This window comes from Pituophis catenifer, unplaced genomic scaffold (genome assembly GCF_029215685.1).
Source record: "Pituophis catenifer annectens isolate HBS135680 unplaced genomic scaffold, rPitCat1.0.hap2 SCAF_4, whole genome shotgun sequence".
NCBI classification, from domain to species: domain Eukaryota; kingdom Metazoa; phylum Chordata; class Lepidosauria; order Squamata; family Colubridae; genus Pituophis; species Pituophis catenifer.
The window spans coordinates 44,723,303-44,867,481 of NW_027256884.1; the positions used below are offsets into that span (position 1 = coordinate 44,723,303).

The window sequence follows — 144,179 nt, forward strand, 5'->3', positions numbered from 1 at the left end:
ACTTTTTGGTAATTTTTAGTTTTGGTCCAAATGCAGCAAAAAGCGTCTTCATTGCTGACTTTATTTGAGTATCTGTTGAATCACTTTCACTTTCTGATTCTGATTCTTCTGAGGTGTTTGATTTTTCTTTTTCGTTTTCATTATCTAGTAGTGCCTTTCGCGCCAGAAGTTTTGAATCAAGTTTTCTGATTGGCTCTGCTTCGCTCACTCTGGAGGTCTGTTGAAACCAAGATGGCTGCCATTCAAAATTTTGCGCGGGATCACCGTTTTTCTTCTTTATAGCGTTCTTTTCTGTAGTCGTATCACTTACTATTTTTGAGTCTTTTGACTTTTCGGTAGCGATGTGCTTCTCTCTCGCTGCTCCGCTGTTTTTCAACATGTCTTGGAGGTTCGCGATGAGGCTTTCATCGTTTTTCTGGCTCTTTAACAGTTTTAATATTTCTGACCTGAGTTCGTTGTTTTCTATTTTAATTTCCTCTCGGTCATCATCTTCATCTATTATTTCTTCTTCTTCAGTTGTGTATTCTTCAGATTCTCTCGAAATTGCATTTGTGGACTCATCTATTATTTCTTGATCCGTTTCCATTTCTTTGCTGTATGCCCTGGTGTTGGGCCTATCTCTCTTAGACATATTTAAGTTTTTTATTGAGTCAATTCAACCATCCTCTGCTACCAGCTTGTTGCAATATTTTCAGGATCAGACTCAATAAATTATATAAGAGTTAAGAGTTCAAATATATTTTCTTTTATTTACATAAGGCATTCTATATTCACTGAATATTCACAGATAGAAGCAAAGAAGAGAGTGTGTGCAGCTCCTTATATATACAATGGGTGGAGCTAGGTATGGGAGTGGTGAAATATGAATACATTAAGAAGTGAAGAATAAATTAACCCCTGATATCCCGTTCATATACTATTTACATATTAGAGAATAAGGCATTTACATGTGACATAAGTAAATCTACTTTATACCAACATGCAGTAATACTATCCTTTCTATCCTTGAAAAGCATCTTTATTTCCATGATGCCCATATTATGCTTCATTTTTGTCTTTTTTTAATAAGGTATTCACCTATTTTTTTATAATCTGATCAAACAGAAGTTTATACAACTGCATCTTGCTCAGTCTTCCTCTTCCACTTGACCAATTTATTATTTTTTTAATTTATTGGAATTAGATTCCCATTTTTTCTTTTTATATTATCAAATATTTCAGTGCATTTTTTTGATACTGGTCACATCCGCATTTATCTATCACTTATTCACCTGTTATCTTATTTCACTTTTCTTAAGGGTCTCACTCCATTGTGTGTGTGTGTGTGTGTGTGTATGTGTGTGTGTGTGTGTGTTTGCAAGTCAATGTTGATTCCTAGTGGCAACTTGAACTAGTCCCTAACATTTTCTTGAAAAGATTTTGAAATCTTGAATATTTTCAGATTTGTCACCTTGTTATTGCTGAGAAAAATGACTGGTCCAAAGTTAACCAGCTATCTTTGTGCTCACAGTCTTCCAGTTTCTAGCCTGATGCCTTAACCACTACACCAAACTGTATCTCATTCCATCTGTGTTTAGTTATTTTAAATTATCTTTTAATATAACCAACTCTCACCTTTATATAGCAAAGTTAGCCAAAACACAGAACTGTACATAACAGTGTACACATATTTTGACAGATATAGATTTCTTACAACAGACTACATACTACCCAGTACTACCAGAATTTGTTCATTGTCCATTTCCCCACCATTAGCCAAAATCTTACTAAAGTACATAAAATCATTTGTTTGCTTTCTTACATTTGCATAACTTACATTTTTTAATTCTATTATATCTGTGAGAAACAACTATCTTGGCCTTTGGTGCATTAATTTTCAGATCTATATTACTCAGCATCTTGTATATAGAAAAGTATATATATTGTATACGCATATACTGAAATGGAAACGGGCAGGTCACATAACAGGAAGAACTGATGGCAAATGGACCAAGGTAGTCATAGAATGGATCCCACTCAGCGATGATATGCACTTACCTTCACTACCGGTTCGGGAGTATGAGCATGTGTGCCTCTTCTGCGCATGCGCAGAGGGTAAAAAATGGGACATAACGACGTCTGGCGGGTGGGCAGAGCCTCCCGCCGCCGCCGCTACCAGTTTGCATGAGCCAGATAGATCCAGCTGAATTTCACTGCTGATCCCACTTGATAAAAAGTATTCACGAAAGAGACCTAAAACAAGATTGATCAACGACATCAGCAAGTATTGCAGGCCCAATTGGCAAAAGAAAGCTCAAGACTATATTGGTTGGAAAAATGCAGAAGAGGCCTTCATCCTACAGTGGATAGACAATGGCTAAAATGATGATGATGCTGACATATACTGTACGTGCATATCCTCAGCTAAACCTCTAATATCACCAGCCAACATGGTGTTTATACATAAATACATTAAAACAAAATCAAAGGAACTTCATGTTTCCTCATCTTACTTCCTGTTCGGTACTGAACCACATCCTAAGGACTTATGATTACACATTATTTTATTCCATTATTATATACCATTCATACTCAGCAACAATTCTCAACCATTTTGCTAATTCAACTGTCAAGAAATTGGATTTTAAATATATTATGGCACAATTTTCAATGTGCCAACTAAGAGAAGTGCTTAGTTTACTTTTCTGTATTCCTAAGAGATTTAAAGGTTGGTTGAATGATCTTCATATACAAATATTCAACAAAGTAAACATGAGAATAAAAGTATTTGTAGGTTTTCATGACTTTTTTCTTTGTATATCTCATAATGTATTATGGAACAAGTAAGAAAAAAATCAAAGGTGGTTGTTATAGAACTACCTATTTTTGATATCAATCATTTTATTTCTAGAGAAAGCTTCTCATAGTACATGACCTACTTGTTCTGTGACAGTGTCCAAATGGACACTAGCCAAAATCTGTCATTGTTTTTTTAAATGAAATATTAAATACAGCTTAAAATCTCAGCACATTATGACTGATTAATCCTCTGAAAATTAATTTAATTGCTATTATCTCACAGTCCCATCTGGGCATTAGAGAAGAGGATACAACTTGCAAACTAAATCCTAAATGAAATAAAAAATAACAGGAACTGAAACAAGCTAAATTATTTAAGTTCAGGAAAAAAATGAGGCATATTCTCTATATCCTGCACAAAAATTAGTGCTCATATTTTCACCTCTGCTAACTTGTTTGATTAGCATAAGGGCCTCTTACCATTTTTATTGAATTTTTTTACTAAAGTTTCTCTCATATAACAACTCTTCAGCTTTTTCCGTATTTTCTAAAACATATAAATGTTCCACATTATAAGTGCAGCCTAGATTATTTAGATTCTTCACATTCCATTCATACAAATCACCTTCTAATCATCACACTTCTAAAACAGAAACCCTAACACAAAGACAAATGCTAAATTATTCAGAGTGTTACACAATAGGAGCTGTCTCTTTGTTTTTATATGTACACAGTATATCATTTTTCTTCAAAATTTTCTCCTCAAATTTCAATATTAATCATATTGAAATTCTGTAATTCTAATATTATTCTAACATTCTGTACCCTGATTTGAAGAAAATATAGGAAAACTTGGCTGAATATAGCCCTGCATAATATTAAAAACTCAAGGAAACATTTCATAATATTTTCCTCATAAGACTTTCAGGTTTCCATTTTTCTTCACTGAAAGTTTTTATTCATTCCAAATCTTGTACATGGTGAAATTGTAATTTACTGAGTACTAATTTAAATGCAAGATCTATAGCCCAGTTTTCTAACATAAGTAATTTATAAACTAGTCTAAGATCATGATGTTTACATCATGTTTTTGGTACTCTGACTAAAATTTTAGTGAGCAGCTTTGATCAACATACCCTTGATGTTACTTTGTGTAATGAGAAAAATGAGAAAAAACACACATATTTTGGGCAGGGAACATTTTTCAAAGAACCAAGTCTAGACAGTGTGTTATAATTTTGTTGCCAAAAGTTGCAAATCATTACACTATGCGTCAGCACTCTCTATGGATTTATTTTGCTATATGTCTTATGATAAGCAAAACAGCCTTGATTTTACAATAGTAAGATAAATTAAATTGCAACTGGATTCTTAATCATTCTATAGCTTGGAAATATTAGAGTTAATTTTTCAATGTGATGAAAAGTTTTCTTTCCAACTGATTACAAGATAGAACGACTAAACTCAATTGACTGACAACTACATTTGCTTGAATACTGTGGAGTTTAAGTTAATTTAAGTCTCCTATTAATTGACAGAAAAACTCAAAATGTTTTCACTAGTACTAATAATTCACCTACATGTAAGTGAGTTAAACTAAAGGTTTTCCTATTCTTGAAACACAATGTAAATTGAGAAGGTTTGAGTGTCATAGAAGGAACAGGAGTAGTAAGTGGGGAAAACGTCAAAAGAAAAAAATCTGTCATGGGATACACAAAAAAATGACAAGTTAGGTAAGAAGAATTTGGGATTATGGCTTTTAGACTACAAAATGATACGGTATAAGCATTTTTTCTGCCCTTAAACAATCTTGATGTTATTTATTTTTTTAACCTGTTTATATGTTCTATGCAACAAAAATGTCAGTGTATATGATGGTTCATGACTGGCAGAGACATGGTAACAAGGTCAGCCAATGAAGAGACATGGCAGCTGGGTCAGCCAATGGGGACTGTTTGGAAACTGAAACAGTATTTGCTGGAGACAGCAAGGAGTCTGGGTGTGGCTTAGCTTAACCTCCAAAATAGTCTGCTGACTGAAACTGAAAACTTTTCTCCTCTGCCTGTGTTTGCTTGTAACTACTACCACATTGGAAGAACCTGCCATTGGTATTGTATATTTACTTATGTGTTATATTATATATAAAAAGAAGTTAATGAATCCTGCTGAATCAGTTACCCATGTGTGCTTTCTGGATGTGATTGCTGCTGCAAACTCTGACAAAAAAATATTCTTCAAAGTATAACATTCTGGAAAAGGCACAAAAATAAATCACTTTCAAATTCCCATGATTTCAGTTATTGTGAAGATTGGGGACAATGAGTGGGAGCAACTGCATGATAGAGACCATTGCTCCGAATTAGTGTTGTTTGTTACAGCTGCTGCCTAGAACTCTGAAAACTACTCAGAGACTAGTGTCTCTGAACACAATTTACCATTCAATACAGCAGACTCAAATGTCCCAAATGTTAGCATAAATTAACTAAACAGTTTATTAAACACAAGTTGGCCCTTGTGTATCTGTTTAATCAATTACATCTGCATGGTCAAATTACATCTGGAAGGTCAAAACTATGAAACAATTTATTTCTACATTCACTTAATAAGATTAGTGGCCTAAGTAAGCCCTTCTGTCAGACCAGGATCCTGAAGAGACTTTATTTAGCAGCAATCTGCTATTAGATGGGAACAGATATCAGAAAATTAATTCAGGATGGAGTTCAGATTCACTAGTCCCTCCTTTCACTTGCATAACAGATACCCTAAAAGGTGTTGAAAGGAAACATTTGGAGTGACCTGATTTGATGGAAGAGAAATGGAATGAACCGAAGGGCCTCTTGCTTAGTTCTTTTCCATCTGATAACCACTCTAGGGCATCTCTACTTCTCCCTTCTGTCAAGGAGTTTCATTGAAATCTCTATGCAGAGCTAATGTGGAGTTATGTTGATTGTTGGATATATTTATTCTTCTGTTCACTTCTGTAAACATTCCTTCCTTATCTCAATGGAATATATTTTGTGGTTCAACATGGAAACAGACTTAAACTGCCTAGAGATTATATTGCTTTATTAGCAAGCTATGAAAGTTTTAAAATTAGAAAATATTAATCTATATTGTGGTTTTATGTCTTAATAGAATTTACATATAATGTATTGGTTTAGTGACCTGTAAGAGGCTAGGAAAAAGAAATGGAGTCTTCTACTCTACACTGCCAGGAATACTGATTAATCAATACATTTACTGTCTGAAAACCTCTTTGGCCTGTGTGCAACCTTTCAAGGAAAGTCAGGGGTATCCCCTGATATGGTGTCAATAGTATTAAAATGTTGGTTGCTACTGTGCGATTAAAACCCTACCATTTTTAACATGACCTGTAAGTGCACACACATATAAAAATGGACAGATCTTTGATAGCCTAAGCATATCCATTATATTGATGCTGTTTACCCTTTTCCCAGTCCTATGGAATATTCTTCCTCTGGAAGTGAGGCAGGCCCCACTCTCCTGGCCTTCTGAAAAAGAGTTAAGACCTGGCTGTGTGGCCTCATGTGGGGAACACAGCAAGGTGCTGGTTAGTCCCCCCCAAAGCCCTCCCTTTACTTTAAACTAATTTTAGTCTCTTGCCTCATATTAAATATTTAACTTTTATACATATTGTTTTATATTTTAACATTTTATTCTATATTGCCCAGAGTCCCTCTTTGAGGGAAATGAGCAATACAGAAATGTGGAAACAAACAAACAAACAAATGCTTCAAATTCAGTATGAACCATATTCAGTCCTTAAGTTCTTCAGGTGGGCCTTACGGTGAAAATGCTGAAGAATCACTGACATTCGGCATATATTATACTGAGCTTATTCTGAGATGCCAGAATTTCAAATTACTTTTAGAAAGCCCAAGGAACATGAGTCATCATTGTTGGTGTATACTGGATAACTGAAAATGCCAAAAAAACCACCCCAAGAATAAATTAGTATGTGCTTCAGTAATTATAGAAATACCTTTGATTGTGTTGATTATGTCAAGAGATAAAATGTACTTAGAAAAATAGGAATCCTAGAAAAATCTCATTGTCTTCATGTGAAACCTATATAAAGGTCAGGGAGCCACAGTACAGACAGAAAACAGAATATTTTGGCTCAAGGGTAACATACAGCGAGACAAAAATATATTTCTTCTTCTTATGCCATATCTGCCAACAGATGTTGGCGATCATGTTGGCAATCCTATTTTTATCAACAGCCGCACGAAAATTGCTGAGTTTTGTCCAAACCAGTCCCTTAGATTTTGAAGCCATGATGTTCTTCTTCTGCCTGGACCTCGTTTGCCTTCAATATTTCCTTGGAGGATTAAGTGAAGTATGCTGTATTTTTCTGGGTGTTGCATCACATGTCCAAAATATTCTAACGTTTGCTTTTTTATGGTTTTGATGATTTCTCTTGGCTTTCCCAGGTGGCTTATCACCTCCTCATTTCTGATTTTGTCAACCCAACTTATACATAACAGCCACCTGTAAATCCACATTTCAAATGCTTATAGTCTCTTCAAGTGGCTTTCTGTCAGAGACCAATTCTCCACTCTGTAGAGCAGAATAGAAAAGATGTAGCATCTGACAAGCCTGATTTTCAGTCGTAACTGCAGAAGACCTTTTTCATTTTGAAGAATGCTATTCAAGCTTTCGCTATCCTTGTTTTTACTTCAGTGGTCATGTTCCAGCTTTCATGTAAATTAAAACTGAGGTATGTGATCCTTTCAACTTTTTCTAGTGGTATTCCTTCCAAAGTTATTGGTGGTAAATTAATGGGTTGATTGCTGATGACCATGATCTTGGTTTTTTGAGGTGTTAAGCTTCAAGCCTTATTTTTCAGATATTTCTGTGACTCTGTTGATGAGGAACTGAAAGTCTTCATGCTTACTGGGAAGAACTGTATCATCAGCATATCTTAAACTGTTGATTCAAACACCGTTTACTTTTAGCCAGCATCGATGTTTTCTAGCGCTTCGTTGAAAATTGATTCAGAGTAGATATTAAACAACAGCGAAAACAGAATACAGCCCTGTCTTAACCCTCTTTGTATTTCTGTATCATCTGAGTATTTTCGGTCTACTCTCACATTTGCTACCTGATGCCAATATAGATTCTTTATGATTTGGATGTCTTTGTCATCTAGTCCCACTTGTTTCAGGATTTGGAACAGTTTGTTGTATCTTATTTTATCAAATGTTTTTTCAAAATCAATGAAGCACATGTAAACACGGTGATTGACATTTCTAGAATGCTGTGCAAGAACTTGAATGCTAAATAGGGCATCTCGTGTATCAATATTGTTTCTGAAACCAAATTGTGTGTTACTTAGGCACTCTTCAATTTTTTGAATATTCTTGTGTGAATTATTCTCAGGAATATTTTTAGGGAATGACTCATAAAGCTTATTGTTCTGTATTCAATACACTTCTTTGCATTTTATTTTTTGTGGGGTTGTCACAAAAGTTGATTTTAGCCAATAATTTGGCATCTTTCCTGTTTCATATATTCAATTGAAAAGCTGCAGTAAAAATTTCTTCCCATTATCTTCCAGCAATTTTAAAATTTCTACTGGAATATCATCAGGACCTATGGCTTTTCTTGTTTTCACTATTTTTATTGCATGTTCAACATCCTCTATAATGATGTTTGGTCCAGTTGTTATGCTTCCCATATCAATATCATCTCTAGTATCCTACTATGCTGGTGACACTAATCTGATAGCCAAACATCTGCAACTTTATTAGTAAAAGTCAACGTAAAAAAATGGGACTAAAGTTAAACACAAAGAAAACCAAATTAATGACAACAGGTACAATAACTAACAGGTACAATAACCAATCTTAGAATTGACAATGAAAATACTGACAGGCTAGATAGTTTCTACCTTTTATAATGAACCATCAACAGTAAAGGAACAAGCAGTAAATAAATACCAGCAAATGAGTACTTGGTAGAGTAGCTATGACGTTCCTTAGAAAAGGATTTAGATGCTATGATTAATCTGTTCTTAAAAAGATCAGAATAACACGAACTATGGTATTCTCTGTGACACTTTATGAAACCTGAAGTTGTACTTTGAGGGACCCAGATAAAAAGAGTACTGCCCCCTCTTTTTTTATTATTTGTTTTTAACCTTAGTGTTAGCAGACACTCCTGAGAATAACAAGGACAAAAATACAAACAAACAATGGTACATTGAATGGATCATTGAACAAGCCAAGCCAGAATTCTCACTTGAGGCACAAATGGCCAGCTCAAATGATCCTACTTTGAATATGTATGCAAAGACCTAGGTCTTAGAATAAAAGTCCACCTTGCGGATGCTACATAAAGAGGGCCAAAGGTCTGATTCCTTCCCTCATATGCATATAAATATATAGCGGTATCATTAGTATGCTGATGATTACATTTCATATTCTTTGAAGATCACTACATATTTGCCTCTGATAATGGAAAGATATCTTTAAAAGTAAATCACTACATATGTTCCTCTATTATATTGCTCTTTTGTAACTTTAACCTGAATGTACTTTTCAACTAGAATATTTGAACTTGCTGTGAATCTTTTGATTTTCCCTCTTAGAAGTATCTTTTCTTTCCTCTACTGAAATCTGATCTACTAATACCTTATTTGGCAGGCATTCAATTCCAAACAGATGAAGAGAAATGCTTGGCCGCCATTATTTCCCTTGTTACATTAAATACAAATACAAGAGCTTTTAATGCCATTTGCTTCCAAAATATTTTATCTGGTATTCAGAAATGTTTTAGCTTTCATGTTCTTAACAGAGAAAGAGGTCAGATTGAGATGGACATGGTATGTAGAGGAAGCAGAGGAAAACAGACTGACATAGTAATACACATTCACTTTTTCAGATGAAAGCTTTCCCTCCTTCCAAAAATCAAATGGCCCAGGTAAACAAGCACAATATGTCTCTTGGTTAACCATTTATCTGATTACTTTTAACTGTGTGAAAGTTTTTATTTGTTTCAATCATAATTTTGACAAATCTTAAAAAGACGTTTAAACTAGGCCTGAAAATTTGTTAAAAATATAGATATTATAGCAGAGGTGGTATTCAGCATGTTCTGACCAGTTCTGGAGAACCAGTAGTGGAAATCTTGAGTAGTTCAGAGAACTGATAAATACCACCTCTGAGTGGCTCCGCCCCCATCTATTCTTGCTTCCCGAGTCCCAGCTGATTGGGAGGAAATGGGGATTTTGCAGTAACCTTGCCCTGGAATGGGGACAGAATGGAGATTTTACAGTATCCTTCCCTTGCCATGCCCACCAAATCACATCCACCAAGCCATTCCACGCCCACCAAGCCATGCTCACAGAACCGGTAGTAAAAAATTTTGAATCCCACCACTGTATTATAGGCAAAGAACAGCTGAGATTTCCATTCAGTTAGTTGGAAAACTAAAATGTGAGAAATTATTCAAATTAATACAATCAAGGCCAAAAGTGAAAATTCATCAAATGACTTGAAGTGCACATTGTGCAAAGAGGCAAAAGAAATATTAAATTATATATGAAGTTCATGCAAGAAGATCGCACAACTTGATTATAGATGACATAATATAGTTACCAAAATGATTCACTGGAATATCTGTAAATATTATCATGTACCATAATTAAAAGTTGGTGGGGACATAGAGTTGAAAAAGTAGTTGAGAATGAGCAGGCTAAAATATGGTATTTATGAAAGTCTTGGCTCATAACACATCAGATTTACAGTAACTGTGATTGAAAATAAGAATGTGTGGATAATTAATGTGGCAATACCAGAAAATAGTAAAATAGAAAATAAAGAATTGTAAAAGATCACAAAGTATCAAGATCTGAAAATCAAAATTGAAAGATTATGGCATAAACCAGCCATGATGGTCCCAGTGGTTTTTGGCACACTGGGTGCTATACCAAAAAAATCTTGGATGACACTTAGAAAATATATACATTGATAAAATTTCTGTCTGTCAATTACAAAAAGTCACACTGCTTGGATCTGCACATATTATAGACCAGTACATTACAACGCCCTAGATTCTTGGGAAGAACTCAATGTGCATGAAGGCCGATACCAGCTAAAGAAGTTAGAGCACTCATGGGTGATTGCCAATTCTCTCCTTCTCTGGAGAGATTCAAAAGACCAATCTATTCACCAGACTTTTGTTCTTTACTGTGGTCATCATCCTTTCATATTCACAGAGATGTCTTCAGTCAGCCTTGATTCATGCTGGAAATCTTAGATTTTTCAGTGTCTAGCTTTGCATAAGGGGTTGAATTTGCCTATTTCCCTAAGGATTACAAGACTCTCAGTTTCTGTGCATTCTAGCTGAAAAATAAATACACTTTGCTAAAAGCTTTAATTCTTAATAATGTGCTGCAGATTTGTGACTTGGCATCAGGTCTACTTATACTACATGCTCTATGTGCTTTTTTAGTTCTTGCTTATTACAGAGGTTGAATTACAAGATACATTGAACATACAGCTTAATAAAAAACCTGTAGTATGATTTTTCAAGAGATCAGCATCAGCATGACCAAGTATACTGAACTAATGAGCAAATTAGTCAAGGTTGACTCAGCCTTCCATCCTTTCTAAGGTAGGTAAATTGAGGACCCAGTTTGTGGGGGCAATAACCTGACTTTGTATAAAAATATACAAAAGTATGAAGGCTATTGCTTAACGCACTGTAAGCCGCCCTGAGTCTCCGGAGAAGGGCGGCATATAAATCAAATTAAGAAAAAAAATGAATTGTGTGAAGCAAGTAGCTGGAGAAAAGAATCTGGAATGAGGTGAAACTGTCAATATCTGGATTATGCTAATACCATAACTTGGTATAAATGAAATCTTTAAAGTTTTCCCCATAGTTGTAGTCCTTGATTATTGGATCTTTCCACGCCAAAGTACCAAAATTGTAACACAGGAGGAAGCTATTCTAAAAATACACACAGATGAAATTTAAAAAGATATATTTCTAGAGTTTCAAAAAGTGAACAAAAAGAACAGCATTTTTAGTTATTAAATATTCATTGAACCTACATTTCAAGAGTTTTATTTCCTCACTTACATGATTTTTAGTTAGTGTTAGAGCTCATTCACCATCTCAAGCGGTAGGGTTCTGGCATTCACCTGATGATGGTCATGAAGGCCAGTTAAAGAAATCCATTTTGTTTTGTTGACACAGCTGGATATATTCTAAAATATTCATAGTCAGTAAGTTTATGTGGACTTTAAAAAGAGCAAGTGGAGCAAATTTGTGTGGCTCATTATTATGGTACCAGTTCTACTTGAAGACTTAGTTGGAAAATAAACCATAGGAAGTTCTGAGTGGTTTTATTTAGCTTACCATGACACTGTTGCTTACAGAGGACAAAGTCTCCATGCTGTTAGAACTTTATGAAGTAATCTTATGAAGAGATCGGTTGTGTCCAGTTCTGAACGAATTTTCATGCAGCTAATTCACCCTATTACGGAAATTCTGATACTTTCTTCTATCTTGGGTTGACTTTGAGGACTGAGGCTATAGAATAGAGAAGTACAAGATGTAGCTTTTCAACTGGCAGACGAAGGAAATAAGGTGACATGACATGACCAAGTTTCATAAGTTGAGTTGGACCTGATTTTACAATTTTTATAGTGGTCATTAAGTGAATCACTGATGATTAAGCGAATCAAATGGTTGTTTTGATGTATATTGTCCCTTATGCTCAACAATATGCCATTGGCATAGCCATAATATATGTTATGACAATGTATTAGAAAAGGTTTTCTCCCTCTCTGAAGAGCTTATGTCACCCTTCTTTTTCTCTGTGTTTCATCCTTAGAATAGAATAGAATAGAATAGAATAGAATAGAATAGAATAGAATAGAATAGAATAGAATAGAATAGAATAGGAATAAGATTTTTTTATTGGCCAAGTGTGATTGGGCACAGAAGGAATTTGTCTTGGTGCATATGCTCTCAGTGTACATAAAAGAAAAGATACGTTCATAAAGTATTTCTCATTTATTGATTGCATGCTATACAGGAGTTTGCTTATGGTGGGAGTTTTACTTGATATAAAGGTACATTGTTGATTGCTTATAGTTTATAAATGTTTTTAATGTTTTCTTTTGCAGAATAAGAATGATTTAAATGGTCCAAATAAAGACAGTCAAAAGCCCATTAATTGAAGCAAGTAAAAATGTCCTTAAAGCAATAATAACTAATGGTTTTCATGGTATCTCCATCACCAAAGCCAATCAGAAGATAGCTGACCCAATCCTACATTCCTATTAACTCTGGCTATATCACTGACATAATGAATAATTTTCCTTACAGTCCACTGGATCCTGTAGAGCACAAAGTTCAATTTCAAAAAGCATGGTTTATATGAGTATGCCCTTCTATTCTTTAAAATTATTAAATGCCACCTGTATCTATGATCTTAAATAAGATGAAATACTAATTTAGCCTATATTCCCCAGAATTCTGGTAGCAAAGAAACAGTGATCTTTATGCAAAGACCATTGTTTTGACTTTTGTATTATTTGATTTGTCTAACTAAATTAACCATGACATCTTAGCATATTTTTCACGAGGTTGTGATTGACTGTTTAGTGCCAAATGGATGTTTAGTTATCTTATAGTTATATCCTATAACTAAACATTTATTTCTTTGTGAAGTTTAATTTTGCAATTAGAACTCTCATACATAGTATGTGTGTTTATGTACGTATGTATATATAAACTCATATGCATATACAAAACAAATATGGTGACTTGGTTGTGAAATTCTGTCTCTCTCTTAATTGCCTGTCTATCTGTCAGATTAAGCTATTATAGAAAATAATTGTTCATGAAGAATGCTTACAATATTTACCTACCAAAAACATATTGATCAAAAAATAAAGAAAAAATAAAGAAAAGTTGCAAATAACTAGGAGGTATTTTTTTAAAAAAAGTCATGTAGTCATTTCAAGGATAGAAATTTGTTTTTAAAATGAAGCATTGAGAAAGTTCTCAAAGAAAGCAAATTCAATTCATCTCTTCTGCCTTTTTCGAAGCTCAGCAATGTACATTTTCTGTTGCTCAGTTTCCTGGATGATTTCAGCATAATTATTATTCCAAATTCTGATTTTTTTTTCTTTGTAGGAAAACAAAATGCAGGTTATTCATGTGAAACATATTCCCATCTCCCCGCATCTCGCCAATAAAAAGTACAAAAAAATTGAATGCACATTTGTGGTTCCTCTGGGACAAACATTCAGTAAAGATTAACAGTTATGTCAGCTCTGTGTTACAGAATGTTAACCAGACACAGCTTTTAAATAGCTTTTCTAAATCTCTGCCTTTTCATTTACATTTGCTTATCTCAAAAAATGAATCCTACAATATAGATCATGTAACCCAAGCACTGCATGATACTGTATAATATTTGCCAATTTATCAATGACAATATCTAAAATAGTTCTCAAAGTTCTATGCAAAACTGGACATTTGAGTAAGTCATTCTAACATCAGCTTAAGATATGTTAAGTCTTGGCCTAAAATAGATTTAAAAACTACTTCACCATCATTGGACACTGTTGGGTAATTGCTGTAAGTTAATGTATTTATTTATATCAATTTATAACACACATTTTCCCCAAAAGCTATACAGAAATGCAGACAGTAAAAACCACAAATGCTTTCTAAAGTGTTTGCCAAGTGATTTTTAAAGTTATATCACCATGAGTAATCATAAGAAATTTACTGTTGCAGAGATATCTAAATAACCTTAATCTGATTACTAACAAGGAAGTTATCTCTTTTAAGTTTCTTTTATTTATATGACTTTGAAAAGCAATTCAGAATGCAGGTGTTCATAAAATTGCAAAAGTAACAAGCTCTGTGAAATCTCCAGTTGTGCTTTCAAGAGGTCAGAAAGTTTTAGAGTTGACATAAGGTGATAAACAAGTTAGAACTAAGCCTTGGCATTGGCACATAACCAGAATTTTTACTTTGTTTTATGCATATAATTTAGATCTGATATAAACACTAAAGTTAATTTACACATACGTGAGTATAGATGCAGCTGTTTTATGATAGCCTGCGGAATCTATACAAATAAATCTGATCTCCATATAAAGCATCAGACAAAAGGAACTCGTCATTTTCAGAATACATTGATGTATTTGCTGTGTCACTAGTACACATTCCAAGGAGTGTTGAAGAATGTACCCTTAGTTTACAATACAATCTGAGAAATCTTCATTAGGTATTACTCTTGCCATTTATGAAACAAGGTTCACTGGAACTCACAAACTTTCTTTATCATTATTATTATGAAAGCTCATTGAGGCAGGCAAGGTGCCTTTTAGGCAAATCTGTAGACCATTTATGTTCTTTTACTCAAAAAATCATTAATAAGATATTCTGGAAGCCTCAGAACAGAGAACTGCAAGTCTGCTCAGCGGGCAAGTGTATAAAAATTCCTGTCAGCTCCAGCGTGCTGTCAGCATGGAGCTGCCATTCTTGGGGGAAGGAACACACAAACCTCATTTCAGCCCAGCATCTGCTTCATCGAGCCTCCCAGGAACTGATAGGATTGACGGGAGGGAATAGCTGGGGGATGACACCATCATGGCCAGCCGGAAATAACAAGTGGATTAACTGTTGAGATGCTGGTTTTAGATACTCAAGTGAATTAACTATTTAGATGCTGGTTGTAAATACTCAAGAATTAAACATAAGCCAATTTCCGGGTCACATGGAAGGGAGCAGCGTGCATGATTGGGTGGATGGTGATAACTATTGGATAAATGGTGGTGGGAAGCACAGGGCAGTACCCCTAACAAGATTTTCATCTGTGATTGTCAGTGAGTGCCAAGAAGTGATTAAATTAAGGTAGCAGCCATCCAGGTTTGTCTCCTTTTATTTCTTTCTGTTTGGAACCTGACAATTCCTACACATTTATATATATGAATATATTTATTCAAACAATTTTTCTAAAGAGTCACATTTATTATATTTACGCATCACAATATTCCATTAAAGAAACAAAACAGTCCAAGTTGCCTTGAATACAATGGAAAAAACTTTAATGAGTGTTTTGGTTTTTTCCCACATCAGCACCAAATACAATTCTTAGACACAATAGATGTTCAAAGTACAAAGAGAATATAAAGGGTTTGAAGCTTTTTCTTGTAAGACTTGTACAAGTATAGTATGTACAGTTTGTACAAGTATAGTATGTTTACAAACAGAAGTAATTTGCTGTGAGCTATAGGCTACATCCAAGGAACAGCAATGTTAAATTCCAGAGAATAGGGAGATATATGTAGGCTAAAACTATCACCAAGTCCTAAATTCTTTCAGCACAAACAGCTATAGGAGACAGCTATTTGCCTCTTTTTATACCATGTATTTATGTACATCTTCTTCAGCCAATGAAAGGAAATTAATTACCCCAGCTCTACATTGATCTGCTTTTGGATTCGGATGGAAAGCATTTATGTACAATATTTCACAAATATGTAATGGAAGCTTATGTTTTCCCAAATAATACTGAACTATAGAAATAATGCCAATTTTTGGGGTTCAGGTTAAAAATTTCCTAACTGATCCATCAGTTTAAGCTCCCATATGTAGTCCTACTGTAGATAGACAATACTACTGTCATTTTTCAGTAAACTATTTAGAAACCAAGGAAGGAAGCCAACATTTCTCCACTTTCCTTCTGATTCATACACCTGACTGAGGTTTGGCATGCATAGCTATTTTTCCTGATAAATTTTGGAGTGGACTGGAACTGCTAGCAAGTTGCCAAGTAGGAAAAACATTGATATATTAGTCTATGTTTATATTTGATTTTTAAACATTTGAACATTTCAAATGTATTTATTATGGTTTGAAAATCCTGACTAAATGTCAGCAAATCTATCAAGGACTAAGTTACTTTGTGTAAAAGAAAATTATTATAGAAAGCAATCCCAACAGTGATGATAATTATGAGTCTAATACTTATATGATACTTTATTAAACTTATATACAAAATCTAAATATGAAGATCAACCAACAGAGTATTTACAATTTTACAAAATGTTTTACAAGAAACATTGCCTCGAAATGACACAAAATTATCTTTTTTGTATTACATAGATAAATAAATACTGACTTTTAAATGACTGTTATAAAAATGTAATTTCTACAGTCAGCTGAATTAGCAAATATGTGGCTCTGTTTTCTTTATGCTACAATATAATTACATAAAAGTTATTTTTATATATAGATAATCTATTAATTATTTTTTAAATCATACCTTACCGTTATATTCAATAGAGGTAAACAGCCATACAATTCATGCCTCTAACTGAATTATGATTTTTGGCATGCAAACCTATAGATCCAACAACATCTGGAGGCATTACTTTCCTTTTTTTAAAAAATAAAATTTGAAGTCTTAAAAAAGCATGCAACCATTAAAAGCATATTTTTGGAGTACAATGTACAATTTATATGACATTTATAGTTATATGTCTACAGGATATTAATCAAAGATTTAAGAATACTTAGACAAATAACACAAAAGTAATGCCATCTAAAATAAATAGGTTATCATCACAACTGCTTTTATATGCCCTTTTTTAAAATAAGAGGAAATAAAATGAAGTTACGAACTTCCATTCTTATATTTTTTGAAGATTAATTTGTAATTAAATCCCACTCTTGCGTAAAAGAGCACTAATATAGTTCGATAAATCTTAGTGTTTTCAATACAATTGTTTTTAAAATCTGATTAACAGAAACTGATTAATAGCTTTTTCTGATATATTTCCCACACACATATATAACAATTGTTTTCAACTGAATGAAGAAAGAAACAGATTGCACTGAACAGTATTGTGTTGGCAGCATTTGGCAATTTCTGCTTTTTAAACAATCAAGTCATTGAAAACACTAAACTAATTTATAAACATACGGTAGACACCTAAAGTCAAACTGGTCTTATTTGGATCAAATCTTCTGTTTTAATAAAATCGTTGTTAGATTGTTAGCTTGTATTGTTTTTTGAAGTTAGAAAAATAAAAAACATTGAAAGTGAATACACAAGGACTACCTTGATAACTTGAACCTTTTTCAAAATGTCTTTTCACTGTTTGTTTCCATTATCTGAATGAAAACCAGTCCATACTGTGTAGACTCTTAAGCATATTTTATGCATGCAAGTCTTTACAGATATAGCAAATAACAATTATTAATAATAATAATAATAATATGTGCAAATGTTCTCTTAATCATATCTCCATATACAAGCTGTTGAACATATACTCACAAGTACCATAAATTTTCTGAAATAATTCAAAGACATTATTTGTTTTCCTATATGCTCTTCAAAAACATTTATTTGGTCTCTTTTTTTCTTTAAGAGGGATATTTTTAATCTTATTTAAGAAAGAGGGATATTTTTAATCTTATTTATGAAAACTAAAAAATCATGTCTTGTTATTGATTAAACATGTACGCAAAAAAGTGTCGCTATCCTTTAATTTTCTACTGCAATGGTTATGGACAGCATTATTTTTCCTTTCACTTGATATAAATCAAAGCATGTAATGGAGAGATAATGTCCCTCTAAGAATACAGGATGCTAATTTTTTTCTAATAAACATGATAAAAGAAAATTAAATCTGAAGTGTGATCTAAAACTGTATTATTTAAAACATGTGGTAACTATTTAGTTAATAAAGTGTGTCCATGAAGTTCCCTATATTTCATTGTATAATTCAATAAAGTTTTGTTTAAAGTAGAGACGCAGGAAATTTTCAGATTTAGCTTAATTCAATTGATGCCTTTAATATTTTATTATTTAATAAAATAAGTATGACATCATGAACTTGGTCAACACATGCCCTGCAATCTTCTCCTTGTATGAGGATTCAGTTTTCCTGAGTAATCAGATAAAGATCCTTCTATTTGCCAAAGACATTCCTATAGTGAAATGAAAAGCAAGTTCCTTCTGGGTAGAATATACAGTGTATATATATTATTGGATGCAGAGAAATATCTTTATTAGTGGTCAAGTACTGAAACAGGTAACTATAAAATGTTTAGTTTCTCCTCCTTTCTGATATAATTTTTGTCAGCTGTATCAATGGCTTCTCCTATAGAACTTAAATATTACCAGGCTAGAGTTCTTTTCTGCTCCATGTGGGAGTGTACAAAAACCTACATTCATTTCCATCACCACTCCAGCCCTATAATAGGCCATTATTTGCAAGAAAGCTACTTCTTAATGTGACTGTGAGATACCAAGATGGTGGCAACAGATGATGGGAGAGGGGAACTAGCATTATTAGCCAATTCCTGCTAATAAGAATGGGAAGTGGTAATGGGAAAGAAGTCATCCAGAAGAAATGCTGGAAAACTGTTTTAGCTTCCTATGTTTCAAAATGTCATGGAACACCTTGCAGCTCCCAGGTGTAAAAAGGCCCTAGATCTCACATGACAAACTTCTTCTAAATAAAAGCCTAGTTCAAAGAACTTAACGTCAACCCCCGCTTAAATTCATTCATTTTGTAATATATTTGGTGATACTAGTAGCATCTAGCTATAAGACAGACGTTATTTACATTTCAATTAGTGTTGTAGTGTTGCTTTAAGTACTCCATCTGGTTTCAGTTCCCAGTCTGAAAAACTTCTGGAAAAAACAATTTGATCATTTTTCTTCATAACTCAGGAAAAACAATCTCCACTTAATGAAACCCTCAAAAGTTAATGTTTCTATTTCATGGAAACAAGATAATGTTTCTTCATCAAATGGACAGGAATCTTTCTCCATTTAATGGGATTTCTGAAAGCAAATAAGGTAGCATATTGAGATTCTACTAAGTTACTAAACAGATATTATTAGGCCATGTATATCATGTATCATGAAATGGACCGGGTCTTTTCCCGTGTAAGATTGAGAGTATCTTGGCGACATTTCGACGAGGTCCCTCTCGTCATCTTCAAGCTGGTGTTTTCGGCTTCATGCTTCTAGGAGCAATGTGTGATCGCAGCTGTTTCTTCCTTTTAACTGTCAGTGGGAGTGTGAACTGATTGGGTGGGAGCTTGGCTGTGTTCTGATTGGGTGGAGGTGTGTTCTGATTGGTTGGGAGTTTGGCTGTGCTCTGATTGGATGGGGGTTGGCTGTGCTCTGATTGGATGGGGGTGTGTTCTGTTTAGGTGGGGGCTTGGTTGTGGTCGGGTTAGTCTGAGTTGCAGGGGGATTTGAGCTGGTGAGCTGCGTTGCTGTTGTTTGGCTTCGTGTTCGTGGTCGTGCCACATCTTCATGGTGGGTGTCAGTTTGCTTCATGTATGGATTGGAGGGGTTTAAAGTGGCTAATGATGCAGCTGTGGTCTGGCTTCTGGTTTGTGGTTGTGCCTCATCGGTGTGGATTTGCTTTTTGCGTGGATATGTGGTGGTGACATCCTGTGTGGTTTTCGTGAGTGTGGGTCTGGTGTCATTCTTTGTGTTAGGGACTCGTTTGTCAATTATATTGACTTTAAAAAGACCAGAACTATCGCCAAAACTGAACACTTTAACAACAGAATAATCAGAGAAGCCGAGATAGAAAAACGCCCACACAGCATGAATAAACGAGATGATACCTCCCACCTACCTGTTGTGATTCCGACCCCCGAGCCCGTCTTACTGGAGGGAGAAGACTTCGAAAATGATGGAGTTGGCAAGGCCTCCCTCTCCAGGACCCTCCTCTCTGGCAATGCCTCAGGTGTCTCCCAAAGGAGAAGAGAGAGGCCAGGAGCCAGGCATCTCGAGCAGCCGCAGTTAGACAGCGACGGAGATAAGTCTTGGCTGGATCCCCACCAGCGTCGAAAGACAAGCGCACACAGCAAAGAAGGAGGCATGCCAGAGATTAAGCTGAGTCACTGGACCACATCCCACATGGGATAAAAGGGGGTGTGGTGGCCATTCAGGCTTTGTGACGGACAAAAGTGAACAGCTAGCAAGTCATACTGTGTCTCTGGAACTTCGTTATCTGCCTTCCTTGGATTTATTATGGACTGGACTTGACAATTCTTTGGCTTTGTGAATTTATTTTGGTTTATCTGACGGAGGAGGAACACCTCCCTCTGTGAGTAAAGTTTTTGGCAAGCAGCTACTGGGTTGCTGCCAAATCTGTTATCGAAGGAAATTGTTGTCTGCAAGTTTATTTTAACTCCTGGCTGACTGTTTGTGTGCGTGTGTGAGACGGGGACAGAACACTACCAGCCATTTGGAAACCCACCCTCATTGACAACCCTAACCCTAACCCTAACCCTGCAACTCAGACTAACCTGAGCACAACCAAGCCCCCACCTAAATAGAACACACCATCCAATCAGAGCACAGCCAAGCCCCCATCCAATCAGAGCAAAGCCAAACTCCCAACCAATCAGAACACACCTCCACCCAATCAGTACACAGCCAACAGCTGTGATCACACATTGCTCCTAGAAGCACGAAGCCGAAAACACCAGCCTGTAATGCACATATAGACCTACGAAAAAAGAACAGTGTGTGTGTGTGTGTGTGTGTGTGTGTGTGTGTGTGTGTGAAAATATTTACATTTTCATAGATGCTGAATGCTCTGATAATATGAATACAGCTGATCTTTGCATTATATACTGTACTGTATCCTAAAATTAATACAAACATGCTTTCTTCAATCCATTTCATACAGATTTATACACAACTCATACTTGGTAAACATTTATTAAAACAAAAGCTCATTCCATAACTCAATAAAGATGCATTTTTCTGGTCTTCTTTCAAGAACTTCTTCGCATTGTTTTCCATCAGGTTAATAATTTATTGCAATTTAGTATTTTTCAGGGGCTGATTTGTAGTGACGTGGATGGTGCTGCTTCAGATGAGGTCCTAAAAAGAAAAAATATATTATAACCCTAGTTCATAATTATTAGTTGTTGGCAAGCCTTAAATCCCTACAGGTTTGTCCTCCAACAGTATAACATTGTTATATTTCTGGCCAAAACAATATTATTCTGTGACTTTTATTAGCTTCAGAAGTAAATCAATTAAATCTTTTATTTGACTCCAGTCCCGTCAAAAACTCAAAACTGTGAGCTACTTGATATTCCTTGCCTATTCCCTATGAATCTGAAAATTTTCAGAGTAGCCTAAGAAAATTGGATACTGATACAATTAGGGGTTGATCAGGGATCCATTTCACATACTGACAATTATTAAAGAGTCACTCTTGGTATTTATTTGCATTATTTTAAATTCATACATACATACAATTTATGGGCTGCCTGACTCCAAATAACTCTGGATTGCTTAAAATTAAAAATACAAAAAGGGATAAAGATCAAAATAGGTCAGGAGTATCCCTAAGACAACATATGACAAGAAAAAAGCTCATTCACCAGGGCCTCAACCTTCACAAGTGAAGGTCTGTAGACCTTCACTTGTCTTCATCCCATAAAAAACTATAGAAACTAGTCATAAAGAAAGGATGAGAACCGCTGCAAAATGGTACCTCCGCATCCAAATCTTGTAGCTGGCCCAGATGATTACCAAGATCAATGGCACTGAAAGTGCTTAGAGATCAAGGAGCACAAGGAAGGATGTACCCCATTCCAGTTCTGCCATGAGACCAGAAAACAAGTTATCTTCTGGCTAGCCTTGACCAATCATGTTCGACAAGGAACAAACAGATGTCTTAAAGAACCAAGAAAATGCTCTTGTTTGATTTAGAGAGTTCTTGAGAAAGAACATAATTCTGAGTTTATTAAGTTTAGCCTAATCTATTAAGCTTATAGGCTGCTTGAATAATCTTGAATAAGTGCTTTTTTTTCCTAAATATGCAGAAGATTTGACAACAATTGCTACATCCCAAATAAATGTGATCATCAGTGAAGTGAAATCCTGTTTTTAGTATTATCATCCTTTCTTTCTTTCTTTCTTCCCTTCACACGGCCATCCCATATGCAATAGAAATTCACATTTTCTGATTGTGAATATATCTTCCAACACTGCTTACCATTGCCTTAAAACTTCAGGTACAAGCAAGCAGAACCACTTGTCAATAGCCTCAGGCTGTAACTTTATTGTTTATCATCTATGTCCCAAGAATCTCACCAGACTGCTTCCCTTTCCCTGGGAAAAACTAGATAAGGCTTCATGGATTTTGGAGAGGGTCATGCTTATGCCACTTACAGCTGCACAATGATTCCAAACTAGCCCCTCACTAGCCCCTCCTTCCGGCATAGCTAGCAATTCCCCAACATCAACTCTTCATGTTCTTATCTGGCAAAACAGAATTACCCACCTTAGATCTCTTTATTTTTATCATGCCTATTACAAATAACAAGGAAATAATCTATTAATAATATAAATTAAATATAATTAGTTGGCCCATATCTCAAATGAAACAAACATGTACCCTCACGAGTATTGTAGTCTAAGATATTAACTGTTTTGATGTAATATTTGGCAAGTTGAAGTATCGTATTTTTCGGAATATAAGACGCACCGGAATATAAAACGCACCTTAGCTTTTGGGGAGGAAAATAAGAAAAAAGCTGATTGGAGGGTGGATCGGCCTTCCGGAATACCCACAATCAGCTGTTCCCAGTGGTAAATTTTAGCAACAGGTTCCTTGGTTGTGAGCTCTGTGCCTTGCTTTTTTTCTACCTCTGAAACTTCTGAAACTTGGTTTCAGAAAAAAACTTTCTTTTCTGTCTCTGAAAGCCTCCGAAACAGAGCTTCAGAAAAAAAAGGCTTTTTTTCTGAAGCTCTGTTTGGAGGCTTTTTTTCTGAAGCTTCTTTCAGAGGCTTTTATTCTGAAGGACTATCTGTACTGTGTTCAATCTTCTTTCTTTGGTATTGGTATGTAGATTAACCTCTTCCGACCTGTTGGTTATTGTGTCATTCTCCAGATTTGTTAGCATAGTTTGGTTAGAACCTTTACTGATTCTTCTTTTGTTGCTTGCCATATTATTTTAGATAAAAGCTTTTCTGAGGCTTTTTTTCTGAAGCTTCTTTCAGCCTCTGAAATCTCCGTTTGGGAGGCTGGGCAGGGCTACATTCGGAGAATAAGATGCACCCAGATTTTCACCCTCTTTTTTGGGGGGAAAAAGGTGCGTCTTATACTCCGAAAAATATGGTAATAATTTAACTTGGAAAATTAGGCATTTCTTACTTGCATCATGAATAGAATTTGAATGCTTAATAAATCACACGAATAGTTATAATAATTATGAATTAATTTCATACTAACCCATAAAACTTTTGGATTCCCAGATTTGCCAGTGTATCAAAGAAAAAGGCTATGGCTGAATAATAGAAAAAAGTGTATGTGAAGAAAGTCCCAGAAATTCCAAACAGGATTACCAAAGACTCCTGTCTGAAGTGCTAGAGATACTGCCAGTTCTGTAATGTTGTCTGATCATGCACTGCAAAATTGAAGTACTTACTGCCCTCTCAAAGTTGCTGCTTCCTTTATCCAAAACTTACTTGAAGATGGCAGAGTGCTTGAAAATAGGCCCATACTATAGCTTAGACAAAATCCTAAGATTAATGTTTAGCAGCATACAAAATTTGAAAAACATTCCAAGATGGATGTTTTTGAGATTCTTGAGTGCAAAGGATAAATATTCAACGTAACACCTAGAGAACTATAGGAAAGCCAGATATGACAGAAAGTAAAGATCTGGAATACATGTGTTGATTAAATTCTGGATTCTGTTCTAAATAGATTTTTACCAACTTTCCTTTGTTGAAAATATTATATTTTAATATTTAATCAATTAATGAGGAAGACTGTAGACAAAGTAAATCAAAGTTAAGCTATATATAAATTAAGCAGCTGTTTCAGACCAATCTGACTGCTAATTTGAGATGGAATATTAAGCATCTTTTATCCTAAATAAATCAAAGACCATGTTCAGGCTGTTACGTCAGATGGAGAAGAGTATGTCTAAAAATACTCATAATATATTATGTTCCATATAAGAAAGAGATGCCAATGCATGCATCAGAATAAGTTTTTGTAGCATGTCAACACTCACTGTGTGGTGGTATCAGCAAATTGGGTGTTCGAAATGATTTTATTGTAGCTGGTCCCTCACCACTTGTGGTTAACACTTGAACCTCTAAACGGTAAAGAGTTGATGGTCTTAGGTTGGGTACTGTCAACATATGGTGATCCTAAAAGGAAATGGAAACAGCTTTTTGAAGTAAAAGGAATATATTTGAGGCATTCAGTGTCATCAATCAACTCTGCTTCTTCCTCGTGTCTTCCCTCCTATCTATCCCCCTCCCGTACTGAAGAGGTACATACTTACTACTGGCAATATTTGTGATTGGGAGATAATGCTGTTTGGTAAGCTGTTTTGCCTGCTTTCTGTAGTGACTTCTGCCCAAGTGACTTGAAATCCTGTCATTGGTTGGTGAAGATTTGTTTTTGATATTTTCCAGGAAAAGTGGCCTGTAATATTAATGTCCTGAACAATGAAAGAAGCAGAAAGATTCTCTGGTTTTGCCAATATTTTTGAGATAACAGGATCTGCAAAATAAACACCACAAAGAGAGACGTTAGTATCTCTGTCAATCGTAAGAACAATTTTAAAAAGATATACATTAAGGGAACCTACAACAATGTGTCATATAAACTTTGCTCTTATATGAGAATGGAATGCTTAATCTCAAATGAATTGCTCACCACTATATCACTTATTTTATCTACCATGAATATAGTTTTGTTTCATACATTGCACTTCAATGAGTAAACATTACCACAAATTCCAATTTTATGATTTGATATTATAAGTGATATAGACCCATTTATATTATTATAATAATACTATTATGTAAATCACCATTATCTATATGTTTTCTAGATGTCTAAAATATCTTTTTAAAAAAACATTGCTGTATTACTATTTATTGAATTGGGTACAATGGAAACACTATGTAATTTATTTATATAAAATTTAAACAGAAAGCATATTCTTCCTTCATATTTTTAAAATATCATATTTATATAAATATCTGTATATAAATGTCAGTCAATTAATATTTGAAGATATTAAATTCATTTTATGGATATCAGGATATCAAATATCAAAATTATAACATATCATTTGCATTATATTCTGATCCACTTAAAACCAATTAAATATGCTTGATACATTTGAGGCCAATGCAGCTATCAATCTTGTTCTGGAATAAGCATGCATATATTTTACAGTGTATAAATATAAAATATTTTAGCTATAAAATATATGCATGCTTATTCCAGAACAAGGTTGATAGCTGCACAAAAATAAAATTCTCTATTCCTGAACAATCCCACATTCTGTTCTCTAAAGGTCCAATGCTTTTGGAAATTTTTTCTTGCTGTTTAATCAAGAGAAACTATTGTCTCAGGATTTCCTAAATATTCTTTTTGATTTAGTTTCAAAAGTGAGTCATGTGACTCACTCAAAAATCTAAGATGTTGGTGAGTATTTGACAGCATTTAACATTTATTGTAAATGTTTTAACAAATGTTAAGACAATTTGTGATATCAGAACTGAAACTATTACTTACAATACTATATTCTTCTATCTAAAGAAATTGCTTAAAGAGATGTGACCTATCAAAGAAAATATAAAATGTTTGGAGATAGCTAGACCAGCTGTGAAAGACATCACATCTTATCAGGTTAAAATAAAGCATACAAATGTGTAATGTTTTGATGTATCTAATGCCTAAACTGTATTCTTCTGTTACATATAAAACTTGTAAAATAATTTTCTTTAATGTAGTGTTAAAAGAAGGCGCTAGTAATGAAGGTCATATTGAGAATTTCTAACTTACTGTCTGTAAAATCACATTACAAAGAAAATTAAACTTGTGGTTGTTTCTTTTGTATTTTGTATTCTTATTAATTAATCTGCTTTTGCAATATTAATTAATACTTGTAAGTGGTTACATTAACAATTTTAAAGCTCTTCATATAATGATGGAAGTAATCCATTTTAAAAACTGGTGTATGAACTAGCTACTTAAGTATTTTATGTCATTGTAATTGTTTTGAATCTTACCTCCTTTAGCCACGCAGCTTACATACTTGTGTTTTTTCCCTTTTAGATCAGAACAAGGTGGAGTCGTAAACAAAATGCTTTCAGATTTCAACTGCCCATTGGATCTTACTGGCTGAACTGTAACCTTATACTTGCATGAAAAGGACAGGTTCTGAAGTATGATATAGTTTTCCTATGAGAGACATAAACCATTTTATTATCCTCCTTTTTGGTTTAAATTTAATATTTTCCAAGCAATCAATGCAAAAATACATTTTTAGAAAACAAGACATGTAAATATTCTCATATATATATATATATATATATATATATATATATATATATATATATATATATATATATATATATATTCTCATATATATATATTCTCATATATATATTCTCCCTTATTATAGGGAGATGAAATAGGTGATGAAATAGGTAGGGCTGAAGGCAACGCATTCAGCCCAAATCTCTAGATAATTTCCTCATATAGAGGAAATTTCATAATATGGCACAAGTTGAAAAGGAAAAAAAATGTGCCACATATTTCAATATTTGTAAAAGTTGATAGAAGAAAATATACAAAAATCTGCTCAGTTATATGGAAAAAATATAGCTTGTTCTACCTGATCCTACAAAAATCAGTTTGTACCACAAACAAAAGATGGAACAATTCACTTCCAGTCTCAGCTACTTGAAATAACCATAATTGGTAAGAACCACAATGAATCAATACTTCTCTTTATGATGCCTTATATAATTACATATTTAAAATTACAAGTATATGACTTCAAGTGCTAGCAATCTGGAGTCATAACTAGGATAAAGTTGGATAAGTAGACAAGTTCTTGAACTTCTTGTTAATTTCCCCAAGGCATACTACTATATTTGTTCAACAAACTTCAATAAAATGGAAACATAATTCATGCCAGTTTTAGTCGGTGCTTTTTAAAAAAAAAAAAAGGGGGGGGGGAATATTCAATTTTCCCTAACAAAATAACCCCAGAAACCTAGTGCTATGGTGGGCCCTGGTGGGCGTGATACAGGACCACATCTCCACAGACATGGTTTTATAAACTTAAAAAAATAGGGAAGTGTCCACTTGATCACCTTATGAGAGAGACCAGATCAAGAAACTGACTCCATAGGAAGACTACAACTATAAATTATTGACATAGTAGCAGAATCCAGCAGGCCTGAAAGGTAAAATATTTTACTTTTCCTCCCTTTTATAACCTTCTGAGTCAGGGATGGCCTTCCGGACAACTCTGGAGGCCCTGTTTGGGCCTGGAAGGCCTCCTGGATCACTCCGGAGGCCAAAAGCAGTTCCAGGGGGGTGCGCCCTGCCCACGCCCCACTTTTGTTAGCAGAGGCACCACGGGCCAGTCCTTCGCTATTTCCAGACTGGCCCCACGGGCCAGATCTAAGCACCCCACAGGCTGGATTCGGCCCACAGGCCTTGAGTTTGACGTCCCTGAACTAGATCAACCAGCCTTCCTCAACCCAGACCACTTTAAAGAATTCAAGTCACATAATGCACATTCATTAGAGCTAATGGCCAATTGGCCATATTCAATCTATAGTGGGGTGTCAAACATGCATCATCACGACAGCCTCATGTGATGTATCACATCTTTTTTCTCCTTCGCTAAACTGGACGTGGCCGTGACCAGCATGCGATGCACCTGGCTCACGGGCCGCGAGTTTGACAGCCCTGATCCATAGGAACTGCAGCCAAATACATGTGAAGGACCCCAAGGAACTGAAGTTACAATAGCTTTTCATTACAAAGGACAAAATTTATGCTTTGAAGCATAAAATAAATTTGTATTTGAAATGTAAAGGGAACATAATGGGATCTTTAAAGGTCATTTATACTCTTCCTCACAAAATATAGGATCATGTTTTTACAGTTTTTGATATTTTTTAAAATTAACTTACATATGTTACATCATTGAATTTTTCAGGCTCTTCGGTACTGTTGTAAGAACATAATTCTGGGAACCACTGAACATGATATCCTTCCCTGCTGGTGGCATCTATCAATGAAATAACATAACAAGGGAAAATGAATAGAAGCTTACACTTAAAAAGTCCCTGATTTTTTTTTTTTTTTTGGGAATAGTTCATGCAGAGATACACATAAATATTGGACATATTTATCATTTATAGGAAAAATATATAAAATGGAAATGTATATGTCTTTTAAAATATTGGAAGTTAGTCTGAGAAAATTCCAAAGATCTCAGGTTCACCTGATGAAGCAGTTTTTACACAGTTGTGTTGCACCATTAAAATATCACCCAGGAGAATGGGTTTGCAGTTTTAAAAGCCCATAGAAAAGTGAAAGTGGAAAGTGCAGAAAAATGGACACAATCATATACTAAAGAATTATTACAAATCTGACAGAATGCTACCCATTTGAATAATCTAGATATATAAGTGTAGGAGAGAACAAAAAAGGTAAATTAATCATTTTACTAATATTCATCTAATTCTGCAAGTGATTTTACTAAGTTGCTTTAAAAAAATCATGAAAGTTCTCTCAATTTTCCTCATTTCTAGTTTTTTCCCATAGAAAAAACTATGGGAGACAAAATCATGCAGATTAATCTGCATTTAGTTGCCAGGCAGACGTCTTTGCTATCTATACATGGGGCTCCCCTTGAGGAGCACCCGGAGGCTCCAACTGGTCCAGAATGCAGCAGTGCGGGTAGTGACGGGAGCAGCCTGGCGCTCCCATGTAACACCGCTCCTGCGCGAGCTGCACTGGCTCCCAGTGGTCTTCCGGGTGCGCTTCAAGGTGTTGGTTATCACCTTTAAAGCGCTCCATGGCATAGGGCCTAGCTATCTTCGAGACCGCCTGCTGCCACCGACGATCTCCCATCGACCTGTGCGCTCCCACAGAGAGGGCCTCCTCGGGGTGCCATCAGCCAAACAGTGCAGGCTGGTGACCCCCAGGGGGAGGGCCTTCTCTGTGGGGGCACCTACCCTCTGGAATCAATTGCCTCCAGAGATAAGGAGAATCCAAGACCTTGGTGCCTTCCGCCGTGCCCTTAAAACCTTCCTTTTCCAGCAAGCCGGGCTGGCCTAATTTTTTAAGTGTTTTTAAGTGTTTTGTTTATTGTTTTTAATTAATGGGGCCAAATTTATATATGTATATTTTAACTGTATTTTAATATTTGTACTTGATGTTTTTACTTGGCTGTTCACCGCCCTGAGTCCTCAGGGAGAAGGGCGGTATACAAATTCAAAATAAAATAAAATAAATAAAATAAATATACTCAATGCATGTTCAGGTTTCAAAGCACCTGAGGCAGCAGCAAGCAAGGTTTGGAGCAAGGTAAGTCTGGCCTGCTTATGTGAATTAAGAAGGCGTGACAGTCATGCTAGAGAATCGTTAATAAAATTTTGTTCATGAAAATACATTGCATTTAGAATGCAGACTGTCATATCAATCATATGAAAACTAAATAGAATGTTTAAACTATAGTATGTGCTACACTTATTTGCAACTAACTATTTTGGCTCTGCTCAAAGGCATACAGTGAGTAGCCCAAAAGTAATGCAAGCTAGTAGTATCACATATTTCTTTCTTATGCAGAAAAAAACCTTCAGTAGAACTTTTGTTTGCTTTTCCATAATATTTGTTTTATTCTGTCTTACTTTTCCAAGCAATCCAGTTTAACAAGTTTATCTCACATATTTCAAGATCCCTTTTTTTTAAATCTTACCTAAATGTATTATTTGCTTTATTCTAGGCAAATATTAAAATAAGTTATTCAGATGCCAAGTTCATTGATAGTTGTTTAAGATATAGGAAGAGTAGACAATCTGAGACCAAACCAAGCAGAATTTCCACTGATTAAAAGGCTAACGCAACACAAAAGCAGAAAACCCCTTAACAAAAAATTGACATTATTATATCAAGATGCTACATTATTCTTGAAAAAAAAAAGTGTTAAGCCATGCTGAACTGAAATGTAAGTTTAGAACTCCATCTAAGTACATACCACTAATGCAAATCTTTGCCTATACAAATAGCATCTTATACAACTGTGCTGGGGTTGTTCCAGTGTGTTATTGCTAATGGTTTCTGCATCTGAGATGATTTATGACTCAGTCTTGCTATTCAATAATCTGTATGCATACAAAGAAAGATACTATGGTTAGGCTATGATCAAGCTACAAATTTGGGGGTTCAGAGATTGTAACTATGCTCTGGAGTTTTTTCAGATGATTTGTCCAGTACCTAAATGCTACAATAGGAAACTGATGTTCACATCCACTCTGAGTTCCTACATGGCAGTGCTTTTTTTATCTTGACCATCAAAGGCCATGGCTAGGCCATTTCTTGAGTCATTTGTACAGCAATATTAGTCTCCAATAGGGAATCTTCTACAGATCGCTTAACTACCATTTCCTTTTTAATATGGTTAATGGTTTCCTAGACCTATTAAGATTCTAACTGATCTGTCAAGAGAAGCCTTGTACCTGAAACAAAGAACAAAAAGCTTCTATAATTGATTAACAAAGATAACTTGATTTTTGTTTTATCCATAGTCCTATATGTTTATCTATGTTGATAACAAGTATTGGAATGCTGCAATTCACAGAAATGAGTGCCCTAATCAAACATTTAGAATCAGTATTGACACAAGACCTGATTTAGTCAGTACATGAGAATTCAAATGGCATTTTCTCTTCACTTACATCTATTAACTCAGGGCACAGGAAGAATACAGGTGGATACAGAAGAGGGCATGACCAGAAAGTCTAATACAGACAGTGGTATCAGTCTAATAAGGAAAGTGGTTAGTTCCATTCAGTGGTGGGATTCAATATTTTTAACAACCAGTTCTGTGGGAATGACTTAGTTGGGGGATGTGGCTTGGTGGTCATGTGACTGGGTGGGCGTGGCTAGCTGATCATGTGACCGGGTGGCCGTGGCTATATGCATAGGGACTACTCAGAGGGCTGAAAAAAGTCATTTCTGACTGGTCCTCGCACTTATGACCATCCTCACATTTATGCCCATTGTGGCATTCTTAACAACCGTGTCAGTCATTTCACCACTACTTCTCTTCACCATGGTGACAAGATAGGTTGTAAAACGTAAAATGTGAGGACAGTCGTAAGTGCGAGGACTGGTCAAAAGTGTGAGGACCGGTCAAAAATAACTTTTTCAGCCCTCTGAGTAATCCATATGCACAAAAGGATACAGCAATAGAGAGGAATGAAGGAAGGAGAAGAGAGATGGAAGAAAGAAGGAGAGACAGGGAAGGAAGAGAAGGGAGGAAGGGAAGGGAAATTAGAGTAAGAGTGAGGGTAAGAGAGGGAGGAAGAGAGGAGGAGAAGAGGTGGGGAAGAGAAAGTAAGAAGGAAAGAAAAGAGAGAGGTGGTAGGTTTGAGGAGAAAGATTGCTGTACAGTAAAAAAGATGAAATGGAAGAAAGGCAACACCAAACAAATATAAAGATATTAAGATAAAAGAATGAATTGTTAAACTTTAAAGAATAAAAGAGAATAAATATGAATAAATAGCAGTAATTAGAAACACACATACAAACATACAATGTATTTTCTTTGAACAGAGTATTTGGCCAGTTCACAAATTTAAACAGTGTTTAGTCATTTCAATTAAATTTACAATTTCTATATTTCCTTTTTGCCATATTTATTCCTTATCTATTTTTTTAAAAAAAAACAATATTACCCTTCATCCTCATCTCTAATCTTAATCAAATTCAATTTTTCCCTTCTATTCTATATTATACTCCTTCTCATTGTCATCTATTTTTATATCCATCCTCACATTGGTTAATTATGTAATATTACAGTTGTTTAATATAAATTCAACATTTTAATATAAATCAATTAGTTATATAACTACCTTTTTTGTATATTAATCAATATGAACATGAATATTCCAATTAGTTCCATGCAATCCAATTTCTTACAAATCAATTAATTATATTTACCAATAATAATAAACCAAATAATTTCCCCCATATATTCCTCCAAACCACAATTTAACCATTTCTGCTTTCAACACAATATACAATTAATAGTATCTCAATTATTACAATTCCCTATTTAAATAGAGCTTTTTTTCTTTTGTGTTTTAAAATCTTGAATTCTCTTCTTTTTCCCTAAAGAGGAACTACCTCTTTAGGGAAAACTACCTTTCCAGTAAAGGTAGTTTGCACCTACCTTTTTTGGTGAGGAAAAAGAAAAGAAATCTGCCTGCCTAATTTTCCAACGTTGCAGCAACAGTAAAGCAGGCTTTTACTTTCAGTTTCGTTTTTCAGCATAGATAGGGGGAAAAAAATCTGCACTCTTTGCAAGCAAGCAGCAGAGCCCTGAGCAAAACAGCTGAGAGCAAATCAGCTGAGAGTCAGGAGGCCGACAGAATCAAGGGGCTAATTAGCCTATGCTGAAGCTCCGCGGGCCAATAAAATTACAAAAAAACACCGAACTGTTTGTTAAATTGCTGGCTCGCCCGCCCCTCGCCCACCACTATTTATTGGCAATAAATAGTGGTGCGGAGGGGCGGGGCAAGGGGCGGGGTGAGCCAGCAATTTAACAAAGGGTTCGGCCGAACCCCCTAGAACCGGCAGAATCCCACCACTGGTTCCATTCCTATAGCAGGCTTCATTACATGCCTTCCTGCCTTCTCAATGAGCCAGCAACTTCCTTGCATTAGTGGAAATGGTGGTGGTAAGCAAACACAATTTGTTCCTTTCTTTTGCTACATAGCTTTTCATTCTAGTTAATATGCCCACCAACATGATCTCCATGCTACAAGAGAGTTGCTGCCTCCATAGATGTAATAAAAAGGAGGGTGGTTATGCCAACAGTTTATGAAAAAAAATACCACTGAACAGTCATAATAATCAAGTTTAGGTTTCTTTGCTTAGTTTGGAGATCCTTAATCTACTTCTACAAATTTTCCCCCTTTGTATTATAGTAATCCCTGAGGAAGCTAAAAAATGGAAACATAAAATTGCTATTATTAGGGTTAAAAAGATGGGGGGGAGAAATCCTTTTAACTATGGTATCTAGGTCAAATCGACACTATAGAAAAAGGGGCTGTAACTGTTGGGTCATATTGATGATGAACACTTTATATGCATGTGTACATATGCAAATTAATAGTAAACAGAATGTATATCGGTAAGCAACATTCTTCTCCTCCAGTCTCCTCCAAATATCTGCTTAGGAGAAAGTTGGAAACCTTTGCTTCTACATTAACTTAAATAATAAATAATAGCTCATAATAATTATAATGTGTTTAAAAATGCCAACAGCATATCACAAAGCAGTCAGACTTTCTGTATTTGTATAGCTAAAATTACCAGAAAGCTATCTGAATCAGTATTTATTAATAACCAACAAATTATTTAGGCAAGGTAACTAACATATGGTTTTGCAACTACCTTCTGTTTTCTTCCAGTAGACTTTCACTTGAAGTTGGTCATCTTGGAAAAAAGGCACTCCAATTTCAAGAAGACGATTAAGTCTACTTCTTTTGAAGAATGAAACATCAGTTGCTTTACCAATGGTAGATGTCCATTCTTCTGTAAAAGAAAATATTTCTGAAAATTTGCCAGTTGCATAGATGGCTGTATAATCAAAGTTTTTCAAATGATACTTGAAATGCATCTAATAAGAGATCACTGGATTATAAATAAAAAGAATAAAAATTAAATAAAAGGAACAATAATTAACATTTATTTATAAAACAGGAGTAAACATACTTTGTCAATTGTTGGCAGCTAATTCTTAAAGAAAGTTATTAGTTTCAGAATATTTAGAAATGTTCAAATTTTCTTGTTTGCTAAAATACAATATGATAAATCCTAGCTGGTAATCTAGATATTCTATTTTCAAAGATAGTCCCACACATATGGCAGTATTCCGGTAAAGAGATTATTACACTGTAGATAACTTTTATTTTATTAATTTATTAATTTTATATTTAATAATTTAATAACAATAATGAATTCCAGTACTTCTGAATTCATCATAGTAACTCAACATTTTTTTTAAAAAAAAACAAGTTTTAATAGTGTAGATGTTACTGACAATGCATCCAGAGCCAACCAAATCAAAAGAGTAATAAAGTGGTAAGTTTTATCAATAATAGCCAGCACAAAAATGCAAATTGACTAATGAGAAGTAGAATACACTAAAAATGAAGATACAATTATATTGCAGCTGATTTTGGAGAAATGCAAAAGAATATTATAGTCCTAAAACAATATTTTAAAACTAGGTTTAGTGATGAAAAAAGAATAAACTATTATTAAACAATTTGCATTGAAATGTTCATGTTATAATATTGAATTAATGCATTAATATTCAAGGAGCCATAACTATTTACAAAACATAGTTCAGATAATGTGTACATCAATTTTTCATAAGCTAATTATTAAAGCAAAACACACAAGAGAAACACTGCTTTAAATCTGTCAAGCACTATCAAATATGTCCATGAGTTGAAATAGTTGTTCTAGAACCAGGACAAATATTGGATTTCAGCAAATCATGTATAATCACCAATGGTCATATTTTCTCTGATGCTGCTTTTACTCAGCTGTAAAACTAAAATATGAAAATCCACTAACAGGAAGGAAAAAAGATGACAAATTCAACAGAATTCACAAAAATATAAACTCTTGTGGGTAAAAATGAAGAAAAAATAAAGAAGTGAAAATAATTCTGTATTTTCTAAAGCATCTTAAAGAATTAATCAAAGATTAATTGTGAAATAAGAAAGAAAGGGTGCCCTCCAACTGAATGTAATTTGATGAAACTTTGTGGAAAAGTTTCACATGTACATGTGGAAATCAGGGTAACTGGACCTTGATTAGCAAAGGTTTTATCTGCAATGTAAATTGAATACGATCTGCAGCAGGGGATAGAAACTGGTAACTATAAAAAAGGAATTTGTTTCAGTTACCCTGCTGTAATATGCATATAGAGATTAGATGAGAAGTTTCAGTGCACATAGCAAGCACTAAAAGGAACAAATATGGTGTATCTTTAAATCTGTTTTGCAATCCTCTAGGAAGTCCTTGGAAATAAAATATTTAACTTATTAACTAGCACTAATCCCAACATTGAAGAATTAGACATATACAGAAGACATGCATTAATTTGCTTAATGTCACAAAAGCCAAAACATCTAGCACTTTTTAATATCTCCCATATAGATGACAAACAGACTCATGCTTTCCCTATTTGTATGCTGTATATATTTCTTAAGGATTAGCTCAGTGATGGGATTCAGCCAGTTCGCACCACTTCGGGAGAACCGGTTGTTAACATTCTGAGCAGTTTGACAAACTGGTTGTTGGAAGAAATCATTAGGGTAGAGAACTGGTTGTTAAATTACTTGAATCCCACCACTGGATTAGGTCTATATTTTACTTTTCATTCATGACCCAAAGATGCAGTTTATATTGTGGTCCCTCCTTCCACTCCCTCCCCCCACAAACAGTCTGTGGGTTACTTTGGAGTGTGATTGGCTAAAAGTCATTCAATGAGCTTCCATAGTTGTGGTTAAATAAAACCTAGGTCTTTCCACTCATTGTCCTTAACTACTAAATCACATTGTGATAATTATGATTTATTTTTATATTTGGAAAAGCTCCAAATATGTATATATTGTAAGAACTAAATATCAGTATTAATTTTCTATATGTGCCCAGTCAAAAGATTATTAAATTTACAGTATTCCCATCTATGAAGTGTTTCTAACCAAACTGGAATATTCTGGACCAAGGAGAACATACCCAGTAAACTACTTAGGAATAGAATAAAGACAGAGAGTTAGAGAGATAGATCGTTAAAGACAAAAACTTTACTATTGTTTTATGGAAACACCACTTACTATTGCTGACAGTTGTCTGAGTAGAACTAAAGTAGAGAGATACTTTTGCACTTTTCAGACGTATTTGACCCCAGTATGTAACTGCCTGCAGTTCCACCATGTAATTACTATTGGGTTGAAGGTGTTCAAGCATCACATAATTTTGAGACTATAATGGAACAAAGTTAAGTTGCATGAATCAATTATGGTTTTCCTAACTCTTTATTCATGTCAGAAGCAAACAATATACATATAACATTCAACGGTGAGCCAAAAAAATAGGCATAAAATAGGTCATAAAAATATAGCATGTTTAAAAATATGTAAAATAAATAGATGAAAACTAAATGACATTTGCCCAGTATCAGGCCAAGTCGACAGCATTTTCTCTCACCAACTTTCTCCATACGTGTTGAAGGACATTGTATGCATGTGAGATGGATTGTCATTTTCCACATTAATACAGAGATAATACTAACACTGAAACAATTTAGCTGTTACATATTCTATCAAATGAATAGGGTCCTGTTGATCTCTCCTATACCAATTACTGAGGTTCAAGAGAAAGAGTCATTTTATTCACTATTATTATTATTTTTATTAATAGTATTTTCATTAGTATTCTGAATTTTACTGGACTCTACACAATGAAAACATGAAAACATATAAGCATTATGTACAATAGGATATTATAAAGCCCAGTACCTAAACAAAGAGTAAAATAATCCTTCTCAAAATATAAAAGCAGCAAGAAAAATCAGCAGCAGTCCATTAAACTTTGAATGCCTGCCTGAATAAAACCGCTTTAGCAATTTAGCAAGGAAGTAATTTAAATAACATAATGTAATTCATTTAATGTTTGTCCTTCTGCCATGAACTTCTAAAATATTTTAAGTGCCCATTTCCCTTGTCCTCTTTTACAAAGTGCTCTTCAAGATGCTGTTCAGAGACTGGAAGGCCTCTAGCCTAAAGAAAATTGAACACACTAGACAGAAGCAATTGAGACATTTATTTTTAGAATCTCATTCTATTTCCTTTTTTACTTACTCCATCTGTAGTCTTCCTTCTCTTCTTTTTTGCTGGGACAAGAGCCTTGCTGCTGACAGTCCAGCTCCAAAAGATTTTGTAATGATGGACTGGAATATCAGGTTCTTCTGGGACATCCCAAATAATCCTTATGTTTATACTTCCATCACTGTTTACTGTAGAGTTGGCAATCCTGAGATTAGATGGAGCAGATGGAGCTGATGGATCTAAGGGGGGGGGAAGCTTTGTAGGAATGAATAATTTCTTTATAATCAATATCAACATGTTCCAAAGGTTTTTGACAGGAACTCCTTGCCCTTTTTGACAAATGTTTCAAATAAATGCTTGTTTAGTGGTTTAGTCCAAGCAAGTGCATGAGATGGATAAATTGCATAGGGATAAAACTATTCTACAGAAAGTGCTATGTTCTTCACTAAGCATGCCACTTAGTTAACAAGATTAGGCAAAATCATGGCATGTAAGGCTGCTAAGAGTTTTCAGTCAAGACAACAATACATCTTTAAATACCAGGTCCTGTAGCACTTACATGGGAGAGAAAGACTACACTTATGCTTTGCTTCCCATTGGTTAAAAAGCATGCACTAAACAATAGAAAATTATAGTCTGATATAGCACAGCTCTTAGATTCCTTATTCAATAATCAAAAGGGATATCAGAAGACAAGGATTTAAATATCATAACGGAAAACATCAAACAGAAATTTTCTAAATTCCTAGACTTGCCTTTTCAGAAAATACATTTTTATATAAATTATTAAACGATCTTTTAAAAATATGATTCATATCTTAAAGAAATTATAGAAAGGTTATACTGTGTATACTTTTCTACCCAAATGTTTAGATTTTAGAAGATATGCATGAAATATAAAATAAGAAAAAAGTAGCTTCATTTACATTGGCAATGCAATAAAACGATTATTAGTTTAAATGTATTGCTATACAGTGGTCCAAATAAACTGTTAGATTGCTCTTTAGATTGTGCATATAGTTAAAATGTTTAGTTTAGATTCCTTGCAATATAGCACCTAAACATGCTTTACTTGGGGAATAATGAATAACTGGGTACATAATTTTTCCTATGCCATTAATTAGACTAGTTTTGACACTTTCCTTAAAAGACTTTACACATCTCTACAAACTTTATTAGCAAGTATTCCTGATACTATGTTGCAAACTTTGATTCAGATTGACTGGCTAGTTATTATCTAGCAAGTCTAGCTGTACAGCCACAAGAATAAGCTGTAAAGAACAGATCTATTAAACTATGCAGGATCCAATCTGAATCAGTCATCAAGATCAGAAATTCAGACTTCTGAGCTTTTGAACTCTAATGTCTAATGTAAAACTTAAGTAAGTTTTACATTAGACATCTCCAGCACATTTTTCTCAGTCAAACCTTTCATCAAGTATAACATAAACTATGTTTGATAAATAACTATACAACTCATGCTGTTGGATTCCCTTAATATGAGAAATCACTGGATGAAATTGGTACATCAGAGGAAAGATAGTTTATTTCACAGCAAACAAGTAATGAAAAGATCATAAACGCATAGTATGTTTCATATGTTGCTATATGAACATTATATACACTGTAAAAGTATTAAATATTTAATAAAGTCATCAGTGCTTAAAATATCAAGAAAATTATAATTATCAAATGTTAATTTAACATTTAGCCTAAATTCTAAATCATGGATTTAGAATTTTTAGAAAGATTTGTAGAAAATATGCTAGACATAAAAAGTTTAAGATTTACAGTCAGGTCCAGAAATATTGGGACATCGACACAATTCTAACATCTTTGGCTCTATACACCACCACAATGGAGTTGGAATGAAACAAACACAATGTGTTTTAACTGCAGACTGTCAGCTTTAATTTGAGGGTATGTACATCCAACTCAGGTGAACAGTGTAGGACTTACAGCAGTTTGCATATGTGCCTCCCACTTGTTAAGGGACCAAAAGTAATGGGACAATTGGCTTCTCAGCTATTCCATGGCCAGGTGTGTGATATTCCCTCATTACCCCAATTACAATGTGCAGATAAAAGGCCCAGAGTTCATTTCAAGTGTGCTATTTGCATTTGGAATCTGTTGCTGTCAACTCTCAAGATGAGATCACTGTCACTATCAGTGAAGCAAGCCATCATTAGGCTGAAGAAACAAAACAAACCCATCAGAGAGATAGCAAGAACATTAGGCCTGGCCAAAACAACTGTTTGGAACATTCTCAAAAAGAAGGAATGCACCGGTGAGCTCAGCAATACCAAAAGACCCGGGAGACCACGGAAAACAACTGTGGTGGATAACCGAAGAATTCTTTCCCTGGTTAAGAAAACACCCTTCACAACAGTTGGCCAGATCAAGAACACTCTCCAGGAGGTAGGTGTATGTGTGTCAAAGTCAACAATCAAGAGACGACTTCACCAGAGTGAATACAGACGGTTCACCACAAGATGTAAACCATTGGTGAGCCTCAAAAACAGGAAGGCCAGATTAGAGTTTGCCAAACAACATCTAACAAAGCCTTCACAGTTCTGGAACAAGATACTATGGACAGATGAGACCAAGATCAACTCGTACCAGAGTGATGGGAAGAGAAGAGTATGGAGAAGGAAAGGAACTGCTCATGATCCTAAGCATACCACCTCATCAGTGAAGCATGGTGGTGGTGGTGTCATGGCGTGGGCATGTATGGCTGCCAATGGAACTGGTTCTCTTGTATTTATTGATGATGTGACTGCTGACAAAAGCAGCAGGATGAATTCTGAAGTGTTTTGGGCAATATTATCTGCTCACATTCAGCCAAATGCTGCAGAACTCATTGGATGGCGCTTCACAGTGCAGATGGACAATGACCCAAAGCATACTGCAAAAGCAACCAAAGAGTTTTTGAAGGGACAGAAGTGGAATGTTATGCAATGGCCAAGTCAATCACCTGACCTGAATCCCATTGAGCATGCATTTCACTTGCTGAAGACAAAACTGAAGGAAAATGCCCCAAGAACAAGCAGGAACTGAAGACGGTTGCAGTAGAGGCCTGGCAGAGCATCACCAGGGATGAAACCCAGCGTCTGGTGATATCTATGCGTTCCAGACTTCAGGCTGTGATTGACTGCAAAGGATTTGCAACCAAGTATTAAGAAGGGAAAGTTTGATTTATGATTATTATTCTGTCCCATTACCTTTGGTCCCTTAACAAGTGGGAGGCACATATGCAAACTGCTGTAAATCCTACACTGTTCACCTGAGTTGGATGTACATACCCTCAAATTAAAGCTGGCAGTCTGCAGTTAAAGCACATTGTGTTTGTTTCATTCCAACTCCATTGTGGTGGTGTATAGAGCCAAAGATGTTAGAATTGTGTCGATGTCCCAATATTTCTGGACCTGACTGTAAATAGTCAAACATCTATATAATAGTTTTTTAAAACTTTATTTAGGAAAAGCAGCTGAATGATGATGACTCTCAGAAATTAAATACTTATGAGGATGTAGATTTTCTATAAAAATAATATTTTGTCTTGTTTCATATCTATAAAACAATGCATAAAACTGCCTAGGGTACACAGATACTCAAAAGAAAGGACAATCTCTCATTATCCTTTAAGTACTCAACCCAACAGGCTTTTATAAAAGAAACAATTGTTTATTTTTGTTTCAGGCTTTAAGTTCCCAAAGAGAGAAAAAGAAATAACAGTTTATTTTCATATTACACACATAGGTGCTTAGTTAACAACATATTGTCTGGATAATTTTGCTTATATAACAATACTTTTCCTGCTCCTAATTTTACCTCTATTATCCAACCATTTGTAAAACAAATCCCATGTTGAAAAATACTCTTTATCTTCTTTTTCTTTCATCTTTAATGTCAATCTGTCCATTTCTGCACAATCTAATTTTTTTAAAATTACATCTTCCGTAGGTGTTTCCTCATTTTCCAGTGCTGTGCAAATTTTTGCTGTTTGACAGTACATGTATGGACAGCAGCAAAAAGAAGTAATCTTGTCAGAAATATGCAAAAACCATTAGATAAGCAAAGAGGGCTGCAACACTTTTTAAGCTCTGAAAAGCAAAATAATATTTGGAAGGGTCTCAAGCAAATGACTCCTAGTCCTAAGATGGAGAAGTAAAGTACATTCAGACTTGTAGGATTCTGTTATTATAGCCAATTTATTTAAAAAAATAGTTTCAATTGATTTTCTGGTTCGGTTTACCTAATGAGGCTGACCGTTCTACCCTCCAAGAAGTTCTCCAACCCTTTGACCAATATTTGAAATTACATATATCATAGGGAAAGTACTGTTATACAAATTCTAATCTGGTAGATCAAATAATGTTCACTATGTAGAATGACAGTATTAAGTACAAATTACATTATTTAAAAACAGAATTAAAAAGTAACTTTTTTCATTCTCTAAAACAAAAAGAATATTTATGTAAACAAAAAAGTAAGCATACATACAGCTTCCTGCTCTCTTTCTGATTTAAAAATTTGTCTCAGAGTTCCAGAAATGCTATGGTTAGAATGCCATCGTCCTTTTCCCATTCTCTCAAATCAAAACTTATGGGATGTGATTTGCAAAATAAATACAACCCAGCTGTAAGGATCTTTACATGAATCGACCTGTGGAGAAGCAGGATTGATGGAAAGCAGAGGTGTTTGTCCATCCTATTGCCTCAGAGAACCTTGATCTGTCTGAGCACTATCACCATCACAACCCTTAAAAAGTAAAATATATCACATCTGGAGGAATATTAATGGTGAAAGAGAACAAAAGAATAAATTCACTCTGCAATCTAGGTGATTCAGGGGAAAGATGGAAAAGTATTTTACAATTATATATATAACATCTGTTTAGCTATAAGTGAAATATTTTAACACTTTAAATTAAAATGTTTCTCTTCTAACTACAGTGAGATCATTAACCGTACTTTTTAAAAAGCTGCAAATCTAAACTGCAGAATTTATACCATAGATAAACATTCTAAGATTTTATAGCATAAGCAAAGTGATAGTGTTTGTCTGTCAGAATTGGTGACAAAAAAAAGTACAACAATATAAAAATAACTAACAGAGAAAAAGATGTGAGTGTTAGAAATGGGTATCTGTTCATTCCTATTTATGCATAAGCATGAAATTACATTTAGCATTGGCATTTATATAGTATGAAATCATTGCTGTTAGCTACATTTACTGTGATTTTATGGAAAGTTTTTTTTAATTAATACTACAAACCAGCAATTAAAAAATTCAGGAAACATAGCTCCAAAATGTATGCAGCAATTGTCATGTGTATTGTCATACACATAATTTGTAGTATTGCAAATATAATCCCATTTTGTTGTAAACAATAATTATTACAGAATTATGTTTGTATTGTCACATAATGGTATACTATTAAACAATTCATTCATATTCAATCTGTATATGAATAGAGAACTGAGTTCCCTTTTATCAATATTCACTGATTCACATCAGGTTATCTAGTGAAATAAAGATAAAATTTGCCATACAGTACTGTACATTAGTCCTATGGAGCACATCCCTAAGATTTAACTAAATTTAATCTTCCCTTCTCATGGAACTGTAACTGTAAAACTTACTACCCACAGACAAGGAAAGAACATCAGCTGATTTAAATATAATTCTAAATATGGCAGTAATACAACCAACCACAGATAGGCAGAATCCATTCTTAAGGTGACAACCACAAATGAATTCAATAGCATACAATGTTAGGATATTGGGAAAGATGGAATCAGCACTGGAATGGTAAGAGTGGAAGGGGTACTTAGACAAAAAGAAAAAGAAAAGAGGGAATAAGCTTTTTTAGGATTCAAATTGAGACTTTAAAATGCCACAGACACTGAAGTGAGAGTTGGCCACAAAAAATGATTAAGAAATCAAAAATATAATTAGTGTTGAACATCACTGTGCCCTTCCAAGAAAGAACAAGGGAAAATTACTATGCACAGAATATTATTAACAAACAAAACAGATAAAACCAGACAAAGGAAAAAAATAAATTCTGCATCAGAAATTGTTCAACTGCTGTAATTGCTACAATTAATCTACAAGAAAATAACTTGTTACAAAAATGTGTCTCATTTCTGTAAAGAAAATTCTTTTCAAATATCTCCACTTTTTAAATATGAAACTTATGTAGAGAAATTAGCATGTCAGAGATTTTTACTTTAGATTGCTCATGACCTTTAAGCAAAATTATTTAGAAAATGTTCTCTCACTTTCTCCCTCTCTTTCCGATTTATCTTATATGCTGCTCTGATATGACAAAAATTGGGCTAAAGATTAAAAAATTATTTAAGAATCTACTACCATTATACTGTCTTATTTTACCCCTTACTTCAAGTGAGACAAATACCTACTACTGTCTTAATCTAATGAAAGGAACTCATAAACAGAATCACAAATAGCCCCAAACATTCTGTGTAACACAAATGTTATATCCCTAAATGTGCTCAAAACTTTTATAGGACACAATATAAATAGAATGAATTCTACCTTCAAATATCTTAAGCTATGTATTCCAAATACACCTACACTGTACAGCAGAGTTCTCCAAATAATGAACTAAATATTATGTAGGGACTGAAAAGATACTTGAATCCCATTAAACTTTAGCCAATTGGACTTAAATATACAAATATGAACATAAGCAACTGTAAGTACAATTCACTGAATTTCAATGCAGACTTTACATATACTGTAGTTTTAGTTCCAGTAATATCTTCAACTCAGTGGAGGGTTGCTACCGGTTCACCCCGAATCAGGCGAACCAGTAGCAGCAGCGGTGGGAGGCTCTGCCCACCCATCCAGACGTCTCTGCACATGCGCAGAAGCGTCATGTGTGAGTGGGAGTGTGCAAGTGCTCACGAGTGAACAGGTAGCAACCAAAATTGAAACCCACTACTGCTTCAACTGTACAACTCAGTTCATGAGGACTAACTACTAATCCCTTCTCTAAATTATATTGCTGAAATCACTGCAGACCCCATTCTCCCTAAGCATAATTGTCAGTATACAGGGATCCTTCACATACAAAGATTTCTACATGACCTGGGACCCTGCTATTGTGTGTACAAGCATTTGTATATACTGTATGTGAAGGCTTAGAAAGTAGAGGGGCTTAAAGAAATAACTTAGAGGAAGGACTTTTTGCTTCATGAATTCAACATTGGATTGTTTGCTTGTACAATCTTAAATTGCATATAAAACATATTGCACACTAATATGTCACAAAGATCTTCATCTGGGTTTTAAAAATCTTCTCATCATAGTGGTAGAAGTGTTTCCAGAGTACAATTCTTCTAGTAGATGATCTTGCCAGCAAAGGTGGAGGAATGCTCCCACTAAGCATAAATACATGCTGGTTTTCATCTGGTTGGCAAAAGACTCATGTTTATCTCCTGCTATACTATTATGGCTGCCTATTATATACAAAGAATCACTTGGATTGTAAAAATATTCTATGTTCAGATTGATGTCACCAGCAATCATACATTTCAGCCATACAAATTTAAGTGAATCATCTGAAATAATTCTTGCTCCCTTTTGAAAACATAGTCATGACTGTAATTCACTCAATTCTCCAAAATTTATCTGAAGGAACTATTTTTAACTTTCAAGAGAAGTTTCCAATCTGTTTGAATTAGAAAGAAAAAGAAATCTTAGCCTCGGTAATAATTGCAAATTATATCTAGCAGGAGTCATTGTAGCATTACATACAATGCTCAGCGTGTAGCTGTGCCTGCCAAACTTCACAAAGGTCAAATTCTATATATTTATTCAAATAAGTAAACAAAAAGCAATTAACCAACTTCTTTCATATATTTATTTTTGTTGAGATTCAGTATGATTAAGTCCAGCTCTCAATGTAGGCCTACATTGAGGCAATTTTATCTTTAACATTCTTTTGATCTTATAAAAATAAAGCTCCTAAAGTTTTTTGTTGTTATAATATTTGTAATTTTGCTAAGCAACATCAAGATTGAAAAATCCACCTTCATTTCAACAAGCACCTGCAATATATATTAAATTTCTATAAATATATTTATTTAGGAAATAGTCTGAGTATCATATTGAGTGCGTTAATATTGCAATTCCTTAAAGATGGAGATATAAGCTGATATCGTACACAGGTTCCTAACAATAAGTCCCATTCAATGGAATGAGATGTACTTACAAATAAAAATATAAAGGATTAAATAATAGAATACTTAATTGCAGTCAGACAATACATCTTCTCTGAATTAACTGGTTAATTTTATACAGGAGTGAAATGCATGTACATTTTATTAACTTGGAACAAAGGAATAGATCATAATCTACCACACTGATCCAATGTGGTTGGCAGATGTTATCAGTGTTAGTCTGAGGTGTTTATCATGGCCTGTTCACCTTGGGAAACTGTTCTGGACATATACATGTCTGACGACATAGCCTACAATTTCATTTAGCCACACAAGCCCCTTCACCTCATTAAGGCCCAGAATGGTTTTATATGGTTTCCAAATTCAATGTAACTCTGGCAAGTATACAACAAATGAACCGAAAAAAATAATAACACTGCATTAAAAAACAACCCAATATTTAAAACATAAAATGATAATTGAAAATTGTAATTAAACAACCAAACTCAACTGAACCCTGATGCCTGGGGAAAAAGCCAGGTCATGATGACTTTTCTAAAGGCAAGCAGAGTTGGGCCCTGTTATGTATAGGGAGATAATTTCATAGCCTAGGGTTAGCCAACAATAAGGCACACTTTCTAGATCCCTTGAGATGGCAAAGGTTAACAGGAGTGTTGTGAGGAAAACGCTCACTAAAAGCAAAATCAGAGCATTTGGAGATAGAAACAGTAAAGTATACTTCACTGGAAATACTTCCAGTGAGTTTCCTGTCAGCAAGCTGCAGGGGACAGACACAAGCAAGCTTCTCACAACATATATGTTGGCAAAAAATACTGGAACAAGCAGATAAAAGATAAACAGGGTAATGTAATCACCCAATGCCTTCTCCTCTGCCTGCAATTAGAGTACTTTTCACACTTGTGGCATCCTCCCTGATATTATCAATATGTACCATAAACATTGGTATTTATTTATACCCTCTATTAATATAAGTGTAAGCATTTGGGTTCTGCTAATTGTTTCCACTTTAGGATTGCAGCATTGGGATTTAGGTTACGTATTTACCAGGGATGAAATGCTCCCGGTTCGGATCGGATCACCCGATCCGGTAGTGATGGAGGCGGGTGGCTCGGAGAACTGGTAGCAAAAATCCCTGTCCCTCCCCCATGCCCAGCTGAGCCGCGTGATCATCAGAGGCTTTTTTTTATTATTTTTAAAAGCATTTTTTCTACAACCTCTTCAGCAGAAAAAAATGGTTTTAAAAGTTTAAAAAAAAAGTTGGCCATGCCCACCCAGTCACCCACACACACACCAAGCCACGCCCACAGAACCGGTAGTAACAAATTTTAGATTTCACCACTGGTATTTATCTACTGCTACCAAAAGCCATACCACATGATACATTTATATATGCTCACTATGGATTGGATGCTCTTTGCCACTAGGCTTCATATGGCAACATATGGGAAGAGACATGTTCTTGGGAGAAACCAATATAGGACTTTAAAGTTGATAATCAGCACCTTGAATCACATCTCAAAGCCTTTTGAGAGCTAGTGTACTTTGCAGTGTAACAGTGATACAAGGAGGTAGTTCCCTTAACTATCCATACCATTCAATTCTGGACAACTTCAGGATAGTTTTCATGCCCTTCCCATAAAGAAGGGCATGAGTGATAAAAAGCAAGGTTTCCAAGTACTGGAATGGCCACAACTGGTGGACAAGACAAAGTGTGCAAAGAACGTGCCACCACTGCTGCCACCTATTCTTTGAGCAGGAGCTGCAAGTCCAGGGGGAGACCCAGATTCTGTTCTAAATCTGAAGTGGAAATTTGATATTGTCATTGCTTGTACAATCAAAGATTCAGAAACCATAGAAGACCTTCAGAGACTTTGGGCATTGGGATGAAATCTTGATCACTTCACTTAATGGCTGGGGTAGAGATATACAAATGACACTGACAATGATGGCCCTCTGAACCAGGACAACCATTTTTTCAGCAGGACTGAAAGACATTTATTCAGATTCTTCAGAAGAGAAATCTTTCAGAGGCAGCAGAACCATACCATCCTAAGCATTTACTACTCCCTGAATCTAGGTCATATTGAGGTGAACTGAAGAATAATCTTATGATTTTATCAGGGGTGGGTCTTATGATTTTATCGGGGATAGTCCTGAGAAAGTGAACAAGATCTTTGGAACTACAAATGTGGCTACTCTTAGGAAAGAGCCATTCTCTTTCCTAAGCTGCAAGAATTCTCTCCATTTCTTTGGGACTACCTGGTTATCCAGATAAGAGCTCAGGATAACTCTCAAGAACTCTACCCTCAGCACACAGACTGCCTCATGAGAACAGGTAAAGATGTTCCTATGCAGCAGGGAGGCTGTTACAAAAGAACTTCCAAATGATCCTTAAAACCCAACCTCACCAGTACAGTCTAACATCTGCCTATCTGTGGAGCCGCATCCTTGATAACATTCAGTGTTTCTCTATGGACAACACACATACCCCATGCACCCATGGGAGTTGTGATTGACCACTAATTGTTAGTATATTTATTTTATGTTATGAATGAATACATGTACTGCTATTACACATTTTCTAAGAATCCTGAGATTGACTAAATTTAAAGAAAATGAAGTATGGCAATGAAAACTAAGGAACAAGACCTACAAAAGTAAAGCTAAATATAAAGTCCTCCCCTTCCATATAATTCATTCTGATAAAGATATAAACAAGAGAAAGGAAATCTGATAAACGAGGAAGGAAGGAAGCTGCTGAAAGCAAGCTAAAATAAGGAAGTGTGGAGTATCTTTTTTTAAAAAAAATTGATTGAGAAACATAAGGGCATAAAGTTGTGGTTCTAGTTTATTATTTTTAGTAATTTGTAACTTGGTCTGCTTTGCTGTGGGTGGCTAAAACTTTCTGATTTTTATGATTCCTGATTGGCCAGCAATTCTTAAGTGACTTACAAAAAAGCTATTTTTTTACTAGAGAGTGAATTAAGAGGATTATTAAGAAGAGTAAGAAAATTATTAGAGATATATTTGAAAAATCTTTAAATAAAATCCATCAGTTCATAGATCAGCTATGCTCCAAGGATATTAAAAGAAACTTCTTAAACTACTTCAGAGATGCAAGTATGTGTAGGAAGTTACCAAACCACTGAGGCAATTTCACAAATAGTTGACAATGAAGAGGAGTCAATTGCAACTTTGGAATATAAACCAAGCTCAAAGAAAATCTGCAATTTTTAAAAGGACAAGTTTGGGATTTCTTCTTCATGGACATTAACAAGGTTGAGAAATCCTTGAGAAAAAGAGAAGCTTATAACTACTTAGAATTTTTTATTGGCCAAGTGTGATTGGACAGACAAGGAATTTGTCTTGGTGCATATGCTCTCAGTGTACATAAAAGAAAAGATACAGTCATCAAGAATCATTAAGGTACAACACTTAATGATAGTCATAAGTTACAAATAAGCAATCCAGAAACAATATCAATATAAATCGTAAGGATATCAGCATAAAGGTTACAATCATACAGTCATAAGTGGGAGGAGATGGGTGATAGTACTTGACAAACAATCTAGAGAAGAAAAAGATTTTATTCCATGAAGACAAACTGGAATGAGTGAGTTAAATTTAATGAGTCAATTGGAATTAGGATGGATTTCTATCGGTATGATATTTGTAATTGAAAGTAAGTCTTAAGATAAGGTTTGAAAATGTATTTTTCCTTTATATATAACGCTTACGTAATTCCTAAAGTTTGTAAAATATTATTGAAAGTGTATCTGAAAGTATCTACGTTAAGAGAAAGTTAAAGAAAAAGATGTATTAGTTTAAAGAAAAGTTCAAAGTTTTTAAAAGGATCTATACAAGAAGAAAAAAAATATTCTGTGAGGGTTAACTTGGAGGGAGTGATCTAAATTTAATGAGTTAATTGGAATTAATTGGAATTTTATTGCTCTGAAAGTAAACTTTATGTATGTTAAGAGGAAGTTTAAAAAGATGTATTAGAATTTTGGATTTTAGAAAAGTTTTTAAAGAAAAGATTAGTGTTTTAAAATGGAGAGGGAAAAGTATTTTTCCCTTTAAGGTTAAAGAATCTGAAAGAATACAGTGAATTTTATTTACATAAATGGTGATAATTTATAAACCTTCTGCTGATCACATTCATCCAAAGGTGGCTGTGCAATGAAGAACATTAACACAAACCTTTTGAGGAGCGAAAGTGTTTGCTGGGAGCTGTAAAACCTCTTGTTCCATGCACATTTATGGCTGCCACTCTAAACTGGTACCACCTACTAGGTCTGATGTCACTCAGTTGTAATCTCTCATCTGTGATCTGCAAAATAAAATCCAGTTAATATACACATTTACTATTTTTGTGACCTCCATCAGTGGACCTTCTATGCTTTGCTTATTGAAAGAGGAATTCCTTTTCCTATTTTTCATGAAATAAAAATTGGACTAGGTAAGGTTTTTCAAACCATCTACTTCAGCCATCCATAAGTCTTCAGGATCCAACCCAGAGAACCTTTGTCTGACTGATTTTTTTTAAAAAAACTGAAGTTACTAGAGGTTGAACCTGGTATCTTTCATAGATGCAATCCATACTAGATGTATATGTGTCATCTTTTATGTATTTTTTCATACCATACCATTTTATACACACATCTTACCAGTTACATTTTATTTCTTTGTATAGTGATGAGCAGAATACCCTCATATGCAAACATCAACATGTATTAACTCTTTTGAAGTTTTTTTTTCTGCTGTAAATGCTGCTGGAATCCATCCCACAGCATTATGTAGAAACAGACAGTTTGCGTATTACCATATATAGTGTGTATCTGTATGTTTTATACCCTCTGTGTGTATAATATGCATACTGTCTGCTTTACACACACACACACACACACACACACACACACACACACACACACACACACTTGCATATCTTACTGTTACAAGTCAGCATGCAAATAAGCCCAAGTCTTCCCTTTAAGACATCCCCTAAACTGAAGGCCACAGAAAATGAGATTTGTATTATCTGTTCTTGCTGTAAAAAGTTTATTATTAACTATTATTAAACCCTGTTCCAAATCAGTGTTAAAAAAAAAAACAGGTGGATGCAGGAAATGCCTCCATTCTGTTCCCAGAATAAAACAAATACATCTATAACATATGCAACAATGGCCCAAATGGGGAAGACTGGTAGTATCTTTTTCAAGTCCAAAACACAGAATTATCTGACATCTTTCTACCAGAACAAGAGATGACCCACCCTAACCCTAACCCACTTATATGTGTTGCTCCACATACTTGGCAAGTTGTAGACTGAAAGCTGCAATGACTTATTTTCAAATTAAGCATGACAGCAATAGCAATAACACTTAAAATTATATACTTCCTCGTAGCACTTTACAGCACTCTCTAGGTGGTTTACAATGTCAGCATTATTTGCATATTGATCCCAACAATCAGGGTCCTCATTTTACAAACCTCAGAAGGATGGAAGCCTGAGTCAACCTTGAGCCCTGCCAGGATCAAACTCCAGATTGTGGGCAGAATTAACCTGCAATAGTGCATTCTAACCACTGTACCACTATGACTCTCATGATCTCCCTTTCTACTCCTTCTAAAGCAGACTGTCAAGCATTAGGGAAATCAGGAGATTCAGGCAGTTCAAATGTGTATAAAGATTTATTGCAAGCTTAAGCTCTGTACAAGAATATGAGCATGGAAAATTAATGGGAATCAAGAAGGCATTCAAGGTGGGCTAGACTTAGATCTCTTGTGGGTGTGCAGGGATTCATGACTTATGACACATTTGGCCCCTTCCTTGATCTCAGCCTGGTCATCTCCTATGCAGCCTGGAAGAAAGAAGAACTTTTCTTTGATTTTATACAGTATTTCAGATCCGCAGCACAAACTTCAAAGAGAGAACTCCATACTTTAGTAAGGAAGGTCCTGGGTGTGTTTAATGGCAACTAATATCAGCCAAAAATGTTTAATCTCTGATTAACAAAAATGATATTAAGGAAAATCTTAAAGTTAATAGAATGCTATTAAAAGTACTGACCTGTGCTACAGTTTGCCAACTTGTTGCATCATCCTCACTGGGATGAATCCCATAATTCCATCTCCTTTGTACCACATAGAGCACAGGTTCAATGGAGATATTGAATTTTGAAGACCATTTAATTTCCAGCTGTCCAGACTGAAGTTCACTAAATTTTAATTCCTTTCTGGGTTTTAAAGGAACACCTAAAATACATAATATCCATAAAAAGAAATTGTGTTCACAACTATTTGGAGAAGCAAGTGTATACCATATAAATAGAATACCTATCCCCACGTTTTATCCCAATAGCAAATACACTTTTGCTTATGTTATTCTATTGTTTTAAAATATGTCATGTGCTACCTTTAATACTGAAAATGCTTATCAGCCGTAGTGTGAATGTATTATGGAGATAAGCCACCATTTCTATGTTTTGGTAGTTTCAATAGACAGTGTAATGTTTACAGAAGTGGTTCCTATTTTCTGTTTTCAGGTGCTGACACTTTTTTCAACTGATTCAATACCCAGAAGAGTTTACATGGGAAAACAGGGCCAGGGTTAAATTTCTCTAGGGTGAAATTAGAAGATCTGTCATATAAAGAATTAAAAATTATCCTATAATTTTATAAGAAATATAATGTGTGTGATACTTTCTTATATGCAGAAATTAATTGTTCATATATGACTTAACTGATTCATTATGATAAATATGGGATCTTGGTGAAAACAGTAAAACTATTTCAAGTTTATTTCTACTGCTTCCACATGTTTACTAGATTTTTTGAAAAAACTGGTAAGACTTTAAATGTGGCATATGTGAATATTTAACCAGAAGTAATACTTCTTTCTAGGACATGACATTTTCTCTAAATGTTCTCTAAATTTCTCTAAACCTAAGAAAACTGTTTCTTTAAGAAACTACTGATGTGCTACAATTGATAGTTATTTTTTGCTTTGTGTTTTGGACTTGTTACAATTGTTTGTGCCACTTAAATCATCCCCAGAATAAATCAGAGGTTTATTTTTTGCCAGCCTCCACACTTTTCTTATTAAATCAATTGTGTTTTCTATAAATCTAGGATTTTCTCTAGCAAAGAACGTAGAACTCTAAAACTGTCCAGAATAAAAAAATATTGGAAGCAAATAAATTTATTTTTATATTAGTCTTCTTAAGAGGAACTATGCAGCTTCTCAATAAAAATATGTTATTATTATAGCCTCCGTTCAAAGACACTGCCCAACTGCTTTGCATTATGGTCACTAGGATTCACTTGATTGGAACTAACTCCAACAACACCAACTAACTGCTGGTGGCTGTAATTGTGTGCAGATGGCAGTGGTGGGATTCTGCCGGTTCTAGGGGTTTCGGCCGAACCCTTTGTTAAATTGCTGGCTCGCCCCGCCCCTCCGCACCACTATTTATTGCCAATAAATAGTGGTGGGTGGGGGCGGGCGAGCCAGCAATTTAACAAAGGGTGCAGTGTTTTTTTGTAATTTTATTGGCCCGCGGAGCTTCAGCATAGGCTAATTAGCCCTTGCTTAGATCGGCTCCCGAGTCTCAGCTGATTTGTTCTCAGCTGTTTTGCTCACAGCTCTGCTGCTTGCTTGCAAAGAGTGCTGATTGTTTTTTCCCCTAGCTATACTGAAAAACGAAACAGAAAGTAAAGCAGGCTGTTGGCTTTGCACGTTGGAAAATTAGGCAGGCAGATTTCTTTTCTGTTTCCTCACCAAAAAAGGTAGGTGCAAACAATGGGAAATTTAGGGGAAAAGAGGAGAGTTCAAGATTTTAAAACACAAAAGAAAAAAAGCTCTATTTAACTAGGGAATTGTAATAATTGAGATACTATTAATTATATATTGTGTTGAAAGCAGAAATGGTTAAGTTGTGGTTTGGAGGAATATATGAGGAAAATTATTTGGTTTATTATTATTGGTAAATATAATTAATTGATTTGTAAGAAATTGGATTGTATGGAGATAATTGGAATATTCATGTTCATATTGATTAATATACAAAAAAGGTAGTTATATAACTAATTGATTTATATTAAAATGTTAAATTTATATTAAACAACTGTAATATTACATAATTAACCAATGTGAGGATGGATATAAAAATAGATGACAATGGGAAAGGGTATAATATAGAATAGAAGGGAAAAATTGAATTTGATTAAGATTAGAGATGAAGATGAAGGGTAATATTGGTTTTTTACAAAAATAGATGAGGAATAAATATGGCAAAAAGGAAATATAGAAATTGTAAATTTAATTGAAATGACTAAACACTGTTTAAATTTGTGAACCGGCCAAATACTCTGTTCAAAGAAAATACATTATATGTTTGTATGTGTGTTTCTAATTATTGTTATTTATTCATATTTGTTCTCTTTTATTCTTTAAAGTTTAACAATTCATTCTTTATCTTAATATCTTTATATTTGTTTGGGGTTGGCTTTCTTCCCTTTCATCTTTTTTATTGTACAGCAATCTTTCTCCTCAAACCTACCACCTCTCTCTTTTCTTTCCTTCTTACTTTCTCTTCCTCCCCTCTTCTTCTCCTCCCTACTTCCTCATCCTTTCTCCTTCTCCTCCTCTCTTCCTCCCTCTCTTACCCTCACTCCTACTCTAATTTCCCTTCCCTTCCTTCATCCCTCTCTAGTGCTGTATCCTTTTATGCATATGGACTACTCAGAGGGCTGAAAAAATTATTTCTGACTGGTCCTCGCACTTTTGACCAGTCTTTGAACTTATGACTGTCCTCACATTTTACATTTTTGCCCTATCTTGTCACCATGGTGAAGAGAAGCAGTTGTGAAATGAGTGATACGGTTGTTAAGAATGCTACAATGGGCATAAATGATGACCAGTCATAAGTGCGAAGACCGGTCAAAAGTGCGAGGACCTGTCAGAAATCACTTTTTTCAGCCCTCTGGGTAGTCCTTTTGTGCATATGGACTACTCAGAGGGCTGAAAAAGTTATTTTTGACTGGTCCTCGCACTTTTGACCAGTCCTCAAACTTACGACTGTCCTCACATTTTACGTTTTTGCCCTATCTTGTCACCATGGTGAAGAGAAGCAGTTGTGAAATGAGTGACACGGTTGTTAAGACTGCTACAATGAGCATAAATGATGACCAGTTATAAGTGCGAAGACCAGTCAAAAGTGCGAGGACCTGTCAGAAATCACTTTTTTCAGCCCTCTGGGTAGTCCTTTTGTGCATATGGACTACTCAGAGGGCTGAAAAAGTTATTTTTGACTGGACCTCACACTTTTGACCAGTCCTCGAACTTACGACTGTCCTCACATTTTATGTTTTTGCCCTATCTTGTCACCATAATGAAGAGAAGTAGTGGTGAAATGACTGACACGGTTGTTAAGAATGCCACAATGGGCATAAATGTGAGGATGGTCATAAGTGCGAGGACCGGTCAAAAGTGCGAGGACCAGTAAGAAATGACTTTTTTCAGCCCTCTGTAGTCCCTATGCAGCTAGCCACGCCCACCGGTCACATGACCAGCTAGCCACGCCCACCAGTCACATGACCAGCTAGCCACGCCCACCCAGTCACATGACCAGCTAGCCATGCCCACCCAGTCACATGACCACCAAGCCACACCCCCAACTAAGCCACGCCCACAGAACTGGTTGTTAAAAAAATTGAATCCCACCACTGGCAGATGGGTGTCACGCAGTAGAGCAGGGTTTCTCAACTTTGCTAACTTTAGAAGGGGTAGACTTCAACTCCCAGAATTTCCCAGAAGAATCTGACCTTCGATGACAAATGTATATTTTTTCATCTTATTCTGGAGAAATATCTGAAAAAAATATTTGGCATGCCAATCTTAACCTCCACATTGGATTTAATCTCTCAGAAATATGGGTATAAATTCATTAGTTTCAAGAGGTAATAAATAGTGTTTATGATAATTTTACAAAATCCTGTTTCATGGTCTAGGACTCAAACTGTCTCCACAGAAGCTGCTCCAGATGAACCAATAGAATGTCAGCATTAGGAGATACCAAGCCAGGAATCATTATGGTTTCATTCGATGTCATACCACTCTTTATATCCATAGAACCAGAAATAGCAAAAGAATCCATGGCAGCAGTATTATATGACCCACCTATATGACCCACTCTATTATATGAGATGGGCAAGTGCACCAAAATATCCAGAATCATGGACTTCATCAACCTCTACCTCACTATCTACTTTCAGTTTAATAAACAGGTACACACAAAAAACCCTTACTTATGGGATCACCATTCTCAGAACTCAAAGCAGAAACTGTAATGCAGGGTATAGAAACTATAGAACATTCATACAATCAAAAGCATGGATTATGTGGACAACACCTTTGTCATAATAAAGGGACAAGAAGAGAAGATACTGTATATAAAATGGTAATGTCTTCAAAAGAATAACATTCACAAGAGAATGAGAAAATAACACGCTACCCTTCCTGGATATTTATACCAGCAGAAAAAATTACAGCAAACTACCAAATCTACCAAATCTACCAAAAATGACCATGCTAAGTGCTCATTACCACAATAATAACCCAGCCTCCACAAAAGGAGCTGCATAAAAAAATTACTCACAGGAGTATAAATATATTACAGCAATCCAGAACACCAGAAAAAAGGAAACACACTGCCTATATGACATCTTCCAACAAAATTATACTTCCACAATTTTATCAAATGGTGTCTGGCCAGTCAACCCACTACAATACAACCAATGCAAGCAATGAAAAATATGAAATTAGTGTACATCAAAAACATCTCAGAAATATTGGACTATTACAATCATACAGCATTACCATAACACACAAATGAACAAAAGCTATCCAAAACATCCGAAGACCAGTAGCCCAAGAAGGAAAAAGAGTAGTCATCTGTCACATACAATGTAAGGACTGTAACAGTTACTAGTAGGGCATACAGGCAGAATAGCACATCCATGAACACCAATTAGCAGTCAAAAGACATGATGAAAACTCCGTAATCTCATAACACATGGACATATTCAACCATAATTTCAACTGGGCAACATTGAGCATACTAGACCAAGCTAAATAAAAATTGCTAGGGAATTCCTAGAAGATTGGCATTCAGATAAATCAGCCATCAACAGACAGGCAAAAATCTATTGATAAGTCAGTAGGGTCATTCTGGATTCTACAGATTTTCTTATGAAGAGCTTCTTTCTGAAGGACAAGTGAGTGATCATACAGTTTCTTGTTGTCTAGATAAGTTCTACCGTATCTGGGTTTGCCACCCAGCCACCAATCTTCACCAGGAACTCTCCCTTGTTCAGGTTTTGGGTTTTTTTTTAGTTATTGTTGGGGGGGGGGAGATGTTCAGTCAAATCATTCAATCTACCACAGTAAAATGATCATATAAGTGGTCATTAATTTTGGAGTGACCTATTTCCAATAAACCTAAGCAGAGGAATGAGATCTTGATTTCAAATAGCTTTCTGGATCTTCAATTCAAATTAATTTATTTAACTGATTAAACTAACTAAACATGAGATTTTATTATTCAATGAGCTTCTTCTTTGAAATATACAGTAAATTCATTATTCTATTAAAATGTCTATGATGCCAATTAAATTTTATTTTTAAAATTTATAACCATTTAATTTTTTTAAATGAAGGAATTTATGAACCGTAGGTGTTATATAGTTCTTATATCAGTTTGGTTTTATGGCTTTATGACTTAAAAAATTCTAGGAATTATATTCCATATAGTATATAAAATATAACATTTTTGTCACAATTCTGAACCATGTTACCCTTTAGGCAATATTTGCTTGAGGGAAACATTTTGCCTCCTTGAAGCCATACTCCATTTGTCAAAAAAGACACGTAACATCTTCACAGCCTCATCCCATTGGAAATGAAACTATAAAACTATTGCTTTGACACGAAGATGTTTGAATAACTCTAGAAAGTGCTATAAGGCATTCCCTGGGAAGTGCCCTAAGTCTCCTCATCTGTTTGTAAAAGCCATAATAGGCTTCTAAACAGGTATCAGGTCTATTCTGAGGCCTCTTTGACTTTGGCAAAGATTGCTGGAGAAGGCTGAGAAAATAATGTTGCCTTGCTGTTTCTTCCATATTTTCTAGTAGCACTCATCAGAGTCAGACAACGATGTTTCTACTGTTCCTAGAAGTTGCACAGAAAAAACTGATTGTATAAACCAGTTATTTTCAAAACCTCAATTCAGATTAAATAATGTCTCCAAAATGATCAGTTCATTTTATTAATTTGCATGAGTCAAACCATATAGAATCTCAGTACAAGTATTCTGCTTAGTCATTTAACATAAAACTTTCCAACCAAAAATCAATTACTAAATGAGGGGAAGGATATTGTGCTGCATATTTTATGTTCAGTAAAGAGTTAGGTAAGATCCAATTAATATTCATTTCTGTTGCTGAAACAGAATTTTTAAAATTGTAATCCTATGTGTTAGAAAAAGAAAATATAGGAGTAACATTTGGGTTTACACGTAAACAAGTCATACTTGTTTAATAATCAAACAGCAATCTACAGAAACCTATTGAGAAAATATGAACAACTGTGAATGTCATCTTCACTTTTATACCTTAAGCATATTTTTAAAAACGATTAAATGTTTCAGCATCCCAGGATGAAGTCTCCCTACCCCCTTTAATACAACTTTATCACAATGCTAATTGTTAACACAAACTATTATACACACCTCACTTTAATTTTAACCGGTTATCAGACCTGAATTTTGTTTTCAATTAAAATCTAACCTTGGCTTGACTTGGCATTCATATTATGACTATCCCTAGTCATCGCAACCCAAGAACAGTGTGGGAATATTGGCATACTTAATTGAAGTGGAGTGTGGGTGAATACACAGACACACACTTTTTCTCTAGTCACTTCTAATAATAAACTCTACCTTTATAAAGATTTTTGGGCACTTGACATGTATGTCCACATCCATTGGAACAGCACTTTTTCACCCCAGAGCATTCATTGTCAGCCTCACAACTTTCAACACAGGCAGCTGCAAAGCCACTGGCCTTCTCAGGTGCTGGGCAATCTCCTTGCTTCACGGACAGGATGTATTTCAGGAACTCACAGCTAGTTAGACATTCATAGTTCTTCCTGGGGAAAAGAGGCTAAAGGAAAAATAAGAGAATGGTAAAAAGTCTTTACTGAAAGGGGGGGAAATATGTTGATTTGCTTTCCAGGAAATTTGTGACTTTCCTTATTGATAATAATAATAATAATAATAATAATTTTATTTCTATACCGCCCTTCTCCCGAAGGACTCAGGGCGGTGTACAGCCTATTTAAAAACACAAATTTAGCTAAAAAACCCCTCAGCCCCCTCTTTGCTCCTTTAGAGGATGAGAAAAAGTATGATTTTAAAGCATCAATGCATTAAGTCCTTGATGTGATGTAAACAATTACAAATGATATGACTGAAGGAGTAGAAACAGCTGAAACACTAGGTGAAACTGACTGTGCAATACTGAATTCCTTCATTTGGAGACAAATGCACTCAAATGTATCATTTGGACTTAAAAATATGGATATTTTTCCAAAAAGAAAAGAGTCAATGGAATCGTTGTTTAATAAAAAAACAGTAAAATGCTAATAGATAACATAGAAATGGCAAAAGTACTTAATTTCTATTCTGCCTCATGTCATCAAGTAGAGGGTATGTGTTACATCAAACAATTATGTAGAAAAGATGAAGTGCAGAATCAATGCTTGAAATTGATACAAACTTGGTCAGAGAACCTATTTAATTTGAATGTTTAAAAGTGAAGCCTGTATATTTGAATTTTTGGGTACTAAAGGAACCATTGTGGTGTTTTCATCTATACTTCCAACAAAAGGCCAACATCCAATGAGGGAGCAAGGATTTTAGAAATGAACCACTGTCTTAAAAACTGGTGTCATCGAGAGAACTTTGGCTTCCTAGACCATGATCTGCATTACCTACATGAAGGGCTATTGGCAAGGGATGGAGTGAACCTCACAAGAATTGGAAAGAATATTTGGAAAATGACTGGCTCATCTTATCAGAAGGACTTTAAACTAAAATTATGGGGAGGGGGCAATATTCAAGACATTTAGAATCTAATTCAAAGCAAAAACTACTAGAAAACCAATCATATAAGGAGGTAGGGAGTAAAGAGAAAGGAGAAGAAAAAAAGAAAAAGACAACGAAGTAGAGACTGATGGAACAAACAGAGTGGATTTGTACTAGTGCATGAAGGTAAATATGATATAGTTGCCATTACTGAAACATGGTGGGATGAAACTCATGACTGGAATGTACTGATAAAAGGATACAAACTATTCAAAAGAAACAGGCCTAACAAAAGAGGAGGTAAAGTTGCATTATATATAAAAGATCACTACATCATCCACAAAACCAAGGATGATAATCTCCTAGAATTCATATGGGTCAATATAAAAGGAAAACAGAATGACATTGCCATAGATGTATACTACAGGCCACCCAACCATGTAGAAGAACTAGATGAACTTTTTCCTAAACAACTAACAATGTATTCAGGAAATATTCCACAGTAGTAATAGCAGACTTTAGCTACCCTGATACCCAGAGACAAACTCTGCAGCAAGTGGGAGATCAAATAGGTTCCTAATCAACCTAGCTGACAACTCTATCCAAAAGATAAAGAAGGGAATTAGAGGGAAAGCTATACTGAACCTAATTCTAATAAGTTCAGTAAAACCTTACTAATAGAGAAGAAGTGATAGCAGGAGTTGAAATTGCCAGAACTTTGGGCAAAAGTGACCACGTCATATTGGAATTCAATATAATTCAAACACAAGCAATAGAACATAATCCAGTCAGTGTCTTAAACTTTAAAAGAGTTGATTTTAAGAAACTCAGAGAAACTAATAAAAATTCCATGGATGAAAATCCTAAAGGGGAAAACAACTCATGAAGCATGGGAAACTCTGAAAAATAGGAGCATAAAAGCCCAGTCCAGGACGATACCACTGAAAAACAAGAAATCCAAGAAAAAACCAGCACGTTTGCACAAAGATCTCTCTGATAAACTGAAAGACAAAAAAAAACAAGTACAAAAAATGGAAGGCAGGTAGCCTGAATCTGCAAAGATGAAGTCAGAAAAGCAAAGGCTCAAAATGAACAAAGACTTGCAACAAAAGTCAAAGATACTAAAAACAGTTTTGTTCAACATATAAATAATAAGAAAAAAGTCAAGGAAACAGTAGGTCCACTTAACAGAAAAGATGGCAAGAAAGTACAGGTAGCAAAGAGAAAGCCGAACTGCTTAACTCATTCTTTGCATCAGTCTTCTCACAAAAATAAACTATAGCCCAACCTATCAAAAACAGACTAGAAATACCTGGTCGTCAGTTGGTGAAACAGTTCTGAATGGAGACGCCATTCGGAGTGGTTGACGGTTGTTTGACTCAACCAGTCCGCCTGTTCGTTGTGTGCGCCTGAAATATGTTCCGCTTGGAGGGAGAGCAGGTGTGATTCTGCCCAGAGGCCGAGGCTCTCTGCTTCGGACATCAGGTCCTTGGAACGGGTGCCTCCCTGCCTGTTCACGTGTGCCTTGGTGATCACATTGTCAGTTAACAGCAACATGTGATGGTTGATTAGCGAGAGGTGGAAAAGACAGAGAGCTAGCTGGGCAGCTCTGAGTTCCAACCAATTTATGTCGTGTAACAGATCCTGTGGAGGCCATCTGCCCTGTGCCATCTGGGAACCCAGGTGAGCCCCCCCAGCCGAATAGACTGGCATCTGAAGTTAGTGTTAGACGTGGCGGTTCCTTGAAGAGACAGCCTTTCTCTAGGGAAGGTGATGTCCACCAGTTCAGGGAGTGGAGAACTTTTGGAGGCATTCTGACTCTTGTTGTGGAATGACTGATGCCTGCTCATTGGCTCGGTAGGAGGAACCATTGTAAGGTTCGGGAATGTAACCTCGCCCAAGGAACGATGGCCAGACATTAAATCATTTTCCCTAGTAACTGGGACAATACTGCGAGGGAGACAGACCTGGCTTCCCTGACCCGATGTATCAAGGCCCGTATGCTGACTAGACGTTCTGGTGATAGAAAAACCTGGCAACTGACTGTGTCTATCCGGGCACCTAAATGATGGATAGAATGGGATGGAATTAACTGGCTCTTTTCTAGATTTATTGAAAACCCGTGAAGTTGAATAATCTCTGACAAATCCTGTCTCGCCTGCCTGATGGATGAAGATTAAATCAAAATGTCGTCTAGGTAACATTGAAGCCTGATTGGGCGAGCCCGCAGATGGGCTGCCACCACGTCCAGGAGCTTTGTGAATGTCCTGGGGGCAGAGGACAGGCTGAATGGAAGGGCCCTGTTTTGGAAGTGTTGCCCTGCGTAACAGAATCTGAGATATTTTCTGTGTGAAATCCGAATTGGTATGTGCAGGTAGGCTTCCTTTAGATCTATGGATGTAAGCAGATCCCCCTGTCTGATGCAATTTAGAATAGAGGTTAAGGATTGCATCTTGAATCTCTTGTATTTGATGTGTTTGTTGAGTCTTTTTAGATCTAGTATTCCCCTGCAATCCCCCGATTTCTTGGGGACCAGAAAGAGGATCGAGTAGAAACCGAGACCCTTCTGCAAGACAGGCACCGGTTCTATTGCCTGGATGGAGAGTAGATGAAGGATCTCAGCTTCCATCAGAGACCTCCTGGTGGCATCCCTGGGAAGAGTGCAAGAGATGAATCTCCTTGGAGGAAGGGATGAAAACTCCAATGTGAGACCGAGCCAGACGGTTTGCAGAGCCCAGGCATCGGTTGTGATGAGCTCCCATTGGGCTGAGAACCTCAAGAGGCGGCCTCCAATGGGAACGTGTGACTGGGAGTCATTTGGACCTACGGTAAGGTCTACCGCCGGCCCCTCGAAAGGGTCTCCTAGACTGGGTTGTCTAGACCTGTCCCTGAACTGAGTCCCTATCTTGGGATCGGTCTGAAGTTGGAGGGTAAGTCCTCTGATAGGTTGGGGCGGAGTAACTGCCTTCCGCCCCACGAAAGGACTGCCTGCGATGATATGGAGAATATCTCCTGTCTGTCCTCCTGTGAGACAGGGGAAGTACCTTCCTTTTATCCTTGGTCTCTACCAAAATGGGATCTAAAACATCACCAAAAAGATTATTGCCCTGAAAAGGAGCAGACGCCAATTTCCATTTGGATTTCATATTGGCTTGCCAATGGCGAAGCCGTAATAATCGTCTGGAAGTTACATTAGAGGCCAGGGTCCTGGAAGCGAACTTAGCCGCATTAAGGGTTGCATCAGCAGAGTATTCTGCTGCAGCAATTAACTTGTTGATGTCCTGGTGTAACCTGACATCTCCCTGGGGAGCTCTTGCCTGCATTTGGCGCAGCCACAGGAGGGAGGTTCTATTAAAGAAGGAAGCTGCCGTGGCTGATCTGATCGCCCAGGCAGCTGCTTGATGTGTCTTACAAACTGACATCTCAGTTTTCCTATCCTCGGTCTTCAGCCCTTCTGCAGAGTCTGAGGGGAGAATATTGGAAGATGCTAGATTGGCTAAGGGAGTATCTATTGTAGGCAACTTAAGCAAGTCCTCTACCTCCTGTTCTACAGTGTACATCTTTTTGTCTAATCCGCTGGGATTAGACAAGGACCCAGGTTGAAGCCATTGCTTCTTAATAATGTCTATGAATAATCTGGGAGAAGGAACAGCGTCCTGGGTAGTGGCCGGTTCTGTAAATAATCGAGCATGGGGATCCTGCTCAGCCGAGCGGTCAGATGCCCCAGCCACAACCCCTAGATTGGCCGTGGTTTTGGCCTTGTATAACAAGGTCTTGAACATGCTAGGGTTGAAAAGGCCAGGGAAGGCTGGTTTGTCTGGAGATCTGCCTTCATCCTCAGAAAGATCATGATATGCGAATTCTTCCTCCTCCCCAGCATAAGACCATTCACTGCTCTGAGAATCATGAGGCGAGTGAAGGGCCTGGGAATAAACCCTATTCTGGTGGGCCTGGTGTACATTGGGAGTGGTACCAGTTGAGTTGGGAGCAGGAAAGCCCCTTCTAAGCAGGGCAGAGTCAATGCCCTGGGCAATGGTCTGAGCTAACATCTGGCAGAGTTCCTGGGAAAGAACTCTGCTTACCTGGCTTACCTTAGGGCGGAGCCCCGCCGCTGTAGGGGTGAAAGTAGCTGAGGGAGCTGACCTCCTAGGTACTGGAATGACTCCCTGATCAGATGAGTCCTGTTCTGATATGGGAATAACCTCCATAGCACTCTCAATTAATTCAGTTGGAGGATCTGTGGTAATATCTGGAGACCAATTCAATCTATCTTCGTTTGAAGCAGAAGGAGGTGTATCCTGAATTGGAGGGATATTAGGCTCTGGGTGAACAATGACAAGGCCTAGGCCTGAGGAGGCTTCTGCCTGCTTTTTTGCCTTTGCAAATTGTTTCTCTAAGGCTTTTTGCCTTCTTTCTGCATCCTTATCAACAGCTGTGGAAGAAGGGGCCTTGGATCTGGTGGAAGACCCAGGCTGTGATCTGAAAACTTAGCTCTCTTAGAAGCAGAGGAATGGGATGCAGTACTTTTGGAGTGAGAGGAGCTGCGATCCGCCATCTTAGAATGACAAGCAAAAAAAGGCAATTCAATCAGAGGATCTTACTAGGACAATGATTATAATAATGATATTATTCCTCACTCCAGTAGTTGTAAATATGGTGCCAATTTTCCACTGCTGTTAGGTATTAAGCGTGAGACTGATCAATGACCAGCTCTAATAACGCTATGAGAGAAAGGCAACAGTAATCAATGGTGCGGGAGAGACACAACAATCCCCAAACCATAAAGGCAATAGCAGTAAATCAGCCAGCAATGCTAGGCCCGATCGCCAAAACCACGTGGCTCCTTGCTGTGTTTCCAATAAACAAGGACTGCTAATTAAGATCCCTTGAAGGTTTCTGAAAAGTTTGAGGCTTTTGCTCCGTTTTTGAGCTGCTAGAAGCCAAATTTGCCTTTAAAGGCTGCTAGGAGTCAAATTTGCCTTTAAAAGGATTGCCTCCGCTGTGCTGTTAATGGCGGCAATTAGGAGAGGTCCCTGAGGCAAGAGATTAGCTCCGGAGCTAATTAGCTCCATGGAGCTCCCAGCTGCAGCTGGAAAACACCTCAGGCTGTTGGTGGTAATTTTAAAGAGAAAAGGGAGAAAGAGGCTTCTTTCTGTGGCTGGCAGAGTATTTTAAATAATTTTTCTAAGACAGAGAAATTTAAAGCAAGTCTCTTTAGGCCGACTGAGTTGAAACACTGAAGACTCATGGGAGAAAGAGGCGTGACTAGGCAAATTCAACTCAGTCTCTGGCCAACCAGGCTAAACTTGAACCCATTGCTTGGACTCTCCAAGCAGCGCACAGGAGATAACAAAGTTTTAAACCAAGGCATGAAAAAACAAAGGCAAAGTACAGATTAGGCAAAACCTGGCTCAAAAAGAAGTAACTGTGAAAAAGACCTTGGAATCCTAGTGGATGATCACTTAAACATGAGTCAGCAGTGTGCAGCAGCAGCCAAAAAAGCTAATACAATTCTTGGTCGTATAAACAGAGGCATAGAATCAAAACCACGTGAAGCATTTAGTACTGCTTTATAAGCCCTTTGTAAGGCCATATCTGGAATACTGCATCCAATTTTGGTTTCCACATTACAAAAAAGAAATTGAGACTTTGGAAAAAGTGAAAAAGTAAAGAAGAGCAACTAGGATTAAAGGCTTGGAGACTAAAACTTTAACGGTTGCAGGATTTGGATTTGGCTAGTCTAGAGAAAAGAAGGACTAGGGTGGACCTGATAGCAGTATTCCAGTATTTGAGAGGTTGCCACAAACAGAAGGAGGGGAGGTCAATTTATTTTCCAAAGCACCAGAGGGAAAGAAACAATGGATGGAAACTAATCAAGGAGAGAAGCAACCTGGAAATAAAGAGACACTTCCTAACAGTGACAACAATTTACCAGTGGAACTGCTTGCCATCAGAAGTTGTGGGTGCTTCATCACTGGATAGTCACTTGTCTAAAATGGTATAAGGTCTCCTGCTTGAACAGGGGGTTGGACTAAATGACCTCCAAGGTCCGTTCTAGCTCTATTTTTATTGATATAGTGATCTGGCTGAAATCTTTATGTTATAATTAAGAAACTACTGAGATCTGGCCAAATAATTGAATGAGAACAAATATTTTCATTACCTTTTTTAAAAAGTGTGGGGAAAAAGAATCCAGGGAATAATCAGTCTAATACAGTGACCAAGAAATTTCCAGAACAGATAAAAAGAATCAGTGTGTAGCAACTGAGAACAGTATGTCAGATAGTAAAACTCAACATGGATTAAACAATGCTGATCTTGATTTCTTCAAAAAGACTGTGGCAATGCTATTGATGTACTATATCTTCATTTTAGGAAAGTGTTGATAAAATAACCAGTGACATTCTACATATTAAATTAAAATTACTACATTTATATGCTGCTTGGCTCCCAATGATACCCGTGGTTTTGGTTTTTTAAAAACCAAAAGCAACACAAAAAAGCATACCCAACAGCACAAGACAGAAGAAGATGGTAAAGAAAACAAACCCAGAGGAAAGCACGAAGCAAGAAAGGGGCGACAGTCATCCTTGTCAAAGGTCTGGGCAAAAAGTGAGGTCTAAAGACTCTTCCAAATACCAATGGGAAGGGAACCACTTGAATTTCAGGAGGAACTTCAGTCTAGAGGGATCATTAGTTATTCTAGATGTTATTATAATTACAAAATAATGAAGTGTGATATAGAAAGTATGACAATTAGATGAATTCATAACTGGATCCAGGGGTGAAATCCAGCAGGTTCTAACAGGTTCTGGAGAACCAGTAGTGGAAATTTTGAGTAGTTTGGACAACCAGCAAATACCACCTCTGTGGTCCCAGAGTGGGGTGGGAATGGAGATTTTGCAATATCCTTCCACTAGGAGTGGGGAGGAAATGGGGATTTTGCAGTATCCTTCCCATGGAGTGGGGTGGGATTGGAGATTTTGCAGTATCTTTCCCCTGGAGTGGGTTGGGAATGGAGATTTTGCAGTATCCTTCCCTGCCATGCCCACCAAGCCACACCCACAGAACCGGCAGTAAAAAAATTTGGATTTCACCACTGACTGGTTCTCAACTCTCATCAATGACTGTTCATCAAACTAGACATAGGCACGGAGGTGCATCTTATACTCAAGGCATATATTAATAACTTGCATGAAAGAAGGAATGTTTATAAATCTATAGATCTTACAAATATAAATGGAATAACTAAGCACATAAATATGGAAGCAAACTTCAAAATTGTCTTGAAAATTAGAAGCAGTTTACAAAACATGGGCCCCACAGGAAACTAGGTAGAGGATGCAAATATATCTAATATAGACCATATTCAATTCTAATATTAAACATACACAGGCAAAGCAAACACTTGTTTCTGCTTTTTGAGGATAAGTCCAGCATTGGCTCTTACAGGCTAAATGGATAACAAAGCTCAGAGCAAGTGTGAGAAATGGCTAAACTGATGGGTCTAGCTGTTAAAAAGCTGTTAAATATTATTTTTTAATTAGTTTTAGTCACAGGAAGTTAACATGAATTCATTTACTATTTTAGATTAGGATTCCCAAATTGTGAATCATGACTAGCTAGAAGTCAACAGCAAATCTGAGGAACTGCATATATAAATGTGGACTGCTGCCTAAAGTTGCAACTGGCTTTTTTGAGCAAAGGTTCCAACAAGGCTACTTACATTTTGTGCAGACTAAATGGCCTTCAGTTAATTTATCCTTATAGCATGAATAAAATATACACAAGTGACTTCTAAGAAGTTTTTTCATAACAAACATACCTCGCAAAAATTTTGACAATGATTTTTCTTCAGATCCCAGGACTCTTTGCAAGGTTCCAAACACTGAAAAGAATAATTTGAAAACATATCAGAGAGTAAATAAGATACCTATTTCTTTAATCAAGATAGGAATTTAAAACATTGTTTTGAAAAAACAAGAACTGTATTAGTGCAGAAAAATGAACATATAATGTATTCTGAAATACATACATACAGCATAGTTACTTGGCTTCAGCATGGAAAACTGCAATTAAATTACCATTTTGATATTTCTTATTTATAATAGTGTTTATTTCTTTTCCTCGTGTTCCAAAATATGATCATCAATATCTCATCAGTGATTTATGATATCAAGAAATTTAGAAAAGCCTCTTTTTCTGCAGTGCCAGTAGATGAGTTTATTTAAAATATTTGTTTATCAATCCTGTTTAAAGTGGCTGTGGATCAAGCATTTATCATTCATAAATCATAATAGAATACAATTATGATTCTACCATGTGTGCCTTGTCCAAAAACCTGGCTTAAACAATATTAATGGCAAACTAAGTTTACTTTATTTATTAGCCCTTGGCCATAACAAAGTTTAATGGCAAACTGATGAGGTTCCTGTCCATCATCTCCTCTAACTTTTGATTGTGATGACTGCAACCTAACTGATATCTCTTTTTGAGGAAAGGGGAGATAGAGGGAACCGGGCAAGTGAACACATTTCCAAACAGTAGAATTACCTATGGGATGTTTTAGAATTCTTAAAAACGAATTCCTTGGCTCTACTGTACTTCCCATTTATATTATTATTAGATTCTGTTATATTTTATTATTTGTAATAGTTTTCCATTTATTTTAAATTTTAAAAAGCTAAAAAAGCAGCACATGAAATGGGTCATGTTTCCTGGCTCATGACAACAGACCTTCTGTTGGTGACATTGGTGTCTACAGATGCTATGTTGAGAACCTAGAAGTCACAGACACAAATCTCCATAGATTTTGATTGTAATAAAATCTTAATCATGCATGATTCCATGTTATGTAATGTCCACAGGAAAGTCTTTTCCTACAAAGTATTGAGACTATCATTTAAGCAATCTTTCACGACTGTATTTAGATGTTAAGACTGGCTAAATATGTTGACCATGGGGATAGAAACAATTTGTCATGCAAACATAAGGATTAAGTAACAATGCAACCTCATAATCCTCTGTTTTGCATGAAACTGATGTCTATAATCCCTGGGTCTAGATTTTTAAAAAATCTGAGTACTATTAAAACTATTGTGTCTGGAACCTTTAACTAGGTGAAATGGTGCATCATAGGGCAGAACCTTTCCAACCAAGATACCTCAAATCGGCTAACTTACAGAATGTTAGGACCCATGACAATCCTCACAAGCCTGCACTGCCAAGTCTTTTTGTTTCAAATGTTAGATCTCTCCTTAATAAGATTGAGGAGCTGGAATTTACTCTCTCTCTGCAGGAAAACATTCGGGACTGCTGTGTCATGGTCTTTACAGAGACATGGCTTGACCCTACCACTCCAGGGGAGGCTATCAAATTACAAGGACACTCAGTATATCCAGCAGATAGAACCATTGTCTCCGGGAAGAGCAGAGGAGGGGGGATTTGTGATTACATAAATAATAACTGCAGCACAAATGTTAAAATAATGGACACTCGCTGTTCTCCTGGTCTGGAGTATTTGGCAGTGAAATGCCGCCCCTTTTATCTGCCTCATGAGTTTAACGTAATAATAACTGCAGTATATATACCTCCTCATGCTAATACGACTACAGCCATGAGTCACCTCTTAACTGTTATTAGCTAACAGCAATAGGACTACCCTGATAGAGTGCTGGTGGCTGCAGGCGATTTCAATCAAGCCAATTTAAAGACTAAGTTCTATCAGTACATAGACTGTCCCACTAGAGGGAAAAATACCTTGGATCAGGTATATAGTAACACCATGCATGGATACAGGACTATGCCTTTACCCCACCTGGGAAAGTCAGATCATATATCTCTGTTCTTGATCCCAGCATACAGACCTCTTGTCAACAGAATTAGACCATTGATTAGAGAAATACAAGTGTGGCCAGAGAGTGCATCGGAGCAACAAGATTGCTTTAGGAGCACTGATTGGGCACTGTTTGAGGAGGATGATATTGATATTTACACTTCAACAGTACTATTTTATATCAAAAGCTGCATTGATGTTGTCACTACTACCAGACAAATACAGGTGTTTTCTAACAACAAGCCCTGGATAAATAGAGAAATGTGTCTTTTATTAAGAGCTAGAAATGCTGCTTTCCATTCTGGTGATGCGCTACAGTATAGCGAGGCAAGAGCTAAATTGAAAAAGGGTATCAGGAATGCTAAAGCTACGTACAGACGGAGGGTTGAACATCTTTTTGAGAACTCAGACTCTGGTCGGGTATGGCAAAGTCTGCAACAAATCATGGGGAAGACCAATAAAATTAGTTTGTTTGGCAATAGTGATTTTTTAGCTGAGCAGCTAGATCAATTTTTCAGCCGCTTTGAGGTAGAAACAGGAACGACCATCATTCCAGCATCTACCACTGATAGTACACCACTAACATCTGCCATCGATAGACAACCACTTCTACTGCAGATCTCCAATGTGAGACGTGCTTTCCAGAATGGCAGCTAGGCCTGATGGAATCATGGGATGAGTTGTTAGGGACCGTGCTGCAGAGCTAGTTGGAGTGTTCATGGATATTTTCAATCTATCCCTGTCACAATGCTCTATCCCTACCTGCCTGAAAACATCTATTATAGTGCCAGTCCCTAAGCAGACAGTAGTGGTATCTCTTAATGACTATAGACCAGTAGCTTTAACATCTGTTGTCATGAAATTGTCAGTATTCCAGAAAAACAGAAATATTTTGAGAGACTGGTGTTGAACTATATTAAGGTTAGTCTTCCATCTGCTTTGGACCCATACCAATTTGCATATAGGTATAATAGATCAACTGATGATGCTATGTCTATTGTTATCCATACTGTATTAAATCATTTGGAACAACAGGGAATATATGTAAGGTTGTTATTTGTGTATTATAGTTGCCTTTAACACCATTCTACCCAACAGGTTGTTTCTTAAAATGACCAATTTGGGTATAAATCAGAAGATATAATTGTGGATAAAGGATTTTCTGACAGATAGGCCACAGTCAGTAAAGATAGGATCTTACCATTCTTCTACTCTGATACTAAACACAGGAGTCCCCCAGGGTTGTGTCCCTTCCTTTATTCCTTGTATACACATGACTGCACCCCATTGTATAACACCAACACAATTATTAAATTTGTGGATGACACGACACTGGTGTGGCTCATTAATAAGAACAATGAGTCTGCTTATAGAAATGAAATACAAGGCTGACACTGTGATGTAAAGAAAATAATCTTATACTCAACACTAAAAAAACTAAAGAATTTATAATTGACTTCAGGAGGAAGCGAGATGTACATTTACCATTTTACATAAATGGTGAGGAGGTAGAAAGGGTTTTGTAGTTTTAAATTTCTGGGCATTTATATCTCGGAGGACCTCTCATGGACTATGAACAAGTTAACATGCTTGTGAAGAAGGCACAGAAGAGGCTGTACTTCCTGAGAATGCTCAGGAAGATAAATCTATCTCAGCATCTACTTCTGTCCTACTATCGCAGCACCATTGAGAGTATTCTGACATACGGCATTCTTTCCTGGTATGGGAGCAGCCCTGCAGCGGACATAAAAGCTCTACAGAGAATTATTAAAACTGCCCAGTATATTATCGGGCTCCAGCTACCAGCCCTGGATGACATCTTTGCATCTCGCTGTTTGAGGAAGTTGCACAACATTCTCAGAGACTCTTCCCATCCTGCTTACAATCTTTTTGGACTGTTGCCTTCTGGCAGAAGATACAGAACAATTAAAACTCGGACCACATGTCTTCTGAATAGTTTTTATCCCAGAGCTATAACTGCATTCAAGAATGAACTAAAGGGCCACCATCAGTGAGCTGTTGATCTGCTGTGTGGATGCTTGGGTGGTTTAGGGGTGGGGAATTTTTGGTGGGTGGGGGTGTGTCTGGGGATTGTCATGTGTGTTGGACTTGGTCTCTGGGTGTTATGTGAATTTGGTTGTATGGATATACTGTGTATATACATACAATGACAATAAACTTTATACATATATATATGACTCCTGAGGTAATGAAATTTAGGAAAACTGTGGCTGCTTTTGCACTGCCAGGCTGCTGCTACTTCAGTGTAACTGCTATACTGTCACAGTCAGCTGTGGTCACACAATCATCATTTTCAATATTTCCTGACAGTCTATACAAGTCTCTGGGAACTTGGAATCATATTCCCTCATTCTTTCCATATCTGGCAGAAACACATTCCTCCTGCCAGGAAAGGGAAGGGAAGGGAAGTGAAGGGAAGGGAGAAAGAAGGATAGAGAGGGGAGGGAAAAAGGGAAGGAGGGAAGGAAGTGTTTGAAGGAAATTTGGCTTATCTGGAATTGAGCAAGAAGAAAAATTAAAGGAAACTTCTTAGATGTTTTATAGACTCTTATGCATAATCTAATTAAGACAATAGAATTGAATATTTTTGCATGGTTTCTACTACACACAATCAGAAACAGGGAAGAGAAAGATTGTCTAACCATTACCAGGCTTCTCTTTTTAGCTTTTCACTTTCTTTCTAGCAAACCACGTTGACAGATTCAGCATCACTAAATAGCAAGAGCTATAGGGCTTTTCACTTTAATTTCACGCTTTAATAAGATACAGTGGTTGTTTCACTAAGGGACTGAAAGCTTTTCTTTGTAAGACCTATTTGATGGTCAAGTTAAGTATCACATTCTGGCAATGGGCATCTGTTCTCCAAGGAGAAATGGTAGTGAGAAATGAAAAACACAGGGAAGAAAGATGTGGAAACTTTTCAAAAGTCATCTTCCTCATTAAAGAAATTAGGCCTATTCAGGTCTCTTTACATCAATGCAAGTGAAGTGCAAATCAAATTAGCTTCTCATTGGTGAGCTGACAGATTATTTAAGGTTTACTATACAATGGGGTCAGCTGTTTATTCTAATCACATTCAGCACTAAACTAGTTACTGTTAATAAATCCTATTGTTATACCGTATCAAAGCAAGTATGAGGATAACATGATTTCCTGCCAGAAGATTCCAAACTTAAAGTTCTTCAATTCCTCCAATATGAACAAAACTGTAAAAAAAAAAATTATCTGGGGTTTTCATAAATAGTACTTTCTTGTACTGTATTGTATGGAACCAAAGTAACTTTGCACTCTTTATTACTACAAAGCTAATACCTATGTCCTAGGATTACATAGCACATGTCTATGAAATAATAAGTGGTACATCATAGAATGGTTATCACAGGATATTCAAATCACATTGATTTGTGAAAGTGGAAATTTCTGAAAATGGAAATCCTATAATCACACACAGAACTCTGCATTTAGATTGCCAAGACTAGCACATATTAGGTGGCGCTTTTTTGAGACAGCTTACAAACAACTTACCATAATTTTCTTATATATAATATAATCTTCAAAAGCCAAACAGCTATTGTGGAAGGATGGCCTAAGTCCCACAAAGCACAGGATTTATGTCCATATGATAGAGACCATAAGAAGATAATAAAGGGTTTTTTTCCCCTTAAAATCATGACTGATTATGTAAAGACTTAGGGTTGCTCATTGCAATTTCATTAAGATTGCCATTAATATTTAGAATATTCACCATATTCATATGGTGATGAAATAAATTTAATTCCTGACATCAGGGGACAAATTATTCCAACAGGATTTTTTTTTCCTATTGCCTGTTTTGAGCATGTCCTTTAAAAACGTCTTCATTCCCAAACCCAAAATATTTCATTTTAAAGATGCATATTGGGTTAAATAGGATGAAGTGAAACCCCATCTATTTGCACAGAAAATTCAGGCAGAAGGTGCAGAATATTCCTTTCTTTTTCTTTATTTTACTGATAGCGTATTTTGATTTTATAATCAAATAATCTGACTTTATAATAGCAATGTATTAAAAACCGAACCCTTATACTCTAGTAAGAATATTTTTACTGTAAATTTAGATATAGAAATAGATTAGATATATAGATACAGATATATACAGAGACTTAGAGACATATAGATATAGATATAGATATATAGATACAGATATATATAGAGGCTAAAGGGGAATTCACAATTTATTCCTATTTCAATGGTCCAGCATAGCATTGAATTTATTGTTGGGTATTACTTATTGCTTGAAATAACAGGAAAAAGCCAAGGATCTTGATTCTAACATAATAACAAATCATGTATGGACCAGCCTCATTTGCATAGCTGGTCTTGCAGGCAATAACAACTAAATGGGAAAAGCAATATTTGCTTGTTTCTGACAAGCAAGAATTCTAAATTATAGTTGTATTGCATCCAACAGGACCATAATACAAAGGAGGAATAGCATTTAGCCACAGTGAATTAGAAAATATCTTGGTGATGTGGTAGTAGTAAATTGGGTCAAACACGTGACCAAACTGATTTTACAAGAGGTTTTGGTGATCATAAAGTGAACATCATGGCAAGTGGCAAGGCAAATACAGGTCCATTAATCTGGTTTAGTCCTGTGCTGGCTGCAGAATTTTAGCCAGGAATCTTGTAGTCTACCTGAAAATGCCAGAGATTAAATTGTGGTCTTTTTTGAACAGAAAAACAGCAACAAATGTTTGCTTTTAATTGACTGCCTCAGCAATGTCAGAGACAGGATCTATTATAGTTGTTGCATTCAGTTTATCAGTCCACTCAAAGCAGTTACAAGATAAACTATGTAACAGCTGTCTACTTATTTGCATTAAGACAAAGACAGTTTTTAAAATCTTTGTTGTAGAGGAAATTATATTCCAAGCACATTTACAAACAAACCAGTTGATCAGATAATCAATAGTTAAGCTCTAATAAAAGCTGTATCTAACAACCACTCTATTTGTGTGATGTAATTCCCAATTTATTGGCATAACTATCATACATTTTATAGGAATCTAGCCAACTTTTTTTAAAAAGTACACAGGTTGCTCAATGTAAAACTGTTAATTATTTACATAGACTCAAAATTAGTATTCACAGTCTGCATTTCACTAACAAGAAGCTTTCAAGCTGCAATACTTTGTAATTCAAAAAAGACAGTCTGGTCAATAGACTGAGCATGTGAAACATGTTTTGCACTTAAAAAGTCCAAGACCTGTTGAACACATAAAGTATTGGCTTTCATGTTCTTTGAGTTAGTGAAAAATAATTACAATGGATGTGCAATCAGTGAGAAATTGATTACTTCTATGGCAGCAAATTCATGTATCTTAATCAAATAAGATCACATTTATCTAAGCTATATTGAAAATTCAATTAGTGTTTTAAACATTTTTCCAGTGTGATTTTAGTCTTAGAATTTATTATTTTACCAACTTCTTTAAAGAAATAATTGAAACAATTGAAAAAGCTAGTTTCCAAAGCAGCATAGTATTTATTATGCAATTACATAGAGATTATCTTTAATTATTAAGCTAAAGATGGTACTTTTAACATATTACTCCTATCTATGAAAAGATGGATTGGAATCTCTGAGGCAGCCTTTCAGGAGTTGTCATGTAGATGTAATATTTTAAAAGCATGATTGATTAGCAGAAATTCACCCACATGACTCTGAATCCAAGATCAAATTTTTATTTCAATAAAAATTGTCCCATAGATTCTGCCAAAAAAGAGAGATAAAGGGAAAGCATTCTAAATCTGAAGAGACTTTTATATATATAAAAGTGTGATTTCTTTATTTCTTTCCCCCATCCATTCGTACCACATGTCCCACACGCTATAAAATTCTGAATCTTCTCTGTCATTAATTTCTGAAGTCAATTTGTTCATTTCGGCGCACTCCAATATTTTTCCAATAACATGTTCTTGAGGTGGTATTTGTTTTTCTTTCCAATACTGGGCAAAGGAAATTCTAGCGGCTGTCAGAATATGTATAATTAAATACTTAATTAAGGTAAGGTAATAGAGATTAAATTTTAATTAATTAACAAAATCTATATGAATAATATTAGATTTAGTCTTAGAGAGTTGAGCACTATTATTTTTAAGTGTTCGAAATTAAATCTAGCTTCAAGAAACAATATCAACAAAAGACAAGCAATAATGTATGTAGATGTATATATGTATATAATTGCACCAATGAACCGAAAATGTACCAATTGTATCACTATATGTTATAATAAAATCAAATTAAAAAAAAAAAAAGTGTGATTTCGCTCCCTCAAAGACTACAATACAGGTAGTCCTTGAGTTACGAATGTAATGGAGCCTGCCAATTATATTCGTAACCTGAGGATTCGTTGGAGTGAATCAGATAAAATGAACATCAAAACTCCCTGCTTTTCCCACGCGTTCGCTAATCAAATACATAGGTCGTTAAATGCACATGAGTTATATCAAGGTAGGGAAGGCCATGGGAGGCCTAGTGATGGAACAGGCCACCTGCTTAAGACCTCCCAAGGCCTCCCCCAACCCACTGAGATACTTCATGTTCCCCACAATTGTTTTTCCCCATTCTGCCATGATGGATCTCTTACTTTGTGAAGATCTAGCAAGCTGTCTCCTCTCCAGCCTCTCTGCCGTGCAAGATCACGGCCCCCAGAAACTTGCAATTTCCACGCAAAACATTTGCAAGCCAATGGAATGCTTTGAGGCAGTGAGATTTCGCTCCCTCAAAGCATCCTGTCAGTTTACAAATGTTTTGCGAGGAGACAGGAAGCTTCTGGGGACCATGATCTCGAGGTCTGAAGTCCTGGCCCCCAGAAGCTTCTAGTCTCCATGCAAAACGCTTGCAAACTGATGAGATACTAGAAGTGAAATCATTCCATTCTCAAAGAAACCATGGCAGAGAGGAAACAGATCTTCACAAAGTAGGTGAGTTCAGTGTGGCAGGATGGGATGGAGGAAGCAATTGTGGAGATCCTGCTTGTGGAGGGAATATGCAAGATGAATGTTGTAGTGTCTCTGCAATTATTTGTAAGGGTGATTGACTGCCATGGTGCTGCAACATTCGAAATTTCGGGATTGTGTTGTTAATATTTGGGGTGGGGGTTATTGGGTAACTTAGTGAACAGTCACTAAGTAAACTGTCATAACTTGAAGATTACCTTATAAGAATAGAATATTTGACAGCTAAGATATATAGCATCTCCATACAAAATATTTCTGTATAGGTTCTTGTTCCATGCTTCTACAAAATACAGTCTAAGCATATTGGAAACCTAAAGGCAAATATTTCCTCTTAAAAGTTGAGAGCTGTTGGGAGTTGAGCAGAATGCAAATTTAATAAATTATTATTATGACAACATTTTATTGTATGCCCCTCTTGTTTTAAAAACCACAAACTAGACCAGTAGAATGGATCATATTTCATATTCCCAAAGATCATTTTTATATACACTTACATTTGATTTCTTATTTCTTATTTCACATCCAAGCTAATAAAAATTTCTAAGAGTTCTTATATTGTTTTATAAAATTTTGGCTAAAAGTATTGTTTTAGCATGTTTTAGCATCTCTGTAATAGTTCAAAATGATAGCTCTCTACAGTAACCAAAGCTAAAGGATTAAAGTGTTTATTGAACACTTATCGACTGGATTACTGTAACTCTCAGTTCATTTATTAAAATAGTCACTTCCACATACTTAACCCACTAATTGTTAAAATTATCACATTAATTTTATGACGACTATATATTAACTCTTGAAAACCCAAGGTAACTCTTGTCACCTTTAACCAATCATTGCCAGTGCAAAGAGAGAGAAATAAAGATTAATGAAATTTTACCTTGTTAAGATATTCAAGGCAGGGAATGGAAACTAAGTTCATGTGGCTCTAAAGACTTTTGAAGGAAGGGTAATGCAGAAAGAAAAAGGTGATTCCCCAAAGAAAGTCAAGCCAAAGAAGGCCTGCAAACTCCAAGACTAACAACCATCACATGGTTCCAGAAATATTTCTACTGGGTGACCTAAAAATTCTCTGAACTACTTCATGACTCTTCACAAACTCACCAATTTACTTGTAATGTAAATTAGGTTAGACATGCAAACTCTACCCTTTAGATATTTGCACGTGAAATAGGAAATACTGGAACTTGCATTGGGATCCTGTGCATCACTGTGGTTAGGAATGAATGCCTATGTGGGTAGAATGACCAGGTAATTGTTAGTAAATCTACTACTCAGAAGATAAGTGCTTCTTTTACAAGACATCAGAAAGGTAAAGAATCCATAAACTAAAACATATGGTTGAACAACCAGTACAAATGATATAGAAAAATCTTGCACAAAAACAAGGTTCATTTTCTCTAGATAAATTACTTTTGGGATTCCCATAACAAAGCAGCATAATTAATATATACATTTTTCCTCCATATAGTCAAGACACACAGAAAAGTTTTAAGTCTTGAAGGATTTGAATGAGTTAAATTTCTAGAGTGTATCCAAGTGGCACCTTTTGACTTTACAAATGACAAGTGGCATTTTCACTGTTATTCTCTTTTCAGATTTTTAAAACCAAACATCTTCTTGGCATTCACAATTGGAAAAACAGTAAAAATCTATCTATCAAAGCAAGATCAATTCTTAGGTTCTTATTCTGGCTGCATGGTTCCTCTTATTCATGAAACAGTATATCCAATTTCCATTTTTAGAAAAATTTTAACCAAAATTTATCAGCAGCTAAATGCTTCCAGCTGCTGTTCCAAATAAAGCAGAAGCCAGATTTGCATCATAGGTATTTGCTGAGCAAACAACATTTGATCCAATATTTGGTTTCTATTTTGCTCTACACTTGAATATGAGAGAAATATGCAATTAATCATATAAGTAAACAGAATTTGTTTTTATTAAGCAAACAAATGAACCATTATAAAGCAAATTAAGCAAACAATTACTATGCTGTAGCATTTTTGAAATTTTACTTTCAGAATTGCAAATCTACTCTGTTCTTACAAGTGCATCTTCGGCTTGGTATCTTGTATTCTGCAATCAATTGGGAAAGGGAGGGGGGAACAAATGGGCAATAAAGCTGTATACCTTTATGAGGAAAATTGGAAGGGGGGATTTACAGTTGAGGAAGAACAGAGCGCTTTGAAATCCGGCTTGTGCTGGCGCATTGGTATCTTCAAGGCTGTTTGCCCTGAGAGTGGAATTATATCAGCCCAAGCTCTTCAGCATTTCCCAAAACATCTCGAGAATGCCAGATTAGCTATACCTGGATGGACCATGGGGGGAGACCTAGGATAAACCAGGGGTTTAATTCTGTATTGGGGCATGGGAATTTTAGATTCCACTTGACTTTACTGCAATCAGCATCTCTTAGTAAAAGTGCCCTTTCACTTCAACCAAATGAAGTCGAGAGCTTTACTTCCCAAAGGAATCAAACTGTGGCAGGTCTGACATTAAGCGGAATCTGCAACTGTGGTCAACTTGGAGAGGACATCATCTCTACCATGGAGACGGTACATCAATGTTAGCTCAAGGGAGCAACCAGGAGATGATTAAATGCTGGGGGGAAGATTCATCCAGCCCCTCTTGGGCTGGATCTCTCTGAGTGGACAAGAGATGCAGACAGCTGCAGTGACCCAGCTGTGGTCCCTGGGCATGGGTCTATGACAATTTACCACAGCCAACTCACCATGGCCAACTCACTGCAGGACAAGTGTTACACTAATATCAAAGAAATGGTGGAATAGAATCATTAAAGAAAGGATGCAAAAGGAGGGGCAGAATGAAATGTGAATGGCAAAAATTAAAATATTTTTTATTTTATTTTATTTATTTTAAATAATTAAATAGAATTTTTAAATTGTCCCTCGGTGAGTTGACCCATGGTGAGATGGCCATGGCAAGTTGTCCTGCAGTGAGTTGGCCATGGCGAGTTGGCCCACTCCTCTGGGCATAGGGAGGGAGGAGGACTTGGAAGAGAAGTCTGCAAGGGTGCTTTTATTGACAGAAGTCACAGAAGCCACCAATGGGAACAGAGGACAGAGCTGAAAGAACAGGAGAAGGAGGAAGAGATGGGCGGAGAGCATGGCCAGACCAACTAGATGATGAAGCAAGCCATCAAGTTTATGTGAGGGGCTTTCAAAAACTTCAAGGCACGTGAAACCCAAGCCCGAGCCTCTCAGCCTGATGATCAGCCACATCCAGCATCTGGTTTACAAGGTGGGGCAAGGCACAGGCATAAAAATCAAGCTAGGGTGGGGATAGGGGGTGGAGCTGGCCCAAACCTGCTTACCTTAGGACTGCTGCAGCTAGGCCTCCCACACCCTGACACCTGTCACGCTACTGCCCAACTTCTTCTCAGCCACTTGCGACTGTTCGCGGCCGGATGCTACATGGCGTATTGCACCTGTGCTGCCACTTGCAGAACACCACAACCTCATTGCACCGGTGCTGCTGTTTGCACATGCAATCGCACAACAGCCACACAGCCTCCTGCCGTGAGTAGAGGCACTGGCATGTTGAGGTACGTGTCTGACCGCAAGGAGCCACAGAATTCAGACAGCGGTGTGACAGGTGTCAGGGCATGGGAGGCATGGCTGCAGTGGTCCTAAAGTAAGCAGCTAAGACATCCCCCCCAAAATAAGACCTGGTGCTTATTTGGGGCAGAAAAAAATAAGACTGGGTCTTATTTTGGGGAAAACACAGTATATTGCCAACTGTTTCTTGGTTCTTTCAGCAACTTTTGTCTTGCCGCAAGATCTCTCTTTCCCTCAACAAATGAAATTTGTGGGTGGGGTCTAACAATGTACCAATGAACAGAGATGCAAGGATTGCTTCAATTGCACATTTTCTTCCTCCCAGCCCCACAACAATTATGCTTAATGAGGAGAAACAAAACTTTAAATAGCTACAGAGGGTTTCTTTGTAAACTTCATTGAGGGGACTGAAAAACATGGGTTGGAGAGAGAAAACTATAGAAGTGCAGCCAATGGAATTTAAAAACAAAAAAGATCCATTTCTTTTTCCATTGTTTGTATCAATTCTTTATCCTTTAATATAGATTGATTCAACATCCATCTCAATTTTTTCTTTTCTCTTCCATTTAACATTTATTGGATTATGGTCCACCCATGTATTTGATTCTATTTCTTGTACATTTGCTCTTAATTCCGGCAACACCCATATCATATCTATTCTTGACCATGATTGCCGTCTATTTGCATAAAATGTATATTAATTTTTCTTTGGGTTTGTTTGTCTCCATATATCTTGAATACCTACTTCTTCTGCCATTTTAAAGAAAGCCCTTAGGAAGGTTTTTCTTGCCTTTTTGCCTTCTTTATTACTTCTATAAGTTTTGCATCTACAATTGCATTAGTATCTCATATCACACAAATATTCTCATAATCCATTTCAATAATTTTCTTATGAAGTTTTTCATAAAATTCTTGTTTATTATTTGGTACATATATTGCTATCAATATCTGTTTTTGATTTATTGTTACCTCCACCATCAGAATTCTCCCTTCTTTATCTATATAAATTTGTCTGACATTTATTGTTTCCTTAATATATAGAGCCACCCCTTTTCTTTTGTTGTGCTAATGAAAAATATAATTTCCCAATTTATTCCAGTAATTTACTATGTTGTTTTTTAATGTGGACTTCTTGTAGACAGCTTAAATCTAATTTTAATTTTTGTAGTTTTGTAAGTTTTTTCCTTTTCATGGGAGAGTTCAGTCCATTTATGTTAATTGACAATAACTTTAGTTCTTCTTCCATCATTTCACTTATAAATGGATCTTGTCCTAGTTGATCTTATTTCTCTGTTCCTTTGCTCTTGCTCCTTCTCATTCTGCTTGTTCTATTTTTTCAGCTTCACTTTCTTCTCGTGTATTTTTCCCTCCTGTTAATTTCTCTTGTCTTTTACCTTCTACTTCCTCTCTTCTGTCTTGTTTCTTCTTTGTACTGAAGTGGTGGTCATAAAATTCATATGCTTTGTCTAGGGAATCCAATCTATATCTTTTATCATTCCAAGTGACTAATATTCCCTCAGGTGTCAACCATCTGAAGTTTAGATGGTTGACACCTGAGAACTGAAAACTATAGAAGTGAGGCTAATTGAATTTTAGATCATATCAAAAGGCTAAAAAAAGGCTGCAAAGACTGAGGCAATGTTTTTGCTACATCAAAATATTTCAAATATAAAAAGCAGAAAGTAAATGAATAGTGAATCCCAAGAAATGACAATCAAGAAAACATTAGCTATCTTTTTTTCCTTTTCAAAACCATAAATATTTAGAAAATATCTTATTCATTGCAAGTTACATTTCCCATAGTAAATACTAAAACCTTAATGTAACAGACATACATAGTAAGTTTGCTTTTGCTACTACATGGCAAAAATACTAGAACTACATGGCAAAAATACTAGAACAGATAATACTACACAATATTGCCTTGAAAAGCAATATCATGAAGTGGAAGGGGAACAGAATAGAAAAGGGACTGACAGCTACTCCGGGCTCCGTTTACTATTCCTGCTGCTTTCATAGGAGCTGTGATCCATAATCAAACAAGGTCACACTGTCATGTTATCTATCACAATATAATTCAATAAGTAAACTGGATACAATTATAGGTCATTGCAAGTGTTGACACACCAGAAGCTGGATGTGAATGTGTTATGGAAGAAATGGTTGATGCTGTAACAAGCCAGCCTCCATTTTTATCAATCAATAAATAATCTGTTTCAGAAATAGTTCTTTACCTAAACAGAGAAACAGAATGACCTTGAATGGGCAAAAAGCAGTGGAAGAGGATCAACTTCCAACTTCCTGCCAGCTATGCCACTGTTGTTTCTGGGAAGCTGGCAGAGATAATTGGAAACATTCCCTCCTCTTCCCTTCCTATAATTCAACAGTTTCCTGTTGAATTCCATTCCCAATTCTACACTGTCTTGAGGATCCATTAAGTAAATTTGAATAAATTTGGCTTGCTGCTTGGGGTCTGACATTAAATGTACGATGGAATGGTGGATTTGCCTTTGAATAACCACTGAAAGATTTCATCCATTCCTCATTGTAAGGACTTCTTTGGCACCAAAGTATGCCATTTGAAAAAAGCAATTATATTGTCAGGTGTTCTTCCTGAATTCAATGGCAATAGGATTACTATATAAATTGAAGAGTAAATTAGGTACAGATTGCAAATTGCTTATACTGATCTTTCCCTTCGTACAGCAGAAATTGACAGTTTCTCCAGAGAATAGGAATGCATGATATCAAGGGCAGCCTTTGGCCATGGTGCCAACACCAGCAGAAATATTACATCATGCAAATGGTAAATTTTTCCTTGCTCTTTTTCTGTTGAAGGTTGATACTGTTTGTGTTGAGGAACTCACACAGTAATTAGTGTTTGCCACATATTCTCAAGTTCATCTTCCCTTTCCTCCTCCATATTTTCTTGTCTCCTCATTCTGTACCTTTCCTTGTGATCCTGGAGATGTTCAGCCTTTCATTCTCTGTTTCTTTCATCTTTCGTTCCCCCCGCCCCATTCCCACAATGTTCAGTGTTATCTCCTGACCATGATGTCTCACCTCTTTCCGTGCTGCATATTTATGATACATAGATGAAAGAGAAGTTATATCTGAATAAGAGATCAGTAAATTCATAAATATTTAAATGTCATTATAGATTTTTCAGATGAATTATCCTCACAAGAAAACACAAAAACATAAAAATAATGAAACTTAAAATCACCTAGCACCCTTTAAAAGAACAGCCATATAATAGGATATGCATGAAAATTCCAGTAACTTGGGAGTAAACTGAAAATTATTCAGTTATGCATTCACTTCCAACCCTTCATGATCTGATATTATAGACATAATTTCATCAGGATTATTGTCAGTAACTCGTCTTGGAGTTCTGTAGCCTTATGTTTGTGTCATTAGTGATAATGTCCAGTCAATTTATCCTTTGTTGGCTATGTTTCTGACTGCTTCAAATTATTCCAAACATGAGGGTGTTATTAATGATTCCTGCCTTCACATTATGCATCCAAAAGATTTAAGTTTTAACTTCATTATTAAAGCTCATGTGAGCAGTATGATTTCATTTCACTAAATGTTCCTCCAGTATCAACAGTTCCAGATATCCTGCATAATTGCCTCCAGCACCACAATGCAAAACTGTCAGTGGTCTATAATCAGTGAAAAAAAACCCTGAAGGTTAAAATAAATTGGCTATTTCATAAAAATAACAGTCAGATACATATCTCCAAATCAATTGGGCACTTTTTACAGGAAAGAAAGATGGAGTTTTTGAAATGAACTTAATAATTTCCATACTTGAAATTACTGAAAATCTGTGATATCTTAAACATTCAATGCATCAAATACTTTTAATGAACTTTACATCTGTAGTTGCCACAGAGTGATTACAGGTAGTCTTTGACTTACGACCACAATTGAGCCCAAAATTTATGTTGCTAAGTGAGACATTCGTTAAGTGAGTTTTGCCCCAATTGTGACTTTTCTAGCCACAGTTGTTAAATGAATAATTGTAGTTGTTAAGTTAGTAACCTAATTGTTAAGTGAATCTGGCTTCCTCATTGCGAGCTTGTCAGAAGCTAGCAAAAGCTGATCACATGACTCTGGGACACTGCAATTGTCATAAATATAAGCCAGTTGCATCTGAATTTTGATCACATGACCAGGTGGATGTTGCAATGGATGTAAGTGTGAAAAAACGGACATAAATCACTTTTTTCCATGCCATTGTAACTTTGAATTGTCACTAAATGAACTGTTCTAAGTTAAGGATGACCTATAATGGAAGTTACAAAAATAAGACAGCAATATAGTTTAAAACCAAATACATTTTAACAACTATTAAATGGACATGTATCTTCCAGCTGAGCATGGTAGAATTCTGAAGAAAAAGAACAGCTAGCTTGGTGAACACAAACAAGACCAAAGCTGGGTATGTGTTTTGTTTTAGGTGCCAACTAAAACAAAACTTTCTCTGGATGAACATTTTCTCACTCTAGATAGCTTGTTATGATATCCTTTGTGAAAATATTACATATCAAATCTAGATCCATAGTTAAACTCTGACATCTCTGATCTTTCTTTCAGTTCAGTTTTATCAGTCCACTTTAGGATTATGTTTATAATGAAAAGTAGGTTATCTGTTTTATAATAAAAACAAATTGACAGTTGAGCTTGAGCAAAAGATTTTTTCTGAACAAAAGTGCATTCATCGTATATTATACTAAGATGCATATCTAGGTAAACTAAATATGAAGCCTAAATTAGTTTTGCAAAGTCCTTTTTAATTGAATGTTATAAAACTTGAAACTAAAGGCTCATGGCTATACAAGGTCTTTGGCAGCTTATTTTCTGTCCAACTAAATAAAATCCAAACAGGTCCAAGTTTTTATTAGCCATTTCAGATACTTTGAACTTTAGGCCACTGGATTGAATAAAGGAGATTTAACATGCTTTTCTTCCTGAATCCAGGAATCCCTGATCCATGAAATCCATGAATTCCTGAATTTTTTCCTTTCTTAAATCTGCTATTTATCCCAGAAGAATAAATACATAGAACGGAGACAAGAAAAGAAACCACAATATTTTGTTAATAATGGAGAAGAAATCAATTGAAAACAGGAAACAGATTCTAAGGTTGTTATTTATCTGTTGGATTTACACAGATCTCTAAACTGTTTTCTCAAAGACAATTCCCTCCCCCAAAAAGCCACCATAAACCTAAGTCTTATTTACAATGATATGCGAACATTTAGCTTTATTAATAATTTTACAGGTAATTCATAGTTCCAGGAAAGATGAGACATTTGTCACAGAAAGGATTATTCATATAATAGCTTATATTTGTTCAATGACTTACAACCACAATTGAGCCCAACATTTCTATTAAGCGAGACAATTGTTAAGTGAATTTGCCCCATTTTACAATGTTTCTTGTCACAGTTGAGTGAATCACTGAATTGTTAAGTTTGTAACATGATAGTTAAGTGAATCTGGCTTCCACATTGATTCTGCTTGTCAGAAGGTCACAAAAAGTGATCACAAGACCCCAGGACACTGCAACCATCATACTGTAAATGAGTCAGTTGCCAAGGGTCTGAATTTTTATCATGTGATCATGCCACAAAGGTTGTATGAAAAATGATCACTTTCATTGACAGTGTCTGATTGATTAGCAATATTAATTGAACCGCTGTTAGATGCCACTACTTTGTAGATGCCAAAAATGTACTGCTTATTACGTAGCATAGTTCATAGTTCAACATTGTACTTATTCTGTATTCTCAACTCAAAATTTACTGAAGCAGGTAAAGCACTTGGTTCTTCCAAATGGTAGCATTAATGAATCTTCTTGTGCTGTTTAAATAGATTTAATACGGTTCCCCGTGCCCTTTTGCCTCTTTTCTGAAGAGGTGTGCATAAACCTGAGTTAGAGTAAAAAAACCAAAGCTTCAAAAATTTTCTCAGAACATTGCAAGGTTTAAAGAAGTTTGCATTCCAAAACAGACCAGTTTAAAAACTATTAATGATTCCATGTTCTTTGAGGAAAGAAAAGCTATATTAAGCAATAAATACATTATTTTTAAATTAGGTTCAACAGTACAATTATAAATCAGGGAACTGTGTGACTAAGCAACAAATGAGACAGATAATTCTCAGATAAACACCCAATAACTTTCTCTGTGTAAAGGTCTTACTGAGGTTATAATTTCAGTGGAAATTAGAATCAGTAAATAAATGCAAAGTGTTATTAAACAGAGACATTTATCCTCTTAGTATTAAATGCTGACAACCTTTCTCTTTCTCAGTTAATATAAATAACATTTCATTCAGACTATTACTAATATGGCTAGCATAACATGAGATACATCCCACTATACCTCCAACCTTAAAAACATTTGAAGTTAACTATTTTTAGATGACATCAAGCCATCTAAGTCTAAATCTATTTCCTTTAGCTGATAAACATTTGTATATATTTTCAAAGTCAAAATATTTAATTCTTCAGATGTTGACTACATTATATTATATGTCTATTTTTAATATTAACATATTTTAATGTAAAGCAAGTATTTTCTTTTTGTGAAACACAGCAGAAATAACAAGAGATCAGTATCAGAAAAGAAACTGATCCTCCACCTTCTTTTATTAATTTAAAATTTAAATTTAAAAATGTATTTCTATTCTTCTTTCTCATGGGCATTATTTTTATTCATCAAATTATACCTTTCATTTTAATAGGGCAATTATGACACATATGTATATGATGTGTAATATATTTAATCAACAAAAGCTCAGCATCTATCTAATATATCTGTTACTCTTCTGGAGTTTTTTAATCGTATGCTCCCTACATTGCTGGTTAATTATTTGCTTAAATGTACACAGTCTCTACTCAGTGTTGGAGGCACAAATGAAAACTTTTATTTCTTTATTTCTTCTTCTTAGAACTTTTATTTCAGTGCCTCCAAATAGGTCAGCAAATCTCTATTTGGGTCATTTCTTCATATTCCTGCTTTCATGTCCGAAGTTTTGAAAAGCAGTTCCGAGAGAGAATAGTGGAGTTTGTGTATTTTAGAAACAGGTTCTATGTTTATGTGACTGCTGCATTTGTATCCTCAGTTATCTTTTCTTTCACAAAATCCCCTCTATTCTTAAGGCTGCAAATGGCCTTTTGGCCACACTGTTGGGTTAATCGATCAGTGGCTAATGTCAGTGATGCTTTGTTAGTCCCAAGAAGAAAGAGAGGAGAAAGGAAAGCTGGGTTAAGATTCATGGTGCATCCCAGTAAATCTTCACTTTTATATGTAAATGTTGGGAAATGGGATGTCATACAAGTATCCCTAAATTACTGTATACATTTCATTTATTTGTGTTTAAATGATTAAACCGAAATTTGAAATATAACATTATCAAATACTTTAAAATTGCCAGTAATTTTTTTTTTTAGTTTCTTATGGGTGCTTTACACACAAAAAAATTAATATTAGTTCGAAAGTTTAACATTTCTAGATATCATTAGTATTCAATTAATATAATATAATGGACTGATTCACATATTAGATGGGGTTTTTTTTCCTTCAGATGAGTTTTTCATTCAAATGAACCTACAGATGAGTTTTTCATTCATAGAATTAATGTGATATACAAACTTGTAGCTCAAAAATTTCAGTAATATCTACTTTTATAAGTGATATGCATTTCAGAGCATCACAAAAGTTCAGATAACTGAGGCTATGCCTTTCTTGTCAATGTAGATTAACGTATTAATTTTCTAATAGAAGTAAAAAGCAAGACAAGGAATTAAATTATATATAATTGATATACAAGTTCAAGGCAACACAAATATTGAAATTGTTGTATTAATAGCCTTGGTAGTACAGTGGTCTAAGGCACCCTGTTATTAAGCTGGTTATTAAGACCAGCTGCCTGCAATTACTGCAGGTTCGAATCTCGCCAAGGCTCAAGGTTGACTCAGCCTTCCATCCTTTCTAAGGTAGGTAAATTGAGGACCCAGTTGTGGGGGCAATAAGCTGACTTTGTATAAATATACAAAAGGATGAAGGCTATTGCAGAGCACATTGTAAGCCGCCCTGAGTCTCTGGAGAAGGGTGGCATATAAATTAAATTTAAAAAAAAAAAATCTATGAAGACAAATACAAGATTTGGGAAAATTTACGTTGGACCCAATTATGCAGCATTAGAATGCTTTATTAGAAATTGGCAAATAGGAAAACACACCAGTAGTCTCAGTGGAGTGGACAGAATTGAGACAATGTTACATTTGTCAAACAATAATATAAATAAGGAATATAATTATGAAGATCTCTTACGTTGGTGACAAGAAAACTAAATCAGTGGTCATACAAGAATGGAATGGAAGGAAAATCAAAAGATTTAAAAGAAAAGGAATAATTGATTTAAATTAATTTTTTCATGTGGATTTTTCTTTATAGTTCTTATTCTAGCAGCTTTGGCAATAAAATTCCAGTTTATGTCTACTGTTTTGCATACAGAAATTGAAACAAACAAACATACTGAACTAATAAATTATAGTTCTGGCATATTTGTGATGTACAAGTTAAGTTCTTTGTGTTTCTTAATCATTGTTCCTCTAAGTTACCCTCCAGATGTTTTTGCTCCTAATTCCTAACAGCCCCTAGCCAGCATGTTAAATGAAGATGTCATATGGAAATTACAAAATTTATCATCTAATTCATATATTATTATCTTGCATAAGCAGATGTTGGGTTGTGGTCTAAACTTGAGAAATAAGTACTATTTCTTCTATGTAAACTGATCAATCAAGCTTTTCCCCATCTGTACTTTCCTACCAAACCTTGGGGGCAAGCGGGGGATGTCTCCCTATTTTGTTTTCATTCATCTTTGAAAATTCTCCCATGCTTTCTTGTTCCATTTCAGAAAAAAGCCTTCATTCTGAGGATAACAAAATTGCCAAACCAATTTTCAGAAAGAACAACTTTGGGTTATCAAAGCATTTGTAAATCATCTTAAGGAAAGCCATGCTAATCAACTCAAAGGCCTGTATCTTTTTGTTCCACAGTAACTACAAAGTTAGAGAGCTCTAAACTGAGTAGCGGGCTGAGTGGAGCAGACCAGACAGCAGAGTTGACTGACCAGAGTGTGGAGAAAATGGAATCAATCAGAGAGCTGAACAGCGAGCCAAGTGGAAGTGACCAGAACAGAGACGAGGTGGAACAGAGCTGGCAGAGAATGTGACAAGTGGCCAGAGCAACAAACAACAGAAGTGAAGACAACAAATTAAGCCTGAGGTCACAACAGGCAGGGAGGGAAGACCCCAGTAGAGAATAAAAATAAATACAAAATACAAAATAGAAAATAGAAAATAAAAAATAAATAAATAGGCAAATAATAAGGATATAAGTGGAACATTAGAAATCAGGGAAGAATAGGAATAACAAAAGTAATCAAATAAATAAGGCAAATTTTAAACTTAAATAAATAATAAGGTAGGGAGGAATATGAGCAAAAACTTTTTAAAAATAGGGAAGAAAAGGATAAATAGGACTAATTAAACATAATAGTAAGGAAAGTTAAATAAATAGAAAGATAGAAAAAGGAGCTCAAAAAGGCAGAAAAAAAAAGGATGAAAAACAAGGATAATTACTTAGAACAGAGAAGATAGCTGAAACACAGCTAAGAGCAAAGCCCTTTACCTCCATCACAAAAAGAGAGATTTTCAAATTTTAAATTTTTAAATTTTGAAGCTTTTAAATTTTGAAAACCTTAAATGAACTACTACATTTTTAAATTTTTAATTTAATTTTTTTCTTTTGAAAAACTGTGGGAAAATCTTCCACATACTTAAATGAACTACTAAAATGGAACATTTTTAAACTACTTTTTTCTTCAAATATATATTGAGACAAAATCTCCTACTTTTACATAACTTTTTTAATCCTTAAAAGAACCAGCAAAAAGAAAAAAGAAAGAAACTCATGGAAAAAGTGATTGACACTATTGTGGTATGCAATATATGTTCCATGTATGTGCTTATGACAACGAACAATCAAATTAATCATGTATAAATGTAAACTATATGAACTACTAGAAGAAAAAGTAAAGAATCTAGAGGCAATTCTAGCCAAACCCCAACCTACACAAGAAGGCTATATACCAATCGAACCAAATAATGAATAAACAATTCCCAAAGGACTTGACCTGTGGATGAACCCTAGGAGGAAGACAAATGGAGGCATGTCATACATAGAAGGAAACATGACAATTAAAGAAAGAAGCAGCATACATCTAACAAACCCCTACTGCCTAATCTAACTCATCCTGATGCAGCCCACTTATAACTGAGTAAGGACTTTCCTCCTAGATGAAAAGACAGATTCACAACCTCCCCCTTAAAGAAAGCATGCTCACACCTAGAAAAGAGATATCATCAAATATCCCTAAAAAGTCACATCATCAAATACACCTGTGATAAACAGAAAAACACCACAGATTCCCCTCTCCCAAAAAAGGAAGGGGAGTGTTGGTGATAGGAGATTCTAATCTCAGAGGAACAGAAACAGCTGTCTGAAGACAACATATTCAATCTAGGGATGTATGTTGTCTCCTTGAGCAAAAATCAAAGATGTGGCTGAGAACCTCACCAAAATAATTAGGCCCATAGATTACTATCCTTTTCTCCTCTTTCACATAGGATGAATGAAACAACAGATCTGCAAGCATGTAGAAACAAAATAAAGTTATAAATAGAAGCCAGCACAGATTTGTTAAAAAAAAGATTTTGCCGAACCAATCTTATTTCATTCTTTGACAAAGTGACTAAATTAGATGACCAGCAAAATGCTGTGAACATAGTATACTTAGATTTCAGCAAGGCTTTCAACAAAGCAGACCACAACCTACTTCTTGATAAGATAGAAAAATGTGGGATAGACAGCATCATCACCAGATGGATTTGTAACTGGCTGACAAACCATACTGAGTAGAGTAGAGTAGAGTAGAGTAGAGTAGAGTAGAGTAGAGTAGAGTAGAGTAGAGTAAAGCAGAGCAGAACAGAACAGAACAGAACAGAACAGAACAGAACAGAACAGGAATTCTTTATTGGCCAAGTATGATAGTCCTTAATGGTACTACATCTACATAGAAGGAAGGAAGCAGTGGGGTACCACAAGGTTCTGCATTAGGCCCAGTACTCTTCAATATCTTCATAAATGACTTTGATGAGGGAATAGAAGGAACAATCATTTAAACATGAGCCAGCAGTGTGCAGCAGCAGCCAAAAAAGCTAATACAATCTTTGGTTGTTATAAACAGAGGCATAGAATCAAAATCACATGAAGTATTAGTACCACTATATAAAATCTTAGTAAGACTAAGACTTGGAATACTACATTCAGTTTTTGTCACCACTTTACAAAAAAGATGTTGAGACTTTGGAAAAAGTGCAAAGAGCACAAAGAGCTGATTAATAGTCTGGAGTCTAAAATGTGAAGAATGGTTGAAGAATTTGGGTTTGGCTAGGCTAGAGAAAAAAAGGGCTAGGGGTGACAGCAGGATTCCAGTATTTGAGGGACTGCCACAAAAAGGAGGGGGGTCAACTTATTTTCCAAAGCACCATAAGGAAGGACAAGAAACACTGGATGGAAACAAATCAAGGAGAGATGCAACCTGGAATTAAGGAGAAACTTCCTAACAGAACAATTAACAGCTTGCTGTCAGAAGTTGTAAGCGCTTCATCATTGGAGGTTTTTAAGAAGTGACTGGACAGTCACTTGTCTAAAATGGTGCAGGGTCTCCTGCTTGAGAAGGAGGCTGAACTAGAAGATCTCCAAGGTCCCTTCCAGCTCTATTCTATTCTTCTTAACTAGCCAGCTGCCTATGGGAAACCCATATGTAAAGTATTAATCTTTCTCTTGTACTTCCAAGAAGATAATACTAAGAGGTATAAATAATTTAGTATATGATGAGAGATTTCATTTGGAACAAAAGTTCCATTTAATTTTCTATTTGCTTACTGCCACTCAGTTCATCTACAACAGAATTAATGCTTTTATATAACCTTATATAAAATGGACGTTGTCTTACCTGAACGTCCCTTTTCGGAACGCTGCGTATACACTCCAGGATAGGGTTAAACCCTCATTTCTGCCAGCAACTGAGAGAACTTTTTTTTTACTAAATTACTTCCTACTCTGTGCTCTTACCACGCCCCTTTTGCACTCCGTTCCCCAGTCTTGAACGAAGACACAGCATGTGAAATATAAATCAACTTTATTAATCCAACCAGAAACCAACTCACACAAAAAAAAATATAACCAACTGGGGGGGAAATGGAGTATATACGCAGCGTTCCGAAAAGGGACGTTCAGGTAAGACAACGTCCATTTTCCAGAACGCTGCTACTACACTCCAGGATAGGGACATACCCAAGCCTAAATCCCAGGGCCAGGCAACACACTGCTCCCTTCAGAGGGGCCAGAAACCACAGTCTGCAAAACTCTCCGCCCAAACGACGCCTCCGCAGAAGCGTGTCAATGCGATAGTGTCTAATAAACAGTGACAAGGAAGTCCACGTGGCTGCCCTGCAGATGTCCAACACCGATGCCCGGGTAGCCCAGGTGGCCGACGTAGCAGCACTCCGAGTCGAGTGAGACTGAATTCTCGCGGGCACCAGGTGTGCCTGCTTCTCATAAGCCAAAGAAATGCAGGCTTTAATCCAACGTCCAATGGTAGCCGACGACACCTTCTGACCCATAGAAGCTGGATGGAACGAAACAAAAAGCGCCTCCGTCTTGCGGAACGACTCTGTCCTGCGAATGTAACGCCTCAGAGCTCTGCGAACATCTAGCGTGTGCCAAAGAACCTCACGGTGATGTCTGGGCGACGGGCAAAAGCCTGGAAGAACCAGTCCCTGCGAACGGTGAAACCAGGAATTAATTTTGGGTATAAACGCAGGGTCAAGTCGAAGCACAACAGTGTTAGCGTGGAAAATACACAAATCCTTCCGAACGGACAAAGCCGAGAGCTCAGATATGCGCCGAGCCGAAGTAATCGCTATCAGAAAGGCAACTTTGAACGACAAAAACTTCAAAGAAATAGACCCCAGCGGCTCAAACGGCGAAACTGTAAGGGCCTGTAAAACAAGTGCCAAATCCCACGAGGGATAACGGTGAACCGTGGGTGGCCTCAGGTTCATAGCTCCATGTAGAAACCCTCTCACCCACAGGTGATGCACCAAAGACGTGTACGGCGGAAAGGAAAGCACCGTAGCCAGGGCCACCACCTGACACCGAAGGGTCGCCGGAGCCAGGCCTTTGCCCAACCCCGATTGGAGAAAGCCCAGAACGTCCTGTATAGTTGCGGAAGTCGGATCCACATGGGCCCCCACGCACCAGCGGTAAAAGGCCCTCCACGAGGCTTCATAAAGTCGTGTTGTGGAAGGTCTACGGGCCGCCTGGATTGTCCCAATTACTTCGTCCGGCAAACGGCCCTTCCTCAGGATAACACGTTCAAGTGCCACACGGCCAACTGGAACCACTGGGGCTTGGGGTGTCGAATGGCCCCTTGACACAGCACAATCCGATGAGGAGGAATCAGCCACGGATCCGATGACGAAAGCTCCACGAGATCCGCGAACCACGGTCTGCGCGGCCAGTACGGCGCCACCAGCAGCACCTCCGCTTTCTCCACAAGCAACTTCCGGATCACCCGCTGAATCAATGGCACTGGTGGGAAGGCGTACAGCAGGCCGGCCGGCCAACTGTATCGCAGAGTGTCTGTGTCCTCTGCTAGCGGCGACGGAAATCGAGAGATGAACCGTGGAAGTTGCGCGTTGGCCGGGCTGGCAAAGAGGTCCACCATCAGTCGCCCGAAGTGAAGTGAGGCTTCGTGGAATAGACTGGGAAGAAGTTGCCACTCGGCCTGATCGATCACTTCCCTGCTGAGCCAGTCCACCTGAGTGTTGGCTATCCCGGAGATGTGGTCTGCACAGATCGACACCAGATGACGCTCCGCCCAGCTGAACAGACGCTCCGACTTGAGCATCAGGCTCCGCGACCTCGTCCCCTCTTCGCGGTTTATGTGCGCTTTGGCAGACGTGTTGTCTGTGAGTATCAGAACGTGACGGCCCCAAATCAGGGACCCGAAGTGTAGTAGAGCGAGGCGGATCGCTCGAAACTCCAGCAAGTTGATACTGTGAGTGCGTTCCTCCTGAGTCCACTGTCCCTGGGCCACTTGGGCACCCAGGTGGGCTCCCCAGCCATGAAGGTTGGCGTCGGTGGTGATCACGATCCGATCCGGCTCCAGAAAGCTGCATCCCCTCCGAATGGCTGTAGACTTCCACCAACGAAGTGACAGTCAAACTCGCGGAGAGACTAGCACCCTCCTCACTGAATTGGAGTTGCCTTCCCACTGAAAGGGGAGCAGGAGCCATTGTAACGGGCGAGAGTGTCTGCGCACCCACAGCACAACGCGGAAGCACGACACCATCTTCCCTAACAATCGGGACAATGTCAACAGGGGTACCGACCTCTGGGTCAAGACCAGGTCCAGGAGAGAAAGGATGCTTCTCACTCTGTCTTCTGACAGGAAAACCTGCCCCTTCCCAGAGTCTATTACTGTCCCGAGATGTAAAATCGAAGTTGAAGGAATGAGGTGGCTCTTGTCCATATTGATAGTGAAGCCGTGCTCCCTGAAGGCCGAGAGCACCCGCTCCATGTCTCGCATTGCTCGCTGTCTGGATGAAGAAAGGACCAGAACATCGTCCAGGTAACAGAGCGCTCTGACCAGAATGGCACTGAGCGTTGCCGCCACCACCACCACCACCAAATTGGTGAAAGTCCGGGGAGCCGACGAGAGTCCGAACGGCATCGCACAATATTGGTAATGACTGCCCGCATACTCGAAGCGCAGAAATTGATGATGCGATGGAAGCACCGGAACATGCAGATAGGCCTCTCGTAAGTCTACCGACTGCATTAGGTCCCCTGGACGAATCGATGCCAGGATTGAGCGAAGGGAGTGCATTTTGAACCGACGGTAATGTACCGTACGATTCAAATCTTTGAGGTTGAGAATCCCCCAGACACCCCCGGAAGATTTCGGCACCAAAAACAGGACCGAATAGAATCTGGTCCCTTGTTGATCTGCTGGAACCGGTTCTATCGCTCTGATCTCCAAGAGGTGTGAGATCTCCTCCGCCATCTGTTTGCATGGACAGTGACACAGGACATCTTAGGAAGTGTCGAGGAGGGCGATCCAAAAATTCTATAGAGAGACCGTCGGAAATCATGTGGCGGACCCACTCGTCTGACGTGGAGCGGTCCCATCGGTGACGAAAGGCCTGAAGTCGCCCGCCCACGGGACCGGGAGTCGGAGAGTCATTTGCCTCTGCGAATGGGCTTAGAGTTGGCCCCGCAGTAGGGATGCTTCGAAGCGGGATGAGGTCTGCCACGGTGTCTGAAGCGTTGCCTGTCTGCGAAACGATTGGACTATTGGAAAGGTTGTCTGTAAGTGGAGGGGCCTGCCTGCCCCGAATAAGCTCGAAAGGGCTGACGCTGTGAGTACGGGGTATAATGCCTGTCTTGTCTGTGAGAAGAAGAAGGCATAATCTTCCGTTTGTCTTTGTCCTCCACCAGGACCGGATCCAAAGCAGCGCCAAACAGGTTGGAGGCCTTGTACGGAGCCGCCGCTAGCTTCCATTTGGCCTTTACATCCGCCTTCCATGGGTGAAGCCAGAACAAGCGACGTGTCGTGATGGAAGCGGCCATCGCCCTGGATGCAAACTTGACGGAGTTCAGCGAGGCATCTGCTGAGTACTCCGTGGCCGCGATGATCTTATTGATATCATGATGCATACGCCGTTCTTCTGGCGGAAGCCGTTCTTGGAGTTGACGCAGCCATATCAGAGATGCTCGATTAAAGAACGACGTGGCCGTGGCCGTCCTGACCGTCCAAGCTACGGCCTGAAGTGACCTCCGGAAAGCCAGTTCTGTACGCCTGTCCTCAGATTTTAGTCCTTCAAGAGGATCAGATGACACCATCGATTGAGAAGTGAGACTGGCCACCGGAGCATCCACAATGGGCAAGTCCAACATTGCTTCCAACTCGGGTGCCGAACAGAACAATTTCTTATCGAGGTTACTAGGCGCGGTAGACGACCCAGGTTGGCTCCAAGGCGCTTGCAACACATCCGTGAACAGTTGAGGGCACGGAATGAAGTCCTTTTCCTGCTTGATGAACAAGGCATTGTGCGGGCCAGACTCAGGTTGGGATGCCGGGGGTTGAGCCCCCACCGACCCCAGATTCGTTGTCTGCCGGGCCTTGTGAAGCAGAGTCTTGAATAATGCAGGCCGGAACAACCCCGTGAACGCCGGGGAGTCAGGAGGAAGGCCCTCATCCTCCGAAAACTCGAGGTCCTCTGTCACTTCCTCATCCTGGTCTGAAGCCTCAGATGAATCAGATTCCAGTCGTGAGGGGGAGCGGGTCCTGCGAGAACCCGCAGCCCCCAATCCTCCTGAGGAAGTCCCCGCAGATGAAGTCAGTGCCGCTGTTTGGGCACTAGCTGCCATAATAGATGCCAAAGCAGTGGAAAGCATCGACTGGAAGTCATACTGAGGAGGCGGGGGATGGTCCACAGGGCGGAGCCCCGCCGCCGTAGGTGTGAAAGTGGCCGATGGTTGGCGTCGTGGAGGTGGGAAGGAATCCAGACCCACTACCGAGACATCCGGCATCGACTGGGACATGCCCTTCTGCAACGCCAACAGTAAGGGTTGGGCTGCCCTCCGCTCCGGATCTGAAGGAGCACACGATGCCTGCTGTGCGAGCCCCGTGTCCCGGCCTGACGAGGAAGCCGAAGCCTGCCTGGCCTTCTCGCATTGTTTATCCAAGGCCTTATGACGACGGAGCTCGTCTTTGTCAGTCGTAGAAGAGGGCTTAGTAGACCGGGACTTGTGGCCTCCAGCCGTGGACCGCTTGGCCGACTGCTTTTTACGAGACTTGCTCGATCTGACCGGGCTGGCCTCCCGCTCCATGTCAGACGAAAATGATGAATCCGCCATCATATAAGTCAGGCGCCCACCTATGTGGCAAGGATGGCTTTTTTTTTTTTAATATCAAGAAAATTGATATTGTCAATTAAAATTGACAAGATTCAAACTGGCGGCCGCGCAGTCACTGTGCCAAAATGGCGGCCGCTAATCTTGCCGCGTTGTCCTGGGGCCTTTAGTTACCCCCAGAGCCTCCACCAGGGGCCTGCCACATGGGAGGGGTCTCGAATCGAGTTCCCCGCAGCCGGAGGGTGGCAAGCGACCATCCGCCACGCCACACCCTTTGCCAACGGCCACACGCACCGGAGCTGCTCGTGGGGGGATCGGCATGCCGAGCAAGACGCCGCCCGCAGCAACCTGACGGGACGGTCGTCAGCTGGGCTTCGCTGCGGTAGCGCCCTCGCTAGCCGCCTCTTCAAGCCGCTGCGCCGCTCTGTCCACTCTCCAAGGGACAGCGGTGGTGAGCGAAGTCCTCAGCCCCAAACGACTCCAAAACACAAACTAGCCTGGTCCGCCCCGCAGGGACAGGGACAGGCAGCTGTGGGCGCGAGAAGCGCGCCGGTTGGGATGACCCGGTTTCCCAGGCACGAACCCGACTAACAGCAGGCAGGCAGGGAGGCAACAGAAAAAGAGAAAAAATAAAAGGGGCTAATCAACCTAAATCCACTGAAAAAATAAAGAAGGGGCTAATCAAAAATAAACAAAGGCCTAACGCTTACCTCGGAGCACAGAGAAAAACCCTCTCAGTCTGGCAGCAACTGAGAGAAAGACTGGGGAACGGAGTGCAAAAGGGGCGTGGTAAGAGCACAGAGTAGGAAGTAATTTAGTAAAAAAAAAGTTCTCTCAGTTGCTGGCAGAAATGAGGGTTTAACCCTATCCTGGAGTGTAGTAGCAGCGTTCTGGAAAAATAGATTTTTAAATGTCACAGAAATGTTAAATTGTTTTCTAAGGAATACTCTTTGAATATGTTAGTCTCCAAGTTAAAGCAAAAAGCTTAGATACTTTCTATATATGCAGAATTATAGTTCATCACAGTTCCCAGGCACAATATATAAAATAGCAAAAATAGTTATGCCTTAATTTCTTTTTTCTTATATGAGTCTGACACTTCACTGAATAGATTGATGTTTTATTAATATGCTTCCTTCTTTATATTTTACATGGTGCTCAGTTACCCCTTAAAATTATTGTTCATAAATACCTCCAAAATACCAAGCAAATAAACACCTTCCCTACACCAAGAAAATTTGGTCAACTATTTAGGCATGAAATTGAATAAAATAAATAAATAAAAATATTTGCTGCAAAAAAACAAGAAGGAAATAAGACATACATCAAAACATCAAAACAGGGTATCAAAACATAAAAATATTATTTGTAATGACAGAATTACACAAGTGAATAAATTGCTAAACTGTTATAATTTGCAAGTAATAGACTTTTGGGAAAAAGAAATAGTACCTCTTTTTTTGTTTTCTGTTGGGTTTTTGGTTTGGAGTTTTGTATTTTCTATTTTAACCTTGTCTTGAATAGAGTAAAATAAAATTATAGATAAAAAAGAGTCATTTAAGAGTCATCAAAATATCATATTTTCATATTCCACATCACTTTGTAAAAGTAATAATTTATGTTTCTTAATTTACAAAGTTACACTCTTGTCCTCCAAAATGATGAAGTTGTGCATTGTTTCTTAAACATGTTTGTCTAAAAATCCCATGAGACAATTTCATTTAAAATAGACCTATTCTATTAAATAAATTGTCACAAGACAATTAAGTAATCTTGAATTTAGAATGCATGCAAATGCATCAGTAGAACTTCTGCAGTAGAAACTCACAAATAATGAAAAGTGCTGCCCAGAAAAAAATTATACATTACTAGTAAAATTGTGATCTTTCAAGTTTCTTTTTACATGAAAATATCTATTTGTAAAAATAATTCATCTTTTAATCAGATATATGTGTCAAAATTGCTGGTGATTTGGCCTTTGTTTTTTACTGTTACTTTATAAAGTCAACTATTCAACACAAATCTGAGGATGTTGCTTTGTACCATTATGAAAGTTTGACTAAAATAAATGGTCCCTCCTCCAATTCCTCTGCACCTAATTCTAATGGTTTTGGAAGGGCTTATAAAGAAGGGATAAATGCACTCAGCAATGTATGCAAATGAAAAGAGCAGTCAGTGCCCAAGTCCGATAATTCTTCTTTGACCTCTAAAGCTGATGAATCATTGTTGCTTCTCTTCAGGGATCATAGAGAGATGCTTTTCCAGTGGAATCAAATGGTTATTAGTTCACTTCCACTCTAATCTTCAGAAGGTCAAAAAGTCAAAACACACACAGAAGGTACCAGTAAGACCAAATGAAATCTGCAAAGTAACTAAGATCTGAGGACATAAAATTACTAATAGAATAAATATTCAACATCAAAATAGACCTTGGAATGTTAGAGAAACATGTTGCTAACTTCCTTCCTTGACAGACACTGCTTGTAGAATAAATATTATTAGGAACATTTTAGTGACTTGTTTATGTTACAAAGCATTTCATGCTTGGACAGAAATGTTAGATATAAATCAAATAAACGCTTCCCTGCTGCCCTCCCCAAAAAGTGGTAAATGTGGGTTGATTTGTTCAATTTAGCCATGACTAATCATGTTTAAGTCTCTCTGATAGCTAAAATAAGCTATCAAAGCCAATGTCAGTTAAAGGTAGTTTTTATATCATTAATATAAATTGCTACTGCAAAATCTTATCAATGAACAACAAGTAATGGTTAGTTGTTAGCAACTACTGTAATATATGAAAAGTAAAGTACCTTTTTGTTGGGGTTGCTACAATTCCAAGAACAATCTTACAATACAGAAATACTATAGCGCTAGGCTGAGAAAAATTACAGAAATCCACACACACCCAAAAATATAATGATGAATAAATATGGCAAGCACATACCTTTGAACATTGTTTGTGATTCTGACACCAAACCAAGGAACTATTATTCTGTAGAATAAAAAGAAAGAATATAAAGATTAATGGCACAATTTTAGTATTGCCATTCTCATTATCTTTCAGCTAGAATTTGATTTTAATATTGGAACTGAAATATTTATACTTGCCAAGATACAACATGATCAAAATATAAATTGTGCAAGAGAATATTTAGTTCACTGCCAATTTGTGCTATTATATACAAAGATAATGAAAAAGATTTTGCTCCTGTAAAAGCTGCTGATGGCATGTATCTTCTGTACTTAGAGTAACAGCCTCTAATTTTAAAATCCTTCTACTTGTCTACATAGACTATTGTTTCAATGATGAAATTTAGACTGATTGGTAAAAAAGAAAAAGAAGATTCAACATTGTAATTAAAACCTTCTTATTTATGTATTCTCCTCTACTTACTTCAATTATAAGACTATTTTTAAGTTATCTATTTTAAATAAACAACTCTTTTCAGACGCTGGAGAAATCTATATGTTCTGGTCAGATTGGAGTCAGTATAGGTAAAATGTTTGTTTACCCATTTAAATTTTTTATGAACTGCATGCCCATCTACAAGATTTAAAAGAATATTTTAAATACAATCAAATATTATAATATAAAATTAAATTTTCAAACACATGAATAACAGAGATATAGCTATAAAAAGTTCAAACTACTTACAGTAGTGTTGTCCTATTATACATTCATGTTTTATTTGTGGGTATGTCTGTTTTGGAGGTAAACATACAGATGTATTCCTGATACATACATACATACATACATACATACAATTTCACCTCTAGTTTTTGCTAGTTTTATTATTTATTTTGATTTAATGTGTTTACATATTACCAAGCTTTAAAAAAGCCGTTCAAATGCTGAACCCATAAAACACAGTAAAATCATAAAAAACAATAAAAACAGAAACTACCATAAAGCAATAGGAAAAAGTATAGCCATTGATATGATAAAAACTTGTCAAATACATTCAGGTCTACTACTACCTAGATTTATTAGAAAATAGTCCCCTCCAATTAAAAAAAAACCCAAGCTTCAACTACACTTATATCTTTTCCAGACCATATGCTCAGAAGCACATTACATTGTCAGCTTAAAGATCAAACTTTTTTTAGAATAATGTTCTTATATTTGGCAGCAATATCCATGCATTTATCTTAGGTATATTAAAACACATGTATAAATAAATGTGAAACATAAAACTTGAGCAAATCTTATGAAAAGATGGGAGAAGAATAACACTTAAGAGGATGCCATAAATAACATACATTTAATAGCTTTAAGAGTTTTTATGCCAGCGAAGAATGTTATTATTTCTTTTTACAATATCTAGCCAGTAGAATTGTTAAAAGTAATATTCCATATACAACAATCGATCATTTTCTTCCCTTTTCATATAAGAAATGACAGAACAGAACCAAGATTGCAGTAGCAGAGTAGTATCAATTAGTTGCATTATTTTACAGCTCTATATTTTCACTAATAAGCACACTGACTGTTATGAGCAAACAACAAATCACTTAAAATCTTTGCTTGCTCAGATAAGCCATCTTTTATCTTCATTGATTACATACTTGTATGTTTATCACCTAATTCTAAACTAGTTTGATCAAGAAGAAAGCAGTGTTTCTTCAATTTAAAGTAGATCTAGCAATATTGAGGTGAGTAGGATCAATGCAATCCCTGGAACACGTGTTTGCGATGTGGTTCTCATTTTTAGTCAGCATATTGCAGGCTGGCCATTAACTATTTTTGCTTCATGTACTAATTATTAATCAAAGCATTAATTATTCATTCTCTTATCAAGTTATAAAACATATAACAGATATTACATTTACAACTGAAAATACAAAAGAGCTGGAAGCTGTAGTGATAAATGTCAAGGAGTACAGGAAAAAATGGAGCTATGATTAAATATAAAAAGTACCAAATTAATAAAACAGGTACAGCAATCAGCTTTAGAACTGACAAAGAAGATACTGGAATAGTAGATAGTTTCAGTGTTTTAATATTGTCTGTCAATAGTACAGGAAATAGCAACCAAAACAGCCCACTTATAAGTACTTAGTAGAAAAGCAATAAAGGCCTTGAAAAAATATTGAGATGCCGAGACCTATTCATACATACAAAATTCAGAATTCTGCAGGTAATGCTTGTCCTTGAATGCTTTAATGAAGTAAAAGATGGGCAAGCAGGATAAAAACAATATTGATGTTTTTGAACTTTGGCATTGAAGATTACTCCTGTGACTACTGTATTGTGGATGGTCAAGGAAATAAACAAATGAATTATAGAACAATCCAGAGTTCTCATTCAACGCACAAATGGCAAGGCTAAAATCCTTTTATTTTTGATGCATTATGCTCTCTTTAAAAATCCATAATGCTGGCAAATGTGGAAGGAAAGTGAAGAGAATATTCAGTATCAAGGAGACTGGATTCAATTGCAGCAGCAGTAGATACACTGCTACTTTCAAAGAGATTTCAAAGAGATTCTTGGTGAGACCAGAGATTCCCATCTCTGCACAATAAGATAAACTAGAATTCTTTAGCCTATAACAGGGAGAAACCACTTTTGCAAAATCCTGTAGTACCAACTATGAAAAAGTTATAATAGCTATTTCAATTATTTCAACTCACTGTCAACTCAACACTAGAAAAAAATAGAAATAAAATGCCAGAATGAAAATGACACTGTGATTTGCTTTGCTGGATATCACTGTTTGCAAATCTCACGTAAATGATTTACCTGGTGATCCATGAGGAGCCAACCAATGAAACTTATGCCCTTGGTTAAATGGAGAATATTAATTTTTGTGCCTGAATTTGCAGCTGATGCTACCATCTCTTTTTTTTAAAGGTTTACAAAAGCAAAACCCCCAAAACCATATACACCAAAAATTCATTGCAATAAACCAATAATAATGCTAAAACTGTATCTTTGTTCCTCAATGTCCACAGGCAGAAAGGAAAAAAAATAAGCTTCAGATGAACCCTCTTCCAACTTCAAAAAATTTATTATATCCTGGTTAGGTACATTAACTGATAATTGATTTAGAATTGTGTGTTTGAGAATCTCAATGATATGGCTATTTACATAACTACTGTACAACTAAGCTAAGAACAGACATAATTTATTGCATTATATATTGGTTAACATCAAACTTACACTGCTGGGAGGGAAATGAAATAGAAGAATGAGTTATTAACTGTAGTATTTAAATTTAGCAGTTAAAGATATTATTGCACTTAACCTTTTTTTACTGGTATCCCAAGTAATCCATCAGGGTGGAGGGGTTCTTCTAATTTTATTCTCACAACAATCTTGAAAGATAGATTGGACTGAAATATAGTGACCAACTTAGAGTCATGCTAACTGCTATGTTATGCTTTAGCCCCAGGTTGTAGAATAAGCCAAAATTATATTTTCATACACATTAAATATGATTTATATATTACATAACCTGAATTGTACATACTGTCAGCCCCACTAGGTAGACCAGAATATGAAGTAACTCCACAAGATATCTACAATTACTTCACTGAAATTGACAGAATCTTGCAAGTCACACTTCCTACATCTTATGAATTAATGAATTAAGCAAGTTATCTTGACATTCTAGACTTCAATCCTTTTTGTCTTGACAATAGACTCTATATCTCTTTCAAGATCTTCTTCCTTACTCTTTACATTAAACCAAAACTACCAAACCTTTCTTTGTGGGTAATCTACCACACAGTGGTGGGTCCCAATCAGTCAAATCTTTGGATACTGCAGAGTTGAAATCATTTTAATTTTAATAATCGCAGGGATGGAAAAGATTTGTGTGAAAATCAATTCCTCATAACTGAAATAAGCAATTCTAAGAGATAAACTAGGATAGTATTTGCACAAGATACCTTCATATAGTCATAACTTGTTGTTTTATCATTCTTAAATATTATGTAGTTTTTCTTCCAAAATAAAACTACATTTATTAATACTCTGTTCAACCCAAGGAAATTGACATACTTTGAATATATGGCAACACTTCTTATCCCTCCATGCTATACATAATGGCACAAGAAGCAGAAAAACATGGTACAGTTTAAAACATTAAACTGACAAAAAGAACATGACTGCTTGGATCTTACTTATTTTCCTAACTTCTGATCTAAGTTTGTTTTCTCGTAAATCAGTCTTCCTAAATCTTGCATTAAATCTGAATGTGAGTCACCACACAAATAAAAAAATCAAACAAATTAGAATCACGGGAGTCACGTGATTTCCAGTTTTATTAAGCTACTTCTCAAAATGTAAACTCTGAGAACTCAATTGAATTCATAGTGTTCAGTGCCAAGAATTAATAAGTAAATTCATATTTAGTCAATTAGAAATTGCCTTATGTTTTCCTTATGCAAATATGGATAGAAAACCAAAAGTTCTTTACAGAAATATACTTTGGATTATTTCCAGAGGCATTACATACCCCACTAACACAACTCAGCTCTGTTTTGAAAAGTGTGTGTACCTAACAGCTAATCAACATTTATTAGGTAGCATTTTTTTCTACCTTTTTGCTCTCTGCCACAGTCCACAATTCTAAAGTAGAAAATAAGAATGTATAAACTATATTACATGTGTGCACACGAGATCAAAACAGTAACACTGTTATTATTTTCTTTACCACACTGAAATCTACAGAATAGTCTGTCAAAGCATCCAAGTGCTTCCAATTGTCTTGAAGTCAGTGGAATAGATGCTGCAATCTAGTTGTCAGCTTGCATAAAGGCATAAGAATTTATTTTATTTTTATTTATTTTATTTTTTTATTTTTATTTGATTTATATGCCGCCCTTCTCCGGAGACTCAGGGCGGCTTACAATGCATTAAGCAATAGCCTTCATACTTTTGTATATTTATACAAAGTCATCTTATTGCCCCCATAAACTGGGTCCTCATTTAACCTACCTTAGAAAGGATGGAAGGCTGAGTCAACCTTGAGCCTGGTAAGATTCGAACCTGCAGAAATTGCAGGCAGCTGTGTTAATTACAGGGTGCATTAAACCACTGTACTACCAAGGCTCCAAGAATAAGTATCATTAAATTAACCTATTTGGGGAAGGGGATAGTTTTAGTTGTAATCTTCACCTAGGCTCCAGCACAAACTATCAAAGGGTTATATATGATTTGCCTACCTATCATATCCTGGCATCTTTCCACCCCTTTATCATAGTCTCAGTCAGACATACAGCAACTGGGTGGAAAGCAGACAGAAGAAAGAGGAATTTAAAAGGGGAAATAGGAGGTGAATTAACACTAATAATTCCATGCACATCTAGTTTTTTTTAAATATATATTTTAAGAAGTATGGCAGTTTAAAAAAAAACATTAGAGAATTATGAACCACTTTGGCTTGAACTCCCAGGTTACAAAGGTTCAAAACCAAGGATATTTGCTTTTTTCTATAGATTAGGAAACTAACATTTTATTATTAGAGTAGGCTGGGAGAAAACAGAAAAGGAATGGAAATAAAGAACCTGCCAATAGTGATTTTCAAGCCATTTTAAGTTTATTGGAAAAAATGCTTTGGTTATCAGTGTCAATCCTTCACCAAGAAAGTTTTTTCCCATTGAGGATTTCTTGCCAAAGGATAAATATCAACTTCTATTGTGTTTCTCCAAAAAGGCGACCCACCTTGAAAAGAAACCCGATCACATTTTTTAGTGCATGCGATCAAATTAAGCTCCACCCACAAAATTAGCCCTAATTAAGACCCCGCCCACCCCAGGGTGCAGGGGTGGGACAAGGCACACAGGTAAAAAATAAGCTAGAGTGAGGATGGGGGGTGGAGCTGCCCTACTTACTAGGCCTCGCACACCCCGACACCTGCCTTGCCTTCTTCTGTGGCCACTCGCACGCATCACCCTGGCCTCCATTTCATCTTCAGATGCCTGCCATATATATATCAGGTGGACAGATCAGCTTCACCACTTCTACAAGTTCAAGAAATTGTATATGGCAAATACCCAGTCCATCCTAATAGCAAATTCTTTAGCTATCCAATGTTATAGCCAAAAAGGAATTTAAGTCCAAAGACAAAGTTTTAACAATTTAATGTCAATATTATATAGGTAGAAGATTCTTAATATGTGTGGAGGTTGTATATATAAATATTTCCTACAATATGGCAAGAACACATCTATTGGCATGCGACACTAATTTAGCTTATTTCCTTCTCATTTTTCTCTATCTCTGCCTGCTTAAAGTTCTAAGTATCAATTATTACTCACTGTTGCACAAACATATTTTACTAATGAAATCATACCCTGCTTTTCTTACTAATTAGAAAACAACATGAGGTTTAGCCTTATTTTCACTTTATAGCCAAAACAGTTACTGTAACATATTTTGAACTTTAAAAATCAGCCTTAATAAACAACAAAATGTGTACTGACCTACTTAAAAAAAGATTATTCAACCTTTCTTAACGTTCTTTGAGACACGCTTACTACTATTAAATTCTGAATATGCTAAATCAAAGGCTAATTCCGAATCCCTCAGGACACAGTATTTCTTACTGAAAAAGACAATTGCTCCTGCTATTCAGTTATTTCAAGGGCCAGCTTCCTTTAAAATCTGAGACAGGTAGTGAATGATTCTGCTTGGAATCATTTACACTTTAAAGACCTTTGAAACTACTGTGAAAAAAGAGCAATTGCAAAGTCATCTTTGTTTTCAGGGCAAAACAATGGTGCGCACACCTGCTGAACCTAATCATCTCTTGTTCATCAGAAACAGAGTCTTTATTGTGTGCATCTTACCACTCTTCCCTTACTTGACCAACTTTTAAAAAGGTTAATACTTGCTACTGCTATCCATTTGCACTGAACTATTACTGTTTCATGTTTTAAATATATTTAATAATTTACTAATAGAATTTGTTCACAAGTTACAGTTAAAAACAGTGATGGCCAATTTACTGACAGAAAAAGAGACTAGTTGACTATTAATAGTTATTAAGTCTTAACAGAATTTTCACCATTTTCTACCCAGCTAATTAAAATAAAATCACTATTATTTGGAAACATACATTATGCTAGCAGTTTTGTTTCAGAATGAAATGTTGCCAAGAAAGTATACACATTTCTGTAGGAAATGTAAACACTTTCTGTAGGAACAGGCTGATGTAAGTTACCTTTTTTAACCAACTTGTTAACCAACTTTGGTAAACAAAGTTACAACCAGCTGACAGCAGTTAAAAAAACTAACTGCCTTTCAATATAATTAACTGTAATTAATTATTTGTATATACCTGATGAATAAAATATATGCTTACAGAAGACATTTTCCCATTTTACAATCCAGCATATTTTTGCTTATATATCTGGATTTCTAATTTATGTATATATGCAAACTTCATTCATGAAACAAAATGCTTTCAAAGATGTTATCGTTGTTTTTATAATGATAATACCATCTGCATCTATACAAAAACCTCTGTTTCTCAGGACTGAGAAAATCATTTCACAACCAAAGTAGGAATTTTCAAGACTAGGAACTGAATGCCCACATAATTACCAACTCAAAAAGTCAGATTGTTGTTTGAATACTCAACTGAAATTTTTATAGGAAGTATTCTACAATGCTATTTTAATCATTATTCTGTGAAACCCAAGCATGGCCTTCTATGTCACACCATAACCTAGCGTACTTTTTCCTAAAAAAAAAATAAATCCAAGCCTCTTAAATTAGAAATGTATCTTATCATTGTCCATACTAAACATAGGGGTTTTTTTTCTTTAAAAAAAGGATGCATTCCAGGTGGATAGAAAAATTATTTCAATCATGAGGAAAGTAGGTTGTAGCACAGTGGCATTATCAAAGAAGGTGAAACTAGGGTTTGCAATAGTTTTAATAGAGGTGTGATAGAAGTTCTTTTATGTGGGATGTGTAAAGATTTGCAGGGAAAATTGTGGGACTTATTTGATGTGTTGAAGCTTGTTAAACCAAAAAAACAGAAATCATACCTCAGGCTTTTAAAGTTTGACACAAAAATTAAAAATCTTGATTTATGAGGTATTTGGGGCTCTAGCAAATACATTAAAGTTGATCTGCCATGAAAAAATGAAAAAGCATGTAATGAAGATTCTTGCCTGATATTCTTTATCCCCATTAAGAATATGTACCAAATTCAAGAAAATTATACAACCTAATCATTATGACTTAGAAATTTTTTTAAAAAAGAAAAAAGCTGTAGTGTAGTGCCATGAGATATGTCACATATATCCCAGGTATGCCAACTTTATAATACTGTAACTGCAACTGTGGTCTAAAGGTATTACTGTAGGAATCCCAATTTTCCCAATGTTTAAGTCCACTTCTGAATATGGCGGTGTAAGTTCAGGACACGTACTGTATGCATAATAGCTGCTGACATCATTGATTGAACACATTACAATAAGCTTGGAATGCACATAGTTAAGCCCTCTTATTAAACTAGAAATTTATTTTTTTTCTTGGATTTCAGTATATCCTGCTAGATGATAGCCTTCTTTATTGTGTCACTTAATTCCATGAAACAATTGAAATCCCACCAGCAGAAGCAGATTCACAGATATGTATAGTATATAATAACCAGTGACATTACTGAATATATTTCTGAAAGGTTTTGTTGCAGAGGTTATCTAAGAACAGATTTTGGAAAGCTGGAAAAACATCCCAATGGAATTTAGTGGGGCTTTTCAATTGAGATGTTTAGGATGCACAGACAATGAATATATAACAAATAACTACTATTCCATTTTGTGAAGTTGGAGGTGGGGAAGATGTGATACACAGTTTAAGTAGGGTTAGGAGCATGCAGAAAATCCTAATCCTTTTTCACTTGCCCAATATGATCCACAGGAATACACAAGCACTGTGCCACTTAGGTACTTTTGAAATTTCTACAAAACATAGTAGAAATAATATCATTAAGTGCATATACAAGCATGGGTTATACACTAAAAACAAAAACAAAATGTTGAGAATGAAATCCCATTACTAATCATCATCCTTAAACTGAGATTTACAAAGAAAACTGTATTTTTCTTTGTAAAAATGCAAAGAAAAATAGTTACATCTTTTTATGCTTCACATGTCACTAAACACTATGAATACATGAATGTTGAGATAGAATTATCCCAGCATGATTGTCTAGGCACATAATCATCAAGCCATGTACTAGATTTTTCAAAATAATTCCAAGAACCATGGGTCACCTGTAAAGAGCCACAGGGAAAAAAAATAGCTTCTTGTTTTCAGGGACCACTTAAAAAATCTTTTTTTATGAGTGAATAATCCAATAGTGTACAGACCTGTGCAAACTGTTACATCATAACCTATTTATGTCAATGGAATGAGACATTCTGACCTCTGACTCCTCTGAGAAAAATCAAGCAAATTAGTAGTTAGTAAATTGATCTATTGCTATTCTTCTTACAAAGACACATCTGTTGAATCCAACAATCACAAAGTTAGGAAAAACTAAGATAGCAATGTTGTCTTGTTCCATTTTCAATATATGCAGAAATACACATGCAGAAACAATCACACACACAGCCCTTTAATAGGATAATAGATAGAAATCACTCCAATTAACAGTAATTTTGAGATTCAAGTAATTTACAGGTCTTAAATTGATGTCTATTAAAAATAGCACATAAAGCTTTTCATAAAGTTTCTCTACTAATGATAAGTCAATGGATCTTTAATGTTTCTGGGTCAGATACAAAATCACTGCCTTTTTATCACAGCTCCATTAAATAACTAATTCTCACATTCCCATGTACACTGGGAGTGTGCAAACATGTTCAAAAATTAAGCAAATCAACAAGGAGAATAAAAGGACTTTATTTCTAAAGTTATATGTTACCTGATTCCCAGCAACTTCTTGATCACTGAAATAAGACAATAAGCTATCTAACCTGATAACAGGGCTTTGATGTATATCAATCAAGTCCATATACAAAATCATGTCATTCTATTTTTTATCTTAAATACTGAAAATCATGGCCACTTTACACATCACATGATATATCATATTAAAATATTAATTCCAAAAACAAAATATACTCCACCCTTTATTTGGGAACATGAATGATTATTATAGATGTACTTTAACTAGGCAAGTTTACTTTAGGCAGATTCCAATCAAGCCAATAAGTTTTTACTCTTAAGTAAAAGGGTGGCAGCTTAAAACTGCCTTCAGAAATGGATAAGTGTTCTTTTACACATCTTCAACTTTGTCACTTAAAAATAGTATTGCTTCATGTAAGTAATTTCCACCTCCTGGTTACAAAACTGTTTAAATGTATGATGTTCTCACGTTTCAAACCGCAAACATACCCAGCCCGAGCTTTAAAACGATTACAAATGACTAAATTGCTTCGGTAAATCGGTAACTGCTTCTATACTAATTAAAATAGCCACTTCCGCTATCAGTGCCGGTTGAAAAAGTAGCCAAATCAACCAGCGGCGCGACTCCCAAAACGGGAGCAGTCATCCGGTGGGACAGCTCGCTCAGGGTCAAGAGATCAGCCCGACCAGCTTTAAGAAGCTTCTTCGAGCGATTTCGCTGGGAAAAAGGAGGCTCGCGAGCTTCTTAAGAAGCTACAAAGTTCAGTGGAAAGCGCAGAGTACCGGTGGCTCAGTAGATCGACCTGTGCTGTTGCAAGCCTGTTTTGCTCCCCGAGGACTCCTCGGGAATAAATTGTGCCGAGTACCTCTAATTCCTCGCGAATGCATTTCAGCCCATCCATTTCGTCTTCTGCACTCATAAATGCACCCTAAGCGCTGAAGCACCCAATTGTGAACGTCAGCCAAACTGCCGCCTAAGGCTGCGGTCCACCGCCTGCGTATCTCGGAGAACAAATCTCATGGAATTCAGAGGACTTCTTTCCGACTAGACCTGGCAGAGAGGGGAAACGAGAAGTCGCTCGGTTTCATTAATGCGCGGCCCGGCTACTGGTTTGGGTGTTTTTCCCCATACCTGGAAATGCTTGAAAAAGGCGGAGATACGCGTAATCTGCAAGCTGAGACACCTGGAGCTGCATCTGGCTCCATAAATACTGGTGGCGGAGAAGAACTCATCCTGCTGACGAGTCGCCGCTGCCGTTTCTCCAGCCCAGGCAGCGCAGCCGGGCAAGCAGCCCCAGGAAGCGGTAATCCAAAGGAGAAGAGTCAAAGGAACGCCGGGCTCCTTAAACCCCATGGCTTTGTGCGCAGCCGGGTGCGGGAGAAGAAAACAACCCCGACAGCCCTAAACACTCTGCACCGCGTGCAATTGCGCCGTTTCACCTCGCCAAGGGAAAGGGAGGTGGCGGCGAAACCTCAGCGCAGGAAAAACTCAGCGCGGAAAAAAGTTCAATCATTCAACTCTCTTTAAACAGCCCCCCCCCAAAAGCCGGTAGTATTCAGCTCGCAGCCCTCCCCTCACTCCCAGGAGGACAAGGGGGTGGGGAAACGGTGGCAGAAGACTGCCCGATTGGCTGTGGAGAATCGGAGTGACAGGGCGGTTAGGAGGGGCGGAGTGTCTGACCGCAAGGAGGTCGCGCGAGCAGAGAGGCGAGGCGGGGTGGGGAGTCTGAGGTTGCTTTGGGGTTCGCAACTTTCCCTCCTGCGTGCGCGCCTCGCTGTGGCCGGGAGTTGTTGGGAAGCTCATTTTGCACCCCGCGCGTGACACCTGCCTTGGCTCCTTCGCGAAGGACGGCGGGAGAAAAAGAATCCAGCAGACGCCCACATTGGGACTGGGGTTATATAAGCTTCATTTCACCTCTCCACGCTTTTAGAAGTCGCACAGGGTATTGTTGGGGGTGCAATTTGGTCAAAGTTTGGGGCACCGAAAGCAAGTTCGGTATGCGGGTTACTTACTTTTAAAATCCTCAACCCGAATATGAGGCGCACCCCTTCATTCTTGGTCTTAGATCTTCTCCACGGACACATCCAATCACGGCACAGACTGCTCTTAGTTTAATAATAGTGCGATAAACCCACCTACACAAGAAACTTGGCTGGAGCGGTAGCTCGTGGCGGCACACATGCAATTTGCAAGATGCCCGGTTGGAAAAATAACTTTGAATTGCCGCCGTCAATCGGATTGGCCATTGGGAAATAAACCTGTAGTGTACACCTATGCCCGATGTAAAATTTTCCCACTGAGGCAATTGCCTAAATGGACACATCAAATCGAAACCATGAAACACCGATTGTTCTTTGAAATCCACTGATGCATAGAACCTATTAGTACTGACAATCAATTGAGGCATGGAATCGACAAAATGTTAAACTTGTCATTTTTTTTTTGTCCTTGGCATTGAAGCCCTTCAGGCACAAATACCTATGTAAATTTCATTTTTTTCATTCATTATTAAATGAGTACTCAAATGATTTTAATCACAAGATTTAGAGAGATGAGATAATGTTATAGAACTGGAGTTTAATGTTTAAGCATATGGCAAAATGTAATAATAAAATGTTTCATATAAAATTAGCATAAGAATATTTGTATACAAATTTAACTGAAGTGCCAGTAAATACTTCATATAGTGATGAATGCCTAAAATGAGGATGGCAACCTATAGATAAGGAATATTATCAACTTCATTTCCAAGCACTGTGCAGCCTCAGTTTGAGAGCAGGGCAGATTTTAATCTTTCTCTCTGCCCAAAATGCAAAGATACAACATTTTGGTAATATCAGTAGGCATCTTCTATGTAACCCAAAGCTAATCCCCAAGTTCTCAAAAGTTTTCCTATACTGGCATAAACCATCCTAACATAAAAATGATCTAAAATCATTCAAATATTGTGTTAATTTCTATACAATGTCTTTGCATCAGACATTGAAGTAAAAAAGAATCTTAATTAAAATACAATAGAAACTGTAGGGGAGAGACTGGCTGAGTCAAGGAAGAAGTCAAGTGGGGAATTAGTTGGAATTGTTATGTAAGCACAAGAGGGCATACTCCTCCTTGGATCTGGTCCAGATGCAGACTGCCAGTCTGGGGAGATTCCTGTGAAATAGGCATGAGCAATAAAGAAGCTAACAACTCTTCCCTTATGGATCTGGTTGTCCACACCTAAGAGAAACACACAAAATGTAAAACTATTAATACAAATCCTGAGGAAGTCCAAAATCCTAGCCTGGGAGAGATTTGCATCTGTGAAAACTGCCACTGTATGCTAAAGCAAAGAGGCTTTTGGAAATGGACATATTTTAAGCAGAGAATATGACCAGATATATTCATATAAAATAATCCTACAAGTTGCCTCTGCTATATAAAATCTTGTTTTGATTCATTTGTCCAAATTTACTCTGCCATGGCCCTTTTCAATCTTATTCAGTATTTATAAATATATAATTACGAGTGCAGTCTAACAACCTGTAGGTGATGCAACTTAATGAGATACCTCTGAAGAGTCATGTATAAAACACTAAGCTGTACTTTTTAGGTTTTCTATAAAATGAGCATTTCTTTAATTTGCTGAAGCTTTATGTGACCTGTTAGTCAAAAGCAATCTGAATACCAATGTAATTATATTGATATTGGTGTGTGATAAAAGACAATTTGGAGAGATATCTATTAATTAACCACTAGCCAGTTTGGTCTAGTGGTTAAGGCACCAGGCTAGAAACTGGGAGACTGAGTTGTAGTCCTGCCTTAGGCATGAAAGTTGATGGTGTGACTTTGGGCTAGTCACTCATTCTTAGCCCAATCCACCTTACAGATGAGGAAAATAAGAGGAAGGAGGAGGGTTAGGTATGGTTGCTGTCTTGATTTACTTACAAAAATGTGGGATAAAAATAAATAAGTTAATACATGTTTTAATGCTCCAAGCCAGTGTCACACTAGATTTCATTGAGGGCCGCATCAGGGTTGTGTTTGACCATGGGGAACCAAAGTGGGTGTGAGAGGGTGGGCAAGGCCAGCTCGATGTCACTTGTGTTGGGGGCGCCTGTGGTGGCCCGAGTGCTCTGCCAGCAAAAACAGGCTCCCAAGCTCTGTTTTGCTAGCAGAGGCACTACGGGCCAGTCCTTCATTGTTTCCATGGCGGTCCCGTGGGCCAGATGTAAGCATCCTGCAGATCGAATCTGGTCTCTGGGCCTTGAGTTTGACACCCCTTCTCCAAACATTTCTAGAATACCTGCAGGATTCTACACCACCATAATCTTGCCAATTAATTTTCTGGATATTTTATAAGGAGGTGATACAGCAGCTTTAATCAGATCTATCCCTTGTAATCTTATTGTCTCCTGGTTTACTTGAACGACATAAATCTTATTCTACCACTGAAGACTTTGAAAAAGAATTGTCAAGAAATATAGCTTGGCAATCTAGTCCTAAATATATTTATTGGGAACTAGGCCTTATTGATTTTAGCAAGAGTTAAAACTAAATAAATTTATACCGTTTTCAAGCTGAACATTAGTGGTGAAACTCACAGAAAATTTCAATGTGTTGTTTATAATAAGTTCCCTGAGGTAAACATTATAGCATTTTTTTTTGAGCTGAGGAAAAAGAAATGGCTGCTACCCAGTGATGTGTTGTCCCAGTTCGGACCGGTTTGCAAGAACTGGTAGTAAAACTGGCGGGAGGCTCTGCCCACTGCCTCGATGTCATCATTGGTGATCTGCGCATGCGCAGAAGCAAGGCACACATGTGAGCGAAGCAAGCGCACACACACGATCCCGTTGCAAACCAGTAGTAAAGGTAAGTAGAACCCAACCCTGCTGCTACCACTTCATAATATCTGAAACTTTGAGTTGAATCAGTAGAACTGAATAGGCCTTATTGTATCTATAGCCATCAGTGTGCCTCTAGAAACTTTCTTTAACTATCTACTTCCTACCGTATCTGAAATTATTTTTAATATTGTTTTAGTTACAATTAAGTAACTATCAACTTCTGTTATCTTTATTACAATTTTTTTCAGGACCTCACATGAGTCCCACATAAAATAAAATTATTTGTTGCAAATTATTCTCTGGCAGAGTACTTCTGCCTGAAGAAAAGGAAAAGATAAGAGTCATAAAGAATATTTTTAGGAATATACAAGTAGCAATAATAAACGGATATTAAGCTTCTACCATTTCAACTAGTTAAAATATCAATAAACAAAAAGGGGTCATAAAAGTCACTTAGAAATAATAATGAAATTTTAACTGTTAACAAATTTAAATGCTCCCCTTTAATTCATTTTCTGATTGAGGGACTAAATAAGAGATTACAGTGTCTTTATTATTATATTTTAATTACATGATTTATATACTTATCATCTTTCATCTGGACTGCTACAGTGTGGTTTATATAGCGCTGCTTTTGAAGACCAGTTAGAAAATGCAGTTGTCCAAAATGTGGACGCTCAATCCTGATGAATCACATTCATCAGTTATATTACTGATGTCTTGTGGCCACTGCATTGGATGCCAAAATGTTTCCTGGTGCAATTTGAAATGCGGGTTTTAAGGCATAAAGGTGTCAATCAATAGCTTACCATTGTCAATATTACCTTTAATTATATGGGAATTGTATATGAGCATTTGTGGAATTTCACAGCTTCTGAAGTGAGGATTTTCTTTTTCTTCTTGAATATTCTACTTGCTTGGAAATAGAAGAAATATTCTTGGCCAATTTCACCATTTTTTTGTTTTCTTTTTTTCCTTAAAGAGTAAAGAGGAATGTATAAAATAGTGCATGGAAATGATTTAAACAAGGATGGCTTGCAACAGGGATGGAGAGGTGTGTTGAATGATATTGGCATAATTTTACCCATGTTTCTTTTTCATTTTCATATCTCATGCTTTTAATTTCTTTTACATACTATATATATATAGTCCTCAATTTGCAACCACAATTGATCCCAAAATTTCCATCGCTAAACAAGATAGTTGTTAAGTGGCTTTTTCCCAGTTTATGACCTTTCTTGCCACAGTTGCTAGTGAATCATTTCAGTTAAGTTAGTAACATCGTTGTTAAGTGAATCTGGCTTCTCCATTGACTTTGCTTGCCAGGCGGTTGCAAATGATGATCACATGACCCCAGGACACTGCAACCATCATAAATATATGCCAGTTGCCAAGCATCCAAATTTTGTTCACATGACTATGGCTATGCTGCAACAGTGGTAAGTGTGATCAGCAACTAGAAGTCACATTTTTCTGTCCTGTTGTAACTTCGAATGGTCACTAAACAACGTTTAGTTTAGATTTCCTTAAAAGTAAATAGTGTGATGGGTATGTTTTTTTTTCTAGTTCAAACACTATTCTCAACTAGAACTATTCTAGTTCAAACACTATTCTTGCAGTCAAACACTATTCTCAAATATAGAAACTTGTAAGAAACCATTGTAGTGCATTCCCATGCTTTGGTAAAAGGAACCTGATAAGCATCATCATTATAAAACAATATAAATCAGCCACAGAATTGTCATTTCCTATATTCATATTTAAAGAAATTTAGAAATTAGTTACAGGACACCAGATTTTTTTATTACTTCTTGAACAATCTTTTTTCCACTCTCAAGAATCTAAATCAGCACATATTTTTTAAAATAATAATCTATCCACTAACCAGCAACAAAAGAATAAATAGCAACGTTTTTTAAGTTAAAAGAGAAAAGATAGTTATCTTTGAGTTTATACACTCAAAGATAAACGAACACTAGCATTAGAAGGATTTGATTTGTCAAAAGGCTGGCACGCATTTCTATGGGAGGAAAAACCCAGACAACATGAACACTTCAGGAGACATTATATCAGAGGAGCACTGGCAAAAATTTGGATTGAAATAAGGAGAAAGCACTACGACAAAATCCCAAGATGGCTATCAACCATGGAGGCCCAAATCTACCCGAACACAATGGACACAGACAGGATGAAAACCTATGACGAATTGTTGAACACAGAGGGAGATATGAAAACAAGAGAAGAGCTGAGACAACAGGGCACGGATATTGATTGGTGGCCGTATTTACAGATAAAATCAAGATATAAAAGTGATACGGAAAAATTTGGAATCCAAAAAGAAAAAAATGAATTAGATAAAATTATAATGCAATCAGATGATAAATTAATAACTAAAATATATAATTATCTATTAAAATACAAATTGGAAGAAGAAGTGGTGAAGGAAAATATGATTACTTGGGCTAAAAATTTTGGATATAATATTAACCTAGAGAATTGGGAAAAAATATGGAAAGTAAATACTAAGCTGACAATGTCCGTGCCCTACAAAGAAAATACATACAAGATGTTTTATAGGTGGCATCTCCCCCCTGCACGGTTGGCAAGGATGTTTCCCAATACTAATCAGAATTGTTGGAAGTGTAAAATACAGAAGGGGACCTACTACCACATGTGGTGGTCATGCCCTAAAGTCAAAAAATTTTGGAAAACAATTCAAAGTCAGCTGGAAGAAATTACCGCCCAAAAAGTACCCCTCAGACCGGAAACCTACCTACTAGGTATATTGACAAAGGACTATAAAAAAGAGACACAATACTTGATAATACACATCTTAACCGCAGCTAGAATCGTCTTCGCACAAATGTGGAAATTGGAAAACACGCCACCAGAAGAGAAAATAATACAAAAAATTATGGAATGTGCAGAAATGGATAAATTGACCAAAGAAATACAAGGAAAAGAAGATACAGACTTTTACTTAATTTGGCAAGAATGGTACAAATGGTTAGATAAAAAAGACACGAAAAAAGAGAATACCACCCAAGGACACAAAAATAAGCAAATAAAAGGAAATATCGTTATATAAACATTGATACAAGATGAAAGATAATATATATAGATATATTGATATATAATTACCGAAGTAACTCTACTTTCAAAGTGCAAGTTATATGACTTGATTTCATTGTATAGTTAGTTTATGTCTAGTTTGTTTTAACGTTTATGTCTATATGTGTATGTTTGTTTACAATAAAAAATTTTTAAAAAAAAAAAGAGAAAAGATAGTTAAAAGTTACTTAAAATCACAGTAACAATGAGATCGCTTATATAAAAAAGCTTTTAATACAATTGAATGTATTCAGAAATAATCACACATAAATACAGGCTGAGAGCGTAATCCTAGTTTGCTTAATTGTAAATTTATTTATTTATTTATTTATTTATTAATCAAATTTCTATACCGCCCTACTCCCGAAGGACTCAGGGCGGTGAACAGCCAAGATAAAATACAGATAATACAAATATTCAAAAAATCCCTTAAAATTATTAAATATTTTGGCCGAAACACAGATTAAAACATCCAATTTATAAAATAACAAATTAAAAATTAAGTCCAACAGTGCGTTTTTTTTTTAAAAAAAGAATTTGTATCTGAGAAAGATCCACTGAACTTACTGGGAATTATCTCTAAATACTAGTAGTATGGATTTTTTTCTAAATGTCTCTAAACCAAACAATATTGTCTTTTAGTTTCTTAAAAACATGTTTAAAAGAGAAATGTATCTTACAAACAAGGAATTGCCACTGAAAGAATCTGATTTATACAACAATTTAATGGTGTTATTCCATTGCGTTAAAATGAGAAAAAGAAAGATTTGGAGGTGGAGATTCATGGACAGTCCTAGATATTGGCTTATAGTAATATTTTTTTTTCCTCTTTCCAAATTGTAGTTCAAAATTATACAGATATTACTTTTAGTATAACCAATGCAAGAAAATTTACCAAATTTACCAAACTTGAGTATTTAAAATATGAGATTTACTTCTATAAGTAATATTCCATTTTGTCAAAACGTTAAAAAGAATGCTTGACAGCATTTCCAACATTGTTCAGCAATAATTTTATACTCCTTTTTAGTATAATAGTTCTATTGCTATAGATTGTATAATTAAAAAAACCAAAATAACTAAAACATCTACAGGTTACAAAATTAAAAAGTTAGAATGCTTCTTCATTTAGAACGGCATAGGGATCCAGGATTTTTTTCAGAAAGTTCATTCTTGACAAGACTGTTTGAATTCTTTTAAAAGTACAAATTACATTTGCCCAACAGATACTGTCCATTCGACACCAGTTAAAATCAATTCCCACATAAAATGCTGCTTTCTGAGGAGAAACACCTAACCATTAACATATGTACATGGGAACAATTTTTACAGATATCCAGTAAAGTTCTATTTGAATATGTATATGAGGCTACAAAAACTTGAGAATACACCAATATTCCAACTGGTAGTCACATATTTGTACATTCCCCATATATGAATTCTATGGAATTCCAGTGAAAATTCCTTGAAGAGCCTAATTGGAGAAATAATATTTATTTTTGGTGACAGAGTTTGAAAAGGAATTCATTATCATACTTTCATGTATCACATTAAAATAAAACATGGATTGTTTCATGTTGGTTTAGTTTATTGCACGAAGTTATAATGGTTCATCAAGGCTTACCCTCTAAATAATATTGTATGAACTCAGTCATAAGACTGAATTTCATTTGGCACATCCAAATAATTCTAAAATATTCCTGAATAATCATAATCATATTGAATGCAGATGCCTCCTTCCTAGGGCTGTGAGAAACTTATGGTCTTCAGATTTCTGTTCTGATGCTTTAACCACTATACCAAAGTGGCTCTCAAATATGTGAATATAAGTATATATTCATACTCATATTATAGAAGATAGATCTGGAATCAATGTAAATATAATATAAAGTTTGCAGTTCTTAAAGGAAAGTATTTGAATTCCTTTTGTGTAGGAGTATGTTTTGAAGCCACAGTTAATTAATTTACATATTTGAAGCAAACAATGTTATGTTTTTAAACCAACCCAACTATTTAGCAGGTCTTATCCATAATTTAGATTTGATTAATAATTCATGTTATCTCTTTTTTAAATAAGTAATATATTTGATCAGAGAAGCACTGCTTCCATGTACAAGTTTTTTTTTTTTTTTTTAGATACTTTTGCTCTTAATAGTTTGCTAAGAGGTAGATAGGATAGTTGTTACTGTTATCCTGGGCAAAAGTAAGTGTTCCGAAGGGTTAAGTAGGATAATGCAAAATATGAAACCTGGTGTTCAGTACAACAATTCATGTTTGAATTTGACAGAATATATTTGCCTTTTTAGAAAAAAAAATATATGAAGTTGCTGGTTGTTTTTACAGAAAACAGCGCCACATGCTGGCAAAGTAAGAGAAATGAAATGCACTCAAACTACAAAGTTATTAATTGTACTCTAGTAAATCATACTTTAACCAGAATATTTATAATAAATGTCATCTCTAAATAAATAGCCATAATGTTCTACTTAAAATTTAAGGAACCAACAATTCCTTGTAACTTTTACAACATAAGGGGAGAAAAACAGCTCCTGAGGCATAGTTCATGTGCGCTATATGTTTAATAAAAACAGGGAGAAGGGGATCATAATTAAAGTAAGCTTGGTTATACAATTTTGGTTATATAAAAAATGGAAGTGATCAAATACTTAGAATAAGGATTTTATGTAATCTTAAATGAGTAGAAGAAATAATTGTAGCAGATATATTGTCTTTTCATTTTGTATAACAGCTGGACCTTCCAAAAATATAACTATTTCTTATAAAGTATAGTTGTTTATGGTCCAAATTGTATATAAAGAAAGTGTGCTCTTTATTCTGCTTTTTTGCCTTCTTTTTCTCTGACTTTTTAGGCATTCTTATATTCATATACATCTGGACTTTACCTTAAAATTCTTATATTCATATACATCTGGACTTTACCTTAAAAACTATAACTTTTTTTAAATGAAAGGACTAGGGAAAGGGATTAATTGTTGTAATTTATTGTATTTCATAAAAGTTTCAGGGTTTTACTGCTTAATAAAATTGAGTTGGCTTACTAAGATAATATATCATTTGAAAATGTAAAAGTATGCATGCAATATAAATGGAAATCAGGCAGAGTTTCAATCATACCATCACACCTGCCATCTTGACTCCGTTGACCACACCATAAAAACATCCCTGTAAAAAAACTGCACATTCTAATTCTTTTTACAATCATGATTATCATAGCTAGAATGGGAGGGTAGAATTCAGGACATTTCTCAAAACCTTATTTTCATCCTCTTTTTATATAATGGTGAATTAGGTTCCCTCTCCTATTAATTTTTACAGAGGACAATTGTTCATTTTAAGTCTGTTAAAAGGCAAAAAATCATAAGCAGCAAGAGAAGGACCTTGTTACCATCTGGTCCAGTAGTGGGTTTCAATTTCACTTGCTACCGGTTTGCTTGTGGGTGGGTGTGCACAACACTTCTGCGCATGTGCAGAGATGCCTGGGCAGGTGGGTGGAGCCTCCTGCCACCACCACTACTGGATCGCCCAATCTGGGGCAAACCTGTAGCAACCCGCTGATTTGGTCAATATGCAGCAGGTAGGCAAGTCAGTTAGTCCCAGACTTTCTTGCTATGTAATTTGAAAAATTGTATTAGAATATGCACATTTTGTGCAAATCTATATCTTTGTTTGCCTTGCTGGTCCTCTTCTACCATTTCTGTGAGCTATGACTAATTATCTTAGTCTGCTTGCTTCTGTCAACCTCCCTAAAATACTATTAGGTTGTACCACTAGGTGTGAAGTATTTACAGAGTGTTGTTTGACACTGCCAGAAATTGCAGGATACTGTGGCACAGTAATCAGTGTGAAAAGATATGCATGCCATCATTTGTCAACTTCTGTTGTAAGGACAGGGACAAAAGAATATTTTTCCATTATACCTATTACTGTAAAACCTATTAATTTATCAAAGAATTTGGAGGAAAGCTTTAGAACAAAAAGATGGTGCCTTTGTATTAATTTGTAAACTGGAAAAAAATCAGAATCTTAAACTATTTTCAGATTCAAAATAATGCTGACTTCACATCAAACTGCAGTAGAAACTATTATAGGCTGTTATAAGCCAAGTAGTGCTTTTGTTTATTTGTTTGTAGGATAATCCAAAATAATACTTTATTTTCTACTCTTTTTTGTGGAGTAACAAATTAGGGAAGGGTCCATGTAAAAGAGAGGAACATTAAAGTGCATGAATTTGTAACTTATAGCATATTGAAAAGTAGACTGCCTGAATAGGAAAATATAGTTCTTTAGGCACATCTGCCCACAAAGACAAACACAGCTGTTCAGTATAATTTAGACAAGCTTTCTAATGGCTTACTAATATGTTTGTTTTTCAGAAGTGTTGCCATAAAAATGGCATCTTTTCAGTAAATGCTTTGTTCCCTCCTAGTTGTTTTTTCTAGCTCAGACATCTGTAGTTATGTTCCTCACCATTACAAACATTGTGACAAGGTTAGGTTTAAAATGATTCATTTATATTATAAATGTGAACAATAGCAAAAGGGTAGGTTAAATAAAGATAGAAGACTAAGGGTATAATATCTATAGTATTTTTTATCTTACATATCTAATTTGGGTTTAAGATTGAAAACACTGTCAATAGCATAGAACCGTGATGGCGAATCTATAGCACATGAGCCACAGGTGGCATGCGGAGCCATATCGGTGGGCACGCGAGCCAAGCTCCAGCCCGCCAACTGATTTTCAGGCCTTCTGGGCCCACCAGAAGTAGGGAAACAGGCTGTTTCCAGCTTCCAGAGGGTCTTGGGGGTGGGGAAGGCCCATTTTTTGCTCTCCCCAGGCTCCAGAGCTTTTCCATGAACCTGGGGAGAGCAAAAAAACAGCCTTCCGGTCCCACCGGAAGTTGACAAACCGGCTGTTTCTGGCCTCCGAAGGGCCTCTGGGGGGTGGGGAAGGGGGTTTTCACCCTCCCCAGGCTCCTAGAAAGCCTCTGGAGCCTGGGGAGGACGAAAAATGGGCCTACTAGACTCACCATGCCATCGCATGCCAAAAGCGGGGGAAGCTCAGGGGCTGCACGTGCATGCACAGGGAGGTGGGGTGCATAGAAGTATGGATGTGGGCACACACACGCACAAACCCCCGCATGCTCCCCATGCTTTTGGCATACGATGGCAAAAAGGTTAGCCATCACTGGCATAGAATATAGAATAATAGAGTTGGAAGGGACACTGGAGATCTTCTAGTCCAACCCCCAGCTTGAGCAGGTGACTCTATACCCATGATGACTAACCTATGGCACGCCTGCCAGAGGTGACACACAGAGCCCTCTCTTCTGGCACGTGCGCTGTTGCCCCAGGTCAGATCTCCGTGGCATTTCCTTTGTAAGCTTCTGTTTCCCTGCAAACAACGAAACAGGAGCTCACAAAAGAAAAAGATCTTATCCTTTGCCATGCTGTCGGTGTGGGGATGCTCTGCCTCCCACCGGCCAGCTGGTCTTCGGGTTTCTGCTGCACATGCATGCAGAGACCTGTGTATGCACACATGCACATGTCTGTGCATGTACGCATGTTCATGCATGTGCATGTTTCCGCATGTGCACTTTCAGTTTGGGCTTGCACGCACACACAGTTTGGGCACTTGGTGTCTATATTGACACCAGCAGAGAAATTTAAATGGTGAATCATCCCTAAAACAACATCAAAAAAAAAAAAAAGGCTCAATTTGATTATCATCTACATCATCTGCAATGATGAGATTCTAAAGCATAAACATAATTTTAATGAATAGGTAGGCTGACTTAATCTTTATGGGTTTAAAGCAATATTTTCAATATCAAGATAGTGTTGAATTTGACAAATACTAGTTTTCTGAATATGATTTGAATTAATGTAACTGTATTTGGCTTTGAACAGATCCCTCTGTATCACAGAAAAATGTTTTAAAGATGATCAGTAGATTAAGAATCTCTGTCCTATGGAGGAGCTGGATTTATTTAGTGTTCTGTGAGAAAAGATAGGTGAGGATATATAATAACTGTCTTTAAACACATAGAAAGATAACGCATACAAGAAGGTCAAGATCTGCTCTATTTCAAGACACGGAAAAAATTAAATGGCAGAGCAGCAGTTTCCAACTGAATACAAGAAGTCCTTGACTTGCAACCACAACTGAGCCCAAAATTTATGTTGCTGAGTGAGACATTTGTTAAGTTAATTTTGCCCCATTTTACCACCTTTCTTGCCATAATTGTTAAGTGAATCCGGCTTCCCCATTGGCTTTGCTGGTCAGAAGGTCACAAAAGGGATCATGTCTTGATTCTTTTTCTTTGCATTTTGCAAACAGCACATTCTTTCTATTCTTTGAAGTTTAATTATCTCATATGGCTCTTATGGGATTTGTTTAAAAAGCTTCAGTATCCCTTTTTCAGTATCTTCCTGTTTTCCAACTTGGTAGCATAAAGGCCAACGTTTATGTAGCTAAAATAGCATCCTCTATTTAACAGAGTGAGTCTCAGCAATTCTGGTGGAACTTCAAGGCTTGGCAGATTATAAAATTTGAGCTACTTCCCAAAGAAAATGAATTGCCCCTCAAAATATTAAATGCAATTTCCCATCTCAAGAATTCATCAAGCAGATTAGCTAAAATGGAGCAGAATATGAAAAGGAAAGATGTGAAATGGGCACTGCAATAAAAAGGAAGAGGAAGGATACATATGAGAGAAGAGATGAGGGACATAGAAAATGAGATTGGTAAAGTAACAAAAAGTATGATGAACTAAAGAACAGTTATTAAGTGAAAAATTAGATCACATATAACATTTCCCCTTTTCCCATAATCTAACTATTAATAACTATTTAATTATATTTATCAACTGATATTTGTAGATATCTGATAACTGCAGTTCTATGCCAGTACAAGTGCTTTACATGTTATCTAGGAGATGTACTTACTTGTGGCTGGTTTTACTATATATTTATGAAAAATATTTTGAACAGTGATGTTCAACTTAGTATATTTTTTCACTTATCCTTTTCCCAGCTTGTCTTGAAGAACTATTTTGCAAATTAGACTGGGCAAAAGATGGAATAAAACTCAATGGCTCCTATTTAAATCATTTAAGATTTGCAGATGATGATGTTCTCACAAGACCTAGAAGAGCTACAAAGATATATACAAGAGCTGCACAAAGCAGGAGAACCATTTGGCTTAAAAATAAACCTGAAAAAAAGGCAGTTATATTTAATAAGTTCACCAAAGAAATAATTTTTTTTATATCTGAAGAAGAACTAGATGTAAATATATCACTACATATACCTTGGCCAATGGAGCTCAATGGAAGCTGATACAATAAAGGAAATTGAACAGTGTGTTAAATGTGGTTGGCAGGCATTCAGCAAGCTAAGCATAATTTTCAAGAACTACCTCCCCCCATCCCATGCTTGAAGAGAAAGGTTTTCAATCAGTGTGTGCTACCTGCTCTAACATATGCCAGTGAAACATAGACACTAACCTCACAATCAATACAAAAGCTTCGAGAGGTGCAAAGAGCCATGGAAAGATACATGCTCTTACAAGACAAGATAGAAAGATCCACACATGGATTAGAGAACAAACGAAAGCATATGATATCATCAAGAGAGTAGAAGAATTGAAATGGAAATGGGCTGGTCACATAGCAAGAGGAACTGATGGCAGGTGGACCACGGCAGTAATAGAATGGATCCAACTTGATAAAAAGTGTCCACGAAAGAGACCTAAAAGAAGATGGATCGACGACATCAGCAAGTATTGCGGGACCAATTGGCAAAAGAAAGTTCAGGACCGTATTGGTTGTAAACATGCGGAAAAGGCCTTCATCCTGCAGTGGATAGACAATGGCTAATATGATGAAGTAATATTGATATACCTTTTTCAAAGGAGTGCGCAGTGAAACTGTATGTGACCTGGAGTTATATTCCGGGGGCTAGAACACAGATCTTGGTAAAGTAACAAAAAAGTATGATGAACTAAAGAACAGAGTTATTAAGTGCAAAATTAGACCACATATAACATTTCCCCATAATCTAAGAAGCAGATAAGAAAGGGTTAATTGCATTTGATGGAATGTAAATTTATGCTCTCTGCTATATGTACTTGGGGCTGTCAATGGCATTTTCAAGGTCAAAAACCAACTCCATGATTACATCTAAATAAAAAATAAAGTTGTAGGAAGGAACAAAATGTTATGTGAGCAAACATGAAGATAATATTACGATTAAAGTGTTGAAGAAAACTGATTCAATTTAGTAAAGCCATGATAAATAGCACAGTGTTACAACTCAAGGTAGTATTCTCTTCTTTTTTTATTTTATATCCTAGGAGTATATATAGTTCAGATAGCATATTGAACTTCACGACTGAGTAGAGATGTGACTTTGTCCAACTTGTTCCTAATGTTTAATTCGATCTTTTTATTTTCATTTGCCATTTTATTATAAGTCATAGGAGAAAAAGATGAAAGAAAACTACAGGACCTTTTTTATTAAAATGTTAAAATTCCAGCTGATAATACATTAAAAGGTGGGGAAAGTTCTAGTTCTTCCATTTTAAAAAAATTACATTTTCTCCTGAAATTTGAAATGATCTTTATAGCTAATAAAATGGCATTATTGTGAAGTTATAAATTGGTTCTCCAATGCAATAAACATTATGTAAACATAATTATAGTGATTTAATGACGCACAATCCTTGATTACTAATGGCTGAGATGCAATATAATATACTATTGTTTGTAGTTTCTTTTTAAAAAGTAATTTCCTCCCTAAAACACAATAATTTGTAAATATACTATCATACATTGTAATAAATCAGAAAAATATTTACTATTTTGTTTTTACAAAAAAACCCCACACACCTTACCATCTGATGAATGATGCTTAGTAAGACACCAGGTGGCAGTATATATTTATATTGTGCTATTGGCAAAGGAGACTTACAAGCATAAATAAGATGAAAGATGCGGCAGAGAACTGAATGATGAATGATGTTGCTTTCATTTATAAAGAACATGAGAACTTTTAGAAGTCTTTTCTTCTCCTTCATCCCAACACACATCCAATTTCCCCTCTTCTCTACTTTCCTGCTAATATCCATTAGGAATGCTAAATAAAGAGGGTTATTGACCTAGCCTACCTGAAAGGTTGACAGCATAATAACTTCAGCTTGCATAATCTAAATAAATTTACAGACTTAAATATTTATTTCTGATTTACTTACTTGTATTGGATATGTTTTAAGTGGCCATTATAATTTTGTTATTTTTCCTATATTTTCTTGTGAGCCACATTCAAAAATTGTGGAAAAATGCAATAGAAAAGTAGTAAATTAGTAAATTCTATTATACTATGAATAAATTGGGATACTCTTTTTTATAGCTAAGAGAAAGTGCTATCTCAAGAAAATATTTATTGTTTAATCAATTTTTGCTGCCCTGTATCCATATATTTAAAGTCACATGGTTATTCACTGATAGGGTTAATGAACATTTGTCATGTTGACAAATTAATAAAGTCAAAGAAACAGGCACAGATTACTAAATAGAACAATGCTTGGAGTGGTGAATTATCATCTGAATAAGCATATTTTTTTCAAGAGTAATGACAAATAATTTGATGACACTGTAATTCTCATTGTTCACCTTATTGTTTTAACTGCTATCAATTATTGCTGATGGCTAATAGAAGAGAAATTCATTCTGGGACTTCTGGCCATGGAATGAATTATAATGTGAAAAGATAGGAGGGGGAATTTCCAGTGCTCTTTATTTCAGTTTCTCAGATTTCCATGACAAATGAAAAGGTTATTACATATCAAGTAGGCAAACAAGTAATTCATTTGCATCTTAGCTTATTAATGCTACATTTGCATTCCACATAAGGTTGTTATCTTTTGAGAATGTCATATGCTTTCAAGAAGTGCTATAAACAAAGAACAGCTGAAGTGAAAACAATCACAAAGTGGATATCGCCCCCCAAATCAGCTACTTGGAAATTGATTTGAGCTAGTAATGTCTCCACAAAGATCAATTCTTATAGCATGAAGAATAAACAGAATGGATGGTACCAGAGGTGGGTTTCAGCAGGTTCTGACCAGTTCTGGAGAACCGGTAGCGGAAATTTTGAGTAGTTCGGAGAACCAGTAGTAAAAATTCTGACTGGCCCCACCCCCTTCTATTCTCTACCTCCCAAGTCCCAGCTGATGGGGAGGAAATGGAGATTTTGGAGTAACCTTCCCCTGGAGTGGGGTGGGAATGGAGATTTTACAGTATCCTTCCCCTGCCATGCCCACCAAGCCATGCCCACCAAGCCATGCCACACCCATCAAGCCACATCCACAGAACCGGTAGTAAAAAAATTTGAAACCCACCACTGGATGGTACACATCATGGATTTCTTATTTGACTTGTTTGATATTATGTTAATGTATATTGCAACTGTAAACCCAACTTCTTTTAGTATTTTTATGTTTGTCTATATTTTGTACATGAGAGCCAGTTTGGTGAAATGGTTAAAGCACTAGGCTAGTGACCTTACGCTAATCACTCTCTCTCAGACCTAAGAGAATTAGGCAAATCAATTCCTGAAAACCTTGTCAAAAGCTGTAGGGACTAGTCCAGGCAATGTTTAGGCATAAAATCTGTACTGTAGCCATAGTTAAAATAGCTACAGTTATTGTATTGTTTTTTTTTTTTTTAAAAAATTAAGTTAAATAGCACCTGTATAAAAACAAGAGTTTCTATTATAATATGCAATAAAAAGCAATATAGCAAACTACTTCAGTTGCAACTGTTCATCAGTGATGGAGCTATATAACATTATTCTTCTTAAATTCTCATATTTAATCTTAGGTGATATTCTGAACCAAGGATTCTGTTCTCGAGTGACACATACTGTATATATCATATAAATTGGATAGTAACAATGACATACTTGTAAAATGTATAGCTTAATATCACAACCACAGAAAGTTCCTGATTTAAAGCTATGTTTAAGACTTGTGTTTTTCCAGCTATACTAATTGCTCTTTTTGGCTAATAATTGGAATCATGCCATCCACAAGATCATAGCAGCACAACTGTAAATAGCATTACAGTTCTAAAAGTTGCCAGCTTAAAAGAGAGGTATGTTTTTTAAAAAATCTTGCAATTTATCGTTTGTCATAACCTACACAGAATTCAATTTTTGAAATTATAAGAAACAGTCTCAGGTAAAGGAAATTTTCTGCTAAGTGAGATATTACATTGTAATACAGTAAGTATATTCTGATATTTCCAATAGCATTCTGTACTTCCTACTTTAAAAGTCCTGCACAAGATGGCAGTATAATCTGTAAAAATAAATGAGGTTGGGGGCAAGCAACTTTATACAACCCCCCCCCCAACAATACCCAATTCTAACCTATGTAATAGGGGGCAACAAAATGACTATAAAAACATTGCCAATATTTTTTTCATTGTACTTTGTGGATGCTCCATTTTCTTTTACTGTCTTTCTTGAGTTCCTTCAAAGAAAGGTAGAATAAATGTGATTTATGTGAAGCGATTTATGTATGTGTAAAAGGAATCATTAATTTTCACAATGTGTACATATTGGAACAAAGATGAGATTTGTTCCATCTTCTGTATCTTTCTGAAAATGCATTTGTGAAAATGCATTGTTGTAAATAAAAAATTAGGTTTCATCAACACCGTTCGTGATTTTCACACATTTCTATCATTATAAACCACCCATGGAACTAAATACTAAATATGCAATCATAAAACCTTTAAATCAGTGTTGACTCATGATGATTGCCTGGACATGTCTTTGCAGTTTCCTTGGCAAGATTTCAAAAATGGTTTGCCTTTGACCACTTCTTAGGGCTCAGAGAGAACTAATGGCCCAAGGTCACCCAGTTGGCTTTGTGCCTAAGGTAGGATTAGAATTTATCAGCTTGTCCTGGTTTCTAGCCTGTTGCCTTGATCACTTCACCATACTGGCCATTTACATACTGGCCTTGCAAAACTTGTCACTTTAGTTATACATTATTTAAATACCAATTTTAAATAGTGTGATAAAGAGAGAAAATAGATGGGTGTAACCTATCAATTGTTTCAGCTCCATCTACTATTGGCAACGTGGTCCAGTCTTCAACACCTGCAGATTACTCTCAATAGAAAAGGGTAAGCTTTAAATATATGACTAAATACTGTAGTACACTGTGAAAGGAAATCTATATTTGGGGAAACGTATCCACAGCAGAAGTGGCTACCAAACACGTAGATCTCCAGATTTTGTAAGATTTCACTTTTTTTATTTATATGATTTACCTCATGCCTTTTATTCAGGATATCCCAAACACTTGCACAAAAAATGATTGCTGGCAAGTGGTTATTCAAAGGTTGAATATCTTGCTACACTAGCAAAAGAAAAACATTCAAACTCAAAGGCCTCATTGCTCTCAATCACTCCTTCTTCACTCCAGCTCTCCATTCCAGAAATTCTTGCAGTTTAATACCAACATACCTCAGAAGTCATATTCACCTCCAAGGCTCTCAAAAGGTCATTTGTTTGCTCAGTAGAAGATTTAAACAAAAATCAATCCCTTCTGAAACCAAAGGGCCTGCTTATGTAAAATAACCCAATGGACTCTTGAGTAAATTGCATTCTCCGGGACAGTAGCCATGCTTTGAATATCAAATAGTAGACATGACCCACTGCCCAGGATAGATGCAGTGCCAATTTTTAACCAAGTTTGGCTGCCATGGAGTATTTATGTTTCAAAGGATCAAGAATTGACTTTATGTGAGGGCTTCAGATTTCTTCTCATGCTGCACTTGCCACCCTTCTCTAAGAACCTGAGATTCTACAGTTTTAGATTTGATATTGTTTTACACAAATGAAACAAGTAATGCCAACATACCGAGTCTTCTACTTAGACATCTGAGGGAAAAAAGTATGTCCTACTTTGGCATATTGGTACATATCATTAGATTGGTTTTTCCCATCTGGATCCTTCCAGATGTTTCAGAGCAACGATTCTCATCAAAGTAGATTAATCACATGCTACTGGGCTGATGGGGAAGAGTACTTGAACATATTGAGACTGAACCAGATTGGAAAGTCCTGTCTAATAAATATGAATCACTGACTAACATCAGAAGAATAGCCCAAAAATGTCTCCTAGCAATGGATTTTTAAGATTATTTTTTCCCAGCACCTAAGGCTGCCATATAAATGGGATATTTCCTGTATATTTAGAACTGTTCAACCACTAGTTCTAAATATACAGGAAATATCCCATTTATATGGCAGCCTTTAGGTGCTGGGAAAAAAATAATCTTAAAAATCCATTTGCAGCCTCCAAAAGCTCCAAAAGCTCCATTTGAGAGGATGTGCAGAGGCTGTAGGGTAGGAGCCAGTGGGTGGGCGGGGTTACATACACCCAAATTTTCACCCTCTTTTAGGGGGGGAAGTGCATCTTATACTCTGAAAAATATTATATATATATCTTTAGCCAGGTTCTTCCTACGCAAACCAAAATTTTTATGCAGCCCTAGTTCAGTGAAATCCCAATCCACTAGTTTCTAGGCTTTTTTTCTCCAGCAGCCAGCAAGCTCCCTGCTGCCCATTGGGAGCAGGGAGATCCATTGGCAGCAGGGAGCTTGCTGGCTGCTGGAGAAAAAAAGCCTAGAAACTAGTGGATTGGGATTTCACTGAACTAGGGCTGCATAAAAATCTTGGTTTACGTAGGAAGAACCTGGCTAAAGAGAAATACACATAAAGACCTACAAAAGAAAAGAAAACAGATTAGATAGATAGATAGATAGATAGATAGATAGATAGATAGATAGATAGATAGATAGATAGATAGATAAGGGTGGCTCAGTGGTTAGAATGCAATACTGCAGGCTACTTCTGCTGATTGCCGGCTGCCTGCAATTTGGCAGTTCGAATCTCACCAGACTCAAGGTTGAGTCAGCCTTCCATCCATCCGAGGTTGGTAAAATGAGGGCCCAGATTGTTGGGGCAATATGCTGACTCTGTAAACCACTTAGAGAGGTCTGTAAAGCACTGTGAAGCAGTATATAAGTCTAAGTGCTATTGCTATTGCTATATTGAAAGCAATACTGACAGTGCTATTATGCAGTATCTCAGAAATAGATAAACAGTATCCATAAAAACAAAACACAATTAGAATAAATTCTATAGATTTACAAATAGATCTGATCCCTTAATATATATTATCATAAACATATTATTTAAACTTTTTTATATGTGTATTTTACTTTTGAAATTTTACCCCTTTTTCCATTGGCATATTGAGGGATAAATATTTTCCCTGTTCTTATAAATGGATGCATAGGACAAAAAGTATGCCTAAAGTAAGATTTAACTTTTTACAGAGCAGGAACAGAGTTAGATTAGTATGACACATAGCAAAAAGTTACTAAGTTTTAACTTTATGTTCAATTATTTGCCTGATTTTGTTTTAGCAAGTTGTGTGAACGCAACTATTTTTGTTCAGCATCTTATTTAAACCCAACCAATTCAATGAGCCATGGTTAATTAAGGATTTGAAGGTCCTAACCCATCACATTTGATTGCCATATTGCGGAAAGATGTGAAGCAGCCCTAAAACATATATGTTAACTCCCATGTGGCTCTTAGGAGAAATGTTACCCAAATCTTAAAATGTGTAACACGGGTTAATGAAGAGCAATATAAATAACTTCATTAATTCTGCAGTGACTTTATTAATTCTGCAGTAGCTCTGCCATAGGGCAATTCTGGAAATATTGTATGGAAAACCTATCCCTCCATGTATTGTTCTCACAAAGTGTTTCCAGATGGACAATTCTAATGTTTCCAATTTAAAAAGTTGTATAACTATTATGCCTTTCCTATATAGTTTTTGTATGAAAAATGTTGAAAGAAACAATGGCAAGATATAGAAGGCTTTTAAGTGGAAAATGGCAGTTTTCTGGGTCCACTCCAGAAAAGGGGAAGGAAGGATAAATTGCCTAAATTTATAGTGCCAAATTTATAAAGCTATTCCTCTCACAAAAAATAAAGGTGCATGGGCTGCACAAATCCTGATATATTATGCAGCTATATGCAAATAAGCTTGTGTTTGCAGCAAATGGTTCCTTGCCACACCAGCATATCACAGGAAACATGGTATGTACATACTGCTAGATATATATATTGTATAAATGAAAGGCACATAAAGAAGCATCCTAATAAAAACAGTTTATTCTCTATGTACAGTCATAATGCTGTACATAGAAATATTCACCCCAAATTCTAAATGCCAAGGATGCTGGAGAGGTGTTCCTGCAGCAATCAACAGCAGAGGCACGGCCACAACACCAAAAACTGAAAAAGAGTTTCACTAGCTGAATGGTGATACAGAATAGAAGTGCAACTGTAAACTGCTTAGAGAGGGCTGTAAAGCATTGTAAAGTGGTATCTAAGTCTAAGTTCTATTGCTAAGTGCTATTGCTACATTGCAATGGCTGAAACCTTGAGGACCAGTTGTAAATCTGCTTATTGAGGACCATTGTAACTTTGAATAGTTGCTGAACAAGTAGGCAATGAACCAGGACTACCTTTATGCCACTACTTTACAGCCATGAATGACCTTTACCTCCTTGAAGGATTAAAGAACTTCAACCACAAGAACTTGCTGAGTGGCTTTGGCCAGTCGCTATCTATTAGCCCAGCCTACTTTACAAGGTTGTTCTTGTTGGGAAACACAGAAAATAATTCTATATATACTACTTTAAATACCTTACAAAAGGTTATAAATCAACCAAATAAACAAACACAGTGCTAGCTGCCAGTCATCTACTTCTTCCCCAGGAACAACTTTGTTTATGGAGTCTGTGTAGTCTTACACGCCCATATTCTAGTTATGTTCAATTTCTTCCTTAATCCATTCTGCTCCTTCTTTCTATTCCTATCTCTGTTCTTCAGCTTTCAGCATTTCTGTCTAGTAGGTTCTGTCTAGTACCTATATACTCCATTGTTTTTCATTCACTGCAGATGTGGTATTTTTCTTTAACCCAGTCTGATCCATCAGTACCCAGTATCATGACTGACATCAGAGATTTAGCCCAGCACTTGCAACTATGTCAGCTAGTATTTTCTTGTCAGCGATGAGACATTATATCACACCTCTCCAGAGCAGCTTTTAATATATGCATAGATAAAAGGCCTCCAGACTCACTTAACCAGCAAAAATTGAGAAAATACAGTTGGACAAATGCAAAAGTAGAACTCATCTACAAAAGTCTGGAGGTCTACTTGGAAGAATAATATAGAAAACAATCCACAACCTACTGGCAGTAATCAGTATTTATTTATTTATTTATTTATTGCGATTTATATGCCGCCTTTCTCCCTAGGGACTCAAGGCGGCTTACAAAATGACAGCTTCAATACAAATCACAATACAATACCAAATTAAAATCAGTAACCCAATTAAAAACGATTTAAAATTATACCAGTGTACCCCCAAACGGATCAGTTTAATTGGCGGAAGAGCCACGTCTTCAGCTCGCGACGGAAGGAAAGAAGGTCGGGGGCTGTCCTGAGCTCAGTGGGCAATCCATTCCAGAGGGTCGGGGCTCCCACAGAGAACGCCCTCCCCCTGGGGGTCATCAGCCGACATTGTTTGGCCGACGGCACCCTGAGGAGGCCGACTCTGTGAGAGCGCACAGGACGATGGGAGAACGGCTGGAGATGGTCCTGCAAGTACCCCGGGCCTAAGCCATGAAGGGCTTTATAGGTGAGCACCAGCACCTTGAAACGTATCCGGAGTGCCACCGGTAGCCAGTGCAGCTCACGCAGGAGAGGTGTTACACGGGAGTATCTAGACGCCCCCGTAACTACCCGCGCGGCTGCATTTTGGACTAGCTGAAGCCTCCGGACACATCCCAAGGGCAGCCCCATGTAGAGGGTGTTACAGTAGTCCAACCTAGAGGTAACAAGGGCGTGAGTGACCGTGGCGAGGGCATCCCGGTCTAGGAACGGGCGCAACTGGCGCACAAGACGGACCTGTGCGAAGGCCCCCCTGGTTACGGCCGTCAGATGGTCATCTAAAGACAGCCGAGAATCCAGGAGGACACCCAAGTTGCGGACCCTGTCGGAGGGAGCAAGGATTTCACCTCTGATCATTAAGGATGGAACCTCCAGATCCCGGGATGCCGGCATCCACAGCCACTCAGTCTTGGAAGGGTTGAGTCTAAGCCTGTTCCTCCCCATCCAAACCCGCACCGCTTCCAGGCAGTGGGACATCACGGAAAGGGCATCCCTAGGGTGGTCAGGGGTGGAGATGTAAAGCTGGGTATCATCAGCATATTGATGATACCTCACCCCAAAACCACGGATGATCTCACCCAGCGGTTTCATATAGATATTAAAGAGCAGAGGGGAGAGAACCGATCCCTGAGGCACCCCACAAGTGAGAGGCCTCTGGGAGGATCCCTGACCCCCCGCCCAAACAGACTGCAGACGGCCCGAGAGATAGGAGGAGAACCACTGTAAAACAGTGCCTCCTAACCCTATCCCCCTGAGCCGCTGCAGCAGGATACCATGGTCGATGGTATCGAATGCCGCTGAGAGGTCAAGAAGGACCAGGATGGAGGAGCAGCCCCCATCCCTGGCCCGCCAGAGATCATTTACTAGGGCGACCAATGCCGTTTCCGTGCTGTGGCCACGCCTGAAACCAGATTGGTAAGGATCCAGGTAGTCAGTTTCCTCCAGGAATTGAGGGAATTCCTCAATTCGCTTCCTAAAAAGCGAAGGTTGGAGACTGGACGGTAGTTGTTAAGTACGTCAGGATCCAGGTTAGGCTTCTTAAGGAGGGGTCGAACCACCGCCTCTTTAAGCGCAGCGGGAAAGACCCCTTCCTTTAGTGAAGCGTTGACAATAGCCTGGATCCAGTCTCCAGTCACCTCCCTGGCTGCCGAAACAAGCCAGGAGGGACAAGGGTCCAGTAAACATGTGGAAGACCCCAACCTACCCATAATCCTGTCCACGTCATCCAATGAAACAGGCTCAAACTCAACCCAGATGTCTCCACCGAGACTAGGCCCTGTCACCTCAACGGACTCTGTCCAGTCGGAGTCCAACCCGGTCCGAATCTGAGTGATTTTATCTTGCAGAAACTGTGCAAAATCCTCAGCACGGCCCTGTAAGGGGTCCTCCCTCGCTCCCTGATTAAGGAGGGAGCGGGTCACTCTAAACAGGGCTGCTGGGTGATTTTCTGCAGATGCAATGAGAGTGGCGAAATAGTTACGTTTCGCCACTTCCATCGCCACAAGATAAGACCTAATATGGGTTCTTAGTTGTGTTCGGTCGGACTCGGATCGGGAGGATCTCCAACCACCCTCCAGGCGTCTTTTCCGACGCTTCATTTCCCTGAGCTCCACGGTAAACCAAGGAGCCGCCCGGGATCTGCGTCGGATCAGAGGCCGCAAAGGCGCGATTCGATCCAAGGCCCCCACCGCAGCCTGTTCCCAGGCCGCGACAAGGGACTCAGATGAATCGTGGGCTAAGGAGGCGGGAAATGACCCAAGCTCCATCAGGAAACTTTCAGGTTCCATCAGGCGCCTGGGGCGGAACCATCTTACTGGTTCCACACCCCTGCGACGGGGGGTGGCGGAGGAAAAGTCGAGTCTAAGGAGGGAATGATCGGTCCATGACAGAGGGTCAATAGATAGAGTCCCCTCCCCACGATCATTTATCCACTGTCCAGAGAGAAAAATAAGGTCGAGTGTGTGTCCTCCAATATGAGTTGGGCCCTGTACAATCTGAGTCAGGTCCATGGCCGTCATGGAGGTCATGAACTCCCGCACCAACTCAGATGACTCACCGGCCGATGGCAGATTGAAATCTCCCACAACCAAAAGGTTGGGAAGTTCCACCGTCAATTCGGCTAAGACATCTAGTAGTACGGGCAGGGCTGAGGCCACGCAGCTGGGGGAGAAGTACATGATCAACAGCCCAGACTGAACTCCAGGGTCCCATTTCAAAAGGAGGGATTCACACCCGCCAACCTGAGGAACAGTGACCTCCCTAGGCCTAAGACTTTCCTTAATAACTACCGCCACTCCTCCGCCCCTCCCCTGGAGTCATGGCTGGTGTAGTATCCGGAAACCTGGGGGACACAAATCCACGAGAGGGACACCGCCCTCCGGCCCCAGCCAGGTCTCAGTGATACAAGCCAGGTCCGCGTCCTCCTCGTCTATCAGATCTCGGACGAGGAGTGTCTTGTTCACCACGGACCTGGCATTTAAGTACACCAGTCGGAGTCCAGGGCTCCGCACTCTGTCGCCGTCAGGGGAGCAGGATGAGCTGAGGGGGCAGGAGGGCACCACCGCTTGAACGAAGCGGCGGCGCCCTCCTAGCCCCCCCCTCTCCCGACCTCTGCGTCTCCCAACTGTCACAAGGATTGGAAGACCCTCTCTCCGCTGAGCCTCTTTGTTCCCTCCTCCTCCCTCCCTCCCCCCACAACCATCCGACGGGCCCAATTGCTGAACCGTAGGAGCCGCCCCCGGCTCAACCCTTACCACCCGCCTCCCGGGTCCCCTTAAAATTTGATTAAAAACATTAATTAAAAAACCCCTCAAACCACGCTTAGAAGCATGCCACCACTCGGGGTTCCAAAACCCGTCCTTGAGGTAGGCCTTCGATAAATTCGAAGGCCATGTCTGCGAGAGGAGGGCATCTCGCAGAGCAAGGAGGGTCGCCGAAATGTAAGCCATAATAAATATGAGAAGTGGATGGAAAATAGCAACAGGAAACCGAGATGAGAAACAAGAGGGATAATGATGGTAAAATAGGAGTCAACCCAGGCCGGCATAACCACCGCTCTCTCACAGCGGTGGAGAATCCAAGGCTGCAATGAATGAGTCCCGCGGAACCAGCCGCAGCCACCCTCTCACGGTGACTAGGTGGGGAACATCCACCGGCGGAGCCATAGAGCAGTTCCTAGGAACATGATGCAGCAGCAGTCCACCAGGATTCATAGTTCATCAGTCTGTAACTCCATAACTCTGACCAATACAACGAGACCAATAAGGCAGTAATAGGGGTGAAAAGATAAGATGTAACACTTTACGGTGTGAGAGGAGCCAGGAGTCAGATAGCAGTTCAAATAGGGGAGATGACAAAAGTCCCAACAGACAACTGAAGATGAGTAAAACAAACAGGCCGAACCAGGCAGGCAACAGTCCGGGGGGGGGCAAAAAATGGGGGAGGGAGAGACCCCAGGGAAGAGCAAGATGGATGGATAAATATCACTTCCCCTCCGGCCAACTCCCCGCCCCCCAGATCTTCTTCAGGACCACCCGCCCCGCAGTCATAGTCTGTCCTTGCTGGGCAGTTACAGCCCAGATCTTCCCGGCCTCTCATCTCCAGTGTGACATTCACCGCCATCAACAAGGCTGCCACAGTACCCGCTGCCTTAATCTCAGCAGATTCATCGGGGGGGGGCTAACGATCTTACAGCAGCCTTAGCGCCTGTAGCCTCCCCCAATTAGATATAAAATCGCCGAGTGTCTGCAGCGTTTAATAGCGCCGATCCGGCCGGTAAAACTCCAACGGCCTCAGCGCGATTGCAGGGGCCGACACCGCCCTCCCAGCGGCGCCCAGCTGATGCAATCCTCTCATCGCCGTCCCTGGATCATCCGAGAGCCGTCTTCTGTCGGAGACGGCTCATTTGAACTGTCAAAGGCTCAGCATATCGGGCAGGGGGCCGATGAGTGGAAAAACGGCCTTCCCCCGGTTTCCTGTCGCAACTCTTTCATCCCGATCTCAGCCGGCACTTCGGGGAACCGCCATCTCGCGCATGCGTAGCTAGGAAAGATGTCTACTAGTAAAGCAACCATGACGTTTTCTAGGCTCACATGGGTGCTTCAGAAGCTGCTCTCAATTGCCTCTCTTGTGTGCCTGTACAACTACTTTACTTCAAAGCACAGTGGACTTTTGTGCAGTCCAAGGCACTGTTTCCAAATGATTTGCACAATCCTTTATAGAAGGACTATAGAAACTACCTGGATTACATGAAAATTCCATTGTAAAACTGTTTTGCCTTAGTGTTTATCTCAAGCTGTATTTTATTTTATTTCATTTTAGCTTTGGGCAAGGGTCTTAGTAAATTTGATTTTCATTAAATGGGTCAGGAATTATTTTCCCATGAACAAGCCCATATCTCCCCCCTCATCTGCTTCATCCCAGTTTAAATCCTACCTCACTCTAGCCACTCTATGTATCTGATGAACTGAGCCGCAGCTTACAAAAGCTTATTTCTTTTCATAAAATATGTTAGTTAAAAGAGGTGCTACCAGATTCCCAATTCCCATTTTTAGAACAGAACACAGTAAGATGTGGTGCTGTATGCTAAGTACAGGTGGAGACCAGGCCAAAATAGTGCAGTTTGCTTGCTTTGATTATGTGTTAAGTACCTCAATTAAATATAGTTAAAATTATTGCTTTCCATATACAATAAATTCCATCTTCATACAAAAAACTATTGTCCTCTAAATATTTATGTGTATTCTTTGGTATTCTTGCCAATGCTTTTTATATAACCAAATAAGAAAGATTCAGATTGTTGGTGAGAAGATAATAACCAAAGTTTGGTTAATTATCATTATACTTTTGGTATGTCAGTAGTATGTGTTTTGTCACAAACATATTGTACAAGCCTAGCAGACCTATGCATGGAATTGCCAGTTTTCCCATTCTCTCAAATGGAGTTTCAGAATGTCTGATGAAAGAATGTCATCAAAGCAACTAGTTCAGTTACCACCGCCAGATCATGGTTGGGAAGATGCCCTCGCTTGCAGTTGCAATCTGGATATAGCAAAAAATAAAAAATAAACCTCTTTCCCTATGACTATGTTTTTAAATAAATTGACCCAGTTTTCCCTTTTACCCAGCCTAAGATTAAGTGAAGTTAGTAAAAACCAAATACTAGATTTACAAAAGATAAAGTTTTTTAAAAATAAATAAATAAATAAAGGTAACAAGGTCAAGGTCTGAGAAATGTGATAGCAGCACTGTTGCTAGTTTGATTATTCTGGTTAGGCCCAATATAAGAGACTGTAGACTTTCTTGTATCAATAATGTTTATTTCTCATCTTCCTCAGGAACACTTTTAGACAGCTAGCAGTCTGAGAGGAGTAAAGTCTTATATACAGAGGAGGCGGGGCGAGTGGTAAGTAGTAACCAATGGCAAGGGACATAATGACATCACACAATGACATATACACAAGCACACATATTTACAGAGAGCAGGTTAGATATTTTCAATTGTAACAAATCCCGCTCTAAAATACCTAACCAATGGTGAGTTATTAAGATTATATATGTACATTAAGTTTAGAAGTCTTAATATATGTCTTATATATGTTGTTTGGTTGCTAATGGCTTAGTGAGGATGTCAGCAATTTGTTCATTAGTATCGCAATGAACAGCTTTAATGAATCCTATACTTGACAGTTGCCTTACATGTTTATATTTGATATCGATATGTCGAGATCGTTGGCCTATTGCTTCGGAAGCTGATATGTCTATTGCTGCTTTATTATCTTCATTAATGATAATTGGATAAATAGGTTCATCCCATATATTAGATAACAAATCATCGAACCAGGTTAGATTATTGACCGCTTTGGATAAACAAACGTACTCGGCTTCTGCTGTAGAGGTGGCGATTAAGTTCTGTTTGCCAGTGTACCAGTGCACCGTACAACCATTTATAAGAAAAACATATCCAGAGGTGCTTTTTCTGCTTTTTGAATCAGCAGCCCAGTCTGCATCGGCGTAGCAGGTCAACGTTGGTTTTTCGGAAATGAATGGTTTCCGAATGAATGGACATACATTAATGCTAGATTTCAAGTATCTCAAAATTCTCTTGATTCCTTCCCAATGGTATAAGTTAGGATTGCTTACAAGTCTTGACAACAAATTTACGGCAAGGGTGATATCAGGCCTAGTCCAATTAGATATGTATAATAAGGACCCAATAATTGATCGATATAAAGTGTTATCTTTGAATGGCTCGTATTCATTGTGCACATTTCTATAAAAATCAGTTGACATGGGAGTTTCACAAATTTTTGAGTTAACCATATTACACTTTTGTATGAGTTCTATGATTTTATCTTTCTGAGACAATTTGAAACCCTTATCCGTTTTATCAATTTGGACTCCTAAATACTTGTTTACCTTTCCTAATACTTTTAAATTGAAGTGTTTGCCCAATTGTTTAACAAAATCATCACATTTAATCTTATCACGTCCAAAATATAATATGTCATCAACATAAATCAAAACATATTCAATAGAATCATTATTTCTTTTTGTGAAAAAACAGAAATCAGATGAAGTAGCTATAAAACCCATATCATTAAGTATCTTTGATAAACATTCATACCACCGTTTGCCAGACTGTTTTAGTCCATAAAGACTCTTATTCAATAGCCAAATTTCTCCCTTTTTTGTATCCTTTCCTGGGGGCGCTTTTACATAGATTTCTTTATCAAGATCAGCATGTAGATAAGCTGTCTGCACATCAAATTGATATACTTCTAGGTTTAAGATGGAAGCTAATACCAATGCTGTTTTCACACTTTCTGATCTAACGGTTGGAGAGTATGTGTCTTCATAGTCATCTGGAAATCTTTGGGCCACTAATCTGGCCTTGGGCCACTAATCTGGCTTTACATAGGAATTTACCATCCTCTAGCTCTTTGATTTTATAGATCCATTTAGTGCCTATGGGGGATTTCTCTGTGGGTAGATCTGTTGGTGAATATACATTTAGTTGTTTCAAACTGTCCATCTCCTTTTTCATCGCTTCCTCCCACTTACTTTTTTCTTCTAGAGGTAACTTGAGTATGTCATCATATGTGTTGGGAGTCAGGTATTTAGCTTGGATAGATAGTACATAATCATCTAATCTTTTAGGGATTGTGCCTCTATTGGATCTAATGGGTCTACTCTGGGGATGTTCATCGCTATGCATATATTTAGTTTCTTTTTCAGTTAATTGGCCTACCTTCAAAGTGGGATGTCCTTTCTTCCATTCATCATTAATTATTTTTGGGCATTTGATTTTGTTCGTGGTTGTACTTTTGGGGTTGGTATCTGATGTATGATGTTCTGTGTGTGTATGTGTAATGTTTTTTGATTCTGGGTATATTTCGTTGAGATGTATTTTTGACCAGTTCATGTGTTCATGAAACACGGCAGATCTGGATACAATGAAATGGTTATTTTTATCAATGAAGCGATATCCCTTGGTTCCTGATTCATACCCCATAAATATTAGTCTTTTGGATACTTTCTCTCCTTTGCGCCTTAATTGTGTGGGGACATATACATCAGCAGTTACACCAAATACGTGTAAATGTCCAATTTTTGGTTTTCTTCCATACATGAGTTCGTATGGAATTTTGTTGATTGTACTTGACCATAAGCGGTTTATAGTGTAATTGGAATAAGTAAGGGCTTCAGCCCAGAATGATTGGCTCAAGCCAGCATCGTCTAACACACATTTAACCATGGTTTGTAGCAAACCATTCTTTCTTTCAGATACTCCATTTTGAAAAGGGGAAAATGGACAAGATTTAAAGTGCAATATCCCTTGTGATTTTAGCCAATTTGAAAATTCGTTGGATAAAAATTCCGACCCCCTGTCAGTCATTATTTGTTTAATTTTAATATTGTGTTGTGTTTCTACCATTTTAAAGAACTCCTTAAATTTTTTGAAAACTTCACTTTTGTGGCTAAGGCTGTATACAAAACCGAATCTACTGTAGTCATCGACTATGGTTAGAAAGTATCTTTTTTTATATTTAATTGAAGGTTTCAATGGGCCTACTACATCCATATGGATTAATTGAAAAATTAATTGTGTGGTGCGAGTGGCTTTTTTGGGTTTAGGTTTGTTTTTAAGTTTGGATGAATTGCACACGGAGCATTCCAAATAATTTTTACAGTTCTTTATTTTTAAATCTTCGGAACATTCTAACATCTTTCGTATGACAGGAAAACTTGCGTGTCCTAGCTTTCTGTGGAGTAAGTGACTACAATTATCGTGTATAGGTTTTCCATTGTTTAAGTTTTCAGACATATTAGTATCAGTGGTTGTTGCATTATTATTATTACTCTCATTATGACTATCTGATTTTGCCTCTTTGTTTTTTAATTGATAGTTTGCGTAGATTGATTCGTTATTTTGTGGCAGCAGATATGTTAGTCCGTCATTTGTGAATAGTTTACCTATGTTTCTGTTGTTTTTAGTCATAAATACCTTTCCGCCTCTGAAAGTGGTCTCTACTTCATTTTCTATACTTAATTTTAGAGTTGCCAATATATTACTTGGAATTTCGGGCACAAATAGCACCCCCTCTATTTTTCCTATACCCTTTATATGTGTGTCTCCCATTCCTCTCACTAGGACTTCATTTTGGTTCGCTACTTTAATGTAATATTTCTTTTCAGTGAAATTGCTTAATATTTTTTTATTGTGAGTTGTATGACATGTGGCTCCAGAATCGATGAGCCAAGTGTTGAGTGAATCGGATGTTAAAGTGTCACTGTTTCTTATTCCATATAATGATCCTTTCTTATTTTCCCTAGGGTTATTTCTGTACATTTGTCTTTCTCTAGAATGTGGTGATTCCCTGCGTTTATATCT

General features: G+C 36.9%; 1 protein-coding gene across 2 annotated transcripts; it reads right to left on the bottom strand.

Annotated features, from left to right (window-relative positions):
- Positions 1 to 21,573: 21,573 nt before the first annotated feature.
- ANOS1 (anosmin 1) lies at positions 21,574 to 111,843 on the bottom strand. Of its 2 annotated transcripts, XM_070943248.1 has the most exons (16): positions 111,622 to 111,843; positions 100,563 to 100,610; positions 67,933 to 67,995; positions 58,962 to 59,184; positions 52,034 to 52,218; positions 50,164 to 50,293; positions 37,784 to 37,989; positions 36,758 to 36,905; positions 34,299 to 34,439; positions 28,802 to 28,899; positions 26,879 to 27,050; positions 25,135 to 25,355; positions 24,859 to 24,997; positions 24,069 to 24,123; positions 22,081 to 22,122; positions 21,574 to 21,703 (listed from the first exon to the last, which is right to left on the bottom strand). In XM_070943248.1, the coding sequence occupies exons 1-16, from the start codon at positions 111,841 to 111,843 to the stop codon at positions 21,655 to 21,657; spliced, it is 2,142 nt and encodes a 713-aa protein (XP_070799349.1). In that variant the 3' UTR covers positions 21,574 to 21,654. The 2 variants fall into 2 exon arrangements, with proteins under 2 accessions (XP_070799349.1, XP_070799350.1); XM_070943249.1 differs by lacking the exons at positions 22,081 to 22,122; positions 24,069 to 24,123.
- Positions 111,844 to 144,179: the final 32,336 nt, after the last annotated feature.

Coding starts and splice junctions, on each gene's coding strand:
- ANOS1 (XM_070943248.1), bottom strand. CDS start 111,843: ATGGGGTTTAAGGAGCCCGGCGTTCCTTTGACTCTTCTCCTTTGGATT. Junction 36,906..37,783: donor GAAGGAAGACTACAGATGGA/GTAAGTAAAAAA, acceptor GTTCCATTATAG/TCTCAAAATTATGTGATGCT. Junction 21,704..22,080: donor AGGCAGCCCATAAATTGTAT/GTATGTATGAAT, acceptor TTTTCTTTTTAG/GACCTCATCTGAAGCAGCAC.